Source organism: Pyrgilauda ruficollis, unplaced genomic scaffold (assembly GCF_017590135.1).
Source record: "Pyrgilauda ruficollis isolate IOZ18807 unplaced genomic scaffold, ASM1759013v1 scaffold97, whole genome shotgun sequence".
Lineage (NCBI taxonomy): Eukaryota > Metazoa > Chordata > Aves > Passeriformes > Passeridae > Pyrgilauda > Pyrgilauda ruficollis.
The window spans coordinates 2,977,695-3,118,465 of record NW_024531821.1 but is presented as its reverse complement, the minus strand read 5'-3'; the positions used below and the strand labels follow the sequence as shown (position 1 = coordinate 3,118,465).

The 140,771-nt window shown below is 51.0% G+C and overlaps 2 protein-coding genes and 1 long non-coding RNA gene across 5 annotated transcripts in view; 1 reads left to right on the top strand and 2 right to left on the bottom strand.

Moving 5' to 3' along the window:
• Nucleotides 1-46,177: 46,177 nt before the first annotated feature.
• Nucleotides 46,178-111,012, top strand: NR3C1 (nuclear receptor subfamily 3 group C member 1). The gene is made up of 9 exons (XM_041489859.1): nucleotides 46,178-46,585; nucleotides 47,340-48,528; nucleotides 85,467-85,630; nucleotides 89,532-89,648; nucleotides 96,879-97,157; nucleotides 99,612-99,756; nucleotides 104,811-104,941; nucleotides 107,637-107,794; nucleotides 108,643-111,012. The coding sequence occupies exons 2-9, from the start codon at nucleotides 47,354-47,356 to the stop codon at nucleotides 108,793-108,795; spliced, it is 2,322 nt and encodes a 773-aa protein (XP_041345793.1). The 5' UTR covers nucleotides 46,178-46,585; nucleotides 47,340-47,353; the 3' UTR covers nucleotides 108,796-111,012.
• On the bottom strand, nucleotides 77,573-82,124 carry LOC121365564. The gene is made up of 3 exons (XR_005957034.1): nucleotides 82,005-82,124; nucleotides 79,078-79,181; nucleotides 77,573-78,193 (listed from the first exon to the last, which is right to left on the bottom strand). It is a non-coding gene; the product is annotated as an uncharacterized LOC121365564 (long non-coding RNA).
• Nucleotides 111,013-119,196: 8,184 nt separating the features above from the next.
• ARHGAP26 (Rho GTPase activating protein 26) overlaps nucleotides 119,197-140,771 on the bottom strand; it is a 101,790-nt gene continuing 80,215 nt past the window's right edge. The window contains exons 21-23 of one of the 3 annotated variants that reach the window (XM_041489924.1): nucleotides 124,300-124,410; nucleotides 122,012-122,103; nucleotides 119,197-120,402 (exon numbers count right to left, since the gene is read on the bottom strand). In XM_041489924.1, coding sequence (XP_041345858.1) covers nucleotides 120,314-120,402; nucleotides 122,012-122,103; nucleotides 124,300-124,410 — 292 coding nt within the window. In that variant the 3' untranslated portion in view covers nucleotides 119,197-120,313. Of the gene's footprint in view, nucleotides 120,403-122,011; nucleotides 122,104-122,466; nucleotides 124,411-126,793; nucleotides 128,010-140,771 lie in introns of those variants that run through there. The other 2 variants (XM_041489923.1, XM_041489925.1) reach the window with 2 other exon arrangements.

Sequence of the window (140,771 nt, the reverse complement as noted above, 5' to 3'; positions counted from 1 at the left end):
CAGAGCCTTGGAGAGTCCATCTTTGAGGAAAACCAAAGAACTGGCGTCTGCTGTTGTTTCTAATTTATTATTTGCACACAGGTGGCTCCCCCACCTGCTCTGGGAGCCTCTGTGCCCTGGCTGGAGGAGCTGAGCTCTGGAGGCACAGGGGCACTGCCTGCTCCCTCCTCTCGAGGGCTTTGCTCTCTGGGAGCATCTTCTTTACCTTCTTTTTAGACTGAACAAGAAAAGGAAAGGGGGCCTGGACATTTCAGTCCCCTGTCCCATTGTCAGGTGGAAGGAGCAGGGGGTGAGCCCTGCTAAGGACAGGTCAGTGCCCTGCTCTCCTGAGGTGGGCCCTGGCATCCCAGCAGAGCTCAGGCACTCAGGTGTGGGCAGAGAAAGGATGGAAGCAGCTGTGAGGGGACTGAAACCTCTTCTCCTGGCTCACAGTGTTGCTGGGTCTCTGGGCCCTGGTGTCCCAGCACTGTGTGCTTCCTGCTGGGATCCCTCATGCTCCCTGGGTGACACCTCAGCTCCAGCTGTGGCAGCGGCTGTGCTCGCTGGGTGAGAAATGGGCCACAGGGACAAAGCCAGGACTGAAGCACAGCTTTGTTCTCATTCACTGACCAGTGGAGAGGGAAGGGAGTGAAACCCTGCAGGATCAGGGACTGACCTCAGCTGGGAGGAACCCCCCAGGGTCCATCCTGCTCAGAGGGATCAGCTCCTGCAGGGTCTGCCCAGAGAATTCCTGCCCTGCAGGGTCTGAGAGCCTCCAGCAGCTCCTTGGGACTCTGAGCTGCAGGGGACAGAAGGGAGGCTGTGGGAAGTGCTGAGCTATTCCAGGCAGCATCCTGCAGGAATTCTCTCTCCTATGGCTTAGTCTGGCTGAAAACTTCACGAGCCTGAGCGGAGTTTGGGTTTGTGACCATATCCAAAGTGGGAGATGTTTTGCCAGGGGGTTGCTATGAAAATTGCTCCCAGCTCCATTGACTGCCTGGGCTGCCTCTGCAGCATCAATTCTATCCCTGGCTGACACCTTTGATTTTGGAATTGTCTCCATTTTCCAGAGAAAAGTATGTACATCAGCTATTTTTGGATAGTGTATATTTAATCTCCTGCAAGAAATGGAGCAAGTCTCTTGTTCCTTCTTTCCAGAGCCATTACATTTCTCTTGGTGACAGCTCCGAGGAGCAGAAATCCTTATCTTGTCTACTGTCATCATCTGGGTGATCCAAAGGCACTAAACCAAAGATTCCCCTCTGTGCACGGTGGGGTAAATCCTGTGCAGCAGCACCCAGGCAAGGCAGCAAATCCCTTCCTGGGTGAAAGGGAGTGCTCAAAAGCAGCTCTGGATGCTCTTGGATCTGCCTGGGAGCCAGTCTGAAATGCTGCAGGCTGTTCATCACCTTCCCTGGCCATTCTTTTCTTTTATGCCTAGCTGAGGATAAGCTGTGCTCTTTGCACCGTGTAAAGTGTGTTTGGACTCTTTGCTGGAGTGAAAAATGAGCTGATATCTGTGCCAGTACTGAGGAGAGAGGGAGAAATCTGGGACAGCCACAGGGCTGCCAACGGAAACAAGCTGTGGAAGATGTGACTGCTCTAATAGAAAACACAGAGCAGAGGCACTCACCCCGAGCTGCTCCTGTGGAAAAGTGCCCAAAAGGCCGAGCAGCTCCAGAGGGGCTGAAGGACACGGCCTGGGGGGGTCCCTGGGCTGTCCCCAGCCCTGTTCTGTCCACGTGTGACGGGGAGCTGGGCTGAGGAAACCACGGAAGGATCGGCACTGCCCAGAGCTGAGGGGATCACACAGCCCCCAGAGCTCTGCTTTGCCTGTGCTGCCCCTCCTGCTGTGCCTGGCAGAGGTGAATCCTCAAACAAGGACACGTGGAAAGGTCACCCAGCAGTGGGGCAGCGCTGTCTGGGACCTTTGGTGGTGAATCTTTTCTTCTCGCCAGCACCAGCGGCCGAAGGATGGAAAAGCACACCAAGGAATGTTGTGCCATCCCTGAGGAAGTGCCATCCCTGCTCAGAGCTGAGCTCTGACAGAGAGCCACAGGAGGGGACACCAGCACTGGCACGAGCAGGGGCTGCATAAACATCTCTGTGCTGCTAAATCCAGCTCGGCTGGCACGGTGGGAAGTGCTGATAAAACAGATTTCTCCTTCTGACAGGACAGGTGGTCCTGCAAGAACATGGAGCTGGACCCAATGATCCTTAGGGGTCCCTTTCAGCTCCTGATATTCCATGGTTTTGCTTTCTGCCTGCTCTCCAGTTTGCTCTGAGTGCATCTGATGGGGTAAAAGCACCCAAAATGCAGCAAGCTGCCCTTTCCCTGCCTGGTTTTTGGCAGCCCAGGTGGGACAGCTCCCTGAGCCCAGGCTGGCCCACGTTCTGTGTGCTGTGAGAAGCAGCTGCTGGGGAAACACGAGCACAGCGTTCTCTCTGGTTACCCACAGCACAGAGCTGGGGATGAAACACCTGAGGAACAATTGGTGACCTCAGAGTCACGGGAAACACACAGCAGGGCTCTTCAAAGCAGCACACACTCACCTGACACCCACCCACCTGTGCCCCTCGGCCAGTGCCCCCCTGCTCCTCCCGCAGCCTGCTGAGCCCCTCTCCTGCCCCAGCCCTCCCTCCAGGGCTTCCCCCTTCCTCCCTTCCCAGGGCTGTTGGCTCCTTCGGGCCTTGGCTCCATCTGCCAGCTGGCAGGGGATCGCCAAACATTTCCCATGCCTGAGGCTCAAGAGGCTTTGCCCTCGGGGACGGAGCAAAGCCCAGCGCTGGGGAAATGCGAGGTTTCCCAGTCGGAGCCCATCGGAGTGGTGCTGCTCTGCCCTGTCCCGGTGCAGGTGGCAGATGTCCCCTGCAGGATGTCCCTGAGCTCAGACTCAGTGCAGCGCAGGGATGGCAGCAGTCCTGTGCCCACCCCGCCCCAGCAGCCCTGCCCGGGGGCACCCCTGTGTGTCCGGGGGAGAGGGCAGTGCTTTGGGCAGAGCAGCTTTGTGAGCTGTGCTGCTGGAGCTGCTCACCACCACCTTCCAGCCCCTCCAGCGTGGGCCAGCAGCCGTGCCAGGCCCTAGCACAGCGTGAGACTCGTGCCCAAATGTCAGCCCTCGTGTGCAGCGGCTGGACACCCTTCTCTGGCATTTCTGTCATGAAACATAACGCAAGGCACAAAGAAAAGTTATTTCTTGCCAACAGAGAATTCGGAAATTTCAGAGGAACAGAAGTTAATGGTCTGAATTTGTAATTTCCTCTCATCTAAAAAGCTACAGTTTATGTGAACAATTTATATCAAAAGGAGTAAAGCATCACACAGAAACTCTTCTAAAAGACCCAGAACACCCAGAACTCAGACCTGAGTAAATTTTTGCTAATTTTACTCACATAACTTCTCCTGTGGCTTCACTGCAGCTGTACCAAAGTGGTGATGTTGAGGCTGGAGCAGATCCTGCTCAGAGAATCAATTAGCTCACAGACACTTGAATTGTTGCCTTGCTGAAGGGCCGTGGAAGGGTTTCAGGGCCGGTCAGCTCTTCAAGTGAAGAATTTTGGCCCGGTAATGAATGTTAAGCAGGAGAAAAGGCTGGCTCTGGAACAGGGATCATCTCCACAGGAAGAGAGCTCTGACCCTGCTTGGCTCGTGCCTTGGACAGTGATTCCTGGGATGCAGAGGAGCTCAGTGCCCAGCCCAGCACGGGGAATTACTGCATGGAGAGGGGCTGCAGGGGGAATTACTGCATGGAGAGGGGCTGCAGGGGGATCCCTGCAAGGAGAGGGGCTGCAGGGGGGGATCCCTGCATGGAGAGGGGCTGCAGGGGGATCCCTGCATGGAGAGGGGCTGCAGGGGGATCCCTGCATGGAGAGGGGCTGCAGGGCAGCTGGGGCAGCAGCTGGGGCAGAGTGCCCTGCTCAGGGTGACAGGGATGTGGCTGCTCCCTCCCGGGCATGCCCCTGCACAGAGCTGTTTGTCCAAGGTGTTTGTTTGTCCTGGAACATGTGGCCACGGTTCCATCCTCTGGAACTGCTGCAATTTGCACACAAAGGCCAAATTCACAGCACCAACATCTCCCAGCTTCTACTTTTACTTAATTAAAAAGAAGCAGATACTAATTAGCATTCTGAATTGGGTTTGTCAATACCAAATGAGCCCAATGGAAACCAATAAAATCTAAGTTCTGGCCTTCATTACCAGAGTGAAAAGCTGTTTATTTTTCTTACAAAATAAAGCAGCTCCTCAGAATTCCCCTCTGCCTTTGCTGGAGGGAAGAGCTGTCTGTGAATCCCCCAGTGGTTTGGGGAACCTTGAGGTGTTTTTTTCTCTGGAGTCTGAACTGGCACTCTTGGGTGCTTGTGGGGTTTCCTTTCCCATCCTATTTTATTAGCAAAGACATTTTTCATATCTTTGCTGAAAAATTACTTCTCAAGTTTCTTCCTTGTCATTTTTGACATTGAATAGTATTTATTTTTCAGGAAAAGCTGTTCTGCTTGTCCAGACAATGTTCAGGGTTCCTTCATAGATGTTTTATTCCCAAATAAATGCTTCTACCTGTTCTTGTGTGGCATAGCAGAAGCTGTGCAATTACAGGACAGAGCTTCCCTTTTGTAACTATTATTCTTTAGTCATGGCAAATGTCTTTTTTGACAGCAAAGCCAAGCCCTGAGCCAGCTGTCTGTCCTAAGCACCACTGGCCACTCGTGCTCAGGTGTGTTGTGGGGCAGCTGGGAAACACCTCCCGTAGGTACCTTGGAGACAAAGCTGTGGTAAGCCTTTTGTTCCTGGGGGTTGCAGTCCTACAGCACCAGGAGCTGCAGGTGGATCTGGGCTGATGGCAGCTCATGGCCTGCCTTGGTTCAATGAGTGGATCTGGGCTGATGGCAGCTCATGGCCTGCCTTGGTTCAACGAGTGGATTTGGGCTGATGGCAGCTCATGGCCTGGCTTGGTTCAACGAGTGGATCTGGGCTGATGGCAGCTCATGGCCTGCCTTGGTTCTACAAGTGCTGAGCCAAGGAGAGCTGTGCCCCGTGCAGGGGAGCTGCTCTGTGGGCACTGAGCAGCCCTGGGAGCCTCCCCTCCTGCCAGCAGCCCCCTGAGCCCCAGGACACAGGGCAGCAGGACAGAGATGCCCCTCTCCGTGCCAGGGCAGGGCTGGCCTGGCTGCAGCACTGGGAAGAACTCAGAGATGTCCAGAGGAGGAAGATGCACCCTGAGCACCCTGCCAGAGGGCATCGACTGCCAGAGCTCTGGGGGCAAAGCCGAGGTGCCCGTGCTCCCCGTGGAGCTGCTGAAGTCACCCCTTCCCTCCAGCCTCCCCTGCACCTGCAAGCGCTGAGGAGTAAGGGAAGAGACCAAAAAATTACCTGACTGCTGAATAAGGATTCGTGTTCACCCTTTCTGCCCCAGACTCACCCTTGGGCACTGCAGGCTCAGCCTGTGCCCTGGACATCCCCTGGCACACACAGGAGCCCTGGGGCAGGGCTCTGTGCCAGGCTGGCACCGGGGGTGGCCCGGGCTCTCTCACCAGCAGAGCTGGCCTGGCAGGAGCAGGGGGTTTTGAAAATGTGGAAGAAAAAATTGGCTTTTGTTTTCATTGGAATCCTCTAAGTGTCTTTGACAACCATGGCCATAATGTTGTTTATCCAAGCAGAGGTACCAGTAGATGAAGGATGGAAATATTGCCACAGGATAAACACAGGGCTGAGATCCTCTCAGGGTGGATGGGATCCTGCCATCCTCCTGACATATGGTAATGCTTTCTCCCAGTCATCTCCTGCAGGAGGAGGTCTGGGCCAACCACTCATATACTCAAATTCCATCAAATATATAGCAGAGTTTATAAAGTTATTAGAACAGAAATGGGTTTGGAGCTCCCATCTCATTGTACAGTATGCGGCTTCAGCAGAAGAGATCTGTAAACAGCTATTTTAGCTGAATACAAAACTCTCTTCAATATTTACTCTGACAATCTTAGTGGTGGACCTCAGCCAGTGTGTTTATGCAGCTCCATGCCTGAAGGTTTCTGCTTCAGCTTTACAGCTGAATGTTCTCCTGTGTGATGGACGATGATTTCAAACTGCTGCTCTCCCCAGCCCTCAAATCCAAGACAGTTTGTGTTGCAAGCTGTAATTTCGGTGTAGAGGCAGATTCCACATGGATTTCATGTCAATGTTTGTACATGAGGAGCAGAGCTTGGAGGTTCCCTCTGCAAAAGTAACAGAAGAACAGAATCAGGTCCTCCAGGGTTCAGTTAAAGAGTAATAAATAACATTGATGTGCGTCCTCGAAATGATTATGTGTGCTAAAACAAACTGAAACACTATACCAGAATTTTTATGGCAGCTAAAATTCAACATCAAAATTGCTTTTTACAGTTGTTGCCTGGACACCCAGCACTGGATCAAGCCTGGGTAAAAGTCAAATGAAAACAGCTTTGTTTGGCTCTGAGTGCTTGTTACTGTCTCCCAAACCCAAGGGATGCTTCAGGAGAGAGACACAAACAATTCCTCGGTAACTGGCTCGTCGATGCAGAGCTAATCAATGCAATTAGCTGAACTTGGCTGAGTGATTAGCCTCAGCTTTGAGCAGACCCCTGTCACAGGCTGTGTTTGCAGCCCTCTGCCATCAGCAGCTCTTGCCCATCCTTTGATGCCAGTATTAAATTACCTCCTCTTCCATCTGCACAAGCCAGGCTGATATAAAATGATGTGCGAAGTGTGCAAAGAAATAGGTTTTTAAAGGTAATTTAAACAGAGTAGCCTGTGAAAGGCCTAAGGAAATGCTACTGAGCAGTGGGGAGCAGTGGTGTGATAATGGAATAGAGGCAAAATTATGGAAATTGCTGCTCATTGAGCATTTATTCTGAATATAACCCAGCACTCTGCCCATCTGCAGGAGGTGTAAAGCAGAGTTCAGAGTGGCTGGGGCACCTGCACTGCTCTGGTTGCTTTAGTGACTGATGGTGAATTTATACTGAGGCTGGAATTTCAAAAGGGCTCTCTTCCATTTGCTTGTTTATATTTAGTGTACATCTAAATAGAGAAGCAATCAAATGATGAGATCAACCCAAATTTTGGTGCACTTTTACTGATTGCCACTGTGTGACCTTCCAATTATTCAGTGCCTCCAGCTTAGGCACCCTGAAAAATCCATGATTTTATTAATGGGGGTTCTTCTCCTTTCAGAACATCGTCCCCTGAGCTCGTCCTCAGTTTCCTCCCAGTTCTCCAGCCCTTGGTGCTTGGCAGCCTTTGGCTGCCTGTGCTCAGTGCTGATGAAGGTAACAGGAGTCACTGCATGAGAACCCATGGCCTGGGGAGGATGACCCTCAGGAGGGAATAAAAAACCCCAATTCCATCAGGAATTCTCAGCTCTGCAGCTCAAATGTGAGTAGCTGCACTTTGGCTGTGAACACCACACTGCTGTCCGTGGAGGTTTTGCTCCGTGCTGCTCTAGACCAGCTGTAATTTTGGGCATTTGGACTTGACCCATGAAGGGCTCAGGTGAGCACAGGTGCTCCTGGTGCCTGGGCTGGCCCAGGGGTGGCACAGAGCTCAGGACTTGGGAAAGGTGTCAGGAGAATGGGGCTCCAGGGGGTTCTTCCCTGGCACGACTGAATCCAGTTTATGTTCAGTAAATATCTTCATGTGTTTTATCCCAGCCTCTGTAACCAAACCTAACTAATTCAATACGACCTTGCCCAAGAACATGTATTTTGGTTTGGTTCCTAATTTTAACTTCTAGATAAAACTGAAGAGGTTTGGCTTTTACCATCTCTCCTCATTCCGAGCTGGCATCTGACCTCGGTGAGTGAGAGCAGCCTGGCTGCTCTCCAGGAGCTCGCTGATCTGGGCCAAGCTGAAACATCTGATTATTATTATGTGGCCTTATTGACACACTGCTTAGAGAGCCCCTGAACCGAATTGGAAGAGACAGTTTTAATATCCTCTGCAGCAGAATTTTCCAGGAACAGAGGTGTGTGTTTGCTCCGGGGAGGGCTCTGCACATCCCCCTACAGAGGAGGGGCTCCCAGAGCCCTCCTGCCCTTGCTCAGGAGTGCTCCATCACCTGGGCATCACCTGGGGTGGACGTGGCTCCTGGCAGGGCTGGCATGGGCACAGCAGCTCCCCTGAGCAGCAGCACACAGCTCCTGCTCGCTGACCTGCCCCTGTCCCGCTCGGGGCTGGAGGCACCAACAGCCTGTGTGCAATGTGAAACACAGCTCGTGGTTCCAGACATCTGAGCTGGAAATGTATTAACTTATGACATTCTGGCTTTCATAAGTCTGAGGGTTTCTGATGTTTTGGGACTGTTGTCATCTTGATTTATTTTCTGGGCTTGAAAGGCTTGAACTTGGATATCCATCTTTAGGTTTGTGCCTGTCTGCTCAGCACTTCCCTGAGTTGCTCTGGTATTTTATCTTCCTAGAAGATTACTCTGCTGGAGTAAATGTAAGGATGGCAAAACCCTCTGGAGGCAGTTTGGGCTGGTTTATTTAGAAAGAAAAATGTGGTAGATTTTCAAAAACGCTGCCGTGGGAAGGAAGGGAGCAGTGTCTGTTTTGGCAGTCTCTCGCTCAGGTGATCTGAGGGATGTGATCAGTACCCTGCTCCCACCGGCACCTGGGATGTGGGAGACGAGGCACTGGGAGTGAGCTGGTTTCAAAAGATCCATGAGCTCCATTTCCACATGGTCTGCCCTGGAGACGAGGCACTGGGAGTGAGCTGGTTTTCAAAGATCCATGAGCTCCATTTCCACATGGTCTGCCCTGGAAACGAGGCACTGGGAGTGAGCTGGTTTCAAAAGATCCATGAGCTCCATTTCAGTGTCTGTTTTGGCAGTCTCTCGCTCAGGTGATCTGAGGGATGTGATCCGTACCCTGCTCCCACCGGCACCTGCGATGTGGGAGACGAGGCACTGGGAGTGAGCTGGTTTCAAAAGATCTACCCTGCTCCCACCGGCACCTGCGATGTGGGAGACGAGGCACTGGGAGTGAGCTGGTTTCAAAAGATCCATGAGCTCCATTTCCACATGGTCTGCTCTGGAAACGAGGCACTGGGAGTGAGCTGGTTTCAAAAGATCCATGAGCTCCATTTCCACATGGTCTGCCCTGGAAACGAGGCACTGGGAGTGAGCTGGTTTCAAAGGGGGAGACCCATGAGCTCCATTTCCACATGGTCTGCCCTGGAAACCAGGCCGGGAGTGGCACGAGGGGGGCACAGCCCCGCTGGGGCAGGGTCTGCAGCTGGGCACGGCCCGCTCCAGCCCCAGCTCAGCCCTCCCACCCTGCTCGCGGCAGGCAGAAGCTTCTGGAAGCACAGGGCTGGGACACAGGGAAGGTTCTGGAAATGCTGGGCTGGGGCAGAGGAAAGGAAGGTTCTGGAAGCTCTGGGCTGGGGTGGAGGGAAGGAAGGTTCTGGATGCTCTGGGCTGTGGCAGACAGAAGGTTCTGGAAGCTCTGGGCTGAGGGAAGGAAGGTTCTGGAAGATCTGGGCTGTGGCAGACAGAAGGTTCTGGAAGCTCTGCCCGTGGCAGACAGAAGGTTCTGGAAGCTCTGGGCTGTGGCAGACAGAAGGTTCTGGAAGCTCTGGGCTGAGGGAAGGAAGGTTCTGGAAGATCTGGGCTGTGGCAGACAGAAGGTTCTGAAAGCTCTGGGCTGAGGGAAGGAAGGTTCTGGAAGCTCTGGGCTGTGGCAGACAGAAGGTTCTGGAAGCTCTGGGCTGAGGGAAGGAAGGTTCTGGAAGATCTGGGCTGTGGCAGCCAGAAGGTTCTGGAAGCTCTGCCCGTGGCAGACAGAAGGTTCTGGAAGCTCCGGGCTGGGGCAGACAGAAGGTTCTGGAAGCTCTGCCCGTGGCAGACAGAAGGTCCTGGAAGCTCTGGGCTGTGGCACACAGAAGGTTCTGGAAACTCTGGGCCAGGAGGGCTGACCCAGCGTGGATGGGCTGTGGCTGCCGTCACTCGCAGGACAAGTTTTAAATCCAGACCTTAGGACCTGCTTTGAATTTTTTGCAACTGTCAGATTTGTTTTAATCCCCATCTTCTTTGACCAACGAAGACTGTAGAGAAAAATTTATTTCCTTGTCTTTTTTTCCGCCGTCCGTTTGATGCTGCTCCAGTACCAAGTGATTCAGACGGGCCGGGCTGGGGAGGGAACGAGCCAGATCTCCCTTCTTGTCTTTGCAAAAGCATTCCGGGGTCAGTTCTTCAGCTTTGCAAAAATGCAGCTCAGGAACACTGCCGGCTTTCTTGTGCCAGGAGAGCTTTGTGGCAGTCACTTCAGAGAGCTGAGGGAACTTTTTTCTGAGATAAATCACCACCAGGGCTTTGACAGCAAATATCCATCTTCAGCCCAGAGCACTTAATGGCCATGAGCTAATCTTCATCATAAATACCAGTTCCAATTTTGCTTCAAACAGGTGGAATGTCAAATGGTGAGTGTTGGCCAGCTGAAATTAGTTTGATCTTGATCAGAACTACAGTGGGAGCTCTGGCTCTGAGGGCAAACACAAAGATTAAGTGCCACCCTGCAGAAAAATGATGGATTTGCTGCAGGGGAAGAAAGAAACCGAACTCCTCACTTCCAAGACCCCTTGTTGGAATTATTCCAAGTAGACTTTGCCTGCTCTGTGCTCAAAGCACACGGGTTCTGAGCATTTGAAGCAGAGATGTGAATTTCAGACAGATGAGAGGGGGACTTGCAGCTCCAGGGAGGGGGACTGGGTGCCCGGCTCCTCGTGCCCAGCCCTGGTGCCGCCGTTGGCTCCGTGGGCACGGGCCTGGCAGGGACTGCCCGGCACTGCCGGGGGGGTCAGTGCCACCAACAGCCACCTCTGTCCCCTCCCCAGAGCAGGGAGCCAGACCTCCTGCCTGCAGCCCCTCAGTGCCCGGGCTGCTGCCTCAGTTTCCCAGCTGTGCCGGCAGCACCAGGAGCTTGGGCAGCTCCGCACGGGTCCGATGCCAGCCTGCAGGGAGCAGAGGTGCCCGCGGTGTTCAGGGGGACACTGGGAGTCCCCAGTGGCACAGGCAGCTCTGCCATGGGCTGTGGACACGTGTGGGGACACAAATCCCCAGTGCCCTGCCCTGTCACGAGTGTGCCACGCAGCTCTGGGGGTGCTGCAGCTCCTCCAGCTCAGCCCCAGCTTTATGCCGTTCCATTTTTCAGATCCTTTCCCCCAGTTCCCTGTGAACTCCTCCGAAATTAGCCGGCTCTGTGTTTCCTAGCCTTTTACCAGCTATCAGAAGGGCTTTTTTTGATTACTGAAAAAGACTTCCGAGCTTCCCGCACACCCTCGTGCACCGAGAGCACAAAGGAAGGCGCATGCTGTGCTGGGGGGGCTTCACAGGCTGTGCTGGGGGGGCTTCACAGCCTGATTTCTGTGTACCACTGAACGGCTTTGAATCGAGCTGCAGCTGAGCAGTGACTAACACCGAGCGCAGAGATCGCCTCTTATTTAGATCTCGTGCATCACTTTTGTAATCACGCTGAATAATACCACCAGTACTGTAGCGTGGCTTCTCCAGGGGTTTAGTTTGTTCATTAAAATTGCTGCAGCAATCTGTACGGGCCCTTAGGAAGGCAGAATGCTTTGGGAGAACCAGCATTCAGATCGGGATTGAACAATGTAAGGGAGAGCCAGAGGGACGGAGAGACTGAGGGACAGAGGGACAGGGGGACTGAGGGATAAAGGGATAGCGGGACAGAGGGAGAGAGGGACAGTGGGATAGAGGGATAGAGGGACAGGGGGACAGCAGGACAGGGGGACTGAGGGATAAACGGATAGAGGGAGAGAGGGACGGGGACAGCGGGATAGAGGGACAGCGGGACAGAGGGACAGCGGGACAAGCGGATGCTACCCGAGCAGGCAGCCGTGCCCCTGCCCTGCCTGCTGTGCCCAGGGGCGCACCCCCAGCACCCCGGGCAAGCCCCTGGGAAGGGGAGGGGAGCAGGGAGGGCGGCAGGGGGACAGAGCCATGCCCGGGCACGGCCACCGGAGCCGCTCCGTGCATCCCTCAGCGCACAGGGTGGGAGGGGCGCACCTCCAGAGACCCCCCTCAGCAGGGCGAGGGGCTCTGCTTCCCGCAGATGTGTTGTTTACAAATACGTGCTGTACTTAGGAAAGCGCCGTTCAATTTGCCAATAGCGCTGGATTTATTTTTCCCAGTTGTCTCCAGTCTCCCAGTCGGAGCTGCGCAGCCCATTGGCTGCCCGCGATGGTTTCTCAGGAAACTGGCAGTCAAGGAGCAGGAAAAACGCCTGTGAGTCACAGATACTTATAAACAAGCCGAGGGGATTGATTGGGCTGCGGCGGGAGCCAGCCGGCACTGCCGGGTCCCGTCCCAGCGCCACGGCCGGGCTGCGGCACGGCTGGCACGGCTGGCACGGCTGGCACAGCTGGCACAGCTGGCACAGCTGGCACCGCTGGCACGGCTGGCACCGCCGGCACGGCTGGCACGGCTGGTACAGCGGGCACCGCTGGCACGGCTGGCACCGCTGGCACCGCTGGCACGGCTGGCACCGCTGGCACGGCTGGCACCGCTGGCACGGCTGGCACCGCTGGCACGGCTGGCACCGCTGGCACGGCTGGCACCGCTGGCACGGCTGGCACCGCTGGCACGGCTGGCACGGCTGGTACAGCGGGCACCGCTGGCACGGCTGGTTCCGGGCAGCAGCCGCTCCCCGCTGCCGCTCCGGGGTTACCCGGCTGGGCTTTGCTCCATCCTCAGTGCCGTGCAGCGATGTCACAGAGCAGCGCTCTGTGTGCCCTGCCCGTGCCCTGCCCGTGCCCTGCAGCTGCAGGCTGGCACCGGCCGGCTGCAGCTGCCCGCACCTGTGCGAGGGGACACGGGGACATTCGGGGGTGGTGCTGCCCTGGCACCCCTGCTGCAGGAACATGGGCACGGGAGCTGGCCTGAGGAAACCTCGTGTCTCTCCCAGCCTGGGACCCCTCAGGGCTCAGCACTCAGAACTTCATTTTTGGGATGGTCTGAGCTCACTCTGTGCTCCTGCAGCCTCTTTGTCCCAGCTCTGCAGTGCTGCCCGTGGGGTACCCCCAGCACAGCCTGGGCACCAGCACCCTCGTGGCAGCCCTGGCAGACCACCCCGTGCTCCAGCCATGCCTTCTCCTCCCTCCAGCCCTGCTCCTGCTCCACTGAGGGGCCGGGAGGGCACGAGCAAAGCCAGGGACCTCGCAGAGTCACCTGAACCAATAAACCCAAAAGGAGAGAGAAAAAACAGGTGTGAGACCCGTGCAGAGCCTGCCAGGGGCAGGGGCCATCGTGGGCAGCCCCACCTCTGGGCTGGCACCTGGCAGGGATGGCCATTGGCACCTGGCAGGGCTGGGCACTGGCACCTGGCAGGGATGACCATTGGCACCTGGCAGGGATGGCCATTGGCACCCTCTGGTTATCACCTTGGGCACCGTTGGCAGTGGCCACCCGACCCTTTGTGGTGGCCCCAGCGCCCCGTGGTGCCGTGCTGGGCCAGGGCAGCCTGTGTGCACTGAGGCACTGCAGAGGCTGAGACAGGAGACAGCAAGGGCTTCTCAACAGCTCTTTTCTCTTTATTCCGTATCCATTGGAAAAGCGATTGTGTCCTGAAATAATTCCTCTGCTGTCATATGGGGAGTTGATGATGGAACCAGAAATAGCTTCCCCCACGGTAATGCCTCGTGGTGTGCTGCTCTGGGCGGTGCTGCCGACACAGCCCTGCTCTCTTTTCTCCTCTCTTATCCCCCAGTTCGACAGAAATATTCAGGAATTTGGGGAAATTTCTCCTTTTCCATCTGAACCCGTCTCTCAGCGCTGCACAGATCTCAACTCCCGTCAGCGCTCCCGTTATCGGTTTTGTACATTCTGACATATGTTAGTCTGGAATATAAAAATCTTCTTTCATATTAAAGCTAATCTAGAATTCTGATTTAATAAATTGGATCATGCTCAAAGAAATCAGAGTGAAATATCAGCTTGTTAAGTTTCATATCACCAGCTCTCTGATAGGTATAATACAGCAATTTCTGGTGAATAAATTATCAAAAAGTTTTATGTGCTGTGTCTAATCTCAATTTCCATCAGATAGAAATTACCACCTACCTCCCAAAGGATTTTTTGTTATTATTCTTCTGTACAACAGCAAAATTAATTATGCTGTTTGGGGTGGGAGTTTATGAAAAAGACACAGAGGGTGGTTCTTAGGGAATTATCTTATTAATGTTACTTCAGCCATCCAAATAAACACGAGGGATTCACTTGAGAGGGAGGCAGAGTCATCAACTGCTTTGATTCAGCTGATCAACTCTGTCCCACTTCAAAGTCTCATCTTCATTATTTGGCACCAGCTCTCAGCTTTATCAGTTTTTTAAATGCCCTCCTCTGCTCAGCACTTTGGAGATATTTTCCTGAGCGGGTTGTTTTTTCCACTGGCCCTGGTTGAGCTGCATCATTATTCCACATCTTAACGGCGCTCTAATCTTCCTCCTAATTACATGTAATGAGTATTTTGGAGTTGACAGAAGTACATCAAGACATAATAATAAAGAAAATTACTAAATTGAGTCTTCCAATTACATTCTATTAGCTCAGATGGTTGGCATCTAGTAGAAATAAAAATGGGCATTATTAAAATGCTTCAGTTTTCCCTTGGTATTTTATCCCGGCCCCACATGGTGCTTCCACAGTCACACCAACAGCAGGCTCTCTGGCCAAGCCAAAGCCTTGCAGAGGCAGAGCAGAGCAGAGCAGGGTCCTGGCTGTGCTGGAGAGGCCAGAACACAACTGGCTGCCCTGGGAGCAGCTCCATCCCTCACCTGGGAGGCCCTGGGCCCACGAAATGCCCCCAGATGTGCCAGGGTGCTGTAAATGGTGGCCCTGGGTACAGGAGGAGAGGGCACTCAGCCCCTCTTAGGACAAGCTCCACTTTTTAAATAAACTGTTGCTTGTTGAAGGAAGCAAATTTTGTTCCTTCTCTGACTGAAGGGTGGAGGCTTTGCTCTTGTTTTTTATCACATCTTGTATTGTTTTCCTGGGCCCACAAAATGCCCCCAGATGTGTCAGGGTGCTGTAAACGGTGGCCCTGGGCGCAGGAGGAGAGGGCACTCAGCCCCTCTTAGGATAAGCTCCACTTTTTTCCTGTTGCTTGTTGAAGGAAACAAATTTTGTTCCTTCTCTGACTGAAGGGTGGAGGCTTTGCTCTTGTTTTCTTATCACATCTTGTATTGTTTATGGCCTCTTTCCACAGTGCTGATTTTAGTATAAATAGAGGAAAGGTCTTAGTTACCATCCACGGAGTCCTTCCAGTTTTCTCACCTGGTGATGCAGTGGGTCAGTGCAGGGTGAGCACTGCACCATCTGCCCCTGGGACCTGGACAAACCCTGCAGCTTCTTCATCCCCATCCTTGATCTGAGGCTGAGCCCAAGCCACAGCATCTGCACCCAAACTCTCAGGGCTGCTGGTTTGTGAGGAAGCTCCTCTGGCTTTGGGATCTAAATGCAAACATTGTTCCTAGGGTTTGTGTCACCCCAGGGTTACCTTGTCCTCACCTTTGTCACTGCCTCTTGCTTCTCTTCATGGGCATCCCATTACAGAGGGGTTGAAGTTTCAGAAAAGCCCCCTCCAACAGAGAGAGAACAGCTAGAGAAGAAGATTTAAATATTTGATCGTGCCCACAAATGCCTTTGTGCCTTCAGGACAGTCTCAGGGTCTCTAGTCCCTTCCTAGCCAGGGGAAAGTCCTGCCAGGCTGCTTTCCCTGCTCGCCCCTCAGCGTGGCCTCAGCTGGGGTTTGGATTGGATTTGTTAAGCTCAGAATTCGGCACGAGTCGGGCTGCAGCTCTCTGCGCTACGGTCCAGAGAGCCACGCAGACATGAGAGCTCTGACCCCTCAGCCGCCTGCACCGCTCCCAGCAGGACTGGCAGACGAGCAGTGAGCCCTCGCTGTTTCCCAGCTGTTTGCTTGCTCAGAGCCACCGAGAGCCACAGACCGCGCTGGCCATCGCTCAGGAGCGCCGGCCCCGACACTCGCGCTCGTCCGGCAACCTCCGCGTGTCCCAGGGCCACTTCCACACGCGAGGCTGCGGGAGCACGTCGGGTCCCAGGTGCTCCCTCGTGGAGTGCCGTTTGGAAGCAGGAGTGTGCCCAGACTGAGGGATTGCCCATTAGGTGCTCGAGTGGTGGAAATTGGAAATGAAACCTGCGAACAGCTCGGCTGCTCCTCCGGAGCAACGGCCCCGCTGCGGCCCAACCCAGCTGATCTTTCCTGCAGACAGTTATAGCATGCAAATATTTATAAATCACCCTTTTCTTTTTACCCCTTGATACGTTAAACACAACCTCAGTGAGGTCTGAACAAACCCTGCCCCTTATCCATCGCTCCTGAGCAGGGACACAGGTGCTGCTGGGGCCTCAGGTGTGTCCTGGGCTGCCTGGGGCAGGATCACATCCCCTCAGCCCCCCATCCCCATCCTGCCCAGCCCCTGGGATGGGGGCTGCAGTCCCCACTCTGCCTTTCAGAGGAGCAGGATGACATCCTCCTAAAACTTTCTGTGATGCACTGGGAATATGGAACTGGCAAAAAGAAAAAATGTCCTTTCAGAGCTGCAGGTGTTTAAATGCAATGGAATCAGAGTCATTTGCCACTTCCCAGTGCCATCCTCCCCCTCTCTCTGCCCACCCAGCTCCAACCCTGTCCCCCAGCCCCTTTTTGCTGCAGTTCCAGCCACCTCTCAGCCTGGGCTGTGCTGTGGCCTCAGGGATGGGGTGGCTTTGCCTCTCTGTGCTCCGCCGGGCAGAAGCAGTGAAATGTCTCCATTTGTGGTGATTGTCAGGAGCTGGGTGTGGAAGCCAGACCTGCAGTGGCAGTGTGAGACTCTCCTGCTGCTGCAGAAAGCCACAGCCCAGGCTGAGAGCCCCCAAACCCATCCCTGGCTTTGGCAATAACCGTCCCTCCTCCTCCTCCTCCTCCTCCTCCCCCAGCCCGGGGCTGGCAGCCAGGCCAGGGCTGGGGCTCAGCCTCGGAGCTGGCCACATCAGACACGCCGTGATTTATACATCCTGTCCCAAGTAATGGCTCCAGCAGAAGAAAAGCACCGATTGAAATTGCTGCTGTCACTTCTGCTTCCTGTTTATGAGGCAGGATTGGGTTACACAGATGTCAGCGGTGGCACCGCCAGCGCCGCATCTGCCCTGGCTCAGGTACGGAGAAAATGAGGGAACATGAGCTCTCAAATCACATTTTGGTGCCAATATCTTCCTTAGCAATAAGGGAAAGAAGAAAAACAATTTCAGGAAAAGGCAGTATATAAGGCACGGAGGCTCCTGAAGCAGAACAATTATTGCTGCTATAAAGGAACCTGTGATGCATCAGCTGCTCCTTAACAACCCCTGCGAGAGAGAAGGGTTATCGGGGGACTCGGGGGGCAAATCTCTAACCCCAGTCTTTAATAAAGAGCTGGAAAGAAGTCAGGAAATTATACACTTGTAGGGTTGATCTCAATGGTAAATGCAAGTCTACAGAAATTAATAAAGGATGAGGTCACCCAACAGCTGGAGGAGTTCGTGTTGCTTTGAAAAAAATACTCCAGATGGCTTTTCTAATTTATTTTTTAAAGGAATAAGGCCTTACCTGACAAAGCTGTAAGAATGTTCTCAGCAGCTGCCAGAGGAAGCAAGGTGAGATGGGCAGTGACAGCACCTGGATGCAAAGGTGCCTCAGTATTCCTCGGGCAAGGGCAGAGGGGCATCCCCACGGGAGGGGGCACAGCTCAGAGCCACCGTGCCCTCTGGAGCACTGCCACGGAGGCTTAGCCAGCCAGGGGCCACTTACACAGCCCTGGCATGGTGACCACGAGGAAAAACCCTGCAGCCATCCTTCTGGGGAGAAAAGCCTCATTGCTGTCCCCATCCGTGGTGGGCACCCCCGTCCCTCTGCAGAGCTGCTGGGGAGCCAGAGGCTCCTTGCTGGACACTTGGAGGTTCCTGCAAGGGAACACCAGAGGCTGCACTTGGTGGTGAGGAGCTCCTGGCTGGCTGTCCGTGTGTGCTGGGCTGTCACAGCCCGTCCTCCTCCTGGACCCCGAGCCAGCTCGAGCTGGCCTTTGAGGCTGGAGCCAGCTGGGCTGGGCTGGGCTGCTTCCACCAGGGCCTGGGAGCAGCAGGAGCTCAGAGCACAGGGAAAACAGAGCTGGAGCTGGGCTCAGAGCACAGAGAAAACAGAGCTGGAGCTGAGCTCAGAGCACAGGGAAAACGGAGCTGGAGCTGAGCTCAGAGCACAGGGAAAACGGAGCTGGAGCTGAGCTCAGAGCACAGAGAAAACAGAGCTGGAGCTGAGCTGAGAGCACAGAGAAAACAGAGTTGGAACTGAGCTTAGAGCACAGAGAAAACAGAGCTGGAGCTGAGCTCAGAGCACAGGGAAAACAGAGCTGGAGCTGAGCTGAGAGCACAGGGAAAATGGAGCTGGAGCTGAGCTCAGAGCACAGAGAAAAGAGAGCTGGAGCTGAGCTGAGAGCACAGAGAAAACAGAGCTGGAGCTGAGCTCAGAGCACAGGGAAAACAGAGCTGGAGCTGAGCTCAGAGCACAGAGAAAACAGAGCTGGAGCTGAGCTCAGAGCACAGGGAAAACAGAGCTGGAGCTGAGCTCAGAGCACAGGGAAAACAGAGCTGGAGCTGAGCTCAGAGCACAGGGAAAACGGAGCTGGAGCTGAGCTGAGAGCACAGAGAAAACAGAGCTGGAGCTGAGCTCAGAGCACAGAGAAAACAGAGCTGGAGCTGAGCTGAGAACACAGAGAAAAGAGAGCTGGAGCTGAGCTCAGGGCTCTGCCTGCCTGTGGGGAGCACAGGGACCCCGAGCGGGTGTGGGCTGCTCCAGGGCAGCCCTGAGCGGTGTTTGGGGCACATTAGAGGGGCACAGGGCTGGGCTGGGGTTTGGGAGCAGCAGTGGAGGGCTTGGGAGAGACAGGAGGCTGCCCGGGACCTGCCTGGAACCCTCCAGGTCACTGCTTAATTCTGAGAACGGAGAGGAGAGAAAATGCTGACGTAGAAGGTGCCTGACCACAAGGTTTCATTCCCTGTGATATCCCCCGGGATGTTCAGCAGGGAAAGAGAACTCTCAGCATGCAGGAACCAGATCTGCCCCAAGGGAGAGGCTCCACTGAGAGCAGAACTTGGCCCTGGGGACGTGGATCTGAACAGGGACGGTGCCTCCAGCTGGGGAAGGCTTTGGCAGCAAGGTGCACCTCTGTTCTCCAGCCTGACACTGACCACACTTGGCCTGGGGATGGCCAGCCTGGGAGATTTTATCAGGAATTTCATGGCAGCGTTTCCTCAGCTGACAAGACTTTCCTCAGCTCTCCTGCCAAGGCTCATGCAATACAGGGATTTATTTTGGTTTTACTACAACGTACCATTTTAACCTATTACTTCAGCCCTTAAATTGCAGTAAAAGCCCCGTGAGTGGGAAATGCACAGAGAAGAACCTGCGGGAAGTTTGCCCAGCTGGGTGGTCTGTCCGTCACTCCTGCAGCTCCCACATTTTCCACAGAGACCTTCTGGTGAACTTTTAGCACTGAGCTAATCCCGAGCTGGTGTGAGCAAGCTCTGTGGATGAGAACAAGGTTTTACAAGCCAGGGATTCTCTCACAGCAGTCTGCTGACCTTTCTGTGCTGAAGGACCATCTGACTGTTCAGGGGACAAAAAGTGGGTCACCCTCAGCCTCCTTCTTGCTCAGCTATTGAAAGAGATGTGATAAGTAAATAAACATTTCAGCATTGAGTGAACAAGAGGTTTCTGTGCTGAGGAATCGTAGCAGCCCTGTGGTAACTGCAGAGGCTGTAATTAGTCAGCAGGAACCACTGGAAACCAGCACCTGACCCTCCGTGTGCAGGCCCTGACACGCTTCTGCCCACCCAGCTCTGCTGCTTTTGGAAAAAACGGGTTGTTTTTCATCAGGTTTCTAATGCCTTATTAACTTCTGCATCACTCTGGTGTGTGGGGAATGGACTTTGGCTTTGCTCAGCTGTTGGTCTGACTCGGGGCAGCTCTGAGCCACCAGCCCCACGCTCTGACAGATTTCCTGGGCCCCGTGCGCCAACACATTTACCAATCTGCTTACTAATTCATTCTCCAACACATTTGCCAATATATTTACTAATTTATTAACTACATATTGGTAAATATTCAGACTGATTAGCTGGAAACTCCTTCTGCTGGGCTCTTTCTGTTCCAGAGTGCTCGAGCTGCACGTGCCAGAGCTGGGAGCCACCAGCCCAGGAGCCACCCAGGCTGGGACACCTTGGGTCTCCTTGTCACCCTTCCTGGGCAAGATTTCACACTGTGTCCGTGTCATGTTTTGTCATCAAAACCATCATTTTGGTCTTTCTTTTGGTCTTTTGCTCCTAATGCCTGGTAATGGATACATGGGAGAGGAAAAAGGAGAAAGTCCCTGAGATTTCAAATCAGGGCAACTTTGATGCTTATACAAAGAAACTTATTTAAAGTTTTTATTATTTTAATTTCCATTAAAAACCTGACATGCAGGTGCGTGTGTCCACCCATTGTCATCTTTCATGTTCTGGCCCTTTTGGATTTCCCTTTTATTTTTACCCCTGCTTTTATTCCTTCTCTCCTTTATTCAACAGTGACAATTCAAACCACCTCTTTTTTTGAATTCATTGCCAGGTCAGTAAATCACAGTACACACTTTTAAAAGTTAGGCTGCAATGTGCATGGCCATAAACAGCCAATAAATAAATTCATTGGCATCTAAAGGTGTCCTCTCCCAACAGACTTTCTTACAGTCATTTCCTAATTTTCCTGCTGACTGACTTACCAAAGTTGTTCTTTCCATCCTTAGGAGGAAAAAGAGAAATACTAAAGAATCATTTCTTTCCAGTGGCATCATCTATTTCTGCTAAATCAGTAGCAGGTCACGTTGGCTCAGGAAGAGCTCTCCTCATCCTTCCAGCCAAAATGAACCTTCGCTATGAAAAGCAGCGTGGTTACCGTGTGATTTGGGAATGTTGTTAAAAATAAACAGGGATCAGGGCAAGGTGGAGCCAGAGATGTGGCTCGTCCCCCTTCGTGTGGCTGCAAATGGCTTTTTATCCACCTTTCTGGAGAAGATGGAACAAGGCAGGAATTATTACAGTAATGTCCCCGTCACTCTGAATAAAACACGAACAAAATTAGTTACTCTTGCCTCAGATTGAAGCAATTATTTCATGTCTCCTTGCACGAGGCCATGTGTAACCGATTGCCAGGCGCTGCAGACAAGGCCGTAAAGGATGGAGAAATAACAGCTGGGACTAATTGGAATTGTGGTGGCTTGATTCACTCCATTTATTTATTTATTTGTGTGTGTGCAGGGAAGGGAGGGAAGTTTCCCTCAGCGTGCAGAATATTTAAAGGGAAAAGAGCCGTGGCAGGTCTGCCGGTGAGCTTGGCTGGTTTAATTAACCTTGCCACAGAAGATCCAGCTTATCACCTCGTTAACACTCGCTCTGTGCCCTGCCTGTCCTGCCCACCCTCCACCAGGCTGGCACTGCCAGCTTGTCCCCACACCTGCTGAGAAGGGCACACGGGGCAGCTTCCAGCTGGCACCCACGGGCTGTTCTCAGGGAAAACCTGTTCCTGGGCAAACTGAACCTCCTGCGCTCTTCATCCCGCTGGGTCTGATTATTCACGGGCATGAGGAGGCAGCTCTGAGATATTTATGATATTTATGATTTATGAGATAATATTCAGCCAGCTCAGGCTGAAAGTTCCGGGTGCCTTGGTGCAGCCCCATGCCCAGCCAGGCTTTGGCAGGTCTGGGGGATCCCGTTCCCAGGGGAGCTCAGGAGAGAGGGAAATGGCTGAGGAGCTTGTGGAGAATGTCCTGACCCCAGCAGGTTCCTCCAGCCTGTTTGGGTTCTGACCCAGTGATGTTTTCAGCCCAAACTGTGTTGTTTGTCTGCAGCCCCCAGCCCCGGGATCCACGAGGGTCACTCTGGGCCCATCACGGAGGGACCTGGGCTCTCTGGGGTCTCTCGGCTCTCTGGGGTCTCTGGGAATCAACCCCCATGGTCTGAAAACAGCAAAATGGTAGCCAGCAGCACTGGGGGAGTGCAGAGGTTGAATGTTTGCAGGATGTTTCAGAAATGCTGTATCCTCCTGGCTAAGGGGCCACTCTGGGCCCTTCACGGAGGGACCTGGGGTCTCTGGGGTCTCTGGGGTCTCTGGGAATCAACCCCCATGGTCTGAAAACAGCAAAATGGTAGCCAGCAGCACTGGGGGAGTGCAGAGGTTGAATGTTTGCAGGATGTTTCAGAAATGCTGTATCCTCCTGGCTATAGATAGGTACAGAACCCACCGAGGCCGTTGGGAGCAGAGCACAGCTCATTTTGGGACATTGTGGGTTAATCTGGTGGTTTTTCTGCCCTACTTTTTTTTTTTTTTCTTAAGATGTGGCAGGATGCTGCTGAAAATGTGTAACTCAGGGCACTGGAAAGAATCCTGTGAGTTGCAGTGAATAAATGCAGAGCAGGGAGTGTAAAATATATGTGTTTTTTAATATTTATTCATAGATTTAAAAGCCAATATGGTGGCTGAGATGAATGCTAAAAACTTTAATTAAAACCAAAACAACAACGCTTTCTTTCAGTTGCCGTAGCAGCAGAGAAAATGTAGGTAAACATCCTTCTTTCTGAAAAATGATCCTGTTCCTAGCAAAGCCCACCACCTCCCTTTCCCAACAGGAATGTATCATCCTGCTGAACTGAACCATGAAATGACACCGAGCAAAGTCCTCAGAAGTCAACGTGAGGCTTTTTGCTGATCTTGCTGGACGCCGGATCAGGAGGTGGAAAATTATCTCATTTCATTAATTAGTTGGGAGAAAATTAATCATCTTCTGGTGCATGAAATGTTGAATGCTGATTTCCCTTCTCCTGGGCTGTCTGTGCCAGGGTTTGGGGAGCCGTGGCTGCCTAAGACCAAGCTCAGCTCAGCCTTTTCCAGGGGGCTCAGGGTTGGGACCCAGCCTGGGCCTGCAGAGACAGAACTTTAACCCTGGTGTGTCCCACGAGCCCCTGGAACCAGGGCACACTGAGAGTGATCCAAAAACCACAATTCACCAAACTGTAACACCATGAACATTAACAATGCATTTGAAGATGGGGACAAGCACCGAGCAGCATCTGCTCATTTGGGTTCCATTGCTGGGGGGCTTCTCCCACTGCCCGTGTCCATCTCCCACCTCAGTGCAGGGATCAGGGACCACAGTGAGGGCAGGGAGGGATGGAGGGTGGTGGGTGGGGAGATGGTGGGATGGATGGATGGATGGATGGACAGATGGATGGTGGATGGATGGATGGATGGATGGATGGATGGTGGATGGATGGAAGGATGGATGATGGATGATGGATGGATGGATGATGGATGGATGGATGATGGATGGATGATGGATGGATGATGGATGATGGATGGATGATGGATGGATGGAGCTCACTGCAGAGCTGACACCCAGCCCAGTGGGTGCCTCTGGCTGCCCCTCTCCCAGTTGTCCCCACTTTGGGCACTTGCAGGGACAGGGATCCACAGCTTCTCTGGGCAGAGGTGCCAGTATCCAAAACAGGAACTCCACTAAAACTTTTACCAGCCTGTCTGGTGTCTTCAGGCCTGGCTTGGGCATGGTGAGCCCTCCCCACCCCAAGGGTGCAGAGAGTAACTCACACCTGGATTTAAAGATGCTTTATGAGCTGTGGGGGAGACCTGAGCTCCTGCCTGTCAGAATTAGAAACCATTACTGCAGAGTTTGACAAAAATCAACTCAACCTTGACTGTTCATAAACATGGCCTGACATTTCCCTCGCTGCCTGTACACAGTGGGCAGGCTTTTAAAGAGTCCAACCCTGTATAAGGGCTCACTGTTATGAAAAATAATTTACATTGGTTCCTTTCCCAAATACATCAATTACAACCTCAATAAGAGCACACGGTGTTTGCATTTCCACTTCCCACCACGTGTTCCTGTGAGAGCGTACTGGAATAGCTGGAGCACTTCATTCCATCCACAGACCTTGATAATCCAAGGTCCACAGGGCCCTCCTTATGGAAAAATCAGTTTTAAAATCAGTTTTCCTTCCCAAGAGGAGACAGTACAAATAAAATAGTTCATATAATGTTAATGTCACCCAGGATGGTGGCACCTAGAATGGAATAACAGAGCCACAGAATGGTAAGGGAGCTTAAAGCCCATCCAGTGCCACCCCTGCCATGGCAGGGACACCTCCCACTGTCCCAGGCTGCTCCAAGCCCAGTGTCCAACCTGGCCTTGGGCACTGCCAGGGATCCAGGGGCAGCCCCAGCTGCTCTGGGCAATATAATATAAAAATAATGTAATAATTTAGCTGTAGGTTGCATTACATATCAGCAGGTGAAATACCTATTTGCTCATTTTACCTTCAAGTCATGGAGAAACGAGCACTTAATTTACTTTCTTCATTTACTTGTCAGCTCTATTCATTATAGATGCACATTTTCTAAGTTAAGTATCCAGATTTCATGTCTATATTATAATCAGGACTGGGAAAATGTAATGGGCACAGGTATCATTTAGCCCTCCTATTCAAATTACTCCTATTTTCAGCCAGTGGTTCAGGAGCGGCATTTCCAGGAGGATGCAAGTTGCTGCATTTTCCTGCATCCCCTGTAATGATGCTAAAAGACATTTGGCCTTCTGCCTTCCATGGGCAACAGAAACTTGGCTGGCTAAAGCAAAAAAAACCCTTTAGGGCTGAGGTTTGTGTCCTGCTCTGTGAAATGGGAGGAGCCGGGGCTGGAGGAGCTGTGACCACAAGGAGCAGTTCCCAAATAGTTGTGGTGGAGGTGGCAGCATGCTGATGGAGGTGACAGCGTGGAGGTGGAGGTGGCAGCGTGGTGATGGAGGTGGCAGTGTGGAGGTGGAGGTGGCAGTGTGGAGGTAGAGGTGGCAGTGTGGAGGTGGCACTGTGGGGTGGCAGTGTGAAGGTGGAGATGGCAGTGTGGAGGTGGAAGTGGCAGAGCAGAGGTGGCAGAGTGGAGGTGGCACTGTGGAGGTGGCACAGATGAGTGAGATGATGTTCAGGTGAATGAGATGATGCTCAGCTGGATGAGATGATGTTCAGGTCTTGAGGTGTTGTTCAGGTGGGTGAGATGATGCTCAGGTGGGTGAGAGGATGCTCAGGTGGGTGAGATGATGTTCAGGTGGGTGAGATGATGCTCAGGTGGGTGAGAGGATGCTCAGGTGGGTGAGAGGATGCTCAGGTGGGTGTTTGGGTGGAGCAGCTTTGCAGATGTTGCTCCATGAGCTGCCTGAGGAGTTGCTTGTGCAGCCAAGCACCGTGGTGGTGGTGGTGGTGGTGTTTGAGGGGAAGTGGGGACATTCCCGATCCAGCCCTGCCTGAGGGATGACTGGGGGGCTGTGTGTGGCACAAGCACCAGCTCTGCTGCCCCTCCCTGCCCAGCAGGCACCACCTTTGCTTTGTATAAAAGTCTTGACACAGCTCAATTACCACAAATGGGGATGATAAGGAATAAGGAATATCAAAGGAAAAACAGGATAACAGCCCTGAAATGATGTGAATAACTGATTGAGGAGTGTGGTAAAGATGAACTTTTTCCATTTGGGTATATTGAGTATTTTATTGTATTTGCAGAATCGTGGCCTCTCCTGGGGCTTTTCTAACGCTGTGGTTTGTATGTGCTACACTCCAGCCTAACCAGCTGTCTGCATGCCAGGGACATTTTTTTTCCCGTTATAAATGACAAGATTTTGATTTCACACCACAGTTATATCAATATTCCAGTCTCCCGAGAGCCTCTAAATGCGATGACAATCGCAATATTAGTTCAGGCTGTTAATCCCAGGGCTCCTGTATTTCAGCATCTCCCCAATCTCATCAGAGTTATATTCTTTCAAGAATATATTGTTGTGTTTATCTTCATATGTATCCCATAAATAATGCTGATGAGCATCCAAGCCATAGCCAGAAGTTTCCAGGGGAGTGTGAGGAGCTGTACGTGGTACACTGGCATCCTGCATCCATCCAGGACAGGCTGTTTCACAGGCCACCCTGCTCTGCTTCTCCACGTGGATTTCTGTTCTCTACTTTTCACAGAAGAATTGCTTGGTGCTCTTTGCCGTCTCCAGAGGGAGCCTGAGGGGGAAATCCTCCCTGTGCTGCAGCCCCTCAGGTGGGAATGGTGTGGCTACCTCCCTGAGAATTCCTGGGCAAAGCAAAAGCATCCCGGTGTTACAAAACGTGGGAGTTACTTTGGTGCTGTGCTTGTTGTGGTTTGGGGCTCCTTCCCAAAAGTGCTTTCTGTGAACACTTTGTATAATTTTGAGTCTGCTCCAGTGGGTTTGTGCTGGCTGAGGCTGAGCCATGGAGAGGCTGAGTGCAAGGCTTTCCTGCCTGGAGAAGGGTTGCTGTATTTCTTTCTCACAGGAATAGCTGTGATTTTATCATTAACCAGATAAGGTGGTGTTGCCTGAAGCTCTATGAATAATCTCACCTACCTTGCAGTGTCTTCTTGTCTGGTATTTAATTAGCCTGATTTTTTTTATGCTTCAGGCAGAGTTCAGATCTGGCTGTAACTTCAGGAATACTGTGTGTAACCCCAGGAATAACACTGCTGAGTCTGTTATGAGATGGTGCTGTGCCACAGTTCCTCTGTGCTTCTGGGACTTTCACCTCGACCTCATGAATTAGGCAATAGGTTGAGGGAAGGTAGAGCAGATATTTCAGCATGTTGGCAAATCAGAACCAGCACACAGAGTTGTCAGTTCATGCTGTCGTCATTTTCTGCCTTCAAATAACTTACTTGTCGCTTAGCAGAACAGAGGGAATGTCCCTGGGAGGAGCAGGGTGGGCAGGAGCTGCACATCCCCTCTGTGCAGCCGGGGGTCCTGCCAGCCCTGGCTGTGGTTCTTGGCTGGGTAACTCCAGGTGTGCTCCTTTCTCTTTGCCACCGGTCGTTCTGCAGGCTGGGCCCCCTCCCCAGCCCCTGCAGCCACGGCTGAAGTCACTCCCTGGCTGCTCCTTTGTCACCCGCAGCTCTCTCACACCCCTGCTCGCCTCCTGCTGCCCCCCTGCAGCCCCCAAGGGAAGCACAAAGCCCCTCTCCCGGACACACCGTGCCTCAGGGGGCTTCCCTGTGTCTGTCAAGAGCAGGAGTGTTCCCTGAAGGGTCTGCTCTTCGTGCTGGGAATGGTCTTTCAGAGCTGAAAATCACTTTATTTTATACATACATGTGTTTAAAGGAGGCAGAAAAATTTCTCCCATTCTCCTGCCTAGGTCTGTCAGAAACTCAAAATATTAACCATGCCCAGGGCAAGTGGAGCTTCCCAGGGCTTCCTCAGCTGGATGTGGGGGCCCTGGCAGGCAGGCAGCCTGGGGTCCCTCTCCTGGGCAGGAATTTCTCTGTATTTACAGCTCTGCACTGGGAAACAGGCTCTGGATGCATCGTCCTGAGCCCATGCACAGGAAGTGGCTCCCCTTCTGTGTCTTTGCACAGAATAAAAACTGCAGCCTCCTGCTCAGCACAGAACTACATCTCTTTAGTTTAGAAAAAGGGATTGATGCCTCCACCAGAATGGTGATGCAGTAAAGCCTTTTGTCTGCAGAAAACCCCACAAAAATACTTGCAAACCTCTTCAGAAATTCTGCAAGTGGCCCACAGCTCGCTTTGTCAAAGAATTTAAACATGTAGTCTTGACATGTAAATATTTCCAGAAATATTTCCTGAATAAATAAGATTCCTTCCAAGATGACCTCAGCCCTTGGCAGCAGTGAGAGCTGTACTGTACATCTTCCAGAAGGATTCATCTGCTGTGCTGGGCCTGGAGCCCCTGGAGCTGCTGCCAGGAGAAAGGAATCTCTGCTGGGATGGGGCACGGGAGTCTGGAGTGTGTCACCCCTGTCGAGCTCCCGGCTCTAAAGTCTCCTTTTCTCTCCTAATCCCATCCTCCTCCCAGGTCTGCAGCACCTCTGATCCCCACCATGTATAGTCAAATGTGGGCAGGCAGAACTGAGCATCCCTGGGCTTTATGGACCATAAATCACTGGGGTTTTATAGTTTCTATAACTCATCTTGCATTCCAGATAAGCAGGGCTGGAAGTTGGTTTGCCTCAACAGTTTCTGGGGCAGGTTACTGGGGGCTCTGCAGAGCCTTTCCCACTGATCTGACCTTCCAAACCCCATGTGGGCTTTCCTCCATGTTATTTTTGGAGTTTTCCTTCAGGGTGAGCATCTGTCCCTGCAGCCTGTGCCAGCTCCCACCTGGTGCTCTCACAGACCCCTGAGGGACAGGGACAGCGTTTCCCCTCCAAACCTGGAGGGGATGGGCACTCCCCGGGGATGTGGGGACACAGCAGACAATAAATAAATAACTAACTAAATGCTCATCACAGCCCTCTCTTAGTGCTTATAGCTATTTCCCACTTCTGTGTCTGGGAATTTCCCCTGCCACTTCCTTCTGCCAGCCCTTCTCCTCCCCAGTGCTGGGATTTCCTCACACCTCACCTCGCTCCCTGTCTCCATAGCTGCGACCTGCAGCCAATTTCTTGCTGAGCTGAGCAAAGCACAAACTATTCCTGCCAATTAAATCTTTATCCAATGATCTTCAGTTGCTTTTCAGTTGCCCAGAGAGCTGCGAAGTCTCAGTTCCCCCTCCTGTGGGAAGGTTGGTGAAGGAGCTCTGAGGGGAGCAGTTCTGTCTCCATAAAACTCTGGTTTTTCTCTCTGCTTGTCTAAAGTTATAAAAGTGATAAAAAACTCCACTCATTTCTTCAAGTTCGAGGAAACCATAAAGAGTTTCCCAAAGGGCATCTCTTCAGAAAGGGGAGTTTTAAAATCAGTTTCATTTCTTGGCCAATTTGTTGCTCAGCCCTCACTGTGTTATCAAAATACTGAATTTGCAGAAGTGAGCAGGGCTGGCTGGAACACAAGAATGTCATTTTTTGGAAAGCTCTTAGACTGAAATTTGTTTGCAATGCACGTTGAACACAACCAAATGCTTTTTGAGGGGGGGGGAAAGGAAAATATGCAAACTGTGCCTCCTGGATGGGCACAGCCGTCCCAAATAGCAGCAGTTTGTGCTGCTCTGCCCTGGCCTCCGAGCTGCTGAGTGAGAGCTGCTGGCTCCTCGCCCCAGCCCGTGGCCAGGGTGACTCTGTGCTGTCCCAGGGATGGGGTGCAGGTCCCATTGGGGACACAAACCCGCTGGGGGTGGCACTGTCCAGGCCGGGCTGTGACCCTGGGGACATCGGGAGGGAACCCTGCCCTGCCCTGAGCACCGTGTTCGCCCTCAGTGACTCGCACATGGACCGAAGCATGGCTGAGTCCATCCATCCCTGAACATCCCCGAGGTGTTGCTTGCTGCTCCCTGAAATTCTGCCTGTGCTCCTGCAGAGCACGAGCAGGGCTGGCCCCTCCAAGGACACGGGCTCTGACGTTTGTTTTCCACCTATGGCTCCGTGGCTTTTCCCCCTCTTGGCTAATTATTGCAGTTCTTTTAAATGATGCATTTGGTATTGAACTATGGATTTTAAAAACTTTTTATGCTTGTCTTAGCGGGAAATATGTTCTGGCCTGACTTGTAATTCCCTCTGCAGCCTTGTTGGAGTCAGGTAATATACCTCAAATATGAAGTCAATAAAATTGTACTGTAAGTCACTGCAGATTTAAAGATTCTTTTTTTTTTTTCCTTTTAATGAACAAGAATCCCAGGCAGCCAGAAATAATTTTTAAAAATTCCAAGCTCTAATTAAGAAAATAATTTAAGAATATCTTGGGATTTTGAAATATGCCAAGGGCTTTGCCTGCACAGGCTGTGATGGGCAGGGGGCTGAGCAGGGGGGCTCTGGCCCCTCGTCCTGCTGGGGTTTTATTTCAATGGCCTTTTTTTAGCTTCTCCCAGCTCAGGGGAACCTGGATACAGCATTCCTCTAGGGATGCACCTTCCTGAAAAACCATGGTGGGACGCTTTAGAAATAATATTTGTGTTTAATGATTAAATCCACCCAATTCAGAGTTCCACTGACCTCAAGCACAGGTAAAGCCTTCCTAAAGAATGGAATACATGGCTGTGGTTGGAAGCATCTCTTGTGTTATGTTTAACCTGGAAGTATTTAATTTTGGAGATAATTTGAAATCATGTATTTTGCCTTAGAAATAACTTGGAAAGAATAATTCCAGTAGAAGGATCTGTGATTACAGCACCAGACTTTTTTCTTCAGAGCTGATAACACTGATGGAGTCAAAGCTTAGGCACTCTCATAAAGCAAATGAGTGATTCACAGGCTCCATCTCTGCACAGCGACTCTATTTATATGATCCCAGAAATTATATAAATACTGTGTTAATCATACATCTGCATTCGCTTTGATGGCAAGGCAATTATTTCTCCCTAGCACAGTCCTGTTCAGTGACTTCCCAATGCTCCAGAGATTATTTATTTCAGAAAAAAAAATGCTAAATACACTTTAAATGGTCAACACCATATTCCATGCTGTCCCTGTCACCCCCCAGGCAGGGACAGGCGTGTCCCTGCAGCTGGTGCTGCCAAGGGCTGGCACCCCCACGCTCTGCCAGCTTCAGGGTCCAGCACTGAGCTCACACTGAGGGCTGGACCTGGGCAGGACAAAGAGCAGCCAGGGTCACACCTGGAGTTCATTCTCCTCTCTTCTGGTTGCTCTGTCACCTGAAAGCCCAAACCCTGATCTAATGCCCCGTTTTCCCCCGGGCAAGGTTCTCACTGCAGTGTGGGCTGGCAAAGCCCTGTACCCCGAGCACTGAAGCCCTGGCAGGGACACTGCTGCTGTCACTGCCACTGTCACTGTCAGTCCCCAGCTGCCTCCTGAGCCCTGTCCCAGCAGGGCTCCTGCTCCCCCTGCCCAGCAGTGCTGTGTGCAGCCAGAGCATCCCCTGTGCTCCTGCCTCCCCTGTGCCGCAGGTGCTGCCGGTGCTGAGCTGCCTGCACGGCTCCATCACCCCCACACACCGGCTCTTTTTTCCCTAAAGATGAAAAGAACAGCTTCTTTAGAAGTATCTTTTTAAATGCATAATCTTGTGGAGCAAAACCATCTTGCTTTTAACTCGTTTTAAGGGCCTTTCATCGCGTATTTGCTCATGCTTGATCTACAAAGCGCTTTAACTTTTGCAGAATTCCGTGGGTGTCGAGGGCTGTTTTCTCAGGATTTTGTCTTGGGGAGATTGGAATGGGAATTATTGCAAAGACAAAGCAAAGGTCCCGGTGCCAGGCAGGTTCTTCAGGCGTTTGTGGCCTCAGACTTTGCTGTGTTACCTCCTCACAGTAAATGGGTCGGGGCAGTCCCCAAAATCCAGGGTACAGATGGGACCCCACCTGTGCTGGGCACTGGGCAGAGAGGAGGACTGAGAGTTTCAGGCCTGTGTTTTACTGTAAACTGAAATCTAGGAAATTGTGGCTCCCAAGCAGTGAGGACTGCTCCTGCTCCCCAGGACCCCTTCAGGGAGCTCCCCTTCCCCAGCTGAGGGCAAAGCCCATTCCCTGCTGTCCCTGGGCTGGCTGCATTCCTGAGCTAATTGCACTGCAATTAAACAGTGCATGAGATATTGCAGTTGCAGTTCTGTCTCTTCTCGTTCACCGTGCTGGGCCCTTGCCCATTGCCAGGATTCATCCCAACTCCATTTCTTGGAAAAGATCTCTGCAGGAGTGGGAGCCATGCAGCAGGGCAGGCTCGGGCTCCCCATCACGGGTCATTTACTGACAGCATCCTGGTTTGGCAAACAGGAATTTCAGTTATTGTAGCTCCTTAAAGGAAAAACAGAGCTGACACCTAGATCAAATATCTAGACTCTATCAAATATTAAGGTTGTTCAGGTACTAGTTTAAATTACTTAATCTTTTTTTTTTTCCCAGCACTAATTAATATTTCCCTAAACCCTTGGAATTCGTATAATTTCATATCTATTTTAGCCAGGCAAAAGTCTTTAAAAATATTCTCCTACTATGTTAGGGTAAAAAAAAAAGAAAAAGAAAAAAAGAAGAAAAACAATCTACCAAAGGAAGGCTGTTGTTGGATTACTTCTGCATCCAGAGATCACCTTGCTCTTAAAATACATCCGAAGCCCCTCTCAGTGAACTGTGCACATTCTGTCCCCAAAGATCTCGGAGCAGCAGTGACCTCAGAGGGTCTCTGGAAGAGAAGCCCTTTATGTCTGAATGGGTGTCCTGACATGTGATGAAGAGATTGCCATGGCAAATCTGCATTTCTTGCTGTAATCAGAGAAAATAAGTGAATAAACCACATAAGTCTGAGTCACAGTTACTGCTGCTCAAGGCTGGAGTAAGCCCTCGCTCCTGTTGCGTGGCCAGAGCTTTTCTAATTAAAAAAAAAAAATAATAATAGATTGTTAAATTCAAATAAGGCCATTTAAATCCAGTTGTGCTCCCTTTGCCTTGCAGGTTTAGAAATGTTCAATTACAGCACAAAGGAGCCCAACCCTAAAAAGCTGCTCCTGCAGGTCGCAGCACACACAGAGCAGCAGCCACGATGGGCCCCTGGTGCTGAACCCCCTTTCCAGGGGCAGCAATCCCCTTGGTGCTGAACCCCCTTTCCCAATCCCCTTCATGCTGAACCCCCTTTCCAGAGGGAGCAATCCCCTTGGTGCTGAACCCCCTTTCCCAATCCCCTCTGTGCTGAACCCCCTTTCCAGGGGCAGCAATCCCCTTGGTGCTGAACCCCCTTTCCAGGGGGAGCAATCCCCTTTGTGCTGAACCCCCTTTCCAGGGGCAGCAATCCCCTTGGTGCTGAACCCCCTTTCCCAATCCCCTTTGTCCCCAGCCCCCTTCCCAGGAGGAGCAATCCCCTCTCAGGATGAGAACAGCCAGGGAGCACTCTGCCTTTGGCTCTGGTGTGTGTTGGTACCCACAGCAATCTCCTGCTGGTGTCCTGGGGGTGTCCTACCTCCACAGCACAGCCAGCTTGCAGCAATTTACCCTCTCTGGGATGAGCCCCTGCAGAGCTGCTGAAATCTGGTTAACCCTTGGAACCCTGGGGCACCGCGTGGAGAAAATCCTCATGGTTTCATCCAAAGTGTGGAGTTTTTTTCCATTGTAATTGTTCAGTCCCAGGAAATGTTAAATGTTCAAGGCACTCTGTAAATGAAGGTGAATTTCTGATTCTGCCACCTGTGGGCTGTGACTGCTGCTGTGTGACTCTGGGTTAGCGAAGTCCCAAGCCACTGAGAGGAAAATGATCCCATGATTGTCTAATGTGAGACCTGCCTCCACAAGGAGAAAAAACAGGGCCAGGCATTAAATCAGTCGTTTTTTCAGTCTATAATTGGAAAAGTGAGGAGAGTTTTGATAAATAAAATGGGCAAGAAAATACTTTTTTTTTTAGGCACTGGGAGTATTCCTGGGGTTTCCCTGTGCAGAGCAAGGAGCTGGACTTCGAGAGCCCTTGTGGGTCCCTTCCAGCTCAGGATCTTCCACGATTCTGTGTTCCAAGTGCTCCACAGCAGGGAAGGCACCGCTGTCCCCCCTGACCTCAGAGCTGCCCCCAGTTCTGGCTGTCCCTCCCATGCTGGGGCTGCTGGGTGTCCCTGATTCCCCTGTGCAACGGGATCCTGCAGGATCCAGCTGCAGGATTTCAGCTTGAGCCATCCCTGGATGGTTGCAGTGGAAGTGCAGAGCTCTGCTCTCAGCCAGGACAGGGACCAAGGGATGGGGATGTGGACAGGGACCGGGCGAGCTCTGCCAGGCCAGAGGAGCAGACTGACCTCAGCCTGGAGCTGGAATGTCTCAGAGGGTACAAACATTCCCCAGATAACAGGCAAAAGTCAACGCAGCAGAATGATTGGAAGCCTCTGGGTAGCGGCAGATTGTTTCTGGAAGCGGAGAAGTGGCAGTGTAATGGGAACGGCAGGTTTGCCTGGAATTCTGGATGTTGTACAAAAACAGCTCTTTTCAGACCCAGCAGACAGAAGCAGAATAAAATAGGGGTTTTGAGTGGAAAACTGCCAATTATTCCAGATTGTTGTGATAGTTTAGTGATTCACACAAGACTTTCATAGACTGCTAGAGAGAACTCCTTCTGCAAATGCTCTTCAGGCTACAGAGCCTGTTTGGGAATAAAGCACATTTGGAAAGAACTCTTCCATGCAGTCCTTCTGCTTCCTGAGGACTTTCAGTGTATCAGCAGGGTGGGCAGGGGGTGGCCACAAGCTCCATGGGTGACCCCAGGGGACAGGACCAAGGCCCTGACAGGTGGGGCTGTGGACAGCCCAGGTGTGCTACTCACACCCAAGGCAGGGTGGGAGGAGTTTTACCTGCAGCTCTGTGGTTAAATGAAGGTAGTAGCAAAAAAAGAAGCACTATATTGACTCATTTTTACCTTACCTAAACTTCTCACTAAAATATGTGAGTGATAGAATGTGCATGTGGCATCAATTCTGTTATAAATGCCAAAAAATTTCTATACAGTTTATAGAAACCACAACAGATCTTTAAAACAAATGATTTTGGCATTTTTTTCTTTATAATTTTGCAGTGTTGGCAGTTTAAGGAATCTGAAAATTGAATCCATCCATCTGGCATTGAGAAAACAAACAACATATTTGTCTCTGTTCTCTCTTCACTCCAAAGCTTAAAGATGAGAAACACAACCAAGTAAATATGACACGGGAGGGGAGGGGAGGGCTGAAATCCCTTACCCCTCAGGCTGTTAGCTTGAACAGGTTCTAAAGACAAGATTTGACTCATTTACCAAAATTCCTCCCTGAAACTGAGACATCTCAGAAGTTACAGAAGGTCTGAGAAGTGCAGAGAGTGTAAAATCCCAGGAACTGATCCGACAGTGCCGGGGTCGGAGCTGTCCTCTGGAAGCAGGGCTGTGCTCCCTGGCATGGGGGCTCAGGGGACACACGGACCCACCCTGGCACCCTGTGGCTCCATGGAGGCTTTTCCAAGCAAGGCCAAGCAGCAGCAGTGCTGCTCCCAGGTAATTTTTATTTGGAACACAGTGACCTGGAGCTGCTGGCTGCGGTGCCCTGGGCGCTCCACAGCGATGCTCTCACCGCAGCATTCACCACTCTCCTCCACCACGCTCCTCAGCCATCTCAGGGGCTGATGGAGAGGTTCTACCATCACTTTTTTCTGCTGGACACGGGAGGAATGACAGCAGAAGAGTGATGGTGTCTCACCAGTGAGTCCAACTGGTCCCTCCACGAGTTGTGCTTATCAGGAAAATGCAACAAGCCACAGATTCTCTTCTTCCATGTGCAGAACAGTTCCAGAAATTCAGCCCCCCTCCCTGCAGTGACAGTTCCCAGATTGCCTCAGGGCTGTGAGCACTTGGCTGTCCCTGCTTCCAGAGGTGATTTCTTTAATTTTTCTGTTCTGGGCTCTAACAGTTTAAGTCCATCAGGAAAGCTCTGGCTGTGCAGAGCAGGTCCTGGGGCTGTGTGTGCCCCGAGCCTGTGAGCTGGAAGTCTCACGGGCTGGGCTGAAGATGTAGCATCCTCTCAGGGTGAAGGATAGCCCCTCTGATACTGCTTCCCTCTGGGAAGGTGTTCTGGCCTTCCACAGAAGGAATCACATCCTTCAGACACTGATTACATTCTGAGGACAGCTCAGGAAACTGAGGCTGTCAATTTTCCTTCCTGGGTTCAGGTCACTCGGGAATGGATCACTGGGCACTTGCTAAATGAGAGAAACTGCAAAGAGTTAATCTTTATCAGAAAAGCATAAGCACACTTAAGCACACATAATAGCCACATTATTTCCATTAAACTCCCTCCTCCCATCTATAACCTTGGTCACATAATCAGGAATGAAAATCATTATCTATTTCATTCACATCTGTTAGTAATTTTTTTGAAACCTCCTTTTAATCTGATTAGAACGTCTCCTCTAAACCAAACAAATTCTAAACTCAAGGCTAAAATATCAGGTTAGCTTAGTAATCCACGTAATATTTTCATTTTCTCTTCCTAATTGAATTTGTACATTGATCCACGTTACTGTTCTCCTGACCATTGTTACCAGCTGTTTCCAGAGGTGTGCAATGCTGCTTTTCCAGCCCCTGCATCCCTGTCCCTGCCCATCCCTGTGCCTGCCCCGCTCTGCCACCCCTCAGCTCTTGTGAGGATTCTTCTCTGTATCCCCTGGGAATTTTGTCTGAGGTGAGCTCTTGATGTGAGCCTGGCTGAGGGCTGTGGAGGGACACCCCATCCCTGGCAGTGCCCAAGGCCAGGCTGTACAGTATTACAGTTGTATTTTCTGGAAAAATCCCTTCGCTTAGGATTCTTCTCTTGGGAAGCTGAGAAGCCTCAGGAAAAAAAAAAAAATTACAATAATTATCTGATTTGCTTCTCCTGTGTTTTGCTGTTTGGGAATGTGTTTAGAGATTGTTTACCAACAGGTGTTTGTTTCATTAGGTTTCGGCTGTGAATTGTTTTGACTTATTGGCCAATGAAGGCCAAGCTGAGTCGGACTCTGAAAAGAGAGTCACAAGTTTTATTATTATCTTTCTAGCCTTCTGTAAGTATGCTTTCAGTATTCTTTAGTACAGTTTAGTTTAGTATTCTTTAATATAACATAAATCATAAAATAATAAATTAGCCTTCTAGGAACATGGAGTCAGATTCATCACTCCTTCCTTCGTCTGGGAACCCCGTATGCTTTCTGTATTCTTTAGTATAGTTTAGTTTAGTATTCTTTAATATAATATAGATAATAAATTAGCCTTCTAGGAACATGGAGTCAGATTCATCACTCCTTCCTTCGTCTGGGAACCCCGCAAATACAATAGGACGGGGCTTGGGCCACCCTGGGACAGTGGCAGGTGCCCGTGGCAGGAGTGGGACAGGATGGGCTTTAAGGTCCCTCCAACCAAACCATCCTGGGGTGGGTTCTCTGGCTCTGACTCTGAGGGAACGTCCTGCCCGGCAGTGGCAGCAGAGGCACAAAGAGAAGGCAGTCCAGGCCATTGTGTCCGCCTCCTCCTGAGGGTCTCCATTGCTCTGCAGGGCCTCAGGCCTCAGGCTGTGGGACCGAGCGGGCACGGGGAACGTGTGTCCATCCCCTCCATCCCCTCTGCAGGGCTGCGCTTTCCCGTTTTCTCCGTGGGTCGTTTACAGAGGTCTCTCAATAAAAACAGCCAGCGGTGCCTCTGGGCTGCTCCTGGAGAGCCCGCACCCGGCAGGGCCGCGCCAGGCCGGGCTGGGCACCACGGCCTGCCCGTGCCAGGGCCCAGGGCACGGGCAGAAATCACCCGAGAGTTTCACTTTCGTTCCGCTGGGGAGAACACATGCTGCCAGGCGGTTTCGCCGTGCAGAAATCCCTCAGTAAAGCAGCTCAAAGGCCGGTGGGAGCCGGTGCAGCCCCTCGGCAGGGGCGCGCAGAGAGCCCCAGCCCCGCGGCTCCCGGCCCGGCACGGCGCTGCAGTTTGCTCTCATCCGGGTTCGGGTTTTCCTGCCTCCATCTCAGCCCTTCGGGGGCTGCAGGCTCAGCGGAGTTTTGGCAAGGAGACCACGCTGTAAAGCTTTTATTTGCCTCTTGCAGTTGTTTCGGGTCCTGTTCCTTGTTAAGCAGTAATGGAAGAAGTTAAACACTGACCTTTCCTGTAAGCACAAAAGAGCCTTTTGGGGCACTGTAACAATCTCTGAGGACTCCTGTAGATCTTCACAAGTCTCTATAAAAGTTACTGTTAATAATCTGCTTTTTCCTTCCTCTCTGATGATGACTGGGTTATTTTAAATTAGTATTTATCAGTTTATTAGTAAATATTTCTCAGTCCCGTCCATTCCTTGGGGAGTATCCTCTCACACTGCTCATGTAAATGCAGGTGTCCCTGCCCATGGCAGGGGCTGGATCAAAATCCTCTTTACTGGCCCTCCCAGCCCAAACCAGTCTGGGATTCCCTAATTCTCCAAACATTCCCCTCAGCTTTCCCAAGAAGAAATGCACGTTATGGGCACTCAGAACGCCCTGAGGAGGCTGTGTCCGTGGACCTGGGGGCTGTGCCCGTGGGTGCAGGTCCAGGGCAGGGATGCTGGCACACCGCACACCCCCGTGTGATGGCAGACCCTCTCCCGCAGGCAAACGATGCTGCAAGGCTCGATACTGGACTGCTGACAGCACCCCGGGAGCTCCAGCTCCTGAGAGACGTGAGAAACTTTTGTAATAATTCCCAGCGAGTGCTGAGCCTCGGGTTCTCTTCATCTCTGCTAAACCCTATAAATCATCACACCTGCAGGACTTCTGCCATCACGCAGCCCCTTCGGCTGTGACAGCAGGGGTGTGGTTGGCTCTTACCTGCAAATTAACGACGAGTTCCACACCATACCTGAAAAACCAGAGAAGACTTGTTTCACAGGAGAAACATTTTTTTTTTTTTTAGGAAGTTTTGCATTGATACACGAGAGTCCAAGCCTGCAGCTTCATTAGTGCCTCTAAGCCAATTAACCTCACTCATGTTCTCCTGGGGAGAAGTTTGCAAGCTGAGGAGTTTAAATCCTGCCAGCGAGTCTGTGCTTGGGCAAAAGCCCTGGCTCCTCCTCGCTGCTGCAGCTGAGGGTTTCTGTCTGCAGGGTGAGTCAGGCTCTTGCTCCTCTCAGCAGGAATCTCTGATTTCCTTGTGCTGACACCCACAGAACTGGGCCTTCATCTCTCTTTGCTGGGGTTTTAATAAAAGGTCAGGCTTGTTCTCTGCTTTCTCGCCCCTTCAAGACAGCTTTCATGTCTGACAAATTGAGCTGCCCAGGGAAACAGAGAGGATCCTTTAAAGGGCCAAAAAGTGGTTAAAATGTGGAAGCAAAAGGTAGGAAGAAGTAGATCATTTCACAGCTAAGTGGAGTCCCACAGAGATCTCTGCCATTCCAAATACTCATAAATGGCTTGGAAAAGGAGAGAAGGTGGCAGGAGGTGGCAGGAAGTGACAAGGATGTCTGCTGAAAATAAATTATTCAAACCTAAAATCTAACTGTAAAGAGCTGCAGAAGTACCTGACCAGGGTCCGACCTGAGAGTGAACAGGTGATCAAATGCCAGGCTGAATTTATAATGCACAGAAGATTATAATGCACACAAGGAAAAGCAAGAAAAACAAATGAGTGTGTGCCATGACAAGCTGTGAATTAGATATTGCCACTGGAGATATGGAGTTCTTCTGAAACAAACTCCCCTCTGGCTCTCAGGAAAATCAACTGGAATGTTCAGAATGATGAGGGAAGGGAGAGAAAAGAGTTTTGTGTGACCATTTCTTGTGTACTTTGTGTGCTTATAGTCGCCCTTTTCAGCAAGTATATCCTAGAATTAAAAGGTGTAGAAAAGATCAAGAAATTGGATTAGGGCAAAACAGCAGCTTTGGAGAGCACACGGGGCTCTGTGACACGAGGTGTGACACGGGACACACGTCCCCTCTGCTCCCACGTCCTGGCAGAGCTGAGCCCAGCCCCAGGAGCTGCAGGGGGCTGGCTCCAGCCTGTTTCTGAACAAAAAGTGGGAGAGGCTCTGCTCCTTGAAATATTTTAAGTCAGGCTGTTTGTGGCAGAGCTGCTGCTTATTTACACTGAAGTGCTTCAGAGCCACTCACAAGTCTGGGTTTCAATGCTGCTGGCACTACAGAAACTCTCAGGTGACAAAATAACCACCTGTTCTGAAGAGCTTTGTGTTACCAGAATGTTTAGGCTGTCTCTAAACTCATATTTAAATAAGATAAGAAAATATGATTTTCTTTTTATTTGTTTTCTCTTTTCAGCACCAATTTCTGTGATGTCAGTCTGATGACAAGCACAATCCCACAGAGGGAATACCTTGGTAAATCTTCAGTTTTTTTATAAGATCTCCCAACTAAATCACAGAAAATGCCCATTTAAAACAGCAGTGCTTTGAAAGTTATATCAATGTAAATATTGGAACAACAAAACACAGGGAATAAAGAGGATGGAGCGCAAAGGATAAAGACAATTAAGCACTTTTTCCATAAGAAATGAAAAGATCAAGACCTTGCATCAAATTAATTTCTACCATATTCCCTTCTTGTCTCCAGAAAAAGCATTTTAATTTTTTATGTCCCAGCTCCTTACCTAACTCCCTTTGAATTCTCCCATTTTGGGTTTGTGATATTTAAGAAAAGGTTTAAAAATCCTTTCTTCATCTGGCACTCATACTGCAAGTCCAAGAATCCTTCCCCTTGGCCCCTGGGAGTGCCTCAGGCTCTAATTTAGGACCCATCCAGGGTACTAAACATGGCAGAGTTTGGAATTATGGGTTCAGTTTGAAGAGGTACTATATCTCTTGCTGTAAAGGCAGATGTTTTAAAAGGCACGTGGCATTTCATAAAACATGCTTTTAGTGGTAACATTTTTGTTTTGTTCATACCTTTACTTACATATTTCACTCCTGAGTCCGAGCTGAAAACTCTGCCAGTGTCACAGCTGAATTTGTTTCATTAGTGAGCCCAGCTGCACATAACTCTGCTTTATTGCTGTCAAGGCCTGGATTTATAGAACGTGCTTTGAAATCACAGCATGGGGAAGTAGGACTTGCTTTAAAACAAAATAGGTGTCAGCCTGCTGTGTGGTGCACTTCTGCAAAGGATCTGCCGTGGTGGAGTCCCGTGGGAATGCAGTTCCAGAGTCCCTGGGAATGCACAGCTGTGCCCACTCTGGTTCCAGCACTGCCTTGGCATGGTGTTAAACTGCCCCTTTGCAGCAGCAGCAGCAGCACAACATTCCAAAACAAACAGAGGAGCTCCCAGCACTGTTGTTCATCATTTCTGCTTGCCTGGCTCCCTGCACGCGGCAGTCCATGGAACTGGTGAGCTGGGTCAGGCCTTCATCGATTCACCTGTCCAGGTAACTTCTCCCTGTCCCCAAGGTGGAGCCAAGGAGGCCCCAGGAGCTGCCATCGGGTCTCTGTGACACAGGGAGCCCCTACAGCCCCCCTGCCTTGGCAGTGCCACAGAGCCCAGGCTCCACTCAAATCTCTGTGCCACTGGCTACTGGATTTCAGCAGGCATTGTGCTGCAGGAAAAAATACGGCTGCAATCAAAGGTGGTTCTCTTCTTACAGGCATCCTGTAATTAGCTCAAGTTTTCTTTTTTTCATAGAGAGGTCTTGATGCATAAACCAAAGGTTTCCTTTTCCTTGCATGTTGTTGCCAGATGTTTCTGCAAAGCTTCAGAACAACAGAGTTGTTTGTGTGTACTTGCACATGACTTCACCCCATGCCTGTCACAAAGTGCTGCTCCTCCTCCTCATCATCAATTAACCCAATTAATTCCTCTCCAATTCTCCCCTCCATTTCTGACCACTGCATTTCGCTGTCTGTCTGTCCCAGCACCCTGGAGTTTCAGCCCTTTGTCTCAGATCCCACAGGAGTGGGTTGAGCTTCAAGGGCCATTCCATGATCCTTTAGGGGAAGGAACAAAGGGATTCAGGATGAAGCAGATCCATACATGAAAAGGGGAAGGAGCTGGGAAGGAGAATGTCACAGAGGGAGAACTACAGAATGGTTGATGTAGAAGTGAAGGACCTGCTGGCAAATCAAAGCACAAAACAGACCACAAGAGACAAGGGCTACCCTGGGAAATACAGGAAAAAACATGGTAAAAACAGGAGAAATACCAGGAGTCATAGATGTGAGGAGGAGTTAGGAGGGCATGGCCCAGCCCCTCTGTGCCTCGCTCTGTGTCTGACCACAGCTAATGGCAAAAGCACACTTGGAGCGAGCTGAGAGCCAGGAGCCTCCCCTGACAAGCATGTGGAGGATGCTGTGATGTCCCAGTGGTAGAGCAGCAGCTCCTGAGCCATGGGAGCCACAGCTGGGGAACATCCTTATCCCACTGTGGCTTCCCTGCAGAGCTATTGACAGGCTGCAGGCACTGGCTCAGCGACTTTGATGTATGTTCAAGAATTAAACAGAATTACTCCCAAGCTGATAGGAAACAAAACGCAGCTCCATACAAGGCAACCAAGATCTTAAAAGATTTGGGCTTGGGAAGAGCCTTAGACACTGGGCATGTCACTGCCCTTTTGGGAGAGAGCAGATTGCAGAGGGAGGAGCAGTGTGGAACACTAAAACTCTGCTTTCCATGAGCTGAGGCACAGCTACAGAGCTAGCATTGCATAGGAAAAGGCAACACAACCCTTACTTTTGGAAGTACTTCCAAGTAGGCTTAAGGACTTTAGGAGTTGTTATGTGTGGAGTCCATGCAGCCTTCGTTCCCTAAGTGCAAACTCTGATCTTTCCCCGTTGACTCCACACCGAGATGCTTCCTGTGGCCCATGTTCTGCACGCTCCCTCCTGTCAGATGTGACAGGATCTGCTTATCTCCAGGTGCCCCCATTGTCTGTGCTGACCCCAGGCAGATTTATGTCAGCATCTGGCAGCCATAGGAGTTCCCTTCAGATGTTCTTTCTGACCTTTGGAACGCTCCACACAAAGCTCAAAGTGGCTTCTGCTTCCATGAATTGCCTGATCTCCTCAATGAGAGCCATAATTATGTTTTAATGATTTAATAATATTCTCCACTTCTATATTTTAAAGTCTATATTTAGTGTTTGTTAAGGTCAAGGCTCATTATCTCTGCAGTATTATTACATTGTGGCGTAGGAATGTGCAGCCATTTATAGATTTTTGAAATCTGTAGTATGACAATTGGCACCACTCTCCCTGAAGCTCCCCAAAATTCCTGGGGCTCTGGGCTCCCACCAGACCTACACTTACTTGAAAAAAAAAAAAAAAAATCACAAGTTTTTTAAAGCCTAACTTACTCCATGCATTTGTATAAACCAGCAAAGATGAGTTGTATTTAACTCCGACCATCATCACATAACACATTTGAAGCTGTTCTGTATTGGACACAGGTTAACGTGGTAAAACATCCAGAACAAACAGCTTATCAGCTTTTACATTACGTTTATTGTTACAGTGTAGGAGTGTCCTAGGGAACACTTGTGTCTGCAGGAGAGCGAGGGGAGCTGGTTTGCTGGGTGCTTGAGCCCCAGAGGGCTGTGTGAGAGAGGTTTGTGCTGCTCCAGGGGAGCCTCGGGCACTGGAGCATCCCCGGTCACTGCCCCGCGGGCCGCTCCTGGGAGCGCCTGGAGCAGGGCGAGTCTGTAACGTCCTTTTCCCAGTTTTATAGAGAGAGGCAGAAAACATCTGATATTTTTTATCTGCTCCATGCAATAGAAAACCCTTTAAAGGCAGCAGATCTCAGGGTGCAGACCCGGAGCGGCCGCAGCGCCGGGCGGAGCGCGAACGGAGCTGCGGGGACGCCCCGGGAGTGTCACCAACAGGGTGACAAAATTGTCACTGAGCGCTGCTGCAGCCAGCACCGAGCAGAAACAGCCCTCGGCAGAGAGGGACCGCTGGGGCCCGGGCAGAGCCCCCTGCACACAGCCCCTGCCCCAGTTCCCGCAGCGAGAGCTGGAGCTGGGCGTGCCCGCCGCTCCCGGCACCGCGCTGAGCCCGGCTGGATGAATTCACAGAGTCACAGCACCGCAAGGCTTGGAAAGGACCTAAAAGTGCCCTCGTCCCACCCCTGCCATGGCAGGGACACCTCCCACTGTCCCAGGTGCTCCCAGCCCTGTCCAGCCTGGCCTGGGCACTGCCAGGGATCCAGGGACAGCCACAGCTGCTCTGGGCACCCTGTGCCAGGGCCTGCCCGCCCTCACAGGGTACAGTAAAATTCCGTATAACAACTAAAATCGGGTTCTTTTGGATCAAAGGTGACATTAAGATAAAGAATTATTCATTAGAGAAGGAGTGTCCTCGCCATTACTGCACAAACCCAGCTGTAATTAAGCATCTGAACGGGTGTTTATAAGCAGATGTTCTCATCTAAATGTCTTAGAAATAAACAGCTTTGTTATTCCAGTCTCCCCAGACTACAGAAGGAGCTAGAGCTCTCCTCCAGGCTGATATTCTCCCACGTGTACCCTAATATCAGAGTTCCCCAAAGTGCAGGGGTAAGAGGCGTCCCCAAATGCAGGACGGTTTCTGCAGCAGAACACTCACAGAGCAGTAGTGTAAATTTCTGAGGTGTCGTCCCAGCAGCACTTTAGGATTTCATGCTTTGACAGACGTCATTGCCTTTATTGAACAGCCAGGACCTCTGCAACAGCCCTGCACTGGTGACAGAGGTTTCACAGTCTCTGTGAACACTCTGACTTCTGCTATTCCAGTTCCCTCACATGGGAAGAAGCGTTTCCTGAGAGCTGTAAATCCATTGCATCATTCAAAATGCACCACAAGACAGTTCTTAGGGCTGCTTTAAACACATCTTTCAAAAATGGGGAAGAGCTACAATTTTTAAAACCATTTTTCATAACTTTTGGAGGAAAAAATAATCTTAATATAACATTGTGTGCATGTATTTTGCATTTTAAAAGTAAAACAACAGCTTCCAAAAGTCAATGTGGCCTGAAAAAAAAGTATAATTTAAAAAAAAAAAAAACAAGAGGGCATATAATTGTGCTGTAAAATCTCAGTCTTGTCCAAGCCTCTGCCAAGGCAGGGTCACCTGGAGGTGACACAGGAACGTTGCCCAGGTGGGTTTGGGATGTCTTTAGAGGGGGAAACTCCAGCCCCTCCCTGGGCAGCCGTTCCAGTGCCTGCCACCCTCCATGGAAGGAAGTTCTTCTTTGTCTTGAGGTGGAACTCGTTGTGTTTGAGTTCATTGCTCCTTCTCCTGTCACTGGCACCACTGAGCAGGGCCTGGCACCAACCTCTGCCAGCCCTTGGAGGTGTTGGTGTGGATTGATGGGATCCCCTCAGTTTTCTCTGGACCAACCCAGCCCAGCTCCCACAGTCCCTCCTCCACCAGGAAGATGCTCCAGACCCCTCAACATCTTCGTGGCCTCCACTGGACCTTGCCAGTCGCTCCTTGTCCCGCCCGTAGAGCAGAGCCCAGAGCTGGACACGGGCTCCAGCCGTGCCTCGCCAGGGCCGAGCAGGAGCATCTCCCCTGCCCTGCTCTGCCCTGTCCTGCTCTGTCCTGCCCTGCCCAGCCCTGTGCACTCTGCCCTGCTCTGCCCAGCCCGCTCTGCCCTTCTCTGTCCTGTCCCACTCTGCCCAGCCCTGTCTGTCCTACTCTAACCACTCTGCCTGCTCTGCCCAGCCCTGCCCGCTCTGCCCATCCTGCTCTAACCACTCTGCCCCGCTGTGCCCGTCCTGCTCTATCCACTCTGCCCAGCCCTGTCCGTCCTGCCCTGTCCACTCTGCCCGCTCTGCCCAGCCCTGCCCGCTCTGCCCATCCTGCTCTAACCACTCTGCCCTGCCGTGCCCGTCCTGCTCTGTCCGCTCTGCCCTGCCTGCCCCGCCGTGCCCGTCCTGCTCTATCCGCTCTGCCCAGCCCTGCCCCTGTGCCCTGCCTGCCCCGTGCCCGGCTGCACTTTCCCGTCTCGGCCAACAGGTCGCACCGTTCCCCCTCGGCTGGGGCTGCCCCCGGAGCCGGGCGGCGGCGGCGGGGCCGGGGCCGGGCACGGCACAGCAGAGCCGAGGCGAGCCGGGGCGCGGAGTAGCTCCGGCCGCGGCCGCCCCTCGCCGAGCCGGCTGTCTCCACTCCCTCTCCACGTCGGGGAGGCGGAGGGAGGGAGGGAGAGAGGGAGGGGAAGGGGAGGAGGCGGCCGCCGCCGTCCTCCATTTTGTGGCGGGGGCAGAACCGCCGAGCGCGGCGCTGCCCGGCGGAGGGACGGGGCGGGGAGCGCGGGGGGGGGGAGCGAGGTCCGCGGAGGCAATTAGCGCTAATTAACGGAGGGGGCGCCGCGGTGGCGGGCGGGGACGGGGGCCGGGCCCCCGGTGTCCGCGTCCCGGGGGAGCGGGGGGCGCGGGCGGGGAGCGCGGCCGAGCCCCGCGCGGGGCTGGTGCCGCTGAAGTGGGTGTGCCAGGAGACGGCTCAACAGGTCCCGACACATTTCTCTGAAAACTGTACTTTGCAAAGGCGATTTTATTGCAATCCGGCGGTTTTAAGTATTTGCAGCGTTTTCCGCCCTTGAGCAGACTCTCGCAGCTGATTTTTGACACGTTTCCTACGCTGGATGATTCGCTGCCTTGGTTTTTTTTGGGCGTTGGGGGAATTGTCAAATGAAACAACTACCTTTTCCCTCCCCTTCATGTTAAAAAGGAAGAAGGCAGCGCTGGAGGTATTCTTGTGTTTTCTGTATTTTTTCCGGTGGCTGGGGTGCCCACCTTCAGCAGCAGCGCAGCAGTTCGGGGTGCCCCGCTCGGGGCTCCGCTCCCCGGGCGGCGCGGCCGGGACCCCCGGAGCTCCTGGCGCTGAGCCGCTCCCGCCCGGGCCACCTTAAGGTTTTACACGTGCGGCCTTTTTGTCGCTCGCAGCCTTAACTTTGCGCGCAGAAATAGCGGCGGGGCTGAGGCTGTGGCGGTGCCCCCGTGCCCGGCGGGAGGGGACGGGCTGGCGGTGCCCCCCGGACTGCGGCAGTGCGGGCAGGGCGCTGCCGGGGCAAGGCCGGACACCGTGTCGGAAGTTTGCCGAAGAATTTACAGTCTTTCTCCAAATATTTATGCTCTCTGCCGAAAAAAAAAAAAAACCAAAAAAAAAACCATGTAGCAGATACAAACATCTGAAACTTACGAGGTTTGTTTTCAGTGTCGGGTGTGTTTGGAGAGTAGCCGTGAACGGGTAGAGTGCTGGAAGCTAATAAAAATCCTGCTTTATTTTGGGCTGGATTTTATTTATAAATTTCAGATGTATTTAAAAAATTATGCGGGGTTTACTGCGAGATGGGTGGGTTGCATTTCAAGCCTGAACCGTGCAAAGGTGGCAAACGCTGTGTTTTGTGGTGGGAAGGTCGAGTCCCGGGGAATGCCAAACCACGGAGGTGCCGCCTCTGGCAGCTCCAGACCTGCTCTGCAAGGGGAGAGCTGACTTGGAAAGGTGGCAAATGTCGTTTTTCCCTGCTCAAGGTGTAGTTAAATACCAGGGAAATTTACCTGGCAAAATTTGTAAACCGGGTCCTTTAACAATTCTCACATTTCCTTAGTGCAGGATGGGTGACAGAGCTGAAGAGTGCGTGTACAGATGTCACGTGCTGGAGCTTTATTCCGAGTTGCGTGCAGGCAGACTTACCCCTTCATCCAGGTTTAGCAAAGCTTTAAAATACATAGTTCCTCCTCACCAGACAGAAACCAAAACCTAAAACCCCCTGAAAACAAGTGCAGTGTGTCTGAGAGACGTGGCACGTGTCAGCCCAGAGCGTGGTGTGCCGTGCCTTCGCTCTCAGAGCAGCTGAGCCAGGTTCGCCAGGCGAAAGACTCACACTTTTCATTTTAAAGCTGTTATTAAGGTGTCCTTGCTGTGCTGACTTTGACTGCTTCTCATCTTTTTATAGTTAATGGTAAAGTAATGGATTCCAAAGAATTGCTTAACCCGTTGGATCAAGACGAAACCAGGAAAAATGCACTCATCAGTACCAAAGGAGGGATCGTGATGGACTTCCATCCACCCTTCAGGGGTGGAGCTACTGTCCAAGCCCCTGTGTCTACATCTCCTCTCCCTGCATCTTCTCAGTCAGATTCCAGTCAGCAACCTGCTTTGGCTGACTTTCCAAAAGGATTAGGAAACAATGTGCCTCAGCCAGACCTTTCCAAGGCAGTGTCGCTCTCGATGGGACTGTACATGGGTGAAACAGACGCAAAAGTGATGGGAAACGACCTTGGATTTTCGCACCAGGGCCAAATCGGCATCTCTTCCGGAGACACGGACTTCAGGCTCCTGGAGGAAAGTATTGCGAGCTTGAACAAGTCCTCGAGCCTGGCCGAGGACGCCAAGGGAACCGCGTCTTCTGAGGTGCCGCTCGAGCCGGATTTCCCAGGCATGGCCGGGCGCGGCGTCCCCGCGGAGTCGGGAGCTGCGGTCCAAAGCCAGGTGGGCTCGAACGGTGGCAACTTGAAGTTGTTTTCTGAAGACCAAAGCGCCCTGGATATCCTCCAGGATTTGGAATTGCCGCCGGTGTCGCCGGGCAAGGAGCCCAATGGGAGCCCGTGGCGGCTGGACCCGTTGCTCGATGACGGTGGCTTGCTCTCCCCCATATCCGCGGACGACGCCTTTCTCCTGGAAGGAAGTCTCGGCGAAGACTGCAAGCCTCCTCTTTTATCTGACACTAAACCTAAAATTAATGACCGTGGTGACCTTTTACCCAGTTCCAAAATGCCAATGCCTCAAGTGAAAACAGAAAAGGAAGACTTCATTGAACTGTGTACTCCCGGCATCAAGCAGGAAAACATGGGCCCGCTTTACTGCCAGGCCAACTTCTCCGGGTCGAACCTGCTGGGTACGAAAGTCTCGGCCATCTCCATCCACGGTGTCAGCACCTCTGGGGGACAGATGTACCACTATGATTTAAATACTGCGTCGCTCTCTCAGCAGCAGGATCAGAAACCAATTTTTAATATCATTCCATCTCTTCCTGCCGGGTCAGAAAATTGGAATAGGTGCCAGGGATCGGGGGACGAGGCATTGGCTCCGCTGGGAACGCTCAACCTCTCTGGCAGACCTGCTTTCTCTAATGGCTATTCAAGGTAATTAGTTTGTGTTGCTCTTTATTAAAACGCTACAAGTGTGTTTAGCACAGCTCCATGCATGCTGGTTTGTTGCTTGGGCTTTTTTTCCTTTTTTTTTTTTTCCTTTTTCCATTTGGTATGTGTGGCTGATCAGACATCACTGGGGAGTGTTTATCCCGCAGTACAACATCAGCTTTAAACAACTACTCAATTTATTGGTATTAAAGGGAAGAAAGCTGGAGTGGAGCTGGCATGGTCTAAAAAGTAAATAAATAAAAATAAAACTTCCAATATACAGCCTAGAGGGAAAATTGAGTATGTGGTAGCAGGATCCATACACAGGCAGTATGGAAGGAAGTATTTAAGTGTATACAAAAGCTCCTTCGTTCCCAGGGGTTAGAGGATCAATCACTGTGGGCTTTTTTTCCTTCCTAGCATTACTTAAATGTTATGCACAAAAATAACTTGGTTGCTGGGTAAATTTCTAGAATTACATTTAAGCTGAACTGGAGTTTTCGCTGTGCTCGGTATCGCATTTACCTTACATGGACAAGAAGATTCCGAGTGGGAAACACTCAGCAGCTTGTTCAATAATGCCTTTGAAGAGATAAGAGTATTTGCAGTCGGACTTAAACATACCTGGAATTTAACTCCAAGTAGAAGGGCAGGAGGGGGTGTGGGGAGCCGGGTCCTACCTGTGGGCAGTGCCTTGGTGGTTGTGTTTCCTGCAGTAACGCAGAGGTGCAGCTGTTGCAGGGAAGCACTGCTGCAGGAGCAGCTCTGGGACAGTTCTGGGACAGCTCTGGGATAGGTGTGCTCGGCCGTGCTGCTGGAATGGTTCTGGTTCCGGGGGAACACCCAGCTCTGTGTCTCCCTCGGCTGCTCTGTGTTCAACAACTCCTTGCACGAGCAGCGTGTGGCCTCCGCGGAGCAGGATTTGTGGGGTCTGTCAGAAAACGGCCCTGCAAGTGCCTGTACAGAAACCTGGCATTTGTAGGCTTTTAATGAAGGATCTGCTTTAACATTCTGGGTTTTGTTGCTCTGCTGACGACTGGATCCCCGGGGTGTTCCCGCCAGTCCCGGGGCTCTCCCTGCTCCGTTTTCCCATGGCTGGAATGAAGTGTGCGAGGATTCCTTCTTTGTTTCAGGAAGACAACTTTTAGCTTGCTTTCATTCTCAGTTTCTTTCCTGGATTTTGATTTCTGTTGTAATTTTTTTTTTTCTTTGAAGTGTTTAAAACAATTTGTAGTGTACGAGATGCAGAAAAGAAAATCAAAATCTGTGGCGAGACTCCACTTTGATACGTGAATATTCAGCGTGTCTTACCATTTATTTCGACAGACTAGAAATGCTTTGTGCTAACCTTTTGCATAATTTGTCCGATTCCTTGTTGTATTTAGTTTGTTTCGTGGTTTGTTTTTTTTTTAGTTTATTTCCTCTGTTCTCACTGTATCTTTAATGATAATCATAAACTTTGTGTCAAAGCAAAGAAATGTTTCTGCGTTGGGGAGGAGGCTTTCAGGGACAGTCTCAATGAGCAGATTCCCCGGAGGTAATGGGAATGTGACTTTTGAGGGTGATTCCAGGAGGGCTGCGCTGTGCAGAGCGGTGCAGAGCCCGCGGGGCGCGGAGCAGGAGATGCGTGCCCAGCCCTGCGGAGCTCGGGCACCGCGGCGTGTCCTGTGTGTGACCCTGCAGGGATGGGCAGCTCCCCGGGCTGTCCCGGAGCAGGGCGAGGTGGTTTGGGCTGGCTGGGGCAGGGCTGGCAGTGCCCGGGACAGCGCAGGGACTGGCCCGGAGCATCCCCGCTCCAGCCGCCTCCTCCCCTGCCCAGGCTTATCCACGCAGCGTTGACGTTCTTGCTTCCTGCAAGGTCATCTTACATTTTATTGCTTCCTTTTTGCCGTAAGATAATGCTTTTTTTTTTTTTTTTCTCTTTATGTGTAAAGAATTTCGAGGTAGCTCCTAGTTGAGCTTTGCATAAAAATGCATTATTCACAAGTTTGTGGAAGCTGTTCTTACTTCCCAAGGATTTTTATACGCTTCAACTACAAAGTCCAGGTCTAAAAACAGCATTGTTTGGGTTTGCTTTATTAGTTTTATTCTATAACATTCAGGCAAGTCCATCTTCCTTTTACAGTGTTTGAGGTATTAATGAACCCTGGGTTTGAAGCAGGACTTTTTTTTCTTCTTGAACCTTGCCAGAAATATTTGGTCTAAACTGGGTTAGTTTAAGGTGATGTATTGTGGATTTGTTTGTTTTTCTTGCAGAAGACTTAACAAAATTGGCATTTGTTTTAGAAACAAAGGAAGGACTCCCTTGCCAGGTTCCCGTGGTCTGGTTTTTTTTAGGTACTAAATGTGAGAGGTGGAGACTGGGATTTTGAGAAGCTTCAGTTTCCAGGAGGAAATACTTTTTGGTGTTTGTAGAATTATTTGTCTACCAAAAACATATTAGTTGTAGCCTGAACCTAGAGGAAGAAAAGCTGCAGTTCAGCCCTGGTGTTCAGGCTGTATTTAATCTGCCTGTGTAAAGGGAAACCTGGAATGTCCCTTTCTATCCACTCAGGCTGGAATTGATGTCATGCCATTTCTGAGTGGTTTTGCTCCTCCAGGTAGCCCAGCGTGCTGGCTTTAATGAGACAAGTGATAATCAGGCCCAAGAAATCCAATCAATTTGCAGTGCATGGCAGGAGGGATCCAGAAGTCAACAAGCAGAATGCAAACTTCAGGAATTTGATTAATGGGGATGAACTGGCAATAATCAATGAGCTGCTGGTGGTGGAAGAGCCAGCTGGTGCTGGTGCTGAGCTGCTGAAGCTCTGAGCTGCAGCTCCTGCAGATCTGAGCAGCGGGGAGGCTCCGGCCGGCAGGACAGCCTTGTCTGGGATCGCTCAGGGTCTCCCCTCCGAGTCCATGAAGAGGATGGACACAATAAAAGGGAGGAAAAAGTAGGCTAACAGACATCTTACCTTAGATTGTCCTCAGTGGCAGTGAGACAGCAGCTGGAAGAGGAGCAAATGGAGCTGCAGTGCTTCACTGAAGGGCTGGAGGGTTTGCTGGCGTCCGCCTGCGATGGGATGTTGCTGGGATTTATTACACAAACCCAGGGAAAACCGTTCCATTTCAAGGAAATGGTTTTAGCAACACACACTCGTGGGGCTCTTGCATGGTATATACATTAAATCCCTCGCTCAGCTCCTGTTGCTCTGACTTCCTGGAGATGTGGCTTGTTGTGGGGGGAGTGAAGGATGCTGAGAACCAGCCCAGCAATGCAGGGTTTGCTCCCACAGCCAGAATTCACAGAAACTGGGCCCCACTGGCAGTGTTATGGCTTCTCTTATTACAGTTGAAATCATTCCTAGTACTTAAGCTTGCGGGGGATAAGGATCATTAAGGAAGTTTAAGAAAGGGCAAGAGCTGAGAGAAGCCATTAAAGAGGAGGAGAGTCTGGAAGGAGGAAAAGTTTCTCTGGTCGGTCCCAGTGCAAAGCCTTGCTTCCAAGAGTTACCCTTCTGCCCTTGCAGCCTTGACTCTTAAACTGGGATTCTTGTTGGGCTCAGGTGCTGTGAGAAGGAAGGGGAAGAAAGGGGTTGTTTGCCAGCAGTGGTAAAGGTCAGTTGTCCGTTTGTCTTGCCGCTTTGTTTCCCTCGGCTGCTGGCCAAGGCCGGTGGCTTGGCAGGGCTGGCTGCAGAGCTTTCAGTGCTGCCTGACTCAGCAGAGTATAATGGATGGGACATCCGCAGCCGGGGCTTTTTTAATCATTCTGTTTTGATATAAAACCCAGGCGTGGTGTTTGGAGTGCTCGGGGTTCCAGTAGTCTGTGTTGTGATTTGTCAGCTTCATGTAATACTGTACTTGGGGGGCTTGGCTCTGGGAGTACATGGCAAAAACCCAGTTGTTTTGGCAGAAAGGGGTGAATCAGGAATGCCTGCAGAATGTGCTCTAAGGTGCTGTGGAAAGGTAACTACATAAATGTGAGCTCATGTAAGATGTAATCCACTTTTCCCAGTTTTGGCTGATCCTTCCATGGAGTTCATAGCCAAGGAGGTTGCTGTAAATCCGGTCCAAATGGTCAGCTTCTACAAATATATTTCTCCTGACAATGATCTCTATTTTAAACTTAATTCTGGCTTAGAAAACAACCTTATTTTTGTTGTCCATACAATATTTTTTTTTAATTTATTTCCATGGTTAAACCCCTTGTACTCTCCTGCTGCCAGTGAAGGCAAAGCTGTGGTTGAACGAGTCCTACTGACGAATCTTCCCAGCAATGTGAAATACAGGTATTATCCAACTCCTACATTGTATATTTACCATGCTAAAGATTACTTTTACAGTGAGAGCAATTTATCTTGGGGGAAGCAAATTTCCCTTCTTCCTTTGATTATTGATGCTCATTCTGGAAATGAACAAGTGGTGCATATTCTGTGTGTTTGTGTAACTGCAAACTGGAATTATTTCTGCACTTTAAAAGGTTCCCACGTCCTCTTTGGACTAGCATTCATTTTTGGGGTGGTTGGAGCCAGCCTGAGCTGCTATTCCACCCCGAGGTGCTGCTGTAGTGTCGTGTGTGTGTTCTACAAACAGTCCCCATGGCATCAGTCTGGGGGAAAACAACATCCCAGTGAAATCCTGTTTTCAATCCAAGTTACAGGCGATGGGAAAAGCTCTGTAGAGCTGTAGTTACAATTACCTTGGGTTTGTGTTGTTAAAATAAGTGAGTGTCACCTCTGGTGTAGGGAAATGAACTTGGGAGTGCCTTTGTGATCAGCTTGGGGCTCAGGAGCACAGAACACGTGTGTGTGCAGCAAGGCAGTTTCTGGGCAGAGCACTTGGATGTGCTGAGTGCTGTGCTCCAGACCCAGGGAGTTTGGGTTAAGCCCTCTTTGGTTTCACAGCCTTTGTCTCCCAGAGTCTCAAGTATACACAGATTTTAATCTTATTTACTGAAGAATTAATGTGTGGCACTGTTGCATGTAGAGATGATTGTTCTCATCGCAGGGATTTTCCGGCTGATTCACTGCAGTAGGAGATCCATTGATAACCATTTGTAACAGCCACTGTAGTGTGAGAGCCACTGATGGCCTTCTGTAACACAGCCTTTGCTTAAACAGCCTCACAGAGCAGGAGTTAATCCTGTGCTGGGTTCTGGAAATACTGCTCAGATGCTGTCAGTGGATGGCCTCGTCCCCCTGGGACAGGAGTGAACCAGTACAGCTGGAACAGATGACACACGCAAAAAAAGAATAACTTCATCTCATTGTCTTGGCTCTGACTCCAGAGCAGCTCTTTTGGCCTATCTGTGGGAAAAAACCAAAACACAAAATTGACGGTTTCTGTGCCCCTTTGTGAGGGTGTGACCAATTGTGGCCATGGCATTGCTGTCACTTGCAGAGGGATGTCAGCAGAGGGTCACCTGCACGGAGTGAGCTCCATCCAGGGGCTGGAGCACTTGGTACACAGACCTGGGGGGCAGCTGGAAGGCTCTGGCCATGCAGCTCTTGCTGCCTGTGGGCAGGAGAAGCAGCAGGTGTGGGTTGTCCCCATGTGTAACCAGTCCAGCACCCGGGTCCTTACTGGGTGTGAGTGACTGTGTCCCAGAAGTGCAGGGTTGGGCTGGGAGGACAGTCCAGCACAATTTCTGTGTCTCTCCTGGGGGTTTTCCTCCTTACCTCACCTTCACTCCAAGGTGTTGTGCCTGTGCCTCCCCCATCCTGGCCTGGCCGGGCTCCCACAGACCTCTGCCATGATGTTTCCTGCTGGGATTCCATCCCTGGGTGAAGCAGTGTCTCCCTGGGCTCGAGCCATGCCTGCATTGCTTGAAATAGAACTACAGAACACCTGACAGAGCATTCTGCTCCCTGTCCCGTGGCCTGGCTGTGTCACCTCGGTGTCCCAGAGGTGTGTGGCAGGAGCAGGAGGAGCAGCTGCAGCTCCTGTGGCTCAGGGAGCTGTGAGGCTGGAGCTGAGCTTTGGAACGCAGGGATGGAGATGAGGTCAGGTTTTCTCCCTGCTCGTGTGTGAAAGCCAGTTCAGCCTCCAGGACACGGTGTTACTTACCCAGGATATCATGTAGAGTTCTCTAATCCTGGTGCCTTAAATCAATAATCACCACAATTGTCTGGATTTCTGGAGGAAATTGTGCTCTTCAGATGTCATCTTGACACGGTGTGTGGAGAATGTTTCTGTACCAGCCCGCTGCCTTTTAATCCAGCCAGTGCCAGTGGCTCACCAGCAAACCTCCAGCTCTACCTGTGGAGCTCCCAGTCCATGCTAAATCTTCCTAGAAAATTACAATCCTGATGTATTTTGGAGATTTAATATCCCACAGACTGCTGATACTTTGCTGTGGGGATGCAATATCATACACAACTTCCCCTTTTTGATCAAATATCTTGGGTTTTATGACGTTGCAAATGCAAAAGTACTGTTGGGGAAGGGATTCTCAAATAATGATCATGTCTTTCTTGAATTCAGTTTACTGCTACTGTAATTTAGTAAAGAAAACGAGTTTCATATTGGATTTTACAGTAATACATTCTTCATACTATTTGTAATATGTTTGTACAGTTACTGTGTGTCAGAAAGCAGCTGGAGATCATCAGATTTCTGCACCACAGTCACACAAGATTTAATATGAAACTTGTGAGCAGCAGGGCGCCATTTACTCTTGTGTGCTTCATTCAGACACTTCTTATTTCTCACTACTTTTATTTGTGTAGCTGAGTTAAAAGTTAGCAAGTATTGCTCAGGATGGGACTTTTAATAAGGAAATGAGGGCACAAATGAGTAGTTTGACTCAAAATACTACTTGAGAAACTCAGAAATGTGTTGTAGAGTCAAGGAGGAGCAAGTCATGAAGTATCATTGAAGTCTGTCATCTATTCTAGCAGCAAATAATGGAAGTGATTTCATTGCTCACTGGCTTGGTTTTCTTTTTTCCAAGAAACCTGGAAAAGGTCCTGTCATTGTCCTTACCCAGAAGATCCCTTGTGGTGCACTTCTGGGTGTAGCAGGGACTTCAGTCTTTTCTTGCTAGGAACTTCGCAGGCAGGGGTGATTTTTGGGGTGTTTTTGGGTGTGTGTTCCTGTGCTGAGTGTTTGAACCCCTGTGGACAAGAGGGGCTGGAAGGTGGGTGAGCTCTTTGCTCACGAGTGGGCAGAGCTTGGCTGCATCTCACTGCTGAGAGGGATGTGAAAACAGGATATGCTAGGTTAGACATTCTGTGAGATGATTACAGAACGAGGTTCTGCTTTTAGATGAGCATCCTCCAGGCGTTGCACAGCTCCTTTCCACTGTGTGAGCTGGCTATGACAGGGGAGGGTTTCCATGGATCTCCTCCTTCCCAGCTGGCACTGGGAAGGGCAGAGCTGCTTGTGTGCGTGCCCCTGGCCTTGCTTCGGGCTTTGTGGTGTCCCCTCGCCTTCCCCTGCCCTCGCAGCCTGCTCTGAGAGCACCGCTCTGGCTTTGGGGTTCTCAGGGGTTTTTATTGCCGAGCTCCGGCAGGTCCCTCTGCCCCGAGCCAGGAGTCTGGAGTGTGTGACACAATCGAGCGGCTGATGTGATTTATTTCTGCTGCCAGGGCTCGGAGAACCTGCTCCGAGGTGGGGTGGTGTGTGGGGGTGCAGAACAGGGTCTGGGGGGCTCGGTGTGGCCGGGGAGCTGTGCCAGGGCCAGGCTGCCGGAGCGCCTCCGACACCGCGCTGCCAGCGGGCTGGGCTGGGGGCTGCTGGGGGCTTTTGGGGCTGAACTGGGGTGGGCAGAGGGGGCTGGGGAGCCTCTCGGGGTCTGGGTGGGCAGGGGGCTCTGGGCCGGGCTCGGGGGGCTGTGCCACGCTGCTGTGCCCAGCTCCTCAGTGATGCCCAGGGCTCAGAGCAGAGCTCAGCTGCAGTCTGGCTGTGCAGGAGGGGCCGTGTTCCGATGGATGTGCTGCCAGGACAGGGCTGGGGGATCCCCCCAGCACTCAGAAAGGGGGGGGGGGGGGGGTGAGTACAGCTGTAATGTATTAAACTGGACATTTTGTTTGTGATTTTGGTAGCTTTTCGGTTGGTCAGGTGCTGACCTGCCCAAGAAGAGCCACGATGCATCTGATCAGCGTTGTCTGGCTCTCAGATGCTGTCAGTTCAAAATGATGCATTTTAAACCAGCACACCTACCCACAGGCACGCTGTCCATTGCTGTGTACCCACATATTTTTTCCTCTTGCTTATTTTTTTCCCTCCCCTGAGAGTTTCTGTTACCTTTCTGAAGCAATAACTTCCTAAAGCCATCAGCGAGGTTTTGAATAAATCCGTGCTGAAAACGTGCACGTTCTGCGTGCACATGTGTGGATTTGTTGTGCAAGAATGCAGTTCAGGCTTGTTAACTTCAAAAACAAAAACCAAAACTAAATAAAGAAGAGAACTGGCAGACTTGATAGTTTCGTGTGGATTTCAGTTTGCCTGTAGATTTCAATTTCCTACTACCCGGCTGTTGTTTTCTCTCTTGTATTTTTTTCCTGTGGGTTACTTTTGCTACCAGGGCCTTTGATAGTTTATTTTGCCAGCTGAATTTCTGTTAATCTTGTGTTCCGTATGAATTGCTCCCAAATCAATTGTGCTGTCCCCTTATGAGGGCGATGTAGGTATAATTAGACTTTTTTTTATAAAGGACTCTGCATCTTGGTTCTCTTAAAACATGGACGAGATTAGAACATAAGCCAGTATGAGAAAAACAGTCATATCTGAAAACAGACTTTTAAAACAGCTTTAAAAATGAAAAATCTTGAACTTCATTTGCAGAATAGTTTTTGGATGCTGAAGATGTGTGGAATTTGATTTCACTTCACACCTTAATTTTAGTGAGATAATGCACATTTATCACATGTTTATTGAAATAACAGCATACTGGGGGATGCACTGCCTGTTGGTAAGGGCTGGCAATGATGGCACTGGAGTCACCTTTGGGGTTTCCCAGGCCTGGCTTTTATTAAAAAGTCATTTCCAAACAGAATCACTTTGGTTGGAAAAGCCCACCCAGACCATTGAGTCCAAGCTGTGCCCAGTCCCCCCTTGTCACCAGCCCAGAGCACTCAGTGCCACGTCCAGGTTGTTTTCTGTACCTTGCTGGGATTTCCAGACGTGAATTAAAATCAGTTTGTAGAAAATGATCTTACATCTTTGCCTTTTGATTAAAAAATTACGTAATCCCATTTAGGGGGAAAAGGAAGACTTGTAATGCTTCTGGGGTTATTTGCTTTGACCAAACAATCCTGATAAGCTTCAGGTTTAGAAGAAAACAGCAGGTTAAATTAGTGCTGTTGTTTGAAGCAGCACGAGGTCCTGGATCACGGATAGGCTCTCCCAGCTGGAATAGCACTGCTGCTTCAATCCATATTGCAGCAAAGGCTTTTTCTCTGACCTACTTTGTCCCAGCCCAGGCTTTTGAGAGGTGCCTGCCTGTGGGGGAAGGTCTCTGCTGTAGGGTCTGAGTCCTGCTCTGGTGTGAGTTCCCTTGGTTTCATTTTCGTGTCGCTGTACGAGCGCTGCCCTTCCTGGACACGTGTTTCTGCTAAGCCCTGCACATCTGCCATTTTCTGAACTGAAAAGGAAGCTTCTCTGACACCTTCTTTTTTAACAAAACCCATCTAACGAGTTCTGTGCTGACTTGGTTTCCAAAGCTGGAGAAGACAAGTCTGTTCTCATGCAGTGCCAGGTGATTTGCAAGTTCTGTGCATGATTTGATAAAAAATCTAGTGCTGAAACTCCCTCATCTAAAATGTAAGTGTTGTAAGAACCTGAGTGCTTGGAATTCTGTATTATGAGTAGCAGAGCATTCCTTTTTCAGCTCTTATTGAAGGGAGCAGTTAATATTAGGATGCCTGCACGACAACATCCTGAGTCATCGAGATACTTGACAGCTACTTTCCAACCAGAGCAACTGGTTTGACAAATGAGCTTGGACTTATTTTATCACTTTAAAGATAAATCTTTAAAGACTCTTTTAACACCTTAAAGGTTGGGACATCTGATATTTTATTAAGTAACAATCTGAAGGTTTCTAAGTCCACTTATTTTGGTGGCTGAGCTCGTTCCTTGTGGCAGATCAAAGCCCGGCTGAGTCGCACGGCATACCAGTGGGGAGGAGGAAGTGACTGGGTTTCTATTCCTGGCTGACCCCAGCCTCGGAACCGAGGAAGAGCTTTAAAGGAAATGCAGCATTCAGCTCTCTGAGTCTTTCCAAGTATTCATAAGTGCTACCAGCACTGGCTTCCTGCATGCGGCGTTTCGAGGCGTGGACGTCTTCAAACTGTCCTAATTTCAAAATGAAACAGGGCTAACAGGGGAAGCCCTAAAATCCATGGGAACAGCAAAACTTGCAATTCCAGATTTTATCAAAAACATCCAAACCATCCTATTTTTACCTGGCAGGCAGCTCTGCAAGGCCAGGCAGGGTGGGAGGGAAGGGATGGCTGGTGCCCAGTGGGGCTGCTGGCACACGGTCTGGGCACCTTCAGCCTGGGCAGGAGAGCTCTGTGGCAGCAGTGCAGTGCCCAGCAGACCCGGAGGAGCTGCCAGCCCTCAAAGATGCAGTCTGCAGTGAGCCAGCACCGTGGTGGGGCTCCTGGAGCACCTGCAGTTGCCCAGGACCTCGAGCAGTGTGGGGTGGGAGCCCAGCCCTGGCCCTTGGCACAGGGCAGGCTGTAAACCTGTAAGGTCACCGAGCACGTGGAGGCTCTTGCAAAAGAGCTGTCCTTGCTCCTGGAAGGAACACATCCCCTCACCCGTGTCCTGGGCTTCTCTGGGGATGTGGATGAGCTGGAAACCCAGTCCACCTGAACGGACTGGAATTGCTTTTTCTCCTTCCTTTAACACTTTGACACGATTCCTTGCCAGAGGCCACTTCAAAGGAAAGAACCAAGCCAACAACCCCCCCAGGCTGTCATGGAACTGGAAGAGCAGTTCTTCATGGGCTGGAGAGCTGGGCAGGATTTGGGGTGCCTGCTGAGCTCAGGAGTGGCTGCTGGTTCCCTGCGGGGCTGGGGAGGGGTCTGGGGTAGCTGACCCTGAGCTGTTTTGGGTGCTGAGTGCCAGGCTGGAAAGCTCTGTGGGCACAGAGCTGAGCAGAGGGAGCTGCAGCTGGAAATGCAAGGCTGTGAGCCTCGGGGGTGTTATCTGTTCATTGCTTGCACAGGATGGAGCTCGGAGCTGGCAGCTGCGGCTCGAGAAGGGGTTTGGGTTGTCCCTGATCCCCTCGGGACACCCTGAGCTCGCTGTGCAGGTGGATGAGGCTGTTTGTCACCAGGGAGGATGGAGGAGCAGCTGTGGCTGTGCTCCCAGCCCAGCCCCTTCCCCACTGCCTGCTCCTGCTCCCAGAGCACTTCTCTGGATGGGTTTGGCTCCAGGGCTTAAGAAATTGTCCCCAGATGCCACCAGATCAGCAGCTAAAATGGTGGGGGGACGTGTGATGATGTCTTCCTGCACAACACTTTTTCCTTTCCTCGTTTCTGACACTGGGATATTCACATGTTTGTGTATTCCCCCCACCCCATGTGTTAAATTCCATACTTCATTTTGTCTCTAAAATTTCAAATAAATCAAGGTGATTATAGGAAACAGGCTCTGCCAGATGTTGCCTGGGAAAATTCCTAAGGGCTTGAAAGCCATCCTTCACTTCTTCCACTGTAGTCATCGTTCCAGAGACATCTAGGAAATTAAAATCTTCTATTACAAAGATGGGTTACTCTGTCACACATATTAGCATCAGTAGTTTCCCTGGCTGTCCCTGTTGTCCCCACATGCTTTGGATTGCTGGAGCAGCACTGAGGAATGTTCTTCTCCCTCCTGTGCTGCTGCCATGGATGTGCTACCAAAAGCAGCCACACTCCAGTTTGGCAAAAATCAATTTTTTTTTTTTGCTAGTTTAACTGCAGGGAGATTGTAGTGAATAGAATGAATGTCAGTTTAATAGAATTAATAGAAATTTATAACTGAAATGTGAACTTTATAAGTATTTTCTACAAACAAAGCAAGAAAGAGCTTTAATTGTTCAAGAAAAACGAGAACTTGCCCATGTTCTATCCATTCCAGTAGTTTCTTTTTCTTCGTTTTCTAACTGCCAAGGATAGAACTCGGTGCTGTCCCCTCTCCAGTCATTCTTTCCCAGGGAAGGTGGTTATGTTTGTTGTTGCTGTGGTACTCCAGGCTGCTCGTTTTGAGGGAACATTAAATCCGGGGGTTCCAAGGTGGGGATGGGGCTGTGGGGGAGCTGGCTCTGGGTTGGAGTTTGCAGGGGCAGGGCTGGGGGAGCCCAGGGTGCAGCTCCCTCCTCAGACACTCCGTGTGTGCAGTACATTGTGTTTCTGCTGCGCATTTCCCAGGGTGATGATGAATCTCAACAGTTTTCCCAGAATTGTAGTTTTAGTGAATAAAGCTGTTCTCCGTGGCGGAGCGGGGAATGGTGTTGGGAATCCTTTGCGTGTTTCTGCCCTGAGGGGGTTTCTAATTCTTTCCACTAGAAAGTCATCGTGCAGATACTGCAGAGCATTAATTGCTTGGCCTTAGCCTCACACAACATGTGAAAATTAACAGTAATACAAACAAGCTGGCCATGAGACGCTGCCCTGGAGACGCTGTGTTGAAGTGACAGTCACTGCCTTCTCCAGCCCGTGTTTTGGAGACCTTTTTGTGCCCATGAGTGAGACCAGGCTGGGAGCAGCTAATGGCTTGTCATGGATTGACTCTGGCACAGTGCCAGTGCCCCCATGAAAGGTGTATTTCCAAAATGGTCACTGTGAGATGTGACCAGATGGGAACAGAACAAAGCAGGCTCCAACTTGGGAATGGAGGGAAAAAAACCAACACTTTATTAATCTACATAGACACAAAAAGGAAGGGGAAAAAAACCCACACACAACAAAGGTGCCAATTTCAAATCTGGCCACTGATTGGTTTGACCATAACTTTCCCAGAAACTCACTTCCTGGTCAAACCATGACACGGCTCCATCCTCCGTGGCTGCTGCCCGCTCCAGGGCACGTTGCTTTGCTCTTATTTCTGGAGCTCAGTCAGCCTTTCAGATCACTTCCAAAGCAGTATTTTTTTGGTTCAGGTCAGTCTTTGGGCAGTGGTGTCCTTGCTGTAGGATGCCCCAGTTGGTGCACAGCAGTGGAAGAGCAGAGCTGTGTCACTGCACCTTGAGCAGTTCCTCAGGGAAGAGCTGTTCCACTGCTCTCTCTCCTGGGCTGCCTGGGATGCTCCTTCTCACAGCCTGCCTCTTGGCTGGGCACTTGAGTTTCTTTGGGCTCTTTGGACCTGTTCTAACCAAACCTGTTGGTTTCTTGCTGTTATTTTCCATTCACGGACGATCTGCAGAACGTTATTACTTTCCTCTTTCTGCAGGTGTCTGAGCTGTCACCTGCCTTTATTAATGCCTTTGCAGCATCATGCTCATCAAGCTGCTGCTGTCTGAGGAGGGGCTGTGTCTGTTACCATCCTTCATCTCAAGAAGTGGAGACAAATATTTGATGATCATTTTGTAGCACTCCAGCACTGACACATTCACCTTTTATTTTGGACCCCTGAGTTGGTGAAGTTTCTACTTTTGTTTTTATTACTGCTGGCACAGTGAAGACAGGATCATAGAATGGTTTGGGTTGGAAAGGACCTCAAAGCCCATCCAGTGCCACCCCTGCCATGGCAGGGACACCTTCCACTGTCCCAGGCTGCCCCCAGCCCTGTCCAGCCTGGCCTTGGGCACTGCCAGGGGCAGCCACAGCTGCTCTGGGCACCTGTGCCAGGGCCTCACCCAAAATCCCATCTAACCCTTCCCTCTGTCCGTTTAAAGCCTTTCCCCAGGCCTGTGTAAAAAAGGAAAGTGCCTTTTGTCGCCTTCTAAGTAACCTTTTGCCAGTCCAAATTTCAGTTTTCAGGCCAGCCAGCCTGGGTTTTGCAATTGCATTTGATAAATAAGCAGTGTCTGGCTTTGCATTTGACAGGACAGGCACGTTGGAATTCACTTGGTGAATTTGCCCAGTGAAAACTGCTTCTTCACCCTAGTGATGCCTTTTTCTGTTAAATCACCAGCTGTGATTATATCTCTTATCGTATGCAAGTACATTTTAAATTTTCTGTTATGAAACTTGTATTTACTTAGATATCTACTTGGGTATCTACTTAGATTAGAAGGCACATGTAGAAGGTCTATATTTGATGTTTAATATTTTTAGAGAAGTAGCTGGTTTTGTCTGGGGGTAGACATGCAAATGTAGGGCAAATACTTTGAGTCACAGGTCTGAAGGCTGTTGGTCAGTCCCAGCCTGTGGGACAAGATTAGAGTGTCTGGTAGTGAGAGATGGTCGAGGCCCGAGTCTTTTTCTTAACAAACCACGGGTTTTGTAACTGTCCACGTAAAGGCAGGGGGGAGCTCAGCCTCTATCCCCTGCCAGCTCCTTATCAGCTCTGCTGCAGCCTGTGCCTCTGGAATCACAGAGCAGGATTAGCTGGGGCTGAGTGCAGCTGCAGATCCAGCCCAGCAGCACCTGGGATCAGACACCTCTCCCTGTCTGGGATCAGGAGCCCTCTCCCTGTTTGGGATCAGGAGCCCTCTCCCTGTTTGGGATCAGACACCTCTCCCTGTTTGGGATCAGGAACCCTCTCCCTGTCTGGGATCAGGAACCCTCTCCCTGTTTGGGATCAGGAACCCTCTCCCTGTCTGGGATCAGGAGCCCTCTCCCTGTTTGGGATCAGGAACCCTCTCCCTGTTTGGGATCAGACACCTCTCCCTGTTTGGGATCAGGAGCCCTCTCCCTGTTTGGGGTCAGACACCTCTCCCTGTTTGGGATCAAGCACCTCTCCCTGTCTGGGATCAGACACCTCTCCCTGTTTGGGATCAGAAACCCTCTCCCTGTTTGGGCTCTGACACCTCTCCCTGTTTGGGATCAGACGCCCTCTCCCGTTTGGGATCAGACACCCCTTCCTGTTTGGGATCAAGCACCTCTCCCTGTTTGAGATCAGACCCCTCTCCCTGTTTGGGATCAGACACCTCTCCCTGTTTGGGCTCAGACCCCTCTCCCCGTTTGGGCTCAGGCCCCTCTCTCTGTCCCTGCACACGCTCGGAGCCCTTCAGGCTGGCCAGCAGCAGGGTGTGTGTGCTGGCCATGGCTCCCGGAGCCGGGCTGGGGCTGTGCAGTGAGCTGCTGTGTGCCAGGATGGTGCCAGGATGGTGCCAGGTTGGTGCCAGGATGGTACCAGGATGGGTACCAGGATGGGTGCCAGGATGGTGCCAGGATGGTGCCAGGTTGGTGCCAGGATGGTGCCAGGATGGTGCCAGGATGGTGCTGCTGGCAGAGCCCCCGCTGTCCGTGCAGCTCCCAGGGCTGCAGCTCCCGCCGTGCTCGGGGTCAGCGAGGGGCTCAGCCCAAGCTTCGTGCTCTGTATGGCTACAGGGGAGGAGGGAGTGCTTGGAAAAGCCGCTGCTCCCTGTTTGTGAGGGTCAGAGGCACTTGCCAAAGCCGTGCCGAGGCTCCAGCTCTCCTGGCACATGGCTGGTGAGGCTGGGACCTGGCCACCAGGACTGTGACTCCCAAAGGAAGGTGCCGTGGCAGTGTTCTGTGTGCACTGTAGGACTTGGCTTGTGGAATGTTTGCCAGCACCTATCAGCAGGGTTTTTCACTTGAATCACAAGATTAAGCTTAGTCTTAAATAACAGAGCTCTTGGAAGGAAGCAAACATCTGTGTTGTGTGTCTGCTTCAGGTTTGCATGTGCTTTGTGCTTGTGCTTGCTGGAGGAGCAGGGAATCCTGAGAGCTTGAGTTTTACATGGGGGGCACATACACAGCAGCATTATTTCTCTATAATAATAATTTCCTGCTTGTATGTGAATGCTCTTGCTGGTTTGACACATAAGACTTTTAATTTGACCCTGGATTCTTTAATCGCTGCATGTATTCAGAAGTGAGTGTCGTAGCCATCAGCAGTGAATATTTTTATTGTTGTGTGCTTTGTTCTTCCTTCCTCTCTGACCAGAAAACTTGGACCCCTCTCCCTGTTTGGGATCAGACACCTGTCCCTGTTTGGGATCAGACACCTCTCCCCGTTTGGGCTCAGACCCCTCTCTCTGTCCCTGCACACGCTCGGAGCCCTTCAGGCTGGCCAGCAGCAGGGTGTGTGTGCTGGCCATGGCTCCCGGAGCCGGGCTGGGGCTGTGCAGTGAGCTGCTGTGTGCCAGGATGGTGCCAGGTTGGTGCCAGGATGGTACCAGGATGGGTGCCAGGATGGGTGCCAGGATGGTGCCAGGATGGTGCCAGGATGGTGCCAGGTTGGTGCCAGGATGGTGCCAGGATGTGTGCCAGGATGGTGCCAGGTTGGTGCCAGGATGGTGCCAGGATGGTACCAGGATGGTACCAGGATGGTGCCAGGATGGTGCCAGGATGGTGCTGCTGGCAGAGCCCCCGCTGTCCGTGCAGCTCCCAGGGCTGCAGCTCCCGCAGTGCTCGGGGTCAGCGAGGGGCTCAGCCCAAGCTTCGTGCTCTGTATGGCTACAGGGGAGGAGGGAGTGCTTGGAAAAGCCGCTGCTCCCTGTTTGAGGGTCAGAGGCACTTGCCAAAGCCGTGCCGAGGCTCCAGCTCTCCTGGCACATGGCTGGTGAGGCTGGGACCTGGCCACCAGGACTGTGACTCCCAAAGGAAGGTGCCGTGGCAGTGTTCTGTGTGCACTGTAGGACTTGGCTTGTGGAATGTTTGCCAGCACCTATCAGCAGGGTTTTTCACTTGAATCACAAGATTAAGCTTAGTCTTAAATAACAGAGCTCTTGGAAGGAAGCAAACATCTGTGTTGTGTGTCTGCTTCAGGTTTGCATGTGCTTTGTGCTTGTGCTTGCTGGAGGAGCAGGGAATCCTGAGAGCTTGAGTTTTACATGGGGGGCACATACACAGCAGCATTATTTCTCTATAATAATAATTTCCTGCTTGTATGTGAATGCTCTTGCTGGTTTGACACATAAGACTTTTAATTTGACCCTGGATTCTTTAATCGCTGCATGTATTCAGAAGTGAGTGTCGTAGCCATCAGCAGTGAATATTTTTATTGTTGTGTGCTTTGTTCTTCCTTCCTCTCTGACCAGAAAACTTGGTTCTCTTTTGGATTCGTGGATGCACTCTGGAGTTATCAGTGGTTAGACAACAAGTAAACACGTACTGTACATGGGCTGCTGGCCAGCTGGCCCTGGCAGCCGGCAGCTCGGGACTTGCTTTCAGCCCCAGAAGAATGCTTGTTTGCTTGGTCATTTCCTTTCCTTTCAAATACAAAAAATAAAACTTTTTTTCCTCCAATTAAATTGCTTTCCTGGCCTAAATATTGAAATTAGGGAGAGAGCTCCTCAGATATTGGGGCTTGGGCAGTCTGGGAGGAAACTTGTGAGTTTGCACAGAAGCCCTTGAGAAGCAGTCACCGGGCTGGGAAGTGACCAGGCTTGAAATTCATCCTTTTTCCCCTTTCTTTGTGGGGGGACAGTGACTTTCTCTCCCTGCTGAGGCCTGCATTGGCTGTGGCAGCTGTGCTTGTCCCCAGAGAAGTGTTGGGGCACACAGAGCCCTCGAGGGACAGTGCCCTGACCATGGGCTGTGTCCCTGAGGCTGAGATTTTCCTCTTCTTGGAAAATCCCCTTCCACTAGGATGTTTTCTGCGTGTTCTGAGCTCCAGGGTGGGGAAGGCAACTCAGAACATGACCTGAAGCACCCTGGGACATACCTGGCCACAGTACCCTGGTGTTTTGCATCACTGTGACTAGTTTTCATCCAATATTTGAGTGATCACATTTCTGCCATGTGGAGTTAAAAATGTCTGTGTTGTAAGCTGGAGAATAATTAGGCTGAATTATTACATGCCTGTAATTGATCTTTTTGCTGGTTATTGTACTAAAGACCTGCCAGGAAATTTGCTTCCTTTCCCGCATCCCTTTCCTTCTCCCCTCAAAATGGGCTCAGAAAGTCCAAACCAAAATCCCTCTGCTGGGAAAGCCTCAGCACGTGAATGGAGGCTCGTGGTTGTGGCTCCTTCTTTGACCTGAGGAGGATTTTTTCAAGGGCACCAACACAATGTGTGTATTATTCCCTCCAGCCCATGGTTCTTCAGCCTGGGATAAGGGATGGGCAGGTTGGGAAGGAGCTGCCCAGGGAGGTTTGGAGTGCCCATCCCTGGAGGTGCCCAAGGAATTCCTGGAGGTGGCACTCGGGGCTCTGGGCTGGGGACAAGGTGGGCACTGGGCACAGCCTGGACTCGGTGACCTTGGGGGTCTTCTCCAGTTTAAATGATTCTGTGGTTTGGATGGCATCCTTTCACCAGTGTTACATACACCAAGGAGTTTTCCTTGGGTGTTGGAGTAAATCTGCCTTTGCAGGGAGCTTCACAGTAATCATTTCTTACGCAGCAGTCTTGGATATCACCTCTCTTCTTGGCTCTATTTTGGGATGAAAAAGAAATCAGATCAGGGGGTGCCTTGGAATGGGATTGAATCAGCAGCACAGGTGATCTTGGGGTTAATTTACTTACTCCACAGAACCCTATTCCCAACTTAATTTTATCTCTTCCTCTGATCAGTTGCCTCTGTCCACGTCATGCTGTTTTGCAATAGCAGTTGCATTTCTGGCAACTCCTGGGCTGGTTTTGCCTCCTTGGGGTGACAGAGCTGCCTCCACAGAGCTGCAGCTGCCCCTGCTCGTGGTGCAGTGCTGAGGGGGAACGTATGGATGTGTCTTCTGAGCTTCTTGAGAGGCTGGAGGAACTCTGAGGAGAGAGCCAGCATTCTGTATCTTGGGGAATTAAAACAGCAAAGGCTTTCGGGAGAAGGAAGGCTGATGATAGGAGCCACCTTCTTTTCCAGCTGCCTCCAATAAATGTCAAATAAAATGCTTATTTTACCCACCAAGGCTGTGAGGGAGTTTGCCTTTAAAAAGTGTGTAAAAACTTTCTTTTCATATTGTAATTCAGGACTGAACTTACAGTCTGGTTTTGAAATCAATAATACTTAGTGGAAACTGGTTTTGAGTATTTTGAATAGTTTTCTTCATTATTAATTTCCATTTGAGCACTCTGAAGCCTATCAAGTCCATTTCCCGTCTCCATGATCACATTGAGATTACTTGGTGGTTTCTCTGATCTTCTCAAGGCCTTGCTTTCTGTAAATGACAGTCCCTGTGGTATTTATAAAACTGTTTCTTTACTTGGTGGTGTTATTAAAAAATGCTGAGCAGAAAAAGTGAATCTGGGAGGCATGAATTTGGTTATTTCTGACTTTGCAGCACTCTGGGGTGGCTCTCGCTGGGGGAAGGAGGAGGCTGGTTCTGAGCAGGAGAGCAGTAACCGTGGGTTTATTCCCAGCCTTGGGAGCACATTCCTGCCTGCAGCTGAGGCTGTAACGAGTCCTGGGCCAGGCTGCCAGTCCCTGCAGGGCTTCAGGCATCTCAACACCTTCCCTTCCCACAATACACTGAATTTCTGGGAAATGCCTGCACCTGTAGGGCTGTGCTCCTCTCGGGGCTGGTCCTGCACCTCCTGCACCCTGGCAGCAGTGGGCTGCATGTGGAGCTGGCATTTGTCACCTGCTGTTGGCACTGAGCCGTGGAGTTTGGTCCTTGCTTCATCAAAGTCCATAAAATATTTCAAGTTTTTCTTACAAAGCTTAAAAACAGTACCTGATCATGGTTGGAGGCTCAGGCTAATAGTCAGTTTTACTTGGTAACTTCCTTTCAAATACAAAAAGTAAAACTTTTTCCCTCCAATTAAATGGCTTTCCTGGCCTAAATGTTAAAATTAGGGAAAGAGCTTCTCAGATATTGGGCCTTGGGCAATTTGGAAGGAAGCTTTTGAGGTCTTTGAGAAAAGGTTGTGCAGATCACAGGATCCCAGAATCACTGAGGTGGGAAAAGCCCCCAACACCAGCAAGTCCCAGCTGTGCCCAGTGCCCACCTTGTCCCCAGCCCAGAGCCCCGAGTGCCACCTCCAGGAATTCCTTGGGCACCTCCAGGGATGGGCACTCCAAACCTCCCTGGGCAGCTCCTTCCCAACCTGCCCATCCCTTATCCCAGGCTGAAGAATCCAGGAGCTGGGAGCAGTAATGTTTTCTTGTTCTTTTCTTTGTGTGCAGTTTAAGCCCATTTTCTCTCCCTGGATGAAATCAGAAGTGCTGCTTTGTTTTTTAGCTCTTCTGCGGGCACATTTCTCAGCCCAGGACAGATTGTCTCAGACAAGACAGATTCTTTTAATTGTCAGCCCTTAAGTGAAGCTGAAGGAGAAGTGCCAGATGCTGCAGGATTTGTGATGAAAGTTGCAAGAATAATCAGTCCAGGGAAGACACCACTGTCTCCTTGGAAAGGCCAGCCTGCTCATCTCCAGCTGAGGTGAGGAGCTGCAGCCTTTTGCCTGAATCCCTGAGGAAATACGGATTGGTGCAGGCAAAAATGGGGTTAACTCGTGACCTTTCCAAGCTTTTTGAAGCACCACAGCTTCTGAAATACTGAGAAGCAGCAGCAGTAATGGAAGTTGTGTCTGCTCTTGTTGTGTTGTCATTTACTGGATTTCTCTCATGGTGCTTGCTGGGTTTTTCTTCCAGGAGCAGCTGTAGGTTCCACATACAGAATGGGGTTAGAGGAAGATCTGTATTACAGGTAGCAAAAGCTGCAGATAATGATGGCGTGTTCAGCATCATGAATAAGAAAATACAAAACTTAAAGCATTCCTTCCTGTCACTTTGATGATAATTTATATTCAGGAGTTGGTTAATCTCATCTAAATTCAGACGTGCTGAGGACTCAAATTTAAGAGCATAATTATCCATAGTTCAGTTTTCTCCATGAGGCAGTGGGGAGGAGAAACAGGCTTGGATTGTTCTTGGCTCTTCAGTGTTTCTCTGTATTGCCAGGTAAGTGTTCATTATAGCCATACTTCTAAAATTCTCTTTTGGTCCCTGGAGTGAGATGAAATTAATTTGGGGGGAAAATTGACCCTAGATTTTTTTTTAATATTTTGTTCTTAGGATGTGTTAGTTCTTTTATTTTTCATTTTCTGTGGTGGTGGTGGTTTATTTGTTGATAATCTTAATTATACTTTACAGATTGGAAGTTGAGACACTGAAGTGTTATGACTGTATCCATCCTGCATGATCCAGATGTTGTCTTAACTTTTAACCTGGTTTGTCTCTCAGCCAGGTCCTTTATTACCTTGTGGAAGTGGGAGCTTCCCTGGGCAGGGTGGAAAGGAAAAGCCCTGTGTGTGGTGGGATGACTCCACAAAAACCAGGAGCTGTTCTCCTGGGAATCAGTGGGATGGCTCCATAAAGGAGAGGGCTCCTGTTCTCCTGGGAGTCAATGGGATGGCTCCACAAAAACCAGGAGCTCCTGTTCTCCGGGAGAGGCAGTGGGATGGCTCCATGAAGGAGAGGGCTCCTGTTCTGGGAATCAGTGGGATGGCTCCATAAAGGAGAGGGCTCCTGTTCTCCTGGGAGTCAATGGGATGGCTCCACAAAAACCAGGAGCTCCTGTTCTCCGGGAGAGGCAGTGGGATGGCTCCATGAAGCAGAGGGCTCCTGATCTCCTGGGAATCACTGGGATGGCTCCACAAAAACCAGGAGCTCCTGATCTCCTGGGAATCAGTGGCATGGCTCCATGAAGGAGAGGGCTCCTGATCTCCTGGGAATCAGTGGCATGGCTCCATGAAGGAGAGGGCTTCTGTTCTCCTGGGAATCACTGGGATGGCTCCACAAAAACCAGGGGCTCTTGTTCTCTGGGAGAGGCAGTGGGATGGCTCCATAAAGGAGAGGGCTCCTGTTCTCCTGGGAATCACTGGGGGGATGGCTCCATAAGAGCAGGGGGCTCCTGTTCTCCTGGGAATCATTGGGATGGCTCCACAAAAACCAGGAGCTCCTGATCTCCTGGGAATCAGTGGGATGGCTCCACAAAAGCCAGGAGCTCCTGTTCTCCTGGGAATCAGTGGGATGGCCCCGTAGCACCCAGAGCTCCCTCTCCCCAGGAAGGGCCAGCACAGCAGATCCCTGTGACACCCCGCGGGTGCTGCTGGCAGCCCTGCCCCTGTGCCAGGTGAATCCCTGTGCCAACAGGCTTTATCTGCAGGTCCAATAGAGCCCTCCCCTCACAAAGAGTTAAGTGTGCAGTCAGAGCTGGGTTTGTTCCTGTTGCAGGCGTGTTTGCCAGCGTGACCTTTGTTTAATGTTTCTCACACGGTGCGTGCAAGTGACATAAGAGCAGTTAGACATGGTCGGAGGGGTTTTAACCTGGAAATACAGCGCGGCTTTGGTCACACATGTATTCATTGCACCTTGAAAATACTCCTGGGGTAGCTGCACCTTCTGGGGGCTGTTGAGAGCCTGGTGGGAGCGCTGTGCTGGGGAGCCAGGCTGGTCCAGCCTCTGCTCTCGGAGCCCTGGCTGTGCTGACGTGTCCGGAGTCTCACGTGCTGCTTCGCCCCAAACCACTGCTAAAAACAAGGAAAGATTAACCACTTTGCTCTTCCTAAAGGTGGTTTGTTTTGGGGTAAAAACAAGGAAAGATTAACCACTTTGCTCTTTCCCAAAGGTGGTTTGTTTTGGGGTAAAAACAAGGAAAGATTAACCACTTTGCTCTTTCCTAAAGGTGGTTTGTTTTGGGGTAAAAACAAGGAAAGATTAACCACTTTGCTCTTCCTAAAGGTGGTTTGTTTTGGGGTAAAAACAAGGAAAGATTAACCACTTTGCTCTTTCCTAAAGGTGGTTTGTTTTGGGGTAAAAACAAGGAAAGATTAACCACTTTGCTCTTTCCCAAAGGTGGTTTGTTTCGGGGTTAATTTCTCCAAAGCCCCAGGAATCTGAGAGAAGCATTCCAAGGGTAGAAAAGCTGTTTTTCTGCGGAACCTCATCCCAGCGTTGGGGTTGGCTGAGCCATTGGATCAGTGTCTCCCGAAGATGCAGCAGCAGTTGAAGTTGTTGTACACTTAAAGCAATACAGAAATGCTTGTTGAAACCAGGATGTTGTGTTTTAGATAAAAGCACCTCCATGTGCTTTTCCTTTGAAAACATAAGGCTTTGTGAATGTCAGCATCCCCTGTTATTTGGAGTTAAAAGCTTGTTTGGTGTGTGTGATTGCACCTGTATGGGGTCTGCACCCTGCGAGTTTCAGTGCTGCTTTGGTTTGTTTCTCTGGTACTTGCTGCTGAAAAAGCTGATTATAAAGCTGAGACTGAGGTAAATGAGGTTGTACCCCAGTGAGGTCTTCTCAGTAATGTCTGATTGAAATGGATCTTTTTTTTCTCCTTTGCTTTATGTTAATATTTTTTAAAGGTGGGATTGTTGGATTGACTGATCATCTGATGGGTTGAAGGAATTGGCTGATGAACTTTTCATTTTTTCCTACCCTATCCTGCGTCTAGCTTTGTCAGATTTTTGTCTCTGATACGCTCTTTTCAGGTGCCCATGGCTTTGAAACCTTTCCTGGCTGCTGCTCAAAAAGCATTTTTTGGGATTTTTATATGGTTTGATTTCATCAATAATATGAGAAGCTGGTTGCCATACGTGTTCTCTCGCCTCCTGTGTAATTATGCTTATGTAAGGATATAAGGACTTAGGGACTAATACATAGTCTTAAAACTGAATTAAGCACCTGCTTTCTTCAGGTGCTGAGTAGAGTGAGCTCTGCTCCCAAACCCAGCATGCAGTGAATTCTGCCTTTCCCACATTTCAGTGGTAAACACCCAGTAATTTTTCCATAAGGAATACTATGGCTCTCTTACTGGAACAGTCTTCAGGTGTCTTCAAAACCTGTTGCAGCTGTGAATGCAATATATACTCCATTGAGTAAATCTTGAGTAATGGCCGTAGTTAAAATGCTTGATCTAAGCTGTTGTGACATGTTCTAATTCAGGAAAAGAAAAAAGAGTTTCCCAGCAGGAAAGTTCTTGATACTTTTCAGAAGGAATGTTGGGATTGCTGCTGTTGGACACGTGCAGTAAATTCAGCCCCGAGGATGCAGGGGGTGCTCTCGGAGGGGAGGGATGGTGGGGAGGATCTGGGGTCTGTCTGTCTGTCTGTCCCTGCGGTGGTGGCTGTGTGAGGGAGGTAAACAGCCCATTAATGAAGTTTACAGATGGAGTTTAATTGGGAGGGGTTCCCAGTGCTGCTCAGGAAGAGAAAATACACAAAGAGGCAGAGACGAACAATGTGGCCAGGAAACAGCGCAAGGTTCAGCAAGGAAGGAATAGAGCTTCCTTCAGCCGGCAGGGAGGGGAGAGGACAGAGGAAAGTGGATAAAAAATACCAGAAGCCCTGGAGAGGGAGAGAAGGCAAGAGCTAAAAGTATCTTGGGGGGAAAAAGCCCACCACAAAGGAGCCCAAAGCCCCAAGGTAAAGGCCGGGTGTGGGCAGCAGCAGGGATGTGGTGAAACATCTCTATAGTCTTGAGTGTGTGACACGGTTGCCAAGTGGAAATAAAAGCAGGTAATAACCTACTGTGTGTGCATGTTATAGCAGAAATTGTATCTGTAATTGCTTAACAGTGTTGACAAAAGTAATTACAGCACTCTTCTGGATAATTCAATAAAGTTGACTTAAAAGTGCCTTGGAAATTACATACAATGTACACGTCATACAGGTCTGGGGTGCTACTCCTTGCTTGGCCTTCTGAGAATATTACACAAGTTTCTGTGGCTGATTTCGTGTCAATAAACAAACTTAGGACGTGCTTTTCTTCCTGTTCATGCGGGGAAGAGTGGTTTCGTATTTGTTCTTTGCATCCACTGTGTCAGGGGCCAGTTAAAGTGAAGAGAAATTGTGTTCTGAAGGGTGGTAAAAGTGATTGTAAGAGTTTGGGAAATGCTTTTTGAACAGGTTCACTCAGTTTTAAGCTCTGTCGTGTAGACACACAGATCTGAAAGGTAAAATGCACCAAGAACTAAATGTGAAACAGGAAAGAAAAGCTTTTTGTAGGGTTTGGGGGGAGACCTCGGCCTGTCCCTCAGGGCCCTCAGCCGTCACCGTGCTCGTCCGTCAGCAGCTCTCTGATTTTTAAGTCACCAGGAATTTTGAATTTGCTCCTTGTCCTTCCTGCAAGAATTCCTGTTCCCTCTGTAAGATGGCAAAAAAGAATCTCTACCCTTTCAAGTGACGTTAGTGCTCATGACTAAATGGGGAGCACAATCCACATGAGCTGGCCCGGGCCCGGGCCCGTGGCGCTGGCAGCGGCTTGCCGTCGTCATCCTTGTGACTAAGATCTCAAAATCATCACAAGTATTTTTGTCTTCCGGCAAAGTACCCAGGATATGATGTTTTCATTGGGTTTTGTTTGTTTTTCATGCTCTTGGAAGCCGTCACAAAAGCTGATTCCGTCCTGGCGGGTTTATTGTAGCAAAGCCCAGTCTCCCTTGCCGCTGCACCAGGAATTTTGAATTTGCTCCTTGTCCTTCCTGCAAGAATTCCTGTTCCCTCTGTAAGACGGTAAAAAAGAATCTCTACCCTTTCAAGTGACGTTAGTGCTCATGACTAAATGGGGAGCACAATCCACATGAGCTGGCGCAGCACCTCGGCCCGGGCCCGTGGCGCTGGCAGCGGCTTGCCGTCGTCATCCTTGTGACTAAGATCTCAAAATCATCACAAGTATTTTTGTCTTCCGGCAAAGTACCCAGGATATGATGTTTTCATTGGGTTTTGTTTGTTTTTCATGCTCTTGGAAGCCGTCACAAAAGCTGATTCCGTCCTGGCGGGTTTATTGTAGCAAAGCCCAGTCTCCCTTGCCGCTGCTCTTCTCATTAGAGCCAGCTCAAGCTCCTCCTCGGCTGTTTCTTTAGCTGATGGTGAAAATAAGTGGATGTAACAATGAATTTCCCTCTCAGGGGATCAAAACGTACTGAATACATACCTGAAATTAGCGTGGAAACACACTGAGTTTAGTAAACAGTTTGAAAACAGCGGGAATAAGCGTTCAGTACAAATTGCTGTTGGTAAATGCAGATTGTCTGTGTGACGAGTTCATTTCATGTCACATCCATGTGGAAACAAACCACTACAGGTTATGGGCATCACTTCTGCCAAGCAGAAGGGTGTCCTCAGTACTGGAGCAGTAACTTCTGGGGGTTAAATATTTTCATTTTCAGTTGTAGGTTGAGCACTGGCTGAAGCAAATGACCAGGGTGCCCATTGCCCAGCCAAAATTTCAGCAGTGTACTTCTGTTAAAAATACAGTTCTCATTTGCCAGTTAATTTCTTTTGGGGGGAAATGTTTGCTTGCCTTCCTGCAGTTATTGGGAATATAACAGACACGTTTTAAACCACAAGGTGGATTTTGATTTTTCAGTGGTTTCTGCTAAAAGCAAGCGTCATTTAAGGAGAGTGTTTTTCCTGCTTACATGCCTTGTTTAAACTCTGTTTTGGCTGCTTTCTTTTTGGTCCACTGGTGTTTTTTGAGCTTCTGGACTCCTGTTCAAAGTTTAAAGAACAATAACCAGTCAAATGTAAAATAATGTCAATTGAACCAACCGATGACTCAACAGTCAACCAAGTCATCCTGGCCCTGCACCAAATGGACCAAGGCCAAAACCTAAAGTTGGCACGGGTCCCCATCCCTCTTCTCCATAGATTTGCACTGAAGCAGAGCCCAGAGTGCAACACGTTGGTTAATATTCCATAATGAAGTGCTGCACGTGCGAGTGTGTGCCTGCCATGGGGAGAGCCCGTGCCGGGGGAGGACCTGGAGTCTGCAGGGCTCCCTCCAGAGGGACAGGAGCAGGGAAACGGGGAACGGGGGCTTGTGCTCCCAGGAATTCAGCAGCCTCACTGGCTTCAGGATCACTTCCCTTCTGAACTGAGCTTCCTCGAAGGGCTGGAGAAGGAATGAAGGAAAAGCATTCCTTTCTGCTTCTCTTGCCCTCTCTTCATCTTTCCCTTCTCTTCTTCTTCCTGCTCAGAGTTAAGGTGCTATTTCTGCTCTGTATTTGTGTTTGAGTTGCATTACTTTTAGTTTCTTTCTTTATATTTCTCCCTATATTTGTTGTTGTAAAGCAGGAATTGGCTCTGCAGTGCAGCTAAAAGCATGAGCTGGTGAATCAGTCTGTGTGTACACATTGATACAACTCCAGGTCCAGACCACTGCTGAATGTTCCACTGGCAGCAGGAGAGTCTTGATTTTATTGTGTTTTTTCAGAATAGAAGAAATGAACTTCCTAATTACAGCTCTAAATTTATTTATGTCTTGATGGTTATTTGACTGTGGAAGGACTATACTGCAGCTCTGAGGCTTTTCAGCCTGCAAAAGAGAAGGCTCCAATGGACCTTGAAACCCCTTCCAGTGCCTAAAGGGGCTCCAAGAGAGCTGGAGAGGGACTTTGGACAAGGGGGAATGGCTTCCCACTGCCAGGGAGCAGGGCTAGGTGGGATATTGAGGGTGGGGAGACCCTGGCAGAGGTACCCAGAGCAGCACTGGCTGCCCCTGGATCCCTGGCAGTGCCCAAGGCCAGGCTGGACAGGGCTTGGAGCAGCCTGGGACAGTGGGAGGTGTCCCTGCCATGGCAGGGGATCTTTAAGATCCTTTCCAATCCAGACCATTCTGGGATTCTATGATTCTACTGCAGTTTTCTTTAATCTTTTCCTGCCTTTCTTTCTGTATCATTAATATTTTTCCATGTACGTTAGAATCAGCTTTCCAGATGTCTCTCTCCTTTCCTAGCAGCATCATTTTGGCAGCCTGCACACAGTCCTGTGATTGACACGAGCACTGGACACGGCTCATGCTGAGGTCATTAATGGAACAAGTCCTGTTTAATATTTTAAGTTCAGTTCCTCTGGTACAACATTAATGTGTGCTGGAATAAGGGGTCAGATCCGATCTATGCTGACTGTGGAGGAAGAGCCAGAATGCTGTGGCTGCTCTGAGCTCATGAATCTCTTGTGATCACTGCAGAATGTCTCAGTGCAGTTCTGCTGCTGTTGAATTCCAAGTGCTGGCCCATGGAACTGGTGTTTTAAAGGGTCAGTGTTAACACAATACATTTTTGGGCAGTTAACTTTGGCTTTTGGTTAGTTTGCAAGGTTCAGAAAACTAAAAACCTGCTTCCAAGAAAGGTAAAGCAGCTCTGAGGCTGCTGAGATCTAAAACAGAGCCCCAAAATCCACAGAAGTTGGAAAAGACTTCTAATGTTATTGAGTCCAGGCTGTGCCTGATCCCCACCCTGTCCCCAGAGCCCCGAGTGCCACCTCCAGCCCTTCCTGGGACACTCCAGGGATGGGGATCCAAACCTCCCTGGGCAGTTCCAGTGCCTGAGCACCCTTTCCATGGGGAAATTCCTGCTGTGCCCACCCTGAGCCTGCCCTGGCCCAGCCTGAGGCCGTTCCCTCTGCTCCTGTCCCTGTTCCCTGGAGCACAGCCCGACCCCCCGGCTGTCCCCTCCTGGCAGGAGCTGTGCAGAGCCACAAGGGCCCCCTGAGCCTCCTGTGCTCCAGGCTGACACATTTCTTGGGATGCACTGAAAATTCAAAAAAAAAAAAAATCTAATTCTACTCAGACTTTTGCACTCTGTTGTAGAGTGTGTTATTTTGCAGCTGTCCCGGTCCTGGCTCACCTCAGTGTGTGAGCACAGAGCGTGTCCCTGTGCCTGCAGGTTGGAGATGATCCACAGGCTGTAAAGACAGGTAGATCAAATGGCTGTTTTGTCATCCAGCAAAGCATAAACAATTGGTATGGCCCAGGATAATTTGATTTAATATTTTTATGTAAAGTTTGTATTTAAGTAAAGAGGTACTGGCTTCTGTCTGTGTCTCTTTTTTTGCTGCCTCTTTATTTAGGGAAGGAAGGGTGAACAATGAAATTTAAAAAGCAGCACAAAGCTTTGGAAAAGTATGCCTAAATTGATTCATATAGAAATGAATTCTACCCTTGAAGGTAAGACTTTTTGGCTGCTTTACTGGAGCACTGTAATAAATATAAAAGTTTAGAACATATAATTTAATTATCATATTCTGGCCATAAATGCTTTAGGTCTGTAGTACATTTGAAATCCCAAGAGCTCTGGCTGAGGTTGCAGCTGCAACATCAATTACCATTTATCCATTCCAAGAAAGCTTTGCCCTTGAAACCTTGACGTTCTGGAGAGGCTCCAGCGGGAGCGCGGCCGCTCCGGCGGCGCTCCCGGCGATGCCAAGATGGGAGCGGGCGCCATTTCACAGCAGGGCCAGGGCTGGCCTCGGGGCCGGTGCCTCTGGAGCCGCCAGCCCCTCCTGGGTGCCTCCAGAGAGCTGGGGGTCCCCTGGGCAGGGTGCTCCTCGGGGTTTGGGGCTGCCACGGCGCCTTTGCTCCGTGTTGTTGGCAATGTGCGCGTTCCCGCTCTGCTTCCGCGCTGTTGGCATCTGCCAGCAGGGTCTGACTGCTCAAACCCCAAATCCTGCCGCCAGCTTCAGCTGTGTGAAGGGATGGTAAAGGTGTGTTCTGCAGGTGGGGGATGATCCCGAGACTGTGCTGCTTGAGGGGTCGCTCGTATTTTAAATGTTCTGTTAGAGCCGTGGCGGTCCCCTAGACTGGCAGGGTCGGGAGGAGGGACAGCTCCTGCCCCTCTCGCTGCACACCGGGAGTTGCTCTGCTGGAGTTCCTGGCTCTGGCAGTGAAGGGAATTCGGCCTGGCCTTGGCAGTGACACATCCCTGGCGGTGCCATTATCTTGGCCGTGTCACAGACACGCTGCACGAAACGAGACCGTTAGTTCAGAATCTGATTTCCTGGCTTATCGGGGGTTTTTAATACAGTGTTTATCTGGGTGTGCGATAAAGGAAACCGTGTTAATCGTCCTGGTTCTCAGAGCAGCTGGAAACCAGAAATGCTGGGGGCTTTTATTCACAGGCTTTGGTTAAATACTCCAGAGGAGATTTTTCATTTGTTACGGCGTCGTTGAGGACATGCTTGTTGTCAAGACCTGCACTCCTACCAAAACCATCCAGGCCTCCATTTTAAACAGAAAATAGGAAAGAGAGCTGAAGAATGGGTGGGTGTGTAAGGAAGTTTTGTGGAGGGAGGGTTTGTGGCTTTATGAGCAGTCAGCACCCCAGGACACCTTGGCTTGGGGTCTGTCACCATGGCAGTTTGTGCCTCTGCTCTGTGGCACCCAGCCAGCCAGGGCTGGCCCTGTGTCTACAGAGTTCAGGCAGCCTGGGAGGAAAACCTGGGCTCTTACCAATTTTCAGTCTCTTCAGAATGAAGTGAAAACATTTCAAGAGACAGAAGAAGCCAACGGTTCAGGTTCTCAGCAAAATGCCTTTCTGGAATTATTTCCAATTGGCAAACACACTTCTATTTTAATAGTCATGACAAGTCTAGTGTCAACAGCCTTGGATTGAAATTTCTTCCTGCTTGAACTCAAAACTACTTCCCTGCCTAAGAGAATATTAAAATAATTAATAGTTTCACTAGTTAATGAAGAAATAAATAAACAATTCAAAAAATGTAATCAGGCAGTGTCCACAGCCTAGTGTTTACATTGTTCTCATTGCTGGAAGATAAGGAGGAGGCCCAGATGGCAATGACATTGAAAATGGTTTCTTTGCTCTTAGTTTGGTGATACCACTTACACCAGTAAGTAACGTGCTTTAAGGAATCCATTCCCAGTGGTTGGTTCAGCTGAGCTGCAGAGCCAGGATGTGTGGTGGGCCACGTTTTGGTGTCTGGGGACGTCCTGTTGGGACAGAGTGATCCAGGCTGAGCAGCCCTTTCAGGCACTGGTGGAGAGGGGTGCAGGCTGTAGGCTGGAAATGGTCAGTAATTTTGGTTCCTGGAAGGGTTCCCCTTGCCATTGTTTTTCATAGGGTCAGACAATCATGGAATGGTTTGGGTTGGGAGGGACCTTGAGGATCATCCAGTGCCACCCCTGCCATGGCAGGGACCCTTCCACTGTCCCAGGGACCCTTCCCCTGTCCCAGGGACCCTTCCACTGTCCCAAGGACACCTTGCCCTGTCCTAGGGACACCTTCCCCTGTCCCAGAGACCCTTTCAGTGTCCTAGGGACACCTTCCACTGTCCCAGGGACCCTTCCCCTGTCCCAGGGACACCTTCCCCTGTCCCAGGGACCCTTCCCCTGTCCCAGGGACACCTTCCCCTGTCCCAGGGACCCTTCCCCTGTCCCAGGTGCTCCCAGCCCCAGTGTCCAGCCCGGCCTTGGGCACTGCCAGGGATGCAGGGGCAGCCCCAGCTGCTCTGGGTGCCTGTGCCAGGGTTCCACCCTCAGAGGGAGAATTTCTTCCCAATGTCTAATCTAAACCTCCTCTTGAAAGTCCCAATACTTTTGTGATTTTCATTTAGTGATGCAAAGGAGCAGGAGGGCGGTGTGGTTTTTAATTACATTACAGTGCCGGTGGGCTCAGCACGTGGGGCTGTGCCCGTGCTGTGCCTCGGGGATTTCTGTTCTTCTCAGCAGAGAGAAGAGGGAGCAGGCAGTGCTCTCCTCGGCAGTGCCCACTGCCCGGGGAGGGGGCATTTCTCCAGCCTGAATCCCTCCTGCCCTGCATCTGCTCCGTGTCCCTGGCTGGTGGCAGGGCCAGAGCCGCTGCTCCCTGTCCGTGTGTCCCTGTCTGCGTGTCTGTGTGTCCCTGTCCGTGTGTCCCTGTCCGTGTGTCCCTGTCCCTGTGTCCCTGTGTGTCCATGTGTCTGTGTCCCTGTCCGTGTCTGTGTGTCCATGTCCCTGTGTCCCTGTCTGTGTGTCTGTGTGTCCCTGTCCGTGTGTCTGTGTCTGTCTGTCCCTGTCCGTGTGTCCCTGTCCGTGTGTCTGTGTGTCCCTGTCCGTGTGTCCCTGTCTGCGTGTCTGTGTGTCCCTGTCCGTGTGTCTGTGTGTCCCTGTCCCTGAGTCCCTGTGTGTCCATGTGTCTGTGTCCCTGTCCGTGTCTGTGTGTCCATGTCCCTGTGTCCCTGTCCGTGTGTCTGTGTGTCCCTGTCCGTGTGTCCCTGTCCCTGTGTCCCTGTGTGTCCATGTGTCTGTGTCCCTGTCCGTGTCTGTGTGTCCCTGTCCGTGTGTCCCTGTTCGTGTCTGTGTGTCCATGTCCCTGTGTCCCTGTCCGTGTGTCTGTGTCTGTCTGTCCGTGTCCGTGTGTCCCTGTCCCTATCCATGTGTCCGTGTGTCTGTGTCCATGTGTCCTGTTCCTGTGTCCCTGTCTGTGTGTCCGTGTCCATGTATCTGTGTGTCCGTGTGTCCCTGCCCATGGGTCCCTGTCTGTGTGTCCCTGTGTGTCCGTGTCCATGTATCTGTGTGTCCGTGTGTCCCTGTCCATGTGTCCGTGTCTGTGTGTCCTGTCCCTGTGTCCCTCTCTGTGTGTCCCTGTCCATGTGTCTGTGTCCGTGTCTGTGTGTCTGTGTGTCCTGTCCATGTGTCCCTGTCTGTGTCCCTGTGTCCTGTCCGTGTGTCCCTGTCCATGTCTGTGTGTCTGTGTCTGTGTCTGTCTGTCCGTGTCCGTGTGTCCCTGTCCGTCTGTCCCTGTCCCTATCCATGTCTCTGTGTGTCCCTGTCCATGTGTCCGTGTGTCTGTGTCCATGTGTCCTGTTCCTGTGTCCCTGTCTGTGTGTCCGTGTCCATGTATCTGTGTGTCCGTGTGTCCCTGCCCATGGGTCCCTGTCTGTGTGTCCCTGTGTGTCCGTGTCCATGTATCTGTGTGTCCGTGTGTCCCTGTCCATGTGTCCGTGTCTGTGTGTCCTGTCCCTGTGTCCCTCTCTGTGTGTCCCTGTCCATGTGTCTGTGTCCGTGTCTGTGTGTCTGTGTGTCCTGTCCATGTGTCCCTGTCTGTGTCCCTGTGTCCTGTCCGTGTGTCCCTGTCCATGTCTGTGTGTCTGTGTCTGTGTGTCCTGTCCCTGTGTCCCTGTCCGTGTGTCCCTGTCTGTGTCCGTGTGTCCTGTCCGTGTGTCCCTGTCCATGTCTGTGTGTCTGTGTCCGTGTCCGTGTGTCCTGCCCAGCAGGACCCCCCTCCCCAGAGCCGTGGCCACACCCGGCCGTGCTGCAGTGACCCTTGAGCCGGGGTTGAAGTCTCTGGTGAATGATTAACCCTGCAATGGCTTTAGTTAAACACTCGATTTCTGCAGAGCTCGTTACCGGGGCGGCATCTTCGTTAAGCCCTTCCATTTTCCCGCTTCATTAAAATCTCCCATTTCACCCCCTTCATTACAGTTTCCCATTTTGCCCCCATGTGTTCCCTTGACTGGAGATGATAAACACATCTCTACAAATGAATAAAATCAGATTGTATATGAATAATTTCTGAAAAATACATGGGAATGTACTAAGTTTAGTACCCCATACCTTGCCTCCCAAAATGAAATTTAATCAAAGTTTTTACAGATTTGGAACCCTGAAAATTGGGAGGTTTTTTCCTCTGCTGTCTATGCTGCTTGATTTTTTCTTTTTGTCTAGATGAGACTCATAGTTTATTAGGGTTTTGTTGAGTTGAAAGCAATTTCTGTAAATACTGAAAGGTATTCCATCATTATATTATCTCAGAGTGCAATTTCCCTGCCTTACCTCTTCCTTAGGAAGTGGTCATTTGCCTTTTACTGTGTATAGCTGTGCAGGTGAGAGATTCACGTGGAATGTCAGCCCGGTGGCTCCTGCAGGAGCCGTGCTGCCCTGCACTCCCTCCTGGTGTGTTCCACAAGCGGGGCTGGCTGGCAGCTCTCCACACGGTTAGTAAATATTGCCCTTATCTGATACAGCCAGGCTGGGAAGATATGCCTGCAGCCCGGATTAGATTGCTGGCTACTGCTGTATTAATCAATGTAATCATTTATTTTTAGTTTCAGAAGTCATATCATCTGTTTTCTTTCTCATATTACATTTTCTGTGGTGCTGGTACAGAAAATGAGCCCTGTTTAAAAATTAAAGGTGACTGAAAAGTTTCAGTGGAATATGTTTGGCACTGTCATGGTTTCCCTGACAGCTGATGAATGTTTCCTTAAAAATGCTTTTGTCAGAAATTTGAGAGGTATAAAGAGTTTTATTGAAATTAGCTGTCTTCAAAACTATACATAGAAAGATGTTTCCATCTTTTTAATAATTTTAATGAAGCGAAGTTCTCTAGTTATATATTCCTTATTTAAAGTCATAGCTCCTAGCCTGTACTTCAGTGTTTAATCTGAGATACTTAGTCTTAGAAAAGGAGCTATTTGGCTGAAACCTTTAGAGAAAATAAGGCATTTTAGAGTAGCCAGGCAGCGAGTGGTGCTTGTAGAAGGGATATTGCTTGGTTTTGAGGCAAGTGTTGGGTTTTTTATATGGGTTTTTTTGCATATGACAGTCTAAAGTAGAGAAAAAAAATTCTTTTTCCAAATGCATCAGTAAGCTGGGGAGAGAAGAAAAAAAACCCCAAAAAACAAAAGGATAAAGTAATATGAGCATCACATGAAAGGAAGCAAAGCTTTGAGGTCAGAATTACTTGTCTGATGATCAGACAGGGAAGCTGTGAGAGAGCAGAGAAGCAAGGGCAGCTCTCAAGCCTGAGGTTCTCCTGTTGTCTCTGGGCTCCTGGTGAGATCTCCGTGGAGCAGCAGAGCTGGCCAGAGCCAGCAGAGCAGGGATGGAGGTGAATCTCAGCATCCTCCCACTCAGTGTCAGCTCCTGCAGCCCCACAGCCGCGGGCTCAGCCCCTCCATCCTTCCAGAGCTGCTCCTGGAGCTCCGTGCCCTTGAGCAAGGCAGGCCTGCTGGGCAGGGCAGGAGCAGGGAATTATTCCATGAGCTGGAGTGAAAGATGTGTGTTCCTACAGACACGGAGTCGGTGGGGCTGGCTTGGATTGCTCAGCTCGGCTGCTGAGCCCGCGTTGTGCAACCAGAGGGGGTTATCAGAGCTCGCTGCTCCTCAGAAGAAGAGTAATGAATTGGAAAGGCCAGGAAAGCCGTGCCATGGCTGGTGAGCAGGGATGCAGCCCGTCAGTGAGCTCTGCTCCAGCTGACAGACACGTTGTGGGGGCTGGCAGCCTCGTGGCAGAGCCACGGAGGAGATCTCTTCAACATTCCACAGATGCTTCTGAACGCAGAGGAGCGATGTGACAGATTTGAGTTCTTTTCCAAGTTCTGGAAAGAAGCATTCTTCCCTTTGGGAAAAGAGGGGCCTTTTTCTTCCCTTTTTCCTCAAGTTTGACTCATTCTCCTCCATTCCTGCTGCCAGCCTTTCCTGCTGAGGGCTTTGCACCACCCTTGTTCTGGTCTTGCTCTGCTCTCCTCTTCCCACTGCTCTTGCAGCACGTTGAAGCTGTGGCTCTGTTCCTGTCTGGTGTTTTCTCTTCTGCTCAGCCCTCTCTGCTCTGAGGCACAGCTCAGCTTCTCCCCAGCTCAGACGCTGGTTTTAGGAGGTCTGCACATCCCTTAGGTCTTTGCCTGCCTGTGCTGTCTCATTTTTCCCCCTAACGCAACTAATTTTCACTTCTCTCTGCCTTCTGGTTCCATTTTTGTCAAAGTGAGAACTTCATTGACACATTTATTGTGGTTTGACTTTGATCCCTCTGTGTTTGAGTGGGAGGATCCTGCTCCTTGTGTTTTGATTGCCTCAATCCCTGCAGGAAAGGCCAAAGACAATGGCAAAGTCCTTTGGATCACTGGATGGGCCATTTCTCGGGTGCTCTCTGGGGATGGGACATATGGACCTGTGCAAAAGCAGAGCTCCCAGGTGTTGGAATGTCTTAATTTGGGATGGAATTTTAAGGTTTGCGTGAGCGTGTTGGAGCTGTGGGTTTTTCTAAATGTGTGACCAAATCTGGTCAGACTTCCTTGAGGAGGGGAAAAGGAATTTTCCATGCACAAGCCATCCCACATACAAATGCTAAGCCCACATCAGGGAACGTGGATGGTCTGGAGAGTTTCCAAGGAGAGGCACCAAAACCTTAAATAAAAGTGTCATTTTTCTAGCTTCATCTGGAGAGTGGCTGGAACCCTGGTGAACAGGATTTTCTGTGAAAATCAGTTTCGAGTCAAGCAGGCAGTATAGAAATCATGTTGTAGGAGTTTCAAACTTAGTTGGAAATCACAGAATAGCTGGGGTTGGGAGGGACCTCTGGAGATCATCCAGTCCAACCTCCTGCCAAGGCAGGGTCACCCTGAGCAGGGGACACAGGAACGTGTCCAGGTGGGTTTGGGATGTGGCCAGAGAGAGACACTCTGTGACCTCCTGGGCAGCTGTTCCAGTGCTTGCCACCCTCCATGGAAGGGGGTTCTTCCTGGTGTGGAGGTGGGTGAGCTCAACAGCTGGGCCTTTCCAGGGCTGTGGGGCAGTGCCTGGTTGGTCTGTAGGATCATGGCTGGTCTGTGAGTGCCATGCAGCTCTCTTCATACCAGAGAAGATAAACCACCATAAGACCTCCCTGAGCTCTGGGCCAGCACTGCTGGGTCAGCCCTGAGGATCAGGAGCAGCTCCAAGGTGATTAGGATGGATTGCTTGTTGTTCTAAGAGGGATTTGGTTTTTTTTCCTTAACAAACCAGACCTTCATTTGTAGCTGGGCTGGGTGTTTACATCCAGATCCTGAAATGAGGGATATTTCTCACTCTTCTCCTGAACTGCAGGGGTGAAACGATCACTTGTTACTGGGAATATTTGTTGCTATATGGCCCAATTTGCACAGCTTCTTGCATAACAGCATCCCAGTAGAGCAGGCAGTGGTGGTGCTGGGAAGGGAGCCCTTGTGCAGACTGCAGGGAATGTGGCAGTAATGGAAACAATATGGAGTAAGAGCGTGTTTAAAGAGTCAATTTTAAAGGCTGGGATAATTGTGCAAGAAACTTGGCTTCAGAAACGTGTAAGGGAAGGAATCTCGAAGCAGCCAAATAGGCCGTGAAGAATCCATACAGCTTTTCTGGGGTTTTACAGGAGTCCCTGTTTAACTGTTTCTGGTGCGCTCTGTGTGCAGAACTGCCCCCCCGAGGCTGGGGACGAGCTGTTCCTGGCAGCTACGAGCCCTCTATCCCAATTAAAGGTATTTTTCTGCTTTGTTTCAGCCCTGGAATGAGGTCAGATGTAAGCTCTTCTCCATCCACAACCTCAGCAACTACGGGACCACCTCCCAAGCTCTGCCTGGTGTGCTCCGACGAGGCCTCCGGGTGCCACTACGGCGTCCTGACGTGTGGCAGCTGCAAAGTGTTCTTCAAAAGGGCAGTGGAAGGTAGGACCTGCTTGGACTGGAGTTAGCTGCTTGTAGATACAGGATCCCCACGCACATCATCCGTTTTCAAACCCAGCATCCATGGTTTTGCCAGAATCCTACTGAACAGCCCATCCATTAGATCAGTGATCTTGTCATAGTAAATCACACTGATAATGGTGCATTATGCAAAGCATGGATTCCATTCACATTGATAAAATGCTCCCATTCACTCTGGGTAAAAGAATTTATTGTTGTTTTGGCTTTCGTCCCTTTCATTTTCTTTCACTGTTGTTTTTGTTTATTTGTCCCATTTTTATACAGATATTTGTCTGCGTGCAATAGATTTGTCAAGTTCGTGATTTTTCAATTTATGGTTAGTTGGTTTGTGTAGAAAACTTACATGGAACTTGATAGATCTGTTGTGTGTGAGGTTATTGTCATTTTCCTGTAAACAATGTTGGTTGAATTGCATCCATGTCCCTGGGTGTTACTTGCAGGGACACTGGGTACCAGGGACGTGTGTGGGATTGGATCACTGGGATTTCTGTCTAGCTGTGATTAGAGAAAACCATTCTGGAAAACAGAGATGATGGAAAACTAACATGAATAAGGACTGTGTGGTTTTTGGGTGCATCAGTAGCCATTTTGTGAGGTACTGGGTTGTACCTCAAGAGCTGACTGAGCTTCAGTATCACATGCAGAAAAACTGGAGCATATTCCCAGTGTTTCTGGGAAGATGGTGATTCCTCAGGTCTGAAGAACATTGTTCTTAGTTCTGGCCCTCAGGGTTTCCTGTCTTGTGCCTTCCTCGTGCAGCCCTCTCTGAACCAGGCTCTTTCTGCTGAGTTTTGTGCAAGCTGGGGTCACTGGAGGAGGGGGAGGCTCTTTGACAGAGACAAGCCACCATTCAGTCCTCAGAAGCAGGACTTTCCCCCAGTTCCTGGCTCACCGGGGGCCATGGGAGCTCCATGGAAGGGCAGAGCCCCTCGGAGGGATCAGCAAAGTCAGGTTCATGTCCTGGTTTCTGCTGGGCACAAAGGGGTGTTGGCTCTGTGGCAGCTGAAGTATAACAAGGCAGTATGAGCTCAAGTGCAAAGCAAATAATCATCTGTACCTTTGATTAAAACATGGTCACCAGAGATCCCTCAGGAGACGAATTATAAGGCAGCTGGACAGGTGCCATAGCCATGGGCTTGCCTGTTCTCAAGCTTAAATAAATCACAAATGTATTGATACAGGAAGGAATCACCCCAGTGATTCCTTTTGGGTTTGACACACCATAAATCAACTGTCTTGATGTTAAAAATGTCAGCGGGCTTGTGGCAATCAGTTCCTCGAGGCTCACCTCTGCTTCCGTTTTGACTGTGCCACAAATTGTCCCACTTCTCCCAGAATCCCAGAATCACTGAGGTTGGAAAACACCTCCCAGTTCATGAAGTTGAGCCTTTGATCGATCACCACCATGTCAGCTGGGCCCCAGCACCCTAAGCACCCTAAACCCTTCCATCCTATGCCATGGATGTTTGCAGGACTGCTTCCAGGATCTGTTAGTCCTAGTCCTCACTTTAAGGAACAAATAGTTTGGTTTTGTCTTTTATAGGCATTTTTCTTATTAGGAACATATGTAAAAAGAATTTGTTTCTGCAATATCCTTTTTATTAGTGGCTGCCAGGCACCTGTTAGTGCTCGGATCAAGCTGACTCTGCACACTCATTATCCGGCCTTTAGCCAAAGCCCTTTTTTCCACCTTTGCCTCCAGGCCTGTGTACTGTGACAGAAATAGTCACAGAAACTGGAAGTGTCAGTGTCTAGGAAGTCAATATAAAGTGCATCTTTTCAGCAAAGAGTAGAACCAGAGGAGAAGAGGAAGGGTGAAGGTGGGACAGCAGCTGTCGGTTTGTGTGCAGTTCTTCAGGCAGACAGCCTTTCTTCAGGAGCCAGGCTGGCCAGAGATAGCATTTTCTAGTTCTGATCTCGTGGTGTTTCAGAGCCCAGAGCCCTCATGAGTGAGTTTCTCCAGCCCCAGCCCTGCTCAGCTCCCAGCCCTTCACCCAGTGTAGCAGCCTGGATCCTCCCAGCTCCTCACACCTCCCTCCTGCAGCCTCCCCAGCACCTCTCCCTCCTGCTCTGCTCCAGATCAGCCTTCTTCGTCAGCAGTTTCCATTCCATCTTCCCAAGTCCTTTCTCTGCAGTTCCCAACCTTTTTTAGGCTGCTGTGCTCAAATGGGCACAGAGCTGTTGGTGCCACGGTGCGTCAGAGCCCCGGTGCCAGCGGGGCAGTGGGCAGCACGGGGATGGGGTGGGATAATGGGATGGGATAATGGGATGGGATGGGATTGATGGGATGGTAATGGCAATGGCAATGGGGATGGGATTGGCCAGCCTCTGAGAAATGTCCTTGTGTGCCCCAGCTCCCCCTGGAAACAAGTGCCTTGGCTCACTCCTGGTTTTTAGCAGAGTATTTGTGGAGTGTCTGGGTTTGAGCAGCAGAGAGAACTGGAGCATGTTCGTTTTGCTGCTGGCAAAGCCCTGGGCAGCAGGAGGACGTGGAGCACCAACTTCCCTTCATTCTCCCCCAGAATGGTCTTGTGACAAGAGGCTTTGATGTAGCATAACACAAAGAAATAGTGTAGCTTGGTCCTAGAAAAGGCAAGAATAGGTGAGCAGTAATTACAAGGAACCAAGCATTCATGGAGAGGAAGCTCTTTGTTAGGAATAGAATGGAGCAGCTCAGGAGCATCCTCCCCTCAGGTATTGAGGTGTGAAACTGAGGTCTCACCAGACAGCGTGGAGGGCTGTGGAGCTGTTGTCTCTGCTCCACTGCAGCACTGGGCATCACTTCATGTTCTGTGTGTTTCTATGTGCTAGGATGCCAATTGCAACCAGAACGGTGAGTGGAGGATCTGCTGTCTGAATTAATCACACACAAAGCTGGCACAAGGGTCAGGAAGGCTCCTCTTCCCTGAGTGCAGGAGGTGGGGGGGTCATTCAGAAAAACATTCCTTGGAATATCAGCTTGAGACGCTTCACTGGAGAAGTTTGGCCAAAGCCATAGGAATGAACTCTGCATGCCCATAATTTTCACAGCTGACTTGTAAGAAATTCCTTCTCCAAGCTGTTTTCCTGTGAGAAAACTCTTGGACTCTGTTGTTAATAATTCAGTATTTGGAAAATCTGTGTTTGTTTCTCACAATATTGTACTGTCAGTACTTTGCAGTACAGAGTAAAAGCCCAGGCTGCAGCATTCTGCCCTCTGGAAAAACATGCTCCTTGACCCCTGTCTGGGAGAAGGATCTATTCTTTGGTAATACCTTTCCCTAAATAAGTTACATTCAGACATTCATTCACATAACTCATATAATTAAGAATAGATACTTCTGTTGTCCTGCTCTAAGCAACTAAGAAGTACAGTTATTTTATGTGCTTCAACTTGTTGTGTTTTCAGGGCCAGTTTTGCTCTGAATCTGTGAATCCATAAAAATGTCAGCAAATTTGGTTTGTCCAGGTCAGGCTGTAAGTTACAGGAAGGTTTCTTGGCTGTCCAGCTGATGAAGCTGTGTCTGCGCTCTGTAGAAACGTTTACAAGTGTTTTCTCAGAATGTGTTCGTGCACATTATTTATGTCTCATGTCAGACTATTTAGAGAAATGGGAAACCTGCTGTAGAAGGCGGCTTTGGTAAATGCAGGGGGAAATAGTTTTAAAAATAGAAGTTGCCTGGTGTTAACAAATAGAAAACAATGTTTTTACCTAAATGTATTGGCTTTGAGATGTAAACATGAGGAATGGGTTTGGATATGTGAAATCGTGTGGGTACCGGTGTTTTTGCAAGGCAAGGGAAGGTTTTCTGTGGTCCCGACTGTCACTGAGGCAGGGCTGTGCCGTGGGGAGCTGATGTTTGTCTGTCTGTGTTTGTGGCAGGGCAGCACAACTACCTGTGTGCCGGCAGGAACGACTGCATCATCGACAAGATCCGCAGGAAGAACTGCCCCGCGTGCCGCTACCGCAAGTGTCTGCAGGCGGGCATGAACCTGGAAGGTAACGCTGCCTGCCCGGGGCTGCTGCTGGGGGAACTGCTGGGGAACTGCCAGGGAACTGCCAGGGAAACTGCCAGGGAAACTGCCAGGGAACTGCTGGGGTGACTGCCGGGGAACTGCCAGGGAAACTGCCAGGGAACTGCTGGGCAACTGCTGGGCTGCTGCTGGGGCAACTGCCAGGGAAACTGCCAGGGAAACTGCTGGGGCTGCTGCTGGGGCAGCTGCCAGGGAAACTGCCAGGGAAACTGCCAGGGGAACTGCCAGGGAACTGCTGGGCAACTGCTGGGGCTGCTGCTGGGGGAATTGCTGGGGCAACTCCCAGGGAAACTGCTGGGGCAACTCCCAGGGAAACTGCTGGAGCAACTGCCAGGGAAACTGCCAGGGAACTGCTGGGGCAACTGCTGGGGTGACTGCCGGGGAACTGCTGGGGCTGCTGCTGGGGGAACTGCCAGGGAAACTGCTGGGCAACTGCTGGGGGAACTGCCAGGGGAACTGCTGGGGCAACTGGTAGGGCTGCTGGTGGGGAAGCTGGCAGGGCAGCTGCTGGGGGCAGCTTCAGTCCGTGCTGCGTTCCGTGGGCATTGCCACGAGACACAGCAGGGCCTGTGCTGAGCCTTCTCCTGTGTGTGCTCGCTGGCTGGCTCGCTGTGCTCAGCACAAGTGAGGCTGAGGCACGCACACAAGCTGGGGTTGTTCTTCATTCCTCTCAGCACGTACGTCTCGTGGCTTTTCCGTGGAATGTGGGACAGCAGAGCTCTTGGAGAGCACCTGGAGGGAGGTGTGACACCTGTGGGAGGGTGTGCTGTCTGAGTGACCTGACTCTGAGACCATGGACAGGGATGGGAGCGGGGGTTATGTCTTCCAGCTGAGGAAAATTGAAGTACTTTTGTTCATGCTGCGGATACTTCTTAAATACCTGACAAAATTTCTCTAGAAAGTGTTGGTTAAATTTAACATAGCACCACATCGTTGTTCTCTGCTGAGTCCTGAATGACTCCTGAGAATCTGAAGGCTACATCAACCAGAGATTTAGCAGCAGTTGTAAAATGGCATAAAACACTTTTATTAGTGTCAGCTTCACTTTATGTTTGCTATTTTTCCCTGAGCAGCAGAGATTAATGCAGCACTTACTAGTGCAGTTATCCTGGTGGTCCGTGTATAATCAAAGTTGTCAGATAAAATAAAAATGTCAAAGATGCATTTGTCAGCTCCAAGGATGAGCAGAATTTAATTTCAGTCAGTGCTAACATCCTTGGTGAGGTGTAAGTGATAAGTTAAAGAGATCAGTGAAGCACAGACTGGTGTCTGTGTTAGCACATCCTTCCTCTTGTGCTCCCAGCCTCCCTGGGGGGACACAGCTCCACTTCTCCTGGGCTTCTCCTGGGCCCTTCCAGGCTCATCCCCTCCTCAGGCTGGGTGGGATGCTGCTGCTCCCTTTGTTGAGCTGTTGTCATGATCCACGTGCAGGAGGGGAGGCTACAGCCAAAACCTACAGTAGTGGCTTCTGAAATAAATCCCTAAAAGCTGTGAATGGTCAGTGAGTGTCTCCCAGGAGCTGGGTTTGGGGTTTGGACACTCCCAGTGGGCTGGACCTCATCCTTCAGGGGTCAGAGCAGGTCACTGCCCTGCCAGTGGCTGGGAGCAAGGTCACCTAACAGCAGAGCCTAAGGCAGCTTAAATCATGCCAGACCCCACAGGTTTGGTTTTGAGGTGGGAAAGAACGCATTTTGGTTAAGGCTGATTTGTATTTATTCTCTTCATAGTTGTTCTCAAAATACATCTGTGCCATTGATGTATTTATCTGTGTGAATAAGTGCTCTCATAGTAAGGAACAGTTCTCTGACACTCAGGTTTAGTGCTCTCATTGTGAGCTTTTCCCTCCTGAGAAGCCTCAGGGTGATGACGTTGGGCTCTTGTCACTTCTCCTCTTGTAGGTTGGAGCCCTTCCAGTGTGGTTTGTCTGAGTTCTGGCACAGAGAATCCTAGAGAATAGTGAGGTTTTGGAGGGTGGATTTTGTTATATAAGTTGTTGGAGAAGGTGGAGAGAGGGAAGCTTTTATGGCTGAGAGGGAAAAGGAATCTAGAAACTCAGGAGCACAAAATGGAAGAACCCAGAGTAGTGTGAAAGGGTGAAAAACGCCATGAAAACAAGGATTTTTGGGACAGATCTGAACAGATGGAGAAGTGGTCATGCAGAAAAGCAAACTGGGAGGCAGCAAAAACTGCTGGGGGAATTGCTGGGGAACTGCCAGGGAACTGCCAGGGAACTGCTGGGGCTGCTGCTGGGGCAACTGCTGGGGAACTGCCAGGGAAGTGCCAGGGAACTGCCAGGGAAACTGCCAGGGAGCTGCTGGGCAACTGCTGGGGTGACTGTCGGGGAACTGCCAGGGGACTGCTGGGGTGACTGCTGGGCAACTGCTGGGGGAACTGCCGGGGAACTGCCAGGGAAACTGCCAGGGAACTGCCAGGGAAACTGCCAGGGAACTGCCAGGGAAACTGCCAGGGAACTGCCAGGGAAACTGCCAGGGAACTGCCAGGGAAACTGCCAGGGAACTGCCAGGGAAACTGCCAGGGAACTGCCAGGGAAACTGCCAGGGAACTGCCAGGGAAACTGCCAGGGAACTGCCAGGGAAACTGCCAGGGAACTGCCAGGGAAACTGCCAGGGAACTGCCAGGGAAACTGCCAGGGAACTGCCAGGGAAACTGCCAGGGAACTGCCAGGGAAACTGCCAGGGAACTGCCAGGGAAACTGCCAGGGAACTGCCAGGGAAACTGCTGGGGCTACTGCTGGGGTGATTGCCAGAGAAACACTGCCAGGGAAACTGCTGGGGCAACTGGTAGGGCTGCTGGTGGGGAAACTGGCAGGGCAGCTGCTGGGGGCAGCTTCAGTCCGTGCTGCGTTCTGTGGGCATTGCCACGAGACACAGCAGGGCCTGTGCTGAGCCTTCTCCTGTGTGTGCTCGCTGGCTGGCTCGCTGTGCTCAGCACAAGTGAGGCTGAGGCACGCACACAAGCTGGGGTTGTTCTTCATTCCTCTCAGCACGTACGTCTCGTGGCTTTTCCGTGGAATGTGGGACAGCAGAGCTCTTGGAGAGCACCTGGAGGGAGGTGTGACACCTGTGGGAGGGTGTGCTGTCTGAGTGACCTGACTCTGAGACCATGGACAGGGATGGGAGCGGGGGTTATGTCTTCCAGCTGAGGAAAATTGAAGTACTTTTGTTCATGCTGCGGATACTTCTTAAATACCTGACAAAATTTCTCTAGAAAGTGTTGGTTAAATTTAACATAGCACCACATCGTTGTTCTCTGCTGAGTCCTGAATGACTCCTGAGAATCTGAAGGCTACATCAACCAGAGATTTAGCAGCAGTTGTAAAATGGCATAAAACACTTTTATTAGTGTCAGCTTCACTTTATGTTTGCTATTTTTCCCTGAGCAGCAGAGATTAATGCAGCACTTACTAGTGCAGTTATCCTGGTGGTCCGTGTATAATCAAAGTTGTCAGATAAAATAAAAATGTCAAAGATGTATTTTGTCAGCTCCAAGGATGAACAGAATTTCATTTCAGTCAGTGCTAACATCCTTGGTGAGGTGTAAGTGATAAGTTAAAGAGATCAGTGAAGCACAGACTGGTGTCTGTGTTAGCACATCCTTCCTCTTGTGCTCCCAGCCTCCCTGGGGGGACACAGCTCCACTTCTCCTGGGCTTCTCCTGGGCCCTTCCAGGCTCATCCCCTCCTCAGGCTGGGTGGGATGCTGCTGCTCCCTTTGTTGAGCTGTTGTCATGATCCACGTGCAGGAGGGGAGGCTACAGCCAAAACCTACAGTAGTGGCTTCTGAAATAAATCCCTAAAAGCTGTGAATGGTCAGTGAGTGTCTCCCAGGAGCTGGGTTTGGGGTTTGGACACTCCCAGTGGGCTGGACCTCATCCTTCAGGGGTCAGAGCAGGTCACTGCCCTGCCAGTGGCTGGGAGCAAGGTCACCTAACAGCAGAGCCTAAGGCAGCTTAAATCATGCCAGACCCCACAGGTTTGGTTTTGAGGTGGGAAAGAACGCATTTTGGTTAAGGCTGATTTGTATTTATTCTCTTCATAGTTGTTCTCAAAATACATCTGTGCCATTGATGTATTTATCTGTGTGAATAAGTGCTCTCATAGTAAGGAACAGTTCTCTGACACTCAGGTTTAGTGCTCTCATTGTGAGCTTTTCCCTCCTGAGAAGCCTCAGGGTGATGACGTTGGGCTCTTGTCACTTCTCCTCTTGTAGGTTGGAGCCCTTCCAGTGTGGTTTGTCTGAGTTCTGGCACAGAGAATCCTAGAGAATAGTGAGGTTTTGGAGGGTGGATTTTGTTATATAAGTTGTTGGAGAAGGTGGAGAGAGGGAAGCTTTTATGGCTGAGAGGGAAAAGGAATCTAGAAACTCAGGAGCACAAAATGGAAGAACCCAGAGTAGTGTGAAAGGGTGAAAAACGCCATGAAAACAAGGATTTTTGGGACAGATCTGAACAGATGGAGAAGTGGTCATGCAGAAAAGCAAACTGGGAGGCAGCAAAAAGTGCAGAAGAGACTTAAAATCCACTTTATCTTGTCTGTTTTAGGCTCACAGTTTAGGAATGACTGTTGTTCAAAAGAGAATTAAATTTGCATGTTTTTTAGACAGTAATTTCTTTTTGAAAAGTCCCCAGCTGCATCCTCAGCGCATAAACAATGGCTGTAGCAAACCAGTGAGTGGTCAGGAGAGCTCCAGTGTCCAGCCCTTCAGCCCTTGGGCCCCTTGCACTCACCTGACTTCCTGCTGGGCTTTTTCCAGGAGCCTGCCCTGTTTGGGGTTTCTCTCAGTTTCTGGTACCTGCAGTGGATCTCACTGTTAGGTATTGGGTGGAAAACAAATTTATTTTTAATTTAATGAATTCGTTCATTCATTCTGTCGTGCAGTGTTTTAATTGACCCGTTCTTGTTGTGAGTTAAAAGTGGCTCTTTCTAGTCACTTGATAATTTTCTGTTAGCCTTTTTGACCATAAAATCATTAAGGTTGGAAAAGACCTCAGGTCCATGCTTATCACCCTTTTCTGGAACTTTATTTTTTCTGTTGCATATTTTTGGGGGCGTAGGGGACTGGAAAAACATCAAACTGTCAAGCTGCAGGTACCAGAGATTTACACAGCACAAAGATGATATTTTGTACTCCAGCCTTTATTTCCTTGAGTTCTCATTTCCGCTCCCACCGTTAATTGGTGTTCCTTGGCACCCTCTCTCTTTGTGATGTGCTGGAAGAAAAGATTTATTGTTAGGTTTTATGCCTGTAAAAAAACGGTCTCATAATTTTTTTGGCTTTTCATGCTGCATTTTACAGTTAAACTTGGCAATTAATTAGTTTTTTTTCTGCAGTCTTCACTTGAAATTTATTTCATTTTTTTGGGGAATCTTTAGTTGTGATGCCTTGCCCTGCTGGTTCTGGTTGCCAGGTGAGGAGGGCAGTGCCTGTGGCTGCCGGGGGTGGTGGCAGCTCCCTCGCCCACCTGGCTCAGGTGCTGGGGCCATCTGCCCCCAGGCAGGGAGGAGGAAGCCTCTGCAGCCTGGTGGATGCCAGACTGCAGGAGCTTGGGGCTTGGGGGGGTTTTGTTTGTTTTGAGCAGAAAATCTTGGATGCTTTTCTCTCCATGCTGAGTTTATCTGTGGGGGTTATATCTCCTGTAACGTGCCCTGAGGAGCTGGCTTTAAATTAGTGGTCTTTATTATTATTTAAAAATTAATTGCAAAGAAATACATTATCTCAACCTTCTTCTCTTTTGTGAGGTACAGCTATATATCTAAGTCAGGACTGGTAGCAGCCTAATAAAAATTCTTGCATAATAATTTGTCTTATCAGATCTGTTTATTTTGATTGTAATTTTATCAGGCTTTCTGGGCTGGAAATACTCCATCCAGGTGTCTGCAGGAAGCTGAAGGCATGTGCTTCTAAATTTAAGTCAAAGCAGTTCATCTGCTCTTCAGAACACGGATGATGGGGCAAAAAAAAAGCCAGAATATGAAAGGATTTCTAAGCAGCCATTTCAAAATCGAGACGAGAACAACAAAAAGCTCTTTGCTCCAAGGAAACAACTCTTGCTATTCCCTCATGGCAGGCTTGGCACATGTGGCCAGTCCAGAAAACTTTGGGAAAATGCAGTTTGCACGAGGTCTGAGGAGGATTCCTTGTCCTTGGCAGCTGATTTCCGAAGGCTCTGCGGCAGCCGGAGGGAGCAGCGGGTCCAGGAGGGGTTTGTGTGCTGCAGGCTGGGTGCACTTCGGGTGCTCAGGGATTCTGAACAGCCCAGGAGGGACTTGGGATGCTACAGCTTGGCCTCAGAAGTTCCAGAGCAGAAATCAATTAATGAACCAAGGCACCCAGGGAAGGAGCTGGGCTCCTCTGCTCTCCCTTAAACAGCGAGTTCCTTCCGTGTGGCCGCGGCGTCCAGCAGAGCACAGCCAAGCAGGAGACTCCATTAGGGACAAGATGCTAATAAAACTGTTGCTCCAACTTTTTGTAGTTTACAGTTAACATCTCTGTGTGATGTTTTATTTATTTGGCGAATGAGTTTTATGGTTTAATTACGCAGCAGTGATTTATATGCAAGAGAGCTGGCAAGAGAAAAAGTTCCTTCTGCCCAGCATTTTTTAAAAAGAAAAGCTTTCCCTGGCTCGAGAGATCCAGTAACTTTTTACCCATTAAATATATTTTTTCCCTTTCTTTTGCCTAGTTTCTATGTTTGCTATTTAAAGGAACTTTTTAAAAGTGTGCAGTCCTGCAGATATTTCCAGTGGTAGGATTTCTGAGCCTTGTATTTTAGGCTTGGCTTTGGATTTTAGGATTTTTGAGCCTTGTATTTTAAGGTTGGCTTTGGATTTTAGGATTTTTGAGCCTTGTATTTTAGGGTCGGCTTTGGATTTTAGGATTTTTGAGCCTTGTATTTTAGGGCTGGCCTTGGGTTTTTTCAGCCTCGTACGGTACCTGCAGACATCGCTGAACACTTTGAAGCATTGGCATAAATGTGACTTTTATTAAAACGCAGGGTATTCTTTTCACTGGAAGTTTGCTTGGGATGAGTGCGGAATTCCCGACTCTGCCAACCGGTGCCGCGCGGGTTTCGCTGCCCTGCTGCGGGGGGAGCAGAGCAGCGTTTCCTCTGCCGTGTTCACCTCTTGGTGGCCATTCCCATCCCTCACCTGTGCTCGTTTCCCCACCCTTTGCAGCCCGGAAGACCAAGAAGAAGATCAAGGGGCTGCAGCAGGGCGGCGCGGCGGGCGCGCGCGAGGCTCCGGAGGCGGCCGGCAGCAAGAGCATCGTGCCCGCCTCGCTGCCGCAGCTGACGCCCACCCTGGTGTCCCTGCTCGAGGTCATCGAGCCCGAGGTGCTCTACTCGGGCTACGACAGCTCCCTGCCCGACTCCAGCTGGAGGATCCTCTCCACGCTCAACATGCTGGGCGGCCGCCAGGTGGTCGCTGCCGTCAAGTGGGCAAAGGCAATCCCAGGTAGGGCACAGGCACAGGGGGTGCTGCCTGCAGGCTTCCTGCTGAACCTAAACCTGCCTTTCCTCCTTCAGAGCTGTGCACGTGAAGTGTTGGTAGAATCTCTTCATGGCTCTGGTACTCGCGGAGCAGGAGAGCGGAAAAAATGGCAGATGCAAACGTTTATTTGCCACAAATTAGGTCATTTTACTTGAGCACTTTGACCATTGACTGTTGAAAATCTTATTTAAATGGGTATTTGTTGTTAAAGTATTACAGAGAACTATTTGTATTAGCTCTGTCTTCGCCTCAGATTCACAGAATGCCAGAATTATTTGTGTTGGAAGGACCTTAAAGCTCACCCAGTGCCACCCCTGCCATGGCAGGGACACCTCCCACTGTCCCAGGCTGCTCCCAGCCCTGTCCAGCTTGGTCTTGGACACTGCCAGGGATCCAGGGGCAGCCACAGCTGCTCTGGGCAGTAAACAATTGTTTCTTGAATACTTTTAGCAATGAGGTTCCCTTGGCTTCTGCAGCCCAGCATCTCTTTGCTGGCTCATGGGCTCTGCGTTCATGGGTGGATCTTCCCCGACTCCCCCTCCCTGCCCAGCTCCAGGGTGGAAGTCAGGGTGTTATTTTCTCTCCAGCTCTGCTCAAACTGACTCTTACCTGGGCAGGTTTGCTGCTGTTCTGGCTCCCACCTAAAGACACATTGAGACACAGAAGGAGTGATGTCAGATCTCAGCCTTGGACGTGACACGTGGCATCTGTCTTGGAGAGGCCAGGGCCAAGAGGAGCTGAAGATGTTTGTTCCTACAGAACAAAGCCCAGTGTTTATCTCCCTCTCACCCCTGTCAGTGCTGTTCACTACCTGTTCTCAGAATCCCTGGCAAAAACACCTCCGTGACGCATAGGTTGCCCAAAAATAACATCACAGAACAGGTCTGCCAAAAAAAAAAGAAAAAAGCCTGATAATGAGATTTATGAGTCATAACTGTGTCTCTTTGAGCAAGGGAAATAAATTAACAGTGGGAAAGAAAGGCTGGGAAGCTCAAATCCATCTGTGTCCAGCAGAGATGTGACTGGAGGGTTTGTGTGGGGTCTGGTTGACAAGGTGGGACAGGTTGGACCAGTTGGACTCTGTGATCTTGGGGAACTTTTCCAACCTCAGTGATTCTGGCATTCTGTGTCAGGGCTGTTTGCACTGGGCACTTGTGCTGAATTAGCTCAGTCTGCTCGAGGAGAGGCTCACATGCACACACTTCCTTCTGGGACAGGTTTTTGGGAGACCATCTGCTATTCCCAGATCCAGATTTAGATTCCATTTTATAAAACACTTCTCTGTTCATCATCTGTGCTGAGCAGAGATGTTTGTAATTAGCCAAACCCTTCAGGTTAGAGCTTATGCTCTCAATGAAAATGCCAATCTTCTCTTTAATAGCTACATTAATGGCAACTATTCTTATCATTTTTATCTCCTTTCTTTTGTTTGCTGAGGTGGTTCCTCATGAGTGTTTAATTTGTATATCCTGCTCCTGTTGTAGCCCATCAGCCATGCTGACAGCACGCCAGCATTCCTTGCCAAACCCTTTAGCTGGGATTTCAAAATAACCTTTTCCTGGGGAGGGTTTGAGCGCAGATTTCAAGGTTTGACCCAGAAAGACTGGAATCACTTTGAAACCCTTTCTTTGTAATTTAGAGGCAGAACTGGTCACTCCTGGTGGCTCCAAAGCCAGGGGCTGTGTTTAGACCCACCAAGTTTGTCACACGTTCATCCCCTGGCTCTGTCTGTTGGCACAGCTTTAGGAAGCAGCTCTTCAGATGTTATGAGCTCTTTAGATGTCAGATGCTTAATAAAAATAGATAAAATCAACTTGTATTCAGGCTCTAATAATGGCTCCGTATGGCAGGATGGTTTCTTGGTAAGTGTAGGCTGGATCTGATATGAGCTGGTGCTGCAAATCCAAAGCTGGTGGCATTTTCAGACTCTTTGTGGGACCAGTTGCCAGGTTTTACTCATTTCCTCCCTGTTCAGTTGGCTCTGTTCATGCTACATGTGAGATTAGAAGCAGTTCATGCTGCTAACTAGTGCAGTACTTATTTTGTAGGTTCAGTGTGCAGTTGTTGTTGAATAAGAGCATTTGATATTAAATCATTTATTGTCTAGCAGGCTGCTCTTGTGAAAAGGAGCTAACCCTGTTATTTTTGGAAGGCAGCCCAGTGAATTACAGTGTATGTGAACTATAATTGTTGCCTCTCGTGATGTATCTGACTGACCATCAGCTCCAGATAACCACACACATATCTCCTGTGATTTTTTAATTTTGCATCTCTTTCACTCCCTGTAGTACCCGTGCACTGATAACACAGCACTTGTGCTGCTCATAGCCCTGCTCCTTTTCCGAGCCATGCAACCTTTTTGTCCTTTGCTGCTTTTTTGCAACTGACACCATCCCCCCTCCATTTTCATTTCTCCAGGTTTCCGAAATTTGCACCTGGATGACCAAATGACCCTCCTGCAGTACTCCTGGATGTTCCTGATGGCTTTTGCTCTAGGCTGGAGATCCTACAAGCAGTCCAATGGCAACCTGCTGTGCTTTGCTCCAGACCTGATCATTAATGAGTGAGTAGGAGCTGCCAGGGCTGGGCTGTGCCTGGGGGTGCCTGGGGCTGCTCAATCCAACCAGAAATCCCACAGCACCTCTCCTTCCCCACTTGTTTCTCCCCAGCAGCTTGCTTAGCATTTCCCACTAAGTCAAACGGAAGGTAATTGAGATATTAAGTGTATTTATATCCAGAAGTTTTTGTGGGAGGTGTTTGTGCTTTAACATTCCATATTGTGACTGTTCCTGCGCCATTCACTAGAATCATTCATTTTATCAGAGCCAACACTGTCACAGCTAAAAATATGCCTGGGATGGAGAAAAGTTTGGCAAATTGCATAATGTTCTGTCTGTTTAGTGTATCAAAGTGGCAATATGGCCCTGCGAGTTTGCCAGAGTGAAACATTTCTGTCTGACCTGATGAAATCAGGGCTGAAAAGACAAGGTTAAAGATGGAACCTGCCTGATCCATATTTTCTTCTTGAACTTTGTTGTCGACTTTCAAGCAAAGTTGAATTTGGTGGAATGTTTGAACATATATTTTCTTGCACCACACATGGTTTTCCTTGTATTTTTCCAGGTTTGTGTTGTGCAGTAATTCTGTGCTGTAGAAGAGGGGAAGAGGGAATTTGAGATTCTTGAGGTGGTTGGATCTTATTTGTGTGTTTCTTTTCTGGTTTTGATATGGAGACAATACTTTTAGCCTGCTTTGGCACAGTTTAATATTTTTGGTCCTATTTCACTTAAAAATCAGATCTCCCAAATATTTTCTGTGTTTTAAAAAAAATGTAATAATTGTTACATTTTCTGTGGGATCAGCGATTTATAGTTCATGTTTATTTATTCCCTTTTTTTTTTTCATTGTAAATATTTATCCAGGCTTTTATAAACTGTAATAATTGCCTCATAATAATAATTTTTTTTAAAAGACTGAGAAGGAGATGGCAGGTGAGGGCCCATCTGTATCCTTACGTTTATTAAAGTGCTAAGAATGTGTCCCTGGAGGAGAATAGTCTCTATATGGTGGAATTGAAATAATTGATGTTGTCACTAAGTGCAATAACATCTGATTTGCTGTAAGTCAGAGGTCTCCTGCTGTTTTATCAGTGGGTCAAAACCACAGAGCTTCACTGCTAGGTGCTGGAACTCTTGAAAACCCCCAGAAATGAAAGGGTAATGCTCTCAGAGCAAACAGTAATTCCCAAATTCCTTCCAGCTACAGTTGGGTGAATCGTAGATCACAGTGACATTTGTTTCCAATAAAACACGGAGCTGACTGAGAGCACTGCAGCTCCTTCCAGTGAGCTACAGGTTCTCCATAAAACTCTCTGCTCGTAACTTTTTATGTCCCATCCCTCAATAAAACAGAGCCACCTCGGGGTAAAAGCTGACAGGCACCAGGGGAGACACGAGAGCCCTGCAGGAGCGACCTTGTGGGCAGGCAGACAAAAATAAACACCCTTGGCTTGGGGTGACCAGCTGTGTCCACGTGGGGAGCTGAGCTGAGCTGAGCTGGGGCCACTGCCGTGCCACAGAGAGGGGCAGCTGCTCCTGGATAATTCCCTTGGGGTTTTACAGCAGGGTTAGACACCATTTATTCTGTTCCTGAGCTTCCAGGACTTACTTACCCTCATGGTGCAGTTCAGTGGCTTCAGCTTCACAAAGGGAAACTCCATCTCTCCAAGACTTGGTGCTTCAGTTGGACATGACTGCAGTTATTGATTGATTTCTTTAGCCTCATGTATCTGCTCAAGCATCAGTCCTTCATGCATTTATCCTCGTGCCAGCCCTGTCCACTCTGTTCCTGTGTATTTACTGCTGCTTACATGGAGTGGCAGAATCCAGTAGCTCAGAGTCTGTGGTAGGAAAGAGGATTAAATTCTCTTCTTAGGTTTTAAACTGGCATATTAGTCATTTGCTCAGTCTTCTCCTAAAAATTTAATATTTATTGAATATTCCACTTTTATGTCTGTACTCATATAATTTATTTATTTTTATGGAGGTATGTCTATACTAGCTGTCAATTTTATATATATCATACGTGTTTTTATACACATACACATGAAACTTGATTCAAGCTGTTGAAAAGTTTGGCAGCTGAATAAATCTTAGGCTTTAGGCCATTATTTAGTACTTGGAAAGGGTTTAAACCTGTGATTTTGCAGTATTGTATAACTGTTTCCCCAGTTTGTGATTGAAAACATGCCCTGCTGGAGCTGGCACTGGTTGTGTCTCAGCTTTCGTCCTCTGGGTATGTCACAGGGTGCCCAAAATTACAGTGAGCACAGTGACGGAGCACAGTGGTGTTCTTCGAGTAGCAGATGCCATTTAATTGCTGTCCAGCTGGGGACAGAAGTTCCTGGAAGTCCTGGGCCCCAGGATTTTGTCTCTGGTTCCGTGCTCGTCACTGGAGCTGCTTGCTGGGAGGAGTGAGGTCACGCGTTTGTCCTCCTGATCTCGTGTGCCATGCAGGGTAGCTGTGCTGCTGGCTGGGGATAGCAAAACAACAAGTGAGGTCAGTTTTGTAAGCAGTGCTGTGTCAGTTCCCTTTTTCCCCCAAGTTTTTCCCCAGCATTCTTTTGGAACTCCTTCTGTGGAGTCGGTGCCAGCTGGTTTTCAGAGCAGCAGCATCTCGTTTGCTGGGGTTTGGTGCTGTGCAGCTCTGCTGAGCTGGGAAACTCAGAGCAGGGCAAAAACCCTGCCCTGGGTGCTTCCCTCCCCACGTGCCCATCCCTGTGCCCATTGCTGTGCCCATTGCTGTGCCCATTGCTGTGCCCATTGCTGTGCCCATTGCTGTGCCCATTGCTGTGCCCATTGCTGTGCCCATTGCTGTGCCCATTGCTGTGCCCATTGCTGTGCCCATTGCTGTGCCCATTGCTGTGCCCATCCCCGTGTCCATCCCCTGTACATCCTTGTGTCCATCCCCCTGTCCATCCCCACATCCCCATGCCCGTGCCCATTCCCCGTGCCCTGCCAGGCCTGGGGCACGGGGTGGCTGCTGAGGGCACGAGGAGGGCTCAGCTGCAGCAGCCTGCTGGGTGGCAGTGCCCTGGGGAGGCAGGTGAGTGCTGTCCCCCGAGCTCCGTGTGTGTTCCATGAGCTCTGTGGGGCTCAGCAGATCCGTGGGCTGGGGAATGCCCTGTGCAGGGAGGGCAGCTGGCATCCCGAGCAGGCAGAGCCCTGAGCCCTGCCCGTGTCCCGGCTGTGCCAGCTGAGATCATCTGATGTGCCCTGGCTGGGAGCCGTTCCCAGAGCCGTGCCAGCGCTGGGAGCTGGGCAGGGGGTGAACCAGCCTCGGTGTGCCCTGGCACCGGGCACGGGGCAGAGCCTGCCCGAGCCCTGAGCCCGGGGCCGTGGCTGCTCCGTTGTGCAGCCTCGGCCCTGCCCAAGGCTCTGTGCCTTCCTCTGCCTCCTCAGCCTCCCGGATGGGGTTGCATTCCCAGCAGGCAGAAACAAACAGCAGGCTGACCCCTTTCATAATGTTTATTTTAACCTTCTGCCCAGAAGTGGGCACAGTTTTACATGAGGAAAACTGCTCAGCCCTGGCGGAGAATGGGTTTAAATTACTCAATTTGAAATATGTGAGATGCCCTTTGGCACTGCCCGGAGGGGCCAGGACAGCGTTTGCCACCTGGCCAAGTGGTGGCTTTGTGCCCAGTGCCCTGAGAAACGTCCCAGAGCCCAGCATTTCCCTTCCTCCTGTGCAGCATCACCTCGTGTGCTCTTGGTGCTGGAATGCTGAGCTGGGGCCGGGGTGTTGGGGCTGCTCTGAGTGCCCACAGCTGGAGCTGCAGGTGTGGGCAGTGCCACGCAGCGCCCAGTGCCACGTGGGAGGAATTGTCCAACAGCTGTGTTTGGAAATGCTGGGGTTTTACCCTGGTGCTTGCTGTGCTTCAGTGCAGTTTCAGTAGACTGTGTTTGTCTTTCAAAAGCCATCAGGATTCCCCCTGGTTTTTGCACCTTGACAATGGGCTGTTCCCTCTTTCCACTCAGGGTTTCCCAGGATGATTGTGAGGGAACACTGCATAATCCTCCCTAAGGTCTAAGGGAGAGAGAATGGAAAAGTGATCAGCTTTGGAGGAGTTGTTGTTTCATAACCAAATCTTACTTGTAACTCCCACACCAGTTTGTCTCTGTGTAGATTATAATGCTGTATAGGTAGAGGTGACACATTATTAACAAAAAATGAGGTGCTGGCATCACTGCAGAGACATTGTGCACTCATTGCTTGGAGTTACTTTGCTTGTCTTCCTCCCTACAAAATAAAAACCATGGAAAATCATAAATCTGTCTTACACTCTTCAGAATTAGTGTGTTCTTCATTTCCCACTGAAAACTAATTCTGCAATATTCACAGTAACCAGCAGTAAGAGCACAGATGAGCAAGATTGCTGTGTCAGATGAGGTATTAGATAAAAGCAGTTCCTGTCTTAATGCAGGGCTTCATTGAAATAGGGAAAAAAAATACAAAAACATAATGTTTGTTATTCTGATTCCAAGATGTGCCTTTGCTTGTCAACATGACTTTCCATTTATGGTTGGAAACAAGTTTATTACAGTACAGAGATAATGAAGTTTAATTGCAGTGCTGGTCATTGCTTCAGGAACGTAGATGGGCACAAGTATAAAGTCACTTTGAAAACTGAGGAGTTACAGGAAGATAACTCCTAAATATATAAATATGCATTAAATTAGGCACACTTTTCAAAGGCATTGAAAGAATTAGAGAAATCCCAGCTCCAGTGTGGCACTCCATCATGTTTTCCTGGGAAGATGAGAGGGGAGCTCGGACTGGGCTTGATTTGTGTGTCACGTTGGTGCTGGGGCTGCTGAGAGCAGAGCGTGCTGCTGAGTCCTTGGTGCAGCAGGCTCTGGACTCAGGGTGTCACAGGGCTCCTCCTGTCCCCAGGGCAGGTTTATCTGTGCCACCAAGGCTGTCACCTCAGGGGCAAGCTGGGCAGTGGAGCCTCCTCTGCTGCACCATGGCTCACATGCAGCTCCTCACCTGCAGCGTGGAAAAACAGGGCGTGCAGATAGCCAGGCATTCACTAATTGCTGTGCTTTTATTCCTCAGGCAGAGGATGAATCTCCCATGTATGTATGAACAATGCAAACACATGCTCATGGTGGCCCGAGAGCTGTCCCGGCTCCAAGTCTCGTACGAGGAGTATCTGTGCATGAAGACGTTGCTTCTCCTCTCTACAAGTAGGTGAACAGCTCAGTACAGAGCTTTTTGCTTCTACAGAGGTGTGTGCTGGATTTGCAGTAGATTCTGTGAGGTGGATTTATACAATATGCTACGTGCTGGTTTTAGCTTTAGGTAGGATGTGCTGGAGTTAAACAAGTCACAGCTTAGTAAATTCTGGCTGTACTGCATGAAAGTTCAAAGTGCAGTGTCAAAGATAGTCCTTTTAGAATAGGCAGAAATAAACTAACCTAGTATAAGTGATTATGTGTAAATACCTTTTGCAGTGTTGTTTTTCCCTCCTGTTGACAGCCCTGGCAGCCAGTGACTTTGGTCTCCCCTGTTCTGTGGGGCTGGAGCTCCCTGAGGGTCTGAGCTCAGCCCAGGCTCAGCTGCAGTCCAGAGCAAAGGGAGAGAGAGAGAAACAGTGTGTGAGTGTGTGTGAGTGTGCAGGGGTGGGTGTGAGCCAGGCACCTCGCTCCAGCACAGCCTCTTGTCCTGGGAAATCCCATCCCGTGCCATCCCACGCTCACAGGATCCCCAGGGAGCTGCTCAGGCAGGGGCTGACGCGTTCCTGCTCCTGCCTGCCACCAGGGCTTTGGTTCCGAGCACTGACAGAGGTGCCAGCATGTTTGAAAGGCAGCAGCAGAGCAAGTGAAGATTTGTCAACAGACTTTGGTACTTGTGCACCATCCTCATCAGGTGCCTTGGCTTGGAAGGGACCTGAAATGTGATGAAAAGTAAATATTGTTAAGTTTATTACACCGAAGGTGTAAACATTCCTTATCTTTAACGTTTCCAGTGAATAATAGCATTGGTTCTCATACAGAAAGGAGAATTTGTTCGCCTTGGCCTCTTTCTGGATAGGAGCAGGAGGGTTGGGAAGCCCAGCACTCCTCCCATGCCAGGCAGGGGGTGATGGGTGTGGGCAGTGTGAGGGTGCCATGGCCAGTGCCCCCCGTGCCCAGCACTGCCTCGCTGCCAAGCCCAGAACTGGGACAAGGGCTCTTTTCAGAGGAAACTTTCAGCCTCTCATGGCCGTGGGCTTTGTAGGAACTTAAAACTTCCCTGAAACTGCAGATTTCAAACAGTTCCTGTTTGATTCTGAAATCTCTCCCAAAAATTCCTCAAGTGTTTCGGGTGTGGTGTAGGCCAGCTTTCCTCACAGGAGCTGGAAATTTCCACGGAGAAATTTCCATGGCAGAAGCGGTGAGGGGGCAGCAGTGGCAGGACTCAGCCCCCCCAGCACGGGGCTGGGCAGGGCTGGCAGTGCCCCCAGGGGCCTCTCCTCTCCATTCCCAGGGGGACACAATTCATCTTCATTTTGCTAAGTGCATACATTGAGTGAGTGGTACATCGGGGAGCTTCTGCAGTTCAGTAGCTGAAATTTCTATAGCTCTTTGACAATTTGAGTTTGTTTATTGTGTTTCTGTGTTAAGTTTTCCAAGAGAAGAGGAGGAGGAGGAGTAAAGCAGGAATCCCACACAGGTCTAGACTTGTAGCTCACACACAGACGTAGCTCAGAGACCTTTTCCGTGTGAAGTATTGAAACAGTTGACAGGTTTCATCTCTGTGTGGGCAAGACAGATAAGAGACTTCATTCCAGAATCTCTCAGATGCTGACAGTGCAGGGAAGGCTGGATTTCCTAAGGCAGGGAATGTGCTCCGTGGTCTGTGTCCTCCTGTCGTGCTTTGGGTCACCTTTGTCTCAGCTCTTTCTCTTCTGTGTCTTCAACTCTTTCACTTCCCTGAGGTGATCAGAGCCCTCACAGGAAGCACCTTAAGGACCTCTGGAGTCCCTGTGCTGCATTAGTCCAGGCTGGTCCTTGGCCTGGGGAAGGACCATCCCCACAGGAGAGAGGCACAGGCACTTCACCTGGGTTTGGATCCCCAGCTCCTCAGCTGCCCAGCCCTGTCTGGATGTCCCCTCCCTGTCCCAAACAAGCTGTGTCCATGCCCAGTTCCCCATGGCTGGTGCAGTCTGTTTCTTCAGTCTGTCATGCCTTGCCTGGACCCGTTACTTGATCCATGTCAGGAGGCTCAGGACCAGATGATCTTTCAAGATGCTTTCCAAGCCAAGCCATCCTGTGATCCTGCCCTTGCTCTTCCCTGGGCACACGGAATTTTTAAGGAACCTTCCTAATGTCACATTTCCCCAGGGCTGGAGGACACAGGAGCTCCATCTCTGGTGCTTCTCCATCAAGCTGCTTCCAGGGCTGGGTGTTGTTGCCTCTGTGGTCCTTCCTGCTGTTTTTTGGTGGAATACCTTTGGAGGGTTTTTTTTCATTTTGCAGCAAGCCTGTGCTTTGTGTCTAAAGCTGGTCACTTTGACAGCTGGTCACTGTCCCGTCCTGCTCTCTCCTTGTCTCTCTGCTGTCATTTCAGTCAGTCCAAGTCCTTTTTCTTTTGCTCATTTTCACAGAATCATGGAATGGTTTGGGTTGGAAGGGACCTTAAAGCTCATCTTACTCCAACCTGGCCTTAAACACTTCCAGGGATCCAGGGGCAGCCCCAGCTGCTCTGGGCACCTGTGCCAGGGCCTGCCCACCCTCACAGGGAAGAAATTCTCTATTTTACCCTAAACTTCCCTTCTTGCTCCTTGTCCTGTCTGCAGCCCCTGACGAAGATTCCCTCTCCGTGTAACTAATGTAAGAGAACCTAAATCATGTCCCAGTTGAGTTTGGCAGTGTTCTAAAGGCTGGTGTCCATTTGCAGTTCCCAAGGAGGGCCTGAAGAGCCAGTCCCTGTTTGAGGAGATCCGCATGACGTACATCAAGGAGCTGGGCAAGGCCATCGTCAAGAGGGAAGGGAACTCCAGCCAGAACTGGCAGCGATTTTATCAACTGACTAAACTGCTGGACTCTATGCATGATGTAAGTCCTGACAGGAATGCTGCAGGAATTCCAGAGAAATACGTTTGGGGCGGGGACAGCGAGCTCCTCCTGCTCTTTTTATTTAAAGGGAGAATATCGGGGAGGAGGAGGAGGAGGAAGAGGCCGAGCTCCTCTGCTGTCTCACAAAAGGCAAATTGAGAGCCTTGACCATAGTCCTCTCAGGCTGCCTCTGCAGTGCAATCCACAGCAATTAATTGTATAATTAATCTCATTTTCAGTCTCCGTAGTTCTTAAAAATTACGTTGCTTTAAAAAGGAGGAGCTCAGGAGCTGTAACTGACTTTGCAGTAGAAGCAGAAATGTGGTGTTTAAACCAGTCTTATCTCAGAGCCCAAGAAGTACAGAGTTTATGGAATAGTTTGAAATTCCATTAAAACAATGCCTCAGCAGTATGTGTGGTGTTAGCAGTGATCTAATTTTGAAGGAATTTCCAATTCAGACCGTCTCCTTTGGCAGTTTAATTCTAATTACACATGTAGCACAAAGCAGTGTTTAAGACAAGGGTAACTTTGAGACCTCAGAATTACTGGTTTTTTCTTGTTACTGTACCAAGCACCTGGAAAGATCTCACTTAGCTTATCCATGTGTGTGTTATTTATCTGCTGGAATGGGAATTGGTTCCAAATCTCCTCAGTGTTTGTGAAGCCTTGCACAGTCTGTCTGCTTGGTTTGTATCAGAGTGCCATTGACAATAATTAATGAACTAAATGAGGATTCCTGTGCACGTCTTGCCTGAGCCCCATCCTGTGGGCAGGAGCTGGGAGGAGGGAGGGGGATGTTCTCTGAACGTCTTCATCTGCAAGTAATTCTTTGTCTTGTCACTCGTAGGTGGTTGAAAATCTTCTGAGCTTTTGCTTCCAGACATTTTTGGATAAATCCATGAGTATTGAGTTCCCAGAAATGTTGGCAGAAATCATCAGCAATCAGATACCAAAATATTCCAATGGAAATATCAAGAAGCTCTTGTTTCATCAGAAGTGACTGCCTTAACACAAAGGGTTGCCTTAAGAAACCGTCACACGATAGCTTTGTTTTGTAAAGAGAAAACCTACAGAACTTGTTCCTTTTGTCCTCGCAGGTGTTTCTTTTGTAATTATGCACTACATGTGGTTTACAGAGGGCCAAGAGTTAGGCTGGAGAAGCAGCGGATTTCTCGCGTTGGGGAAAGGATTGGGGAGAAAGGAAAGGAAAAGAAATCGTGGTTTTGGCAGAAATTTTCTCTCTCCCCTCGTGCACCATCCCTGGATGCATCAAACCACCAGTGACAAGCTCTGAGGCTGTTACGAACATTCTGCTAATTAATTAATTAATTGCTGCAGTTGGCTGGAGACAATTTTTTAGGCTTTTTTTTTTTTATTTTAGTAAAGGGTTTTGGATTTTTTTTTTTTTAAAGTTAAGGTAGTATTTTGGTTTATGCATGTAACCTGAAGAAAGTTTACAAGTGTATATCAGAAAAGGGAAGTTGTGCCTTTTATAGCTATTACTGTCTGGTTTTAGCAATTTCCTTTATATACCGTGAACTCGGCTTGTTCATTTTTTCTTACATAATTTTTTTGTAATACTTCAAGATGCCTATTGTACAGCTGGTTTTTTAAGGTGGGGCAGCTCGTAGCTTTCCTAAATGACCTCTAGACAGTAAATACTCACGTAGATTCATGTGAAACTGGGTTGGGCTTTTCTAACCTAATGCTTTCAACCGGCAAAGTGGCCATAAAAATTGAGTTTTTTCTAAGGGCCCGGGTGGGTGGGAGAAGACTCTCAAATCTCATTTCAGTAGATCCAGATGAAACAAATCCTTTTGGTACATTGCAAAAGCGTTGGATATGCATATTCATAGAAAATTAACCCAGTCCTAACTGGATGTAAATGAGCAGGTTATTTTATATATCGAAAAAAAAAAAAAAAAAAGAAGCCTGATTTTTGCATATGATGCAACAGCCATAACGCAAAGAGTCATGGGCTGCATTGATGCCAAGAAGATCAGTCCTGACTGCCCATCAGGAAATTTTCAGGAAAATATGCATAGCTTCAGAAAAGTTTACTTCTGTGTGGAGAAACTCCATTTTCTGTACACTTAAAGCTGCCATCACAGAGATATTTGCGGCGAGCCCACGGACAGGGGAGGACGTGCGAGCGCCCCGCGGCTGGGGCTGTTCTCCCGCAGGAGTCCAGGATCCTCCTCCCCGGGGACTTGTCCGTGCAGCTGGGACTGGATCTCCCAGCTCTGAACTCACCTGGCTAGAGACCCCATTCCGCAATTCCTTCACCGACTGCTCCATCCTCTTTCCTGGAGAGCAGGAGAGCTCCGCTACCGAGTTCGTGGTCTTAGAGTTGTCCGTCAAACTTTCTGTCTTTGTAAGGCTGCAGCCCTTCACATTGAATTCCTGGCGTGCCATAAATTCCCATAGGCCTTGTGGATTTCTCCTTGTTGCCATTGATGAGGATATTTTCGACATTTAGAAGCTGTAGTAGCCTTTTCTACGTGCACCTTAACAATTTTCTGTATCTCAAAACTGAAATATTTACTATGCCACTCTAAAATTTGATTTTTACTCGAAGTGGCCAGATCGTTTGTGTAATAGAAATGAGAAAGATCGTCTGAGAAAATACAAAACCTAATATATTTTTATATTTAGTTATAGTTTCAAATATGTATAATCGGTATATTCGCTGATCCAAGAAAAAAAGGGAAGGGCTACTGCAGCTTTAAAAGCAATTTATTAAATGATTGTAAAATAGCTTGTATAGTGTATAATAAGGATGATTTTTAGATGACAGATTGCTTTATCATGATACATGTAATTATATTTTTTGTAGGGGTCACAGATACGCTGAGTGGAAACCGTGGCGCGTGGTTTGGCCGGAGGCAGCACCGGGGCTGCCGGTGTTGGTGTCCAAAGAAGTGCTCTGTTCCAAGGGGAAACCTGTGCTCCTGGGTGTTTGTGGGGTTGGGTTGTGTTCATTGAATCACTGTGTACAATTCCCGTTGGGTTTGGGGGGGATACTCCTATCTGTATGCTCGGGAGCCGCTCCCGAGGCACGGCTGAACCAGACCCCGCTGCAGAAACTGTCACAGCTCTGACAGCAGGAACAGCTTAGAAATTGGGCAATAATCCACATCCAGGTGCCAGCAATATGTAAATACAGAGCGTGGGGTGTTCACAGCACATTTCTACATTGAGCAGACCTTGGTTTCCAGCTGAAATAGGAAACTCAATTCTCATCCTTTCTTAAAGCTCTTTTTGAATGTTATGCCTATTAAAAAAAGATCCTATATTCAGTACTTTGGAGTAAAATAGCATCTTTAATAAAAGAAAATAATCACTCTCTTCTTTGATCTGTAAGGAATATGTACATTTTGTAATAGGTAAAGGTCAGGATTTTAATTACAACTTCCAGCCCAAGTCGTTGGGAATCCTCCGCGCCCGTTTGCGATACAGATAGGAGTTTGTTCTGGTGGGGTTGGGGGGTCCTGGGGTAGGGGAAACCTGCTCTGTCTTTGCAGAATGTTTTATAAACTTGCATCCCCAGAGCCTGGGGACAGCGTGTGCGGGTCGGGGTGCAGGGACCCCAAATTGTCATTTTTGCCAGCAAAAGCAACTGCAGTGAACTCCAGCGGCTGGTGGAGTCGGGGTTGGAACTGGATGAGCTTTAAGATCCCTTCCAACCCAAATCCTGGGGTTCTTTGATTCCCCCGTGAGAGAACCGGTCACATAAGAGGAGAGGCTCTCTGCCCCTTGTGTCTGTTTGCCTGTATCTTCATTTCTAGTCTCTGGATTTAAGGAAAAACAGAGGAAACTGTGATGTTCGAGGAAGAATCGTCCTGTATGTGCTGTTCAGTTCAAACTCAGCAGTGAGACTCCGTAGCGCTGTAGCCAGCAGCGAGCAGTCCGTGTCCTGTTATCCGTGGTCCGTGTGGCAGTGGGGAGTCCCTGCACTCTGGATAAAGCAGGGAGAACTCGGCCTTGGCCCTTGAGTGCCTTATCACAAAGTGCACGGGTCCGCCGGCGGGCGGGGGCAGCTCAGGACTCGCAATGGCCTTAGGGGGACACGGGGGCGCGGGGGGCGGGGGGCTGGGGACCGGTGCCAATCGATGCCGAAAGGCGACCTCGCCGTTTCCACGGGAAAAGGTCGGGAAGGAGGAAGTGCCTGGATGAACGCGGGCCGTGGGGAGCACCCATGGCCAAACTCCAGAGAGGGAGGACTTCAGGGACGTGACTTAGAGTGAGGTTTTATAGAGATTGTATTCTTATATCCCTGCAAGCGTTCGAGGCTGCTGGGACGGGGCAGGGAGCAGCCTGGTCTGCTGGAAGGTGGGGAACAGATGAGCTCTGGGGTCCCTTCCCACCCAGTCCAGGCTGGTCACAGACCAGGCACGCTCTGCCCCATCCCAGCGTGCAGCCAGGGCTTGCTGAGCCATCGATGTCTCATAGGAACCAAATTTTCCATGGAGGTCGAGAGGCCTCGTGTCCGAGGGAAGGCTGGGAGTGTTGGGAACACCCCACCTCCAACCCCCTGCCCACAGCAGAGGCAGCGATGGGTCATTACTCTATTTTGTATATTAAACAAAAAGATATATACTGGGGACAAATCCTATATCATACCAGTGTATGGCATTATTAAAAAAAAAAAATCATTATTTTTATCACAGCAATTTTAAACAGCATTAAAAAGAAATTAAACCAGTGACTCCTGTTTAAAAATAAAAGTTGTAGTTTTTTATTCATGCTGAATAATTCTGTAGTAACAAGTCTGTAGTTTTCACCTACTCAGTGAAATGTTGGACTGTAAAAGCTTGTGTGGAATTGTTGAACATTTATTTTTTCATTTAAATTTGCTGTTCTGGTAATACAAAGCCACACATCTGTACAGAAGTTGCAGTAAATGTGAGCCATTTACAGCAATGCCGAATAATGGACAGAAACCATATAATAAAATTCTGCTTTTTTCATTAAATGGCTCCAAAATGCTTTTGTGGAGTTTTTGTTGTGGTCTTGGAGAGGGTTGGGTCTGACATGGCAGGGGAGGGACTCTGTGAGTTTATGGTCCCTTCCAACCTCAATCCCTCTCTAATTCTATGATGTTAAGCGTATTTTGCCACTGCCGTGGTTGCCAAGGGTCTGATACTCATCAGAACGTGATAAAAGCTCCCTCCCAAGGCAGGTGCCAGCTGCCATTAGTGATGGAGGGAAATAAAACGCGCTGAGGAGCCTCGGGGCTCACGGGCGTGGGCTGGGACAGAGCCCTGGGCAGGGAGGGCTGCCCTGGCTCCTGCGCAGGGACAGAACCGAGCCCAGGAAAGAGGGAAAAGGACTTGGCAGATCAGCAGGGCTGAGAGGAGCCTCTGTGGCCGTGAGGATGCTGCTCTCGGGTCCAGGTCCCAGCCTGGAGCAGAAGATGCTGCCGTGGAGCTCCTTCCCTGCCTTGCTGGAGTTTTTGACGTTTCCAGCCCCTCAAACCGCCGCGGTTTTCCCCCAGCACAGCTCGGCCTTCCCCCCGAGCCACAGGGCGAGCCTGCTGTAATAAAATCTCATTTAACTGCAGCAGAAAAGGCCGAGTTCCCAGCAGGGAACGATTTCTTTGAATTGTTTGCAATTAAAACAAAGCTTACATAAATTTCCCTTCGGTAATTCCCAAGCTGGATGGCTGCGGAGGGGGTCAGAGGCAAGGCAGGGATGGGATTTACGATAACCACGTTTATTCAGGCTGCAGTTATGGAAAGATGCTTCAAGGAGAGCCATCAGCCTCTCAGATAAAGAGCTGCTCAGAGCCTCACGGGCTCCAGCCTCGTGGTGAGTGCAGCAAGTCCTCAGTGTGGTCACATTCCACCCAAAATCCCCTTTGTCCCGTTCCATTTACAAAAGCACCGATACCAGAAGCGTCTGTGGCCAGGATCCGATTCCCTGTGGGGTTTGTGCCCCTTCCCTCTGCACCCTGCCCTGCTCCATGGCCCTGGGGCTGGGCTGGGACACGGGCTGCCCTCCCTCACCTGCTGCTCTTTGCTGTCTTGGGCTCCATCCTCAGCTTCCAGGGAATTCGGATGAAGCCCAGCATGGGATTGCAATTCATGATTTCTGCTGTGTTCACATCACCCCAGCCAAATGATGGCATTTCAGACTGGTTAGGGAAAGATGCCATTAAATGCCATTTTTACAGCTCTGACATTTGGGATTGGAGCTTTCGAGTCCGTGTTTGTGCCCGGGATGGTCCCCAGGGGTCTGGTTTGTCCCTGGTTTGTGCCCTCTGCAGCGAGCTCTGGGCACACGGAGCTGTTCCGTGTCGGGCACAGATCCTGGGCTTTTACAGAAGAAAAGACTCCTTGGCTGTAGATTACTGCTTATCCCAAAGGGGCTCCCAGATGCTCTCAGTGCTCTTGCCAAGCTCCTGCCAGGGTCCAGCAAGTTTGGTGCATTTCCTTAGCAGGGTTACTGATAACTTCAATTATTAGTGATCCTGAAAATACATTATATAAATATATATAAATAAATAAATTTATAAATATATATATAAAATATATAAAAATAAATATAAATATATAGTACATGGACATTTCAAAATAAAAAAGGTGTAAATATTGGACTTGTCAAAGTCTGGCTGGAGGAGCAGCACCATCAGAAGGGAGTGCACTGATGTCCAGTGCCTCAGCCCATGGGTCAGCTGATAAAATCCAACCTGGAGGAGGGGGGTGGCAGTAAATAGCCTTATCCAACCCATCACAGGCCTGGCACAGCTCCAGAGCATAATGAAGGATATTCTCTGAGGTCACAACAGGGAACCTTAGGTTAAAAAAATAACAGCTAAGTGGAATACTTCTAATTACGGGATCTGTTGATTTGAGATCAAACCACATTAAAAGGCTGGGGCAAAACTGCGGAGGCAGCGCCAGATGTGGGCACTAATTGTGCTCCTGATGCCGGAGAAGGGGTGACACTTCCTGCTGGGGAAGGGGACCTGGTGTCCCCAAGGAGCAGAGCATGGAGGGGAAATGATCTCCAGGAGCTGCATCCCTGAGGAGCAAACGGGGGGACAGGCAGTGACAGGGGCAGGGGGCTGCTCCTGCCACCCTGTCACCCTGGGCTCCTGGCCTGGCCCCAGCACGCGCCCATCTGGGCTCCTGCAAGAATAAATCCAGAATTAAAAGCCAGCATTTTTAATTCCTCATTTCTCTCCTACCCTTTTCCTTTTTACCCTTTCTGGCTCGCAGGCAGAGTTCCTCCAGCTGGCTGCACCGAGCCGCACGTGTTCCTCCCCCAAACAAACACGGCGCTGGCCTGCCAGCCCCAAACACAGCAACTGCTAAAAATAATTGTCAAAAATCCACCCAGGCCAGCCCAGCCCTTGGCGAGTCCCAGGGAGCCACGGGACGTGGCTCTCACACCCTCCCCTCCTGCAGCCCCTGCCCGGGGCCACGACAGGTCGGGGGTCCCTGCTGGGGTCCCGGGGGGCTCCTGTGCCCCTCGGCCACTGCTCACTGCTGGCTTTGCTGAGCATAATGGGGCTGAAACAGCTCAAAGCTGTCGGGCTAAATATATCCCCGTTGCTGGGGAAATAAATAATAAACAGCAGCGTGATGGGGATGTCATTGGTTCTGCTCGGGCTGGGCTGCAGCGCTCCGGGTACCACACAGGGCAGCAAAACTCAGCAAAAACGGGGCAAAAGCAACAACAACAGTGGCTGAAAAAAAAAAATATCCCAGCCAAACCCAAACGTGGCAAAAAATAACCAGCAGTAAAACAGAGGGAAAAGCAGCACGTGCCTCTCCCAGGCTCAGAAATATTAACGATGATGGCTGCAGCAAAATTAATGAGCTTTAAAAAGGAACAAAGCATCTCCAGGGTCTCTGGAGTGGGAAAGGGAGCGCAGCTGGGCACGGGGCAGGCAGGGCTGTCCCACCCGTGTCCCCATCCATGGGCCAGCAGAGGTGGCAGTGTCCCAGCCCGGTGTCACCGAGGTGTCACCGAGGTGTCACTGCAGTGCCACCGGCGGCTGCGCTGGCCGAGGTGCCCAGGGCAGAACGAGATTGTTTGCTCAGGGGCTGGGGCAGCCCTGGGAAAAGCTCCTTGCTGGCTGCCAGGACAGCAGGGACACGGTGCCATCGGCTGGGAATGAGCTCTTACCTCTGTGTGACCCCGGAGAGGGGCTTTGGACAAGGCATGGAGGGATGGGACACAGGGAACGGCTCCCCCTGCCAGGGGGCAGGGATGGATGGGGGATTGGGCAGGAATCCTTCCCTAGGAGGGTGGGCAGCCCTGGCACAGGGTGCCCAGAGCAGCTGTGGCTGCCCCTGGATCCCTGGCAGTGCCCAAGGCCAGGCTGGACAGGGCTGGGAGCACCTGGGACAGTGGGAGGTGTCCCTGCCATGGCAGGGTGGCACTGGATGGGATTTAAGCCCTTTCCAGCCCTTTCCAGCCCTTTCCAGCCAGGGAGATGCCCACCCCCGTGGTGCCTTCACTGCCAGCCACGTTCAGCCCATCTGGGGCTCATCCCCGGAGCTCTCCCATCCCCTGTCCCTCCTGCTCTGCTCTTCACCCACAGCTGGCTGTGAGCAAAAGCTCTGAGCAACCTGCAGATATTTAATTATCTGATTGCTGGGGCAGGGCAGGCCTGGGGGAGCAGCTGATGGGGGGCTCCCAGAGGGATGGTGGGGACACAGCAGGGACACAGAAATGCCTCTGTGGAGATGGGATTGCTCCAACTGCCCCCGTCCCAGCTGCAGACCCTGCTCTGCCATCCCCACCTAATCCAGGCCAGGCTGGTCTCCGGGGCACCCGGCTCCTGCAGACTTTTTCCCTTCCTGCGTGCGTCAGTGAGTTTAGAGCCCAGGTGTGATTTTCTAGACCCTTTTGTCTGAGGTTTAGAAGCAGAATAAGCTTCATTAGCAGAAGGGAGGATTTACAATAAGTAATAGGTAGGTGCTACCTTGTGAGCTGTCAGCCTCGTGCTAAATTACCTGCAAACAATCAGCTCCTCACCCAGAGAACAGAGCTTTAAACAGCTATTTCTCTAAAAACCTTTGCTTTTAATCGTTATTTCCCAAAAGCTAAAAATCTGAATTAGCAAATGTGCAAACTATAACTGCTTTGAGGTTTCTGGTTCGTTAGGAGTATTAAACCACCACACACTCACTAACACATCTCCAGCCTGGGGCTCTGGCTCTGTGCAGGTGATTTCCCCTTCAGCTGCCCCAGGTCCCTCCCTGTGCTCCACTGGTGCCATGAGCCAGGGACAGGGCAGGAGATGGCCTGCAGCATCCCAGCCAACCCCAGTCCAACTGCAAACCAAACCCAACCCAACACCCAACCCAACCCAACTAATCCAACAACCCAACCCACTCCCAGCCCAAACCCAAATCCAAACCCAAACGCAAATCCAAATCCAAATCCAAATCCAAATCCAGCCATATCCAAACACCAAATGCAGCCCAGCCCAATGCCAAACCCAGCCCAACACCAAACCCATCCCAACACCAAACCCAGCCCAACACCAAACCTAGCCCAACCCAACACCAAACCCAGCCCAACACCAAAACCAGCCCAACCAACAACAAACCCAGCCCAACACCAAACCCAGCCCAACCCAACACCAAACCCAGCCCAGCCCAATGCCAAACCCAGCTCAATGCCAAACCCAGCTCAATGCCAAACCCAGCCCAACACCAAACCCATCCCAACACCAAACCCAGCCCTTCCCAGTTAATCCAACTGCCACCAAACCCAACCCAAACTCACAGCTTGGGTCTGTGGAACATCAGCCACTGACGTGAAACAGGGCAGGGCTGCACCACGAGACCCTTCTGGGGTCAGCTCCCACAGCCATCACTGCACCATCTCTTTTTTTTGATTGACCAGGGGCCTCGGGAGAGGCTCTGCCCACTGGCAGTGTCACCACCCAGCTTTCTTTTCATTTTTACTGATGAGTTTAATATTAACCATCAAATGCTATGTCAGGCTGGTTTAAAAAAATATTTCCTACCTTTAATTTCTCTTGGAATAAACCAGTGTTTACTACAGTATTAAAGCTGGCCCAAAATGGGAACATTTAGTAAGCGTTCCAGACAAGTTTTTCTTTTTGGAAAATTTTAATTAAAAAAAAAATATTCCACTGGCTCTCCTGTAAGAGCAATAACTTCTGCCTCGGTTTGATTTCCTTTCCTCCAGGAGACATCTCGTAAATACATGTGTGTGGGACTTTTGTTCCCAGAAACTCTCTAGGTAGCACATCCAAGAGCTCCCAAGTGCCTCTGAGAAGGAATTTACTCTGGTCTCAGAGTAACTGGAGCATCCGAGGAGCCGAAGGGGGACCCTGCATGGAAAGGTTTTGTGGGGACAGGGCGGGAGCAGCCTGGTGCTGCTGCCCACACAGCATTGCTAAGCAGGTCCCCAAACACCCTGTCCCCAAATAATGCCCAAATAACGGGGGCTCTTGGCAGGTTTGCAGTTCCCATTCCTCCCCAGCACCCCAGGAAGGCAGGAGGGAGCACAGGACAGTCACAAACACAAACGGCGCTGACAGAGGAAGTATTAAGGGTTTTTTAAATCCTTTCCATCAGCCCTCCCCAGCCCTGTCCCAGCCCCAGGAGGGGCTCTCACACGGCCCCAGAGCGATGCTGGGGCTGGATAAAGCCTGGCCTCAGCCTAAGCCAAGGCTGGATGCAGCCCAGCCCCTTCTGATGCCAGGGCTGGATAAAGCCTGGCCTCATCCTGGCCTCAGGAAAGCCAAGAAATAGCACAAAAGTTGGCTATAAAATCCATGGATGGAGATGAACCAGCAGCGTGCTGGGGGAACTCCGGATTTTATCCCTACAAACCCTGGCCCTCTGCACCCAACAGCTCAGAGCAGTGTGGGGACCTCACCCCTGCCCAAACCACACCAGCCTGTGAGGGGGCCAGTGCTCCCCAAGGGGTCAGAGTGCTGTGGAGAGGGGGTGATCCCATGGGAATGAGCTGTGCCACCCACCCTGGAAAGAAGGAAGAAAAGTTATTGCCTTTTTCCTCTTTTTTTTCCCCAAGACAAAAGCCCAGGAAGTTTAATTACTGAGGACAAAAACGTGAAGAGGGCTGAAATTTCAGCTCCCTTCTCTCTAAATGACACCAGGGAGGGAAGGAAGCAGCAGCTCCAGGCTGGGGGTCGGGGGCTTTGGAGCCTCTTGGTGACCAGCTTCACATGTCCTTTGCTTCTCTCCTTACAGCTCTTCTAAAAATATCAAATATAGATCTTTTCCTCATAATATTTTAAGATACTCTATTTATACATTAATCCTTTCAAAAATAAAAAGTGACACATAGAGCAATTCAGTCACTCAGAGTCTTTAAAACTGTTACAAAAAGCCACGACATCCATCCCCAGCGCCACGGCCTGGGGGCTGAGACTTTCTTTTTATAAAATATGATTCCAGCTCTCAAAATCCCGGCTCTGCAGCCAAACAGGGTTGTCTTCAGAACAGGCTGGAAGCACGAGGGCTCTGCCTGCCCTGCCCAGCCCTGTGGCGTGTCCATGGAGGCAGGAGCAGGGCTGGGCAGCCCGAGCGCTCCTCCCTGGCTCTCCACAGCCCCGTCCTGGCCACACCGACAGCGAACGGCCCTCGAGGATGGAAATAATTCACCTGGCACAACCAGCACTGCACAGACGTGGCACGGACGAGGCTGCAAGCAAGGGGAGGCCTGGGGAACAAGGCTGGAGAGAGGCAGAGGCAGCTCCAGCAGGGCCTGGGCGCTGGTGGGAGCACGGATGTGTCTGTGTCTGTACAGTGGGATTTGGGAAGGGCAGGTACCACACAGCCAAACAACAGCACTGGGGTTTGCCGGGGGCTGCAGCAGGAGGGCAGCACGGGCTGCTCACCTCCACACAGCGGGGGCTGCCCGCAAAACCCAAATCCTGGAAATAAAAAAGAAGAGTCTGCGAGGTCTGGTCCAAAGCATCCTCTCTCCACGGAGCAGGTGCCCGCTGAGCCCCGGGCCCTGCAGAGCCCAGCCGGGGCTCGCTCTCGCCCGCAAGAGCCGGCGCTGCGGTGCCACGGGGAGGGGACAGCGGCCAGGGCCACCACGGGGCTCAGCCCCCAGCCCTTGCCCTGCCCCAGGCCTCGGGGTGCTCCCTGGCAGCACCGAGAGCTGCGCTGGGGCAGGGGAGCGCAGGGAGCACAGCACTCTCCTGGGTGGGACCCTGCTGGCCTGGGCTCCGTGCCAGCCGGGAATGTCCCCCTGCAGGGAACCCCCCGGGCACTCCCAGCCTTCAGCTCGGCCCCTCGGAGCACTTGGCTGTCCCTTGGCTGGTTTTCCATCGCTGGGATGTGGGCTGGAAGCACCCCCACCTCGGGGCTGGGGGAGTCTCTCGTGTCCCCAGGAGCATCCCCCGCAGCCCAGCAGGAGGAGAGGCACAAACGTCCAGCAGCGGGCACAGGGGTGTCCCCAGCCCGGTCACACGGTGGCAGAGGGCACAGGGGCCTGCAGGACTGGCCATGGATACCATGGAATGCTCAGCAGTGGCTCTGTGCACCCCCCAGTCATAGGAACTCCACGTAGTTCTCGGGGATCAGTCCTGTCTTGCCGTTGAGGGTCCCCTCCAGCCAGCCGGGCTCCTGGGATGGGTGAACTGCAGAGACAGAAGGGCAGGTCACACCTTAACCTGGGCTCATTTTTAAGAAAGGAAACTAACAGAGTTAAAGGTGATCTTCAAGGTCCCTTCTGAGCCAAACCATTCCATGATTCTGTGGACACACAAGGGGCTCAGGCTCTGTCCCTGCCTGCTCCCCGTGGCACTCCTTGGCCTTTCCTTCCCCAACTGAGCTGCAGGCTCCAAATACTCCCTGGGGCTGCTGGGCTGAGGGAAGTGAAGCATTTGGGATACAAACAGGGGCTCAAAACTTCCTCTGGATTTGAGCTAAGATTTCTTGGAGTTGGAGAGAGCATGGTTAGCTCCATCACAGGGAAACACTGCACATCCCGCCTTGGCCTGGGCCCAGGCTGGGAGGGAAATTGCATTAGGGAACAATCCCAGCGGGAAAGCAAACCCTGCAACCTGACTGTGTGCAACCAGAAACCTGATCAGTCCTCAAAAGCCTTTCTTTATTCAATCAGCTCCCAAAAAATTTGCTGATTTTGCAGGAGGCAGGCCAGGGTTACGCCTGCAGGCAGAGGAACATCCCCCCTCCCACAAGGATGGCGGGAAGCTCCAGAGCTCCTGCAGCTCCCAGGGCTCCTGTGGCTCTGCAGGTCTGGCCTCAGCCCCTCACTCGTGTCTGGTCAGTGGAACTCAAGGTGCCACTGTGCCCACGTGGGTGCTGCTCCCAGCGGGCAGCAGCAGCCCCAAACCCCAGCTGGATCAGCCACGTGCAGCCTCACAGAAACTCAAACCTGGCTCCAAGTATTGCCAAGACCCCTTTGCTTCGCTGGGGTTTGTAAAGGCCCTCGATCACAGCAAGGCTCCCCAAGCCAGGCTGGTCCTGCCTCACATCCCCCAGCCAACGTGAACCCCGGCTGTGCTGCCGAGTGACTGGAACACGCTGTGTACTTTTTCCCTTGAATAATCCATTGATTTTTATCAGCAAACATAATGTATTTAATTCAAACTTGTTCCCCTCCTGGCTGCTCTGATTCCCACGGGCCCTCAGAGGGGAGACCATGTTTATTTATAAGATGACTATGGAGCTGCTTCGGAGAAGGATTGTCTTTAATTCACATGTATTCATTCTCCTCCCCTTTCTGCTGTATTCGCCTCTATATCCCAGGGCAAAAACAGTGCATGTGGTAGCAGCTTCCCAAATGACAATGCTTAACATTTAAAAGCCAAGAATGACTTGGAAAGTAGTAAAAAGTCTTTTCCTTACACTGGGATTATGACTAAGCCAGAGCTGCTCAGCTCCGTGGGGCACAAACTCCTGGGGCAGGAAACACCAAACCCGTGCTCGTTAGCGTGGTCTGAGCCAGCAAAGCCCACCTGCTGCAGCTCTCAGATCCACAGGGAAAAAGCACACGTGGCTTTCCCACCTCCTGCACAAACCACTGCAGCAGCTCCCCGGAGCATTGCTGGTGCTGCTGTCCGGGATCAGATCCTGCACAGAACAGCTCCGGGAACGGCCAGTGCTGGGCAGGCACCTCAGCAGGGCCTGCCCTGGGCTCACAGGAGGGGACAGGGACAGGGACAGGGACAGGGACAGGGACAGGCTGCAGCACGCGGGCCCTGGCTGGGGAGCAGCACTCACCGTTGTCGAACACGGTGCCGGCCGTGAAGGAGAGCTCGGAGTCGTGCTCGGCTTTGCAGGCGTAGAGAGCGCGGGCCTTGCGCAGAGGGGAGCTGCAAGAGAGGGCACGGGCACCGTGGGCACGGGGACACACACCAGCGTGGGCATGGGCACCGTGGGCACAAGGACACACACAGCGTGGGCACAGGGCACCGTGGGCATGGGGACACACATAGCGTGGGCACAGGGCACTGTGGGCACAGGGACACACACAGCGTGGGCACAGGGCACTGTGAGCACAGGGACGCACACAGCGTGGGCACAGGGACACACACACACCATGGGCACAGGGACACACACACCGCGGGCACAGGGACACACACACTGTGGGCACAGGGACACACACACCACGGGCACAGGGACACACACACCGTGGGCAGGGGACACGGGCACCGTGGGCACAGGGACAGCCATCACAGCCCTCACAGTGCCACTCTGCTGGGCTGCTGCTCTGCTGGCACCTCAGCTCCCCTGCCCCGAGGGAGGGAGACCAGCAGAGGCTGAAGGCTCTCAGGGATGAGCCACGTTTCACCCCAGTGCAAATCCCAGTTGGAGCCCAGCTGGACTGGAGCCCACACTGGTGCCCAAACAGCACCAGCCCAAGCCAGGGGTCCCCTCATCTCCTCTAGGCTGGAATGTTCTGTATCTGGAGTGCCACCACTGACCAGAGGCTGGCACAGAGCAAAGGTGGCAGCAGGTGCTGGCAGTGACCCTCTGCCCTGGCCCCTCTGCCAAACCCATCCAAGTGCAGCTGCAACCACAAGGAGAATTTCACAAGGAAGAATCAGCACTTGGGGAAGGTTATTTCTAAACAGAAAGACAAGCAGGTCCGTGAAGAATTTGCTGCACTTCTTTAGAGCCTGTACCAGAAGGTAAAAAAGATTTAAAAGCCATTAGATTTTGCTGGAAGTGTCAGCGTGCCCACGCTGCAGGGGAGGGAATTGGAGCAGGGAGAGGCAGGAATGGAGCAAACTGCTGGCAGAGAGCAGAAAATGAGGGACCTCAGGATCTTCAGGCACAGCACAGGCACACAGAGCTGCCCCTGCACCTGGAATCCCCAGCCATCCTCCCCAGCTTTGGGCTGGAGCAGGGCTGGTGGAAAGCTGGGACACTGCCAGGCTGCAGTGACAGTGACAGTGACAGTGCCAGCCCAGCCAGACCCTGGCCATTCGAGCAGCCAGACACACCCAGCACTGCTGCTCAGCTGTGACATGGCCAAGGGAAGTGATGAGTGCCCCTGGAAGCTGCTGGGGTGGGGAACAAGGTGTCACCGTTCTCAGATCAGTGGTTTTACCAATTTTTATCTTTCTGAGGATTTGAAGTTCCCCTGAGTTCCTTGGGTGAGCCCAGGGAAGCAGCAAGGCTTCATGGCAAGAGTAGCTCCCCTTCACACCAGACCCCAGGCTCAGGAGCTGGGAATGGCTTTGGCTTTGCTGCAAAGAGAGCCCCAAAATGAGATCTCTCTTCTCCAAATTCCAGCTCCCTGACACCAGCAGCTCCCAAACACTTAAAAACCAGGATGGGCAAACAATCCTCCCACTCCAGAGGGTCCTTCACTGCCGGGAGGCACCGCTCATGTGGAGTGCTTGAGACCATCAGGTGGAAAACAGAAGGAATTTCCAGGCCCACGGTGCACTCGGGGCACGATGGCATCGCTGGTGCCAAGGGCACGGGACCCCGGGCAGTGCCTGCTCTGTGCCAGGCACCCCAGGGCACAGAGGGACCCCACGGGGCTGGCACACAGCTCAGCCTCACCCACTGCTCCCAGACTTGCTGGGAATCCTGTCCTGGTTCATCTGCAGCTTCCAGGAAGGGTTTGCCCCAGCAATGCCCAAGGACCTTTAGCCTGGGAGCAGCCCGTGCTACCCCGTGCCCGTCACCCTCCTGGGATCCCAGACGAGGCCGTGGCCAGAAAACCAGGGCTGGCAGAGCTTTCCAGAGGCCCTTTACTCCTTGCAGTACTCTTCTTACCTGTTGCAGAGCAAAGCCAGCGCAGCACTGAGCTGAGCTGAGCCCAGCAGTGACACCGAGCACAGCTCCTGCTCCCCTCACCTGGGGCTGCAGGTGTCCCAAGGGGCTCTCCCGGGGCAGGGGGCTTTGGAAGCTCCCCTCTTGCTGAGTGCAGGCAGCTGCGTTGGGAGGGTTCAAGCAGGATGCCGAGGGAAAGGGAAGTGAAGTGGGGGGGAAACTGGGGAAATTCAACAGAAATAGCAAAAGCAACAGAAAGCCAAGCGAATTGTGCAACAGACCTGATGGGGGATGAGTCGCTGGACGTAGAGGAGGTGGGCATAGGACTTGATGGCGCAGAGAACATGGGCCAGGACGGTGACAGGGGTGACGTTGGGCTTGGATTCTGAGGGCTGCAAGACATAACCAGAGACCTTATCAACGTGCAAGCACAGCAACAAACAGCAACCCAGAGACACACAGACGGCAGCCGACGACAGCGAGCGCCTTGGGAATATCCCGAGCGTGAGACACAGCTACAGAATGGAGTGCCAAGACCTTGGGAAGTGTTTCAAGGCTGGGTCTGCGTTTGTCTGGACAACAAGAGCTGGATCTTCCAGTTAAACCCCACTGCATTGCCCCGAGCTGGCACCCTGTGCCACTTACCTGCCTGTGCTTCCCCAGAGCTCCCAGAAAGAGCTGCTGGAATTCTGCATCTTAATGGTGCCTGCGAGCAGCCTCCACCCCCTCTGTCTGTCACTTGTGGTGCTCATACACTCAGTGTATAAAAATGTCATTGATTTTGTTTTCCATGTTTTACTTCCCTTTTCCCCCCTCGTGCTGATTCCTGAAGCCACAGCTGACAACTGGAGCTGAATCGAGTTACTGACCTGGTAATTGCAGAGAAGTTTTTGGGTCCTTCCAGACTCTTTGATTCAGGTCATTCTCAAGTTCACCAAAAAGCAATTATTGTACCAAAATACCAGTTTGATTAATTTACTGCTTCTCTGCTTAGCACTCATTGGTATTCCCTATCCAATTCACATTAGAAACTCCATCCCTGACAAAACACCAGAAATCTCTCTCCACACTGCAAATGCCTCTGTAAAAACAAGAAGTTTTGTAAAAGCATCGTTTTGTAAAAGATCAGTACCACTGATCACACAGGTCTGTGATGAGGTGGGGACAGGGCACAACCCCCAGGATGTCCCTCTCCCTCAGCTGGGGCCTCCTGGGGTAGAGGGAAGGGATTCAGGGAATGGTGGCTCCAGAACACCAGCCCTCAGCCCTGCAGGAGCTCAGAACAAGGTTTAACCTTCCCAGTGTCCTCTGGCTGCCACCACGGGGGGATATTTATGACATGGATGCTTTCCCCTTGGAAATTGGACCATCTCTGCTTAGGGCCAAACTCTTGGCTGGACTCCTTGCAGAAGCTGTGTCACTGGATTCAACAGACACTGATTAATTCCCTCTGAAATTACAGGCAACACCTTTATTGTGTCAGAAGATTACACACACAGAGAAATGGATACAGCAGTGAGTGCAGCATGACTTCACCAGAGGCTGGAAAACAGGGAATGCTGTCAGGCAGGCATTCAAGATCCTCAGAATGTTCTGCTAATAATCATCACTATGTAAAAACAATCCTTTAGCATTTCTATCACCAAAACTGTCCACCTTTTGAAAAATGAGTTTTCCTTGGTCTTTACCAAACCTGACAACCATTGGTACTTACCAGATACTCCTTCTATTCCCACCCCAAACAGGAGGTGCTACCAAGGTCACCAAGTCATCCCAAACTGCCAAAATTAACCCTTTAAGCACCAGTTCTTTCAAAGAGATGGCCTAGCAATTCCCTTCTCCAAGAGGAGCCTGGCCAAGGTGGGACTTGGAGGGGCACTGACCTGGTGACCAAAATGTGGCTGAGCCTGTCCTGCTGAGAGTGGCCACCAACACCCACCAGCCCTCCCAGCACTCGGCTGCAGGCTCGAGGTAAAAGAGGCCATGGCACTGGTGTGCCAGCCTGGGATGGGCACTGGGACATGGCACTGGTGTGCCAGTGTGGGATGGGCACTGGGACATGGCACTGGTGTGCCAGCCTGGGATGGGCACTGGGACATGGCACTGCTGTGCCAGCATGGGATGGGCACTGGGACATGGCACTGGTGTGCCAGTGTGGGATGGGCACTGGGACATGGCACTGGGACATGGCACTGGTGTGCCAGCCTGGGATGGGCACTGGGACATGGCACTGCTGTGCCAGTGTGGGATGGGCACTGCGACATGGCACTGGGACATGGCACTGGTGTGCCAGCCTGGGATGGGCACTGGGACATGGCACTGCTGTGCCAGTGTGGGATGGGCACTGCGACATGGCACTGGGACATGGCACTGGTGTGCCAGCCTGGGATGGGCACTGGGACATGGCACTGGTGTGCCAGCCTGGGATGGGCACTGGGACATGGCACTGGTGTGCCAGCATGGGATGGGCACTGGGACATGGCATTGGTGTGCCAGCCTGGGATGGGCACTGGGACATGGCACTGATGTGCCAGTGTGGGGTGGGCACTGGGGAAGGGCACTAGGCCATGGCACTGGTGTGCCAGCCTGGGATGGGCACTGGGACATGGCACTGGTGTGCCAGTGTGGGATGGGCACTGGGACATGGCACTGGTGTGCCAGCCTGGGATGGGCACTGGGACATGGCACTGCTGTGCCAGTGTGGGATGGGCACTGCGACATGGCACTGGGACATGGCACTGGTGTGCCAGCATGGGATGGGCACTGTGACATGGCACTGCTGTGCCAGCCTGGGATGGGCACTGGGACATGGCACTGGTGTGCCAGCATGGGATGGGCACTGGGACATGGCATTGGTGTGCCAGCCTGGGATGGGCACTGGGACATGGCACTGCTGTGCCAGCCTGGGATGGGCACTGGGACATGGCACTGGTGTGCCAGCATGGGATGGGCACTGGGACATGGCACTGGTGTGCCAGCCTGGGATGGGCACTGGGACATGGCACTGGTGTGCCAGCATGGGATGGGCACTGGGACATGGCACTGGTGTGCCAGCATGGTATGGGCACTGGGACATGGTACTGGTGTGCCAGCATGGGATGGCCACCATGTCTGCCACCAGCCCTGGTCCTCTCCAGTGCACAAAGGAAGGAAAATCCAGTGACACAGGGCTCCAGGACTGGAAATTGCTACTGCATTTTCTGAGATGAAGTCATGGCAGAAGAATGCAGCTCTCATTTCTCCTCAAGGCGCTGTCATTGCTCCAGAACCGCGCGCCCGCTCCGCTCCTGACAGCGGGGAATGCCACCAGCAGGATCTCAGAGTTACCAGGGAAAAAAGCCTGAAAGAACCAACACTCGGGCCAGCCTCTGCCTAAGAAGTCACCCCTAATTTGGAGCAGGGTTTTGGTGCCTTTGGATCCTTGGTGTCACACTCTGTGCCCAGCGAACGCACGGAGAGAGCGGGTCACTGATTGCAGCGTGTGCACTGGGGTGTGCAGAGCACCCCGTGCCCCTCAGGTGCTCACAGAGGAGATGAACACGGTCCTACGGTGACTGAGCTGCTCTGCAAGTCCTTCCAGAACACTTCCTCAAGAAGAGCCCATGGACAGCTCAGGACTCACCTGAGCTGCTCCCCAGCACCGACAGACCCTGGGGTATGATGGGTATGAAGGGCTCTCCTCCCTCCCATGAAATACAGGTATTTATTTCCAAGTGCTGCTTGAGTTTCACCTTCCTGAGCTTATGTGACTGCCAGACCCAAGTCCTGCCTCGCTGGAGATGTCAGTGCACATGAGGGAACGGGCTATCCCGAGGTCTCTGGTGTTTTGAGAACAGTTTTCTTGTAGGATCCAATTTCCTTTGTTTCTCACAAATAGAGCAGAGATGGTGAGAGGCTGCGGGGAAGTTCTGGCAGCTGCCTGCAGGCAGCAAATGTCAGCTGGACTTTTTTTCCTTCTTCTTACTCAGGAGGGCTTTGCGAGGGGCTCTTCCTGTTGGGTGCACAGTGGAAACAAAACAGAGAAAAGTGCTAAGAACCAAAACCATCAGAAGCAGGAAACAAAGAAGTGGCTCAAATTAGAGTCTTCCAAGGTGAGAATGGACCTTTCCCCAGCAGAAGCAGCTGGGGGAACTCCACAAGTCCGTAGCCCAAGGCATCCTGAGGCTCTTGCCCTTCCTGCTGGTCCGACTGCGCCTCGGAGGCAGTGGCTGTGATCCCACAGGGAGGGAGCACTGCTGGGCACGGGCACTGAGCCACAGCACCTGCAGGGGCACCTGCACCTTCCACTCCATGTGTCCCTCTGGCAATCCCACTCTTCCAGCCAACACAGTACTTGGAAATAAACTGAGGAGCTAAATCCTCCTCCCTGCTTCCCGAGCTGGCCGTACACGCTGCCTTTCCCATGCAGATGTTTAGTTTGCTGCCCAAACACGTGAAAAAAAAAAGCAGCAACTCTTGTTTCAAGACTCTGCTGGAGTTGCTGGAGATAAAAAAAAAATTTTTTTTGTGCTCCCTTCTCCTAACCTGCCTCTTTCATTCCTGCTCCTCCACCTGGCTGCCTGGGCGCTCCTCAGCGGCTCAGACCCCCGGGCATGTGCAGCTCTCAGAGCCCCTCGCAGCAGGGCTCCACACAACTCCTGCTGCTTTGATCTCCTGGCCGAGAGGACATCGGTTCCACTTCAAACATGTTTACGACTTGTTTATTTTTGTGGGACTCGGGGCTATTTCTGCCACAGAACACCTCAGAGCTACGGACGGGCAGAGCCCACGGATGCATTCCAGCCCTTTCATGAAATCACCTCAAGAATAAACAACAATATTCCCGTTCTGACATGATCAGTACCTGACTGCAGAAAAATACATCAAGGACCACCCAGCCCTTTGCTCCCTGATCTATTCCCATAGAACAAAGCTGCAGAACATAAGGTTCTCCTCAAAGGTAACAAGAAAAAAGAAAATTACAGCTTTATGTAATGCCAGAGCACTTCAGCTCTGCTGAAACAAGGACAAGACTGCAGCTCACCAGCAGCCATGGCTCTGTTGCCTAAATGAAATGGGAGGCAGCCTGGGTTTGGGAAGCTCATGGAGCTTGAGCAGTGCAGCAGGTCCTAGCAAAGCTTGCAGTGATGGACAGGCTCTAGGAAGCAGCTCCTGGGCACTGGCAGCACCACCCCAGACCTGACCACCAGCTCACAGGGCTCTTCCTGCTTGGTACTTTAATGCAAGAAAAATGATGTTAAACTCTCTGCAGTGTTAGTCTCTCAGGAGTAATGTTGCTGCATGCTTGTTTGGGTGGAAAAAAATTAAAGAAATTTAAAGAAATAAGCAGCTGGAATGGCCTGTGGTCAGCATCACTTGACCAAACTGGTCCAAAACATCTCAAATTCTTCAGGACAGACCTTCCCCACATCTCCATTTACCAGTTCCCCATCTCCATCAGCACAGATTTCAGGATCTTCTTTCCAACAACACGGACGTGTCCCTCTGTAATCCTGATGACACCCAGCACATGGGTTTGTCTTGTCACTTTGCTGCTTGGCTGATTTCCCATGTGTGGGAATATTTCCCTGCTTTAGTCATTTCATAAGCCATCCAAAAGCTTTTCCACTGGAGTTAGAGAGAGCCCAGGATGGGCTGTGGCTGTGGGGAGGAGAGCTGGAGCTGCTGTCCCACATTCCCATTTCCAGGCGCAGACGGATGGTGCTCCGTGGTGCAGAGGGAGGAGGTGACAGGTACAGAATTCTGGCACGGAGCTCAGAGCCTGCTGCTAGAGCTGGAGACAGCGAGGGAGCAAGCAGAGAGTCAGCAGTGGAAGAGTTCTCAGCAGAGCAAGCGCTGCAGGAAGGAAGCTGCAGGAGCAGCCTGGTGCCAGCACAGGTGTCCTCGTGCCAGGTGAGCTCCAGGTGACGGGACATCGTGACATCTTAACAGGGAACAGCACTTCAGTAACAGCTTGTTTGAACCAGAGAATTACCAGTACCACCAGCAAGCTTCAGACCCAGCAGTGAGTGCTCTCACACAGTCCCAGCTCTGGGACAGGCAGGGGAGATGGGGCAGGCAGGGAATGGAGGCAGCCACAGCTCCCAGCCTGGACAGCACCTGGAGCCACACAATGGCCTGGGGCTGGAAGGGACCTTAAACCCATCCAGTGCCACCCCAACCTGCCACTGTCCCAGGCTGCTCCCAGCCCTGTCCAACCTTGGGCACTGCCAGGGATCCAGGGGCAGCCCCAGCTGCTCTGGGCACCCTGTGCCAGGGCCTGCCCACCCTGCCAGGGAAGGATTTCTTCCCAATATCTCACTCCACCTTTTGCTCAGCAGCTGCATTTTCTGCTCCATCAATACCCCCTCCCTCTTCCTCTCTGCCCAAAAGGCTCTCAGCAGACTCAAAATCAGGCTGGAAGGTTTTATGTTGAACCGAGCGCTTTCAAACTGTGTTAAAGCTCTTAATTATTAATAGAAAAGTTGTAATGTGGCAGCAGGGAGCCACAGCAGCAGTTTAGGAGGGAAGTGTTGGTAAATCAGGAGCCAGTATCTTAGTCATGGCTTCTCCATCGTGCCACAGCTTCTAACATGAGATAATGCTGCAAGGCTGGGTGCATTAGTCACCAACAAATTCTGTTTGCAATTAAGCAGAACTCAACAGCCCTCCAGAAATCTCACTCCTCTCTGGCATTCAAGGCACTGCAATCTTACATCCCCCTGAAAAGAAAACTCTCCCATCTGCCACCCCAACAACCATATGGGATCCTTGGAAAATGAAGGAAATTAAAGTCCCCGTGGGATCACAGCTCCCAGCTCAGCTGGGGGGGTTTGGGAGGATCAAATATTTGAGCTAAACACATCCTGTGCCCCCGGCAGCCCCACAGCACTGCTGAGCTGCCCCTGCCAGCCAGGAGCAGCTCAACCCGAGCTGTGTGCCTGAGGGTGACCTCCTTTTGGCAACTCAGAGCTGCAGGAAGCTCAGGGACACAGAAGGACGCTGTCCTTGCTGCCAGCCACTGTCACCTGCCCCGGGTGACAGCCCTGAGCCCTGCCCAAGGCTCTGGTGGTCCAGCCCTGCAGCACCCACCCCGTGCTGCCCCAGCACCCTGGCAGCCTGCCTTTGGGTGCAAACTGAGGGCACCTGCTCCTTATTTGCCCAGGCTGAGCCCTCCTCTGGCTGGCAGAGCTGCAGGAGCCAGGAGGGACGCGCCGATGGCCCCAGGCAGGCGAGGGGGGATGCCCTGCTCTGCCCCACACGCTCCCAGGGGGGAAAACAGTGCTCTGCACCTCCCAAGGAGGGCACAGACATCAGGATGGCAGCAGCAGCTCCCCCAGGAGCTGGCACTGTCAGCTCTCCAAAGGCAGAGAGGCTCCTTTCACTCTTTAAGCTGTTTCTGGAAACGACCAGAACAGTTATTCCCCACCGTAAAAAACTCATTCCTGGCTAAGGAATATTCCCAGCATAACTTGACAGGAGGCCACTTCCAGGCTCAGATCCTAACAGAAAACAAAGACAGTTCCTCTGAGCCTCATTAGCACCACGGGCTCAAACTCTCATTTTTTAGTGTGTAAATCTCCTCCCTGCACGAGGAGCCAACACTGCCCACGGAGAGCACACGCAGTGGGAAAAACAATGGGGATTGCTTGGGCCTGAGAAGGTGATTTAAGAATAATGGATGAGTAAAGGCACTGCGTAACAATTGTCTGCATTTTCTTGTTTTCTCTGATTTTGTTTTGTCCATTTGGCCTGGTGCTGCCTTGCTCTGCAGCATTCTGCAAACACCAGTTGCGAGAGCAGATCAGAGCATTTCACTGCAAACCCCGCAGACCACAACACTGAAACAATCCATCTCCATCATATTTATCAAAAGAAACGCCGTGTTAGTTCTGTTCTTCCTTTTTCCATCTTTTTTTTCACTTAAAACCACCGCACTTGGTAATAACATTTTTGCCTCAGCAGCTCTAACCAGCAAAACTCTCCTCCTGCAGTCACACAGCTGGGAGCTGGGAGCACCACAACCCTCCCAGTTCACTGGCCCAGCCTCAATTTCTCTCTCTGCCATCAAGCTGGACATGTAGCCTTGGAGAACCCTTCCCAGTAATCAAATACAGCAAAGATTCAATTGACTTTTTTCTGGTTGAGTATTTTTCCACTTCTTTTTCCGTGTGCTTTCCCAAACCTCCCTGTGCTGCACCCACTGCTGTGCTGTCCACCCAGCACTTCCAACCCAACCTCCTGCTCAAGCAGGGGTGGAAGGGACCTTAAAGATCAACCTTCCCCTGTCCCAGGCTGCTCCAGCCTCATCCAGCCTGGCCTTGGCACTGCCAGGGATCCAGGGGCAGCCACAGCTGCTCTGGGCACCCTGTGCCAGGGTCTCACACCCTCCCAGGGAAGGATTTCTTCCCAATATCCCATTCATCCCTGCCCTCTGGCAGTGGGAGCCATTCCCACTGTCACTCCAGAGCTTTGTCCAAAGTCCTTCTCCAATTCTCCTTCCACAGCTGCTGGCACTCAGGTTTTTCCAAGTGCTGGTGCACCAACACCAAAAGATGGATTTGTGCTTCTTTGTCCCAGCAGTTCCCTTCCCAGTGCCCAGCCAGGACTCCTTCCCTGAGGATCCTCACTCCCAGGCACGGTGCCAGCACCTGGGGACAGGCAGGGCACTGGTGACAGCTCTGGGGCTGCTGACAATGTCCCAGCTTAGCACTGCCCTGTCACCAGAGTCTGCACAGCAGCCGGGGGATTGGGTTACCCCCAGGTGAGGGGAAAGAGAGGCCTCACGGCTCCAGCTAATTTAGGAGATTAATTAGGCACACGGATCTCCTTTCAGAGGAGACACGATGTCTTTGTGAGCAGCAGCCCCGCTCTGCTCGCTCCCCTGGGGGAACTGTCAGCCTTTTGCTGGGCAGTGGGATGGTGTGGGAGGGGAGGTCCCCACCTGAACCCTGCTCACGACCCCTGTGCCACCCCAGCTCCTTCCAGGGCTGGCAGCTGGAGCTGCTGGGCCACGGGGGATGCTTTCAGCACTCCCAGCACCGTGTGGTGGGGCTGGAGCCCAGCACTGCCTCAGAAACACTGCCAGAGCTGTCAAAAGACCTTCACAAGGGACAGTCTGGGCCACCTCCCTGGTCCTGAGTTTGATCTCCCTGCAAAAAGAGGAAGCAAAGAATGCACTTGGCCGTTTCTCTACTATATTTCACCTGAGGTGGCATTTATAGTGGCAGGAAGACCTAATGTACCATCATTCTGCTTTCAGCAGGCTCAATGGAAGGCTTGGCTGGGCTCACACTTGAGATCCTGCCCAAAGGAAACTCGGACACTGACTGAGCAATGGGGCTGGGAGCGAGCTGCACGTGGGGGCTGAGCACGCTGGCACCCCAAAATGAAAGGGGGGAAGGCAGGCAGGGGAGGAGGAAGAGAAAAAAGAGAGGCCTGGCCAGCAGGATGATGATCCTGAGCTCCACACAGCAGCTCAGCACACAGAGTGCCTGTGACTGCCCCAGGAAGGCTTTGGTTCCTGCATCCATCCCCCCACAGTGACTGGGATGGATTTCAAATCCTGCTCCATTTGAAAGTAAAATTTCCATTAGCCAATATTTGTCTGAGGCAGTTTCTTTGAAGAGGATGCTGCTATGCAGCCATCTTCACACTAATTACAGGAATTAGGAAAGCAAGTGCAAGATCTCTTTTTTTCCCAAGGCTTTCCAGAAAGCTGCCTCTTAAGCATCATGTGCTCCTGAAGTTTAAGGTGCATTTTTAGAACTCTTGCAAGGAAATCTAAATTAACTCATCTTGTGAGAAGCACCCTTAGATGTTGCCAGAGCATCACCCAAATAGAACAGCGCTCTTCAAAGGCAGAAACATCTGAGGAGTCTCCTGAGGGGCAGCACTGGGAAAAGCTGGGGATGGTGGGAGTCAGGCTGCAGGAGCTGCAGAAGCACAGAGCCTCTGAGGAGGCCCTTCATCTGTCCATCTGTCTGTCCACCTGCCTGTCCATCTGCAGCCCCTCGCACCCCCCTGTGCCACCAGAGCCCAGAGCAGCCCAGAGGAGGCCAGGCAGAGGATTGAGAGCCAGCCCAGCTCGTTCCTGCTGCCTCAGCAGAGGGCTCAGCCTGACAAATCAGCTCTGTGAGCCGGGGGGAAATGCTCTGATACACGGCCGCTGGCTCACACGGGCTGCCACAGGGCTGCAGGCTCCTTTCATGAGAATATTTGGCTTCACTTTCAAGTTCAATTTGTGGAAAGTTTCTAGACCGAGAGCTGACTGAGAAGTGAAGGAGCTAAAGCCCTGCAGAGCTGTTGTGCCAAACTCCAGGGTCTGTGGAAAGCCCACACAGCAGGAAAACACAGCCCACCTTTCCCCTGCCAGCACACAGACATGTGGGGAGGCAGGACCCCACTGCTGGGGGCTCCTCTTACCCAAACAGCCTGAAACATCCCACCTCAAAGGGAATCCACCCCCTCCCTCTGCCCTCCCCAAAGCGAGCCCTGCTCCTGCATCGCTCCTTCCCACACAGCCTGAAACACCTCCTGGAAGGATACAGATGCTCAGAAAAGAAACCCTGGGTTACTGAAGCACCACAAGGGAAGGAATTCATGGAATCATCAAGGTTGGAAAAGACCTCCAAGATCATAAAGTTCATCCTTCTGCATGGAATCTGTACATATACATGTATATATAGAGAGGTAGATATAAATTTAAAGATTATATGGCCATCAGCAACCAAGCCTCAAGTATATTTATCTGTGGAGTCTACTGAGTTTGCTGCTTGTGTTTTCCATGAGCCAGGTTTAAGGACATTTGCCAGAGCCCTGAATCACTCTGGTTTATGGAGCTTTCTCACCACAGGCATGATCTAGGACTCCCAAGCTAAAACTGCTCTAAAAGAAACAAACACAGAGACACCCTCACAACAGTCTGCACCAAAAAAAAAATAAATAAGTCACAAGATAGTTTGAAAGTTATGTCATCTGGAATCAGCCAAGCAGCAGACTGGGAGTTTTAGGAGCTTTTCTCAAGTCAGAGGACTGGGAGATAGGCGGGTTCTGTTCTAGCCTGGCAGCAATCTCTGCTGCTCCTGAGCACAAACCAACCCAGCCTGAGGCACAGAAGATGCAAACCCTGAGCAGCCACACGAGGAGGTATTGAGGGGAGGGGAGGTGAAATAATTCAGTACCCTGACCCTGCCTGGAAGGCAACACTTCAGCCAGCAAAAGCCTGGCTTGGGGATCAGGGTTGGGGCCACCCAGGGCACCTCTTGCACCAGCTCCAGCCATCCCACTGTGCTGGAACCACAGACACTGGGTGTAAAACCCCCTGTCCCAGCCTGGGACCACAGCTGGGAACCACTCTGCTCCTCTTAAAGAGCCATGTGGATAAGGCTGCTCTGGAGCTGCTCTGATTACAAGATTTGACCTAATCCCCCAAAAATGCCATTTATTGTCTGGCAGCCCGACGATCCGCCCCTCGGGGCTGGCCTTGGCCATCCAAACCCAGATTAGGCAGAAGAGCAGAGTTTTGGGGTCTGGGCTGAGCTCTGAGTGGCTGCAGGGAGCAGATGGAGGGAAACACTTTCCCCCAGCCCCAGTTTCCAGCTGGGCTCCCTGCAGAGCTATTCCCTGTTCCCTGCAGTCACCCAGGGGTGCCCAGCACACACGGGGTGCTCGGGGGCCAGCCCCCCGAGCAAGGGCAGCAGGGGACACGGCAGCAGAGGGTCCCCAGGGAGCCCCAGCCCTGCTCTGCTGGCCCCAACACGCCTCTCCCAGCTCTTGGCTTGCTCCAGGGCCACGGTGGCTCCCGGCCAGGCGGCCACAATGCAGTGGAAGGAAGAAGAAACAGCTTTGTTTTGCCCAAAGCCTCGCCATTAATCAAGTTCCTATTTCCTCGCAGCTCCACGCTCCCCACCCCAGGCAGCTCCCAGCCATGGCACAGCCCCGGTGCCAGCACAGCGTTTGCTTGGCAATTTCACCCCAACACAGAACCAGAAAATGGAATTCATGAGAAATAGAAATGTCTTTGCTGCAGCGAGAAGCACTCAGGGCCCTCGGGGTCCAGAGCAAGCCGGGAGCCTCTGGAGCAGGCTGGCAGCTCCATCCCTGCCACACCACCCCCAGGACCCCCCTGGCACCAGCTCTCCCACCCAGGAGCAACACACAGAATCCCAGAGTCATTTAGGCTGGAAATGACCTGCAAGAGCACCAAGTCCCAGCTGTGCCCCATCCCCACCCTGTCCCCAGAGCCCCGAGTGCCATCTCCAGCCCTTCCTGGGACACTCCGGGGATGGGGATCCAAACCTCCCTGGGCAGTTCCAGTGCCTGAGCACCCTTTCCATGGGGAAATTCCTCCTGATTTGGACCCCTCTGAGCACAAGTCACTGTTTTTATAGTGACACACAGCAAAACAAAACACCAGTGCATTTTCCTGGCCTTTTTCCAAATTAAAGTGGGGCTGAATATCAGGGTGGGAGGAGAACGGGTGAGAATCCAGGCTCCTCAGGGACAGGAGCAGCTGATTTATGAGTAAATTTCTTAAACAGAAGTCCCAGAGATGCCATTTCAGAGGGACATTCCCAAAGTGGCTGCCGGGAAGGCAGGATGAGGGTGGGACCTGCTCCTGCGCCTCTGCACCTCTAATTGCCATTATTCTTCAGGAATATAAACAACAGGAGCCACGGAGCAGAGAGCCATGAAAGCTCAGCAGAACAAGGGCCTGGGAGCACAGGGACAGGAACTGCAGGTCAGGCAGGTTAAGGACTCATTTCTGGCTCCCCACAGCCCCTGTGCTGAGGACAGACGGGCAGGCACAGCCTGGGCTCTCCTGCAGCTCTGCCCAGCTCCCCAGGACAGGCACCAGCAGCACCTAAAGGTCTGTGTGCTTCACCTCACGTGCTTTGCCTTCCTGTGTCCCAGCTGATAACTGCCAAAGGTACCTGCATTCTTAAGAGACCATTTTCCCAAAGAAATCCTACCCTCTCCTGTTTGATCCATTGCCCTATCCCTGGAAGTGTCCAAGGGCAGGCTGGGCAGGGCTTGGAGCAAACTGGGACAGTGGAAGGTGTCCCTGCCCGTGGGATGAAGGAGCTTGAAGGTCATTCCAAGGCAAAGCAGTGCTTCCATGACTCTGGGATGCTGCCCTTGGACTTGGGATGGTGAGGGCCTTCAGGAGCAGAGCAATGGGAGGAAGGTGCAGCATCACCCCAGTCCCACGGCTCTGGTGTGTTGTCCCCTGTCCCCCTGCCCCACAACTCCCTCCCAGCCACTTGGAGAAGTCCCTGACAGAGAAAGTTATAGCTGAAATTTCTCTCATTTTCAGGCATGGAAAGAGAAATGTTCAATTTTAACTGGGATGCCTAATGAAGATTTATTTATGTGGGAATAACCACTCTTCCTTGGAGCAACTGGGTTATTTTTTCATGACCACTAGACCTTAGATCTGCTCCTCATTTCTTTCCATACCCACAGAGGGCAAGAAATAGCCATACTTGGTCAGTGAGAAAATGAAATTAAATGCAAATAGACATGTACTGACTAAATCTGAGTTTCCCAAGGTTATTATTTCTCTAAATGCCAAGTCCCTAGGGTGAGGGAGGGGCAGCACCAGCCTGGGCCAGGGCTGGCAGTGTGGGGGGCTCAGCCTGGCCCATGGCCCCATCTCCCCCAGTGCCCTGGGCCTGAGGCTGAGGATGGGCACCAGCACTGGGAACACTGGCAGGCCTGGAGGCACGGATGAACAGGGAGGGGTGTTAAATTGGTTCTGTCTCCTTGGCTGGAAGCACCCAGTGCTCCCCTGACACAGGCAGGGACAGCTTCCATGCCCCAGGTCACCCCAAGCCCTGTCCAGCCTGGCCCTGGACACCCTCAGGGATGAGGCACCCTGTGCCAGGGCTGCCCACCCTCCCAGGGAGCAATTCCTCCCCAGTACCCCATCTAGCCCTCTCCATCAGTAGGAAGCCATTCCCTTGTCCTTCCCCTTCCCCAGCTGAAGGACACATCTCTGCTGGAGGCACAGTGCTCCCTGCTCCATGCTTGGCTGTTTTCTAAGGAAGATGCTTTCTGCAGGGGCAGGATAAAGACACCCAACAGGGCACACAGAAACCTGCTGGCACACAGAAACCTACTGGGACACAGAAACCCAGCACTGCTTTGGGCACCATCCCTGCCCTGGTGGTCCTAGTGCCTGGGCAGCCACAGCCACAGCTCCTGGCACAGGACAGCAGTCCTGCTGACTCACCCAGTACAACTCCTGCCCAGAGCAGTTTTTCCATAAAAATAAACCCAGCCCTAATAAATAAATGCATTCCCATCGTAAAAGCCCGAGTGGTGGCTGGGAAGGAAGAGCCTGAGCCCGGCAGCAAAACCATTTCCCTCTGGATTGGAGACTGTGGACTGTGCTCCAGGGAAAGCACGTCAGAAGGAGCCCATTTCTCTGGGGAGGGGGACAGGGGGACCAGCACCGAGGTGGAGGGACCCCAGCCCCAGCACAGGCAGTGCTGCAGCAGCTGGGAAGGAGCGACACTCGCTCACCAGGGGGATTTAGGAACTGGCACAGCTCCTGGCAGAGCAGACCTGGGGGATACACGAGCATTTAGCAGGGAGCCAAGGGCCTTTGTAAACAGAAGCTCAAACAAACATCTCTCATTTCACAGATGGTGCTCACAATTTACAGCTGGCACGTTTAAAGGCCACCTTGGACACATCGGTGCTCACGGCTCAAATGGGACACAAGAAATGCCCCAGGCCTGCAGACCTCAACATTTGCACTCCAAGGAGCCTCCCTCTGAAATCCACAGGAGTTATTTCCACAGCAGTATCAGCAGGATATTCTGAATCAAAATATCATCAGAATGACCCAGCTCCTTTCCCTGCAGCTTCCCAGTGTGGGCGAGCACAGGCTCCCGATGGGCTCGTGGGGGCTGCCAGGAGACAGCCCCTCCTGAAGCTCCCCAGCACAGCAGCCCTGGTCCACAGCTAAAAATCACAGGAAATTGTGAAGAACACAAGAAAAAAACCCAAAGTCCTGAAGCAGAGCTCAGGGATAGGTGCCACAGGACCAGCAGAGGATCTGGCAGCGTTTGAAGGAGCACAAACCCCAAGGCACCTCCCGACCCTCCCGTGGCCACAGATCCTAAATGTGGGCAGGTAATTCCAGGGGAGCCCCAGAAGCCCAGCAAGGCAGCACCAGCTGCCCCAGCCCGGGGCAGAGGCTGCCTGCAAAGCCCACATTTCTCAGCTGCCTGGACAAACAGAAGTGTCTTTATGGAGCCACGACCTGGGCAGCCCCGCGGAGCCGCTGGACACTGGCACCATTCAGACACCCTGCCCCAGCCCAGCCTGCAGCCACAGGGCAGGGCACTGCTCACCCTCCTCATCCTCACCACTGCCAACCCAAAGCACCGAGGGCAGAACCCCACGGAGCTCTCAGAAACACAGGCACAGCCCCTGCTCCTGGGCAAGCCAAGGGAGTGACAGCCACACACACTTAGAATAAAATCAAGTTAATTGCTTCACTTCTTATTGAAAGATTGGATTAAAGACATTTGATTTAAATATTTGGGGTCGCAGAGAATATCTGCCCTGTGGCATTATCCCCCTTAGGATCCATATTTCAAACTTCAGCTCAACACAGACCAAAACCCCATACGCTCCTGCACGTGCAGAAATTATCTCATAATCACTGGGCTCGTGGAAAAGCACCAAATGTCACCAGCACTGTGAGAGCCACGAGCTGCCAGTGCTGTCCTGCTCAGCCCTGTGTCACCTCACAAATAAAGGCTCTGTAACTGGCACAAGCACCAGGTTCAGTGACAGCCAGCTCACCTAATCCCTCGGGAACAGCACGGTGCCTCCGCTCCCCAGAGCCCCACACAGCTTTAACTCAGCCATTCTGCTGAATTCCTCTGCAACTTCCGTTAAAAAAGAAATCATTAGGAAGAGGCAACTCTTGGAAACAGAAAAACTGTGAATTTGGCAACCAATCCTTGTAAGGTCTCAGCAAGACCCAGGCTCACAAACCTCATTCTGTGATAAGACACAGCATTTTTTTCCCCCCTTGAAGGATAAACTAAAGCCATCCTGTTGGGGAATGGGATGGGACTGACTCCAGAGCTCCAACCAGGCACGAGAGAGAGAAGCATCTTTACTCTCTATGTAGCATAAGTACAGCACAGCCTTGATGTGGAGGTGTCCTACCTTTGGGTGGTCTGTCCTGCCCCCAGGGCTCTCCTGCTGTGGGATGTTCCCCATGGAGCAGGGTTGGGTGTCCCAACCCTGCCCACCGAGGAGAGGCTGCTGCAGCTCAGGGTTTAGTGGCAGGAGGAGGATGATGGAAGCAGAGCAGATGGTGAAGCTGGATGAAGCCCGTGTCTGTTCCACACTTACCTTCCTGCCTGGGAGAGCCCAGCAGGGCCTGGAGCCATCCTGAATGCCAGAGTGAGAGCTGCACCCCAAACCCCAAACCAAGGCAGCCAAGGCAACAGCTCACCATGCCCAGAGCTCCTGTCCCAGCACCGGCCATGCCCAGCGCCCACGGGCACCCAGCTACCCCAGGCATGGCCCAGAGGGGACTGCAGTGACAGGGGCCACGGGAGGGGTGACAAGGACAGTGTCCCTGCTCTGGGAGGGGTGACAAGGACGGTGTCCCTGCTCTGGGAGGGGTGACAAGGACAGTGTCTCTGCACTGGAAGGGGTGACAAGGACGGTGTCCCTGCACTGGGAGGGGTGACAAGGATGGTGTCCCTGCTCTGGGAGGGGTGACAAGGATGGTGTCCCT

Coding starts and splice junctions, on each gene's coding strand:
- NR3C1 (XM_041489859.1), top strand. CDS start 47,354: ATGGATTCCAAAGAATTGCTTAACCCGTTGGATCAAGACGAAACCAGG. Junction 99,757..104,810: donor CCAGACCTGATCATTAATGA/GTGAGTAGGAGC, acceptor TTTATTCCTCAG/GCAGAGGATGAATCTCCCAT. Junction 104,942..107,636: donor GTTGCTTCTCCTCTCTACAA/GTAGGTGAACAG, acceptor GTCCATTTGCAG/TTCCCAAGGAGGGCCTGAAG.